This window comes from Myodes glareolus, chromosome 17, assembly GCF_982192425.1.
Source record: "Myodes glareolus chromosome 17, mMyoGla1.1, whole genome shotgun sequence".
Classification (NCBI taxonomy): Eukaryota; Metazoa; Chordata; class Mammalia; order Rodentia; family Cricetidae; genus Myodes; species Myodes glareolus.
The window spans coordinates 67,156,905-67,299,199 of NC_142042.1; the positions used below are offsets into that span (position 1 = coordinate 67,156,905).

General features: G+C 44.9%; 5 protein-coding genes and 1 non-coding gene across 16 annotated transcripts; 2 read left to right on the plus strand and 4 right to left on the minus strand.

The window, feature by feature from the left end:
• The first annotated feature begins 240 nt into the window (after positions 1-240).
• Positions 241-4,293, plus strand: Msto1 (misato mitochondrial distribution and morphology regulator 1). The gene is made up of 14 exons (XM_048454962.3): positions 241-390; positions 483-618; positions 1,066-1,135; positions 1,240-1,315; positions 1,705-1,759; positions 1,889-1,976; positions 2,070-2,187; positions 2,269-2,403; positions 2,503-2,655; positions 2,948-3,079; positions 3,151-3,335; positions 3,513-3,617; positions 3,700-3,797; positions 4,021-4,293. Exons 1-14 carry the CDS (start codon positions 307-309, stop codon positions 4,233-4,235), a joined length of 1,650 nt encoding a protein of 549 aa, XP_048310919.1. The 5' UTR covers positions 241-306; the 3' UTR covers positions 4,236-4,293.
• Positions 3,341-64,434, minus strand: Gon4l (gon-4 like). 9 transcript variants are annotated; one of them, XM_048454898.3, is made up of 31 exons: positions 64,386-64,434; positions 59,381-59,902; positions 39,265-39,458; positions 38,354-38,428; positions 38,136-38,186; positions 37,524-37,574; positions 36,776-36,874; positions 35,389-35,508; positions 34,696-34,866; positions 33,161-33,353; positions 31,228-31,329; positions 30,703-30,743; positions 28,544-28,647; positions 26,463-26,661; positions 25,932-26,018; positions 24,247-24,415; positions 23,503-23,647; positions 21,535-21,685; positions 19,071-19,187; positions 17,149-18,825; positions 15,331-15,586; positions 14,535-14,719; positions 13,413-13,610; positions 11,298-11,441; positions 9,764-9,907; positions 9,563-9,682; positions 7,728-7,838; positions 6,393-6,603; positions 5,373-5,994; positions 5,187-5,289; positions 3,823-4,662 (listed from the first exon to the last, which is right to left on the minus strand). In XM_048454898.3, exons 2-31 carry the CDS (start codon positions 59,874-59,876, stop codon positions 4,513-4,515), a joined length of 6,486 nt encoding a protein of 2,161 aa, XP_048310855.3. In that variant the 5' UTR covers positions 59,877-59,902; positions 64,386-64,434; the 3' UTR covers positions 3,823-4,512. The 9 variants fall into 9 exon arrangements, with proteins under 9 accessions (XP_048310896.3, XP_048310855.3, XP_048310835.3 ...); XM_048454878.3 differs by lacking the exon at positions 64,386-64,434 and adding an exon at positions 62,534-62,661; XM_087897358.1 differs by lacking the exon at positions 64,386-64,434 and adding an exon at positions 61,655-61,734 and having other exon boundaries at positions 39,265-39,455.
• Positions 63,298-85,220, plus strand: Syt11 (synaptotagmin 11). Of its 2 annotated transcripts, none has more exons than XM_048454981.3 (4): positions 63,298-63,596; positions 68,749-69,575; positions 81,577-81,697; positions 82,333-85,220. In XM_048454981.3, exons 1-4 carry the CDS (start codon positions 63,563-63,565, stop codon positions 82,641-82,643), a joined length of 1,293 nt encoding a protein of 430 aa, XP_048310938.2. In that variant the 5' UTR covers positions 63,298-63,562; the 3' UTR covers positions 82,644-85,220. The 2 variants fall into 2 exon arrangements, with proteins under 2 accessions (XP_048310938.2, XP_048310930.2); XM_048454973.3 differs by having other exon boundaries at positions 63,302-63,596; positions 81,577-81,700.
• A 12,253-nt stretch (positions 85,221-97,473) lies between these two features.
• Rit1 (Ras like without CAAX 1) lies at positions 97,474-111,378 on the minus strand. Of its 2 annotated transcripts, none has more exons than XM_048454863.3 (6): positions 111,234-111,378; positions 110,785-110,929; positions 110,602-110,658; positions 103,284-103,357; positions 102,908-103,099; positions 97,474-100,716 (listed from the first exon to the last, which is right to left on the minus strand). In XM_048454863.3, exons 2-6 carry the CDS (start codon positions 110,888-110,890, stop codon positions 100,486-100,488), a joined length of 660 nt encoding a protein of 219 aa, XP_048310820.1. In that variant the 5' UTR covers positions 110,891-110,929; positions 111,234-111,378; the 3' UTR covers positions 97,474-100,485. The 2 variants fall into 2 exon arrangements, with proteins under 2 accessions (XP_048310820.1, XP_048310826.1); XM_048454869.3 differs by lacking the exon at positions 111,234-111,378 and adding an exon at positions 111,069-111,212.
• Positions 111,379-115,401: 4,023 nt separating this feature from the next.
• Khdc4 (KH domain containing 4, pre-mRNA splicing factor) lies at positions 115,402-139,696 on the minus strand. Its single transcript, XM_048454849.3, has 14 exons — positions 139,603-139,696; positions 138,949-139,168; positions 137,512-137,640; positions 137,083-137,162; positions 132,487-132,539; positions 132,031-132,194; positions 130,147-130,358; positions 128,368-128,428; positions 127,279-127,336; positions 126,798-127,051; positions 119,722-119,883; positions 118,331-118,443; positions 117,467-117,558; positions 115,402-116,685 (listed from the first exon to the last, which is right to left on the minus strand). Exons 1-14 carry the CDS (start codon positions 139,638-139,640, stop codon positions 116,486-116,488), a joined length of 1,836 nt encoding a protein of 611 aa, XP_048310806.2. The 5' UTR covers positions 139,641-139,696; the 3' UTR covers positions 115,402-116,485.
• On the minus strand, positions 131,599-131,726 carry LOC125415175 (small Cajal body-specific RNA 4). The gene has a single exon (XR_007236547.1).
• Positions 139,697-142,295: the final 2,599 nt, after the last annotated feature.

Here is a 142,295-nt window from a genome sequence, read left to right on the forward strand (position 1 = left end):
TTTGTTTTGTTTTTCTTTTTCTCTCGAGTTAGGAGAGGGAGGCATCTGCGAGAAGACTGACAAAAACAAGTGGGAGAACCTTCCATGACCTTAGCCAGAACAGGAGCCCTGACAGCGGAGAGGGAATAGCGTGGGACCAGCGACGCGCCAGCTTCCGGTTATTCAGGAGAGGAAGAGGCGGGTCGCGAGCGGTACGCCGGAGCCAACGTGTAGCAACGGGAAAGCACGTGCTCAAGAGCCAATAGGGCGCGGGGCGCGGGGCCCGCCCCCCGGGGCGGCAGAGGAGCGGTGCGCTGCGGCGGCGGTATGGCGGGCGGGGCCCGCGAGGTACTCACGCTGCAGTTGGGACACTTCGCGGGTTTCGTCGGGGCACACTGGTGGAACCAGCAGGTCAGACTACGAGTGACGGCCCGGCGCTCCCTACGGAAGGTACATGGCGATGCCCCTCCTTCTCACTCCACTCAGCCCTCTGCACTCTGCAGGATGCTGCGCTGGGACATAGGACCGAAGACGACTCGTCACCTGGGGAGCTGTGCCCCGACGTCCTGTACCGAGCGGGCAGGACGCTGCATGGCCAGGAAACCTATACGCCACGACTCATCCTCATGGATCTGAAAGGTGAGGCAATGGCGGAGCTCAGCCAAGTTTTCCCGTTTTGCTTGTGAGGCCCTAGCATTGGTTCACTTTAGAACCCGCACAGGGGACAAGCCCCCAGAGGACACCGGAAGAGCAGACTGTTCAACTCTGGAATGGGCAGAGCCACGGCTACCAGCAGGATGGAGTCCAGATTCCCCATCCATCTAGCGTCTATCAAGTATGCTTTAAAAAGCCAAGTGCAGTACTTGGCGCGGTTGGGCACGTCTTTAATCCCGGCAGAGGCAGGTAGATCTCTGCGTACAAGGCCAACCTGGTTTACATAGTTGATAAGGGTACGTAGGAAGACTTCATCTCAAAAGCCAAACAAGAAGTTTTGCCAAGTGCTACCACACATCACCTGACAGGTGATCAGGTTGTCTGAGGGAGATGATGCTCTAGGCTTTGACCTTGTCTTTCATCTCTGTGCAGGCAGTCTGAATTCACTAAAGGAAGAAGGTGGCCTCTACAAGGACCGGCAGCTAGAGGCTGCAGTAGCATGGTGTGTGTCTGATGTAGGAAGCGGGGAGGGCCAGAGCACGAGCATAAAGGCTGGAGAGAGCATCAAACGGACATTTTTTTCACTTCATCTCCACTCTTTTTCAGGCAAGGGAAGCTCACCACACACAGAGAAGAAAAATACCCAAAGAACCCTAACCTCCAGGACCTTCTGAGTGCAGAGGTGATGGGGTCACTGCCCTAAACCTTGAAACCTACCACAGGCAAAGTAGTAAGGCAGAAAAGGAGGCATCTAGCCACTATAAATAGCTTAGAAACATTCGATTTTGGAAAAAGCACCTTTGGCTCTAAACGGGCAGGAACCTATAATCTGGCTTAGAGGCTAAGTAAGAATCCTCGCCTCTCTTTCAAAGGACCCTGAGCTGAGTTCCCAATGCCCCTTTCAGGCATCTCAAAACAACCTGTGACCAGTTCCTGGGGACCTCACCATTTTCTGGCTTTTGGCAAGTGGTGCACATCAAATCCACAGGGGCACACACATAACACATAAGAAAAAAACACAGTAGAGGAGAACTTCCTAGAACTAAATGTCATTTTTCTCACCCCTCCCAGGGAGTGCTGAACACTGATGGTGTCTGGAGGACCAAACCTATCCAAAATGGCAAAGGTGAGATGTCCCTTGATGCTGGAGACTAAACAGAGCAGGGACTCTGGGGAAGGCACAGCTCATCTGCTCTTTCTTCAGGCTGCCCACTAGTACATCCCTGGTACAAATCCAAAACCATTTCTCATACAGAGAACAGCATCAGAGTCTGGTCAGACTTCCTCAGAGTGCATCTCCATCCGCGGAGCATCTGTGTGATTCAGAAGTACAACCATGATGGGTATGGGGACTCCATCTCACCTGCTCTCCTCCAAAACAGCAGACTGGGGAGTTAAGGACAGGACTGGGGTTTTATCACGGTGATTTTTGGTAGTGAAACAGGTCGCCTGGAGGCTTTTGGACAAGGGGAGAGTATCCTGAAGGAGCCCAGGTACCTGGAGGAGCTGGAGGACAGACTACATTTCTACGTGGAAGAATGTGACTACTTGCAGGTAGCTATGTGACAATGCAGATGCTAGGGTAGACGCTCGTCTCATGTTCCAGTCTGCATTCTGTTGACCTTCTCTCTGCAGGGCTTCCAGATACTGTGTGACCTGCACGATGGCTTCTCTGGAGTAGGCGCTAAAACTGCAGAGCTACTGCAAGACGAGTATTCAGGACGAGGAGTAATAACGTGGGGTCTACTCCCTGCTCCCTACAGTCTTGGGGTGAGTGGAAGCTGGAAGAAAAGCAGCAGGGTTGGTGGGAAGGAGATGACCCCACTGAGGAAGTTATGTGGAGCAACCCATTCTCATTTCTTTTACCAGGAGCCCCAGAAAAATATCTATCGTCTCCTAAACACAGCATTTGGTCTGGTGCACCTGACTGGGTACAGCTCTTTTGTCTGTCCCTTATCCCTGGGAGGACACCTGGGCCTGCGACCCAAGCCACCTGTCAACTTCCCTTACCTACACTATGACGTAAGGCTCAAAGCTCAATTTATGTCAGGCTCTATTTACTACGCCTCTGCTTCTCTCACCCCTACCTCCCGGCCATGTATATGTGTTGCTAGGGATCGAACCTAGCACCCAACACATACTCAGGAATCATTTTTAACACCAAGTTGGGTTCCCACCTTAAACCTGACCTCTTAGCACCTTCTGTTTATCCGGCCACAGAACGAACAGCCTTACTTCATTCCTTAGATCTCTGCCCTTGATGTGTTTTTCCACACCCGAAAGACCCAGTGTCCCCTTCTGTCCCACTTGACAGGCCACTCTGCCCTTCCACTGTAGCGCCATTCTTGCTACAGCCCTGGACACAGTCACAGCTCCCTTCCGCCTGCGTTCCTCCATGGTTCCCATGGCTCATTTGGCTGATCTGCTAAGTTTCTCCGGGAAAAAGGTAAGAAGCTTTCTGAGGGCCTGGCCAGAGCCCAGGGAAGGCTCTGTGACCTGACGCCTCCTGGTCTGCAGGTGGTAACGGCAGAAGCAGTCATCCCCTTCCCACTGGATCCAGACCAATCCCTTCCTGACATCCTGGGACAGCTTGGAGGAGCCATCCCATGGACCCCACTCTCTGCTTGCGGGGATTCTGCTGGAAGGCGGTGCTTTGCCCAGTCAGTGGTGCTCAGGGGTATAGACAGAACAAGTCACACCAGGTAAAGACCGGGTTGTTAGAGGTCTTTGTTCCTGACAGTACACTTTCTTTCGACTGCCATCACTGCCTCACATTAATACAAGCTCTGGACTGACCCAGCTTCCAGTCCAAGGGTGTAAGAATTCTTAGCTCCCATTCATACAGCCAAGTATATGTGGGTTTGCCTTTGTTCTGGCAGTAAGCTCAACCCAGGGACACCTCTGCCTTCGGCTCTCCATGCGTGTGCCTCTGGAGAAGAAGTCTTGGCCCAGTATTTACAGCAGCAGCACCCTAGAGTCTTAAGGTCGGTTTGGCACTTGCCCTTTCCCCAGGCTGCCAGCGGCCTCTGTGGCTCCGCTCTCTGAGTTACCACTGTCTGCCTGCAGCTCATCGCATCTGCTGCTGACCCCCTGCAGAGTGGCTCCTCCTTACCCACACCTCTTCTCCAGCTTCAGTCACAAGGGGCTGGCCCTGGATGGCGCAGGTAGGACACTTGAGCCACACAAGAGCAGTTTTACTCTTTGTCTTTGAATGAAAAGTGCTATCCGGAGAGTTCACAGTTGAGCGTTCCTCCACCCGACCACAGCCCCTCTAGGGTGCTGGCGTACTAGGGCGACGACACACATACTTAACTGTTTTCTTTACAGTCTACCAAGTCCCCGAGTAGACTCCGGCTCACTTAGCAACCCTCTTCTCTCCCTCTACAGCAGTGCAGAGCATCCCTGTGTTTGGAGCCTTGCGCTCATCTTCATCCTTGTACCACACCCTGGGAGACTTGGCTGAAGAGCTTGCCAGACTTGACCTGCGGCGCTGGGCGAGCTTCATGGACGCTGGGGTAGAGCAGGACGACATGGAGGAGCTGCTGCAGGACTTGCACAGCCTGGCCCAGTGTTACCAGGAGGGTAACAGCCTTTCAAACTGATGTTCCAGGGAAAGGGATTGGGGAGATAATTTGTAATAAAAGCTGCCGGGTGCAAGAACCCAGTGTGTTAGGATTGCTGCAAGACAGCGAGTTCACAAAAGAGCCAAGCCCCATTATCCACTATTTACAGAATGTGTTTTTAAGGTCTTCACTGAAGTCCCTGAGAGAGACACAGGCCGCAGAGCCATCTCCCAACTGGCTCTGTCAAGGTTCAAGGTCTCTATGAGTCAAGTACAACCACCCTTGTACAGAGGGCTGTTGGGTTGGGCCCAGGGTTTCATTCATCCAGCTCTTCTTCAGACAGCAGGTCCCCACGGTCAGAGAGCTGGTCTGCATTGCTGGTGCTGGTGGCATCATCCTCATCCTCAGAGCTGGCCTCACAGGCTGTGTGGAAGAGCTGCACGAGTTCTCGGAAACGGTGGGAAACCTAGCAAAGGAAGAGGGTTGGGCTCGCGGGTCCAGTCTGCTTACAGTGAACTTGGCACCCACTTACTATACAGAGCAAGACCAAGGGTTATTATGTCTTCTGTAGAAACAGGCAAATGCTACAAACTAACAGTCCTCTCTGGTAACAAAGCTAGAACCTTTTTTGCCAGAAGGTGATACACACCTTCAATTTCGAGCAATCAGGAGGATTCCTGAGTTCAAGGCCAGCCTGATCTACATTATTCAAGGGCAGCCAGGGACTTAGTGAAAATCATCTCCAAAGAAAACAACAACAGGCCAAGCCTTTCTTCAGGCCAAACTTTAAAAGAACCAATTATTGCCTTAAAAGTTCCTTATGACTGTAAACCCCATTGGCCCCATCCTCCCACCTTTGTTCCCCATCACCCTACGACCTGCCCGGCCTCACCTCAACAGGGGCCGTGTTCCCTATCACCCTATGACCTGCCCGGCCTCACCTCAACAGGGGCCGTGTTCCCCATCACCCTATGACCCGCCTGGCCTCACCTCAACAGGGGTCTTGTTCCCTAGTTGCCGAGAGATGCTGCTGAAGGTGTGGGGCTGTGCGCCCTGTTCCTGGCACATGGTGAGAATCACTCGGTCGGCCTCCCTGTAAGCCAGGCAGCATAGTTAGGTCTGAGGATCGCTGTGGACCTGTTATACTCTTTGCAAACACAGCTTGTCTTTACCTACCTTGTCCACAATACCACCTTCTCCCCAGTGGAGCTGACTTTGCTGTTGTTGGCACAGACAGTAGCTTCTGAGGCTTTTGGCAGACCCCCCTCTGGACCTTTGCCTTGTGTTCCGCTGTCTTCAGCTATGACCCCTCTGGCAGCTTTGGGAGTGATCTCTGAGGCACCAACTCCTGATGAAGTTGCACAGATAGGAGCCACCATATGGGCTGTCTTTGCCTCCACTGGGCTCTCAAGTAGCCAGCTCTGAGTACAGACTTTCCCATATATATGTCTTCTCCCTGTGTCTCTAGTCCTTGAGGAAACAGGACTTGGGAGGGAAGCGGGGATCTCCACAGTGCTTGGCAGTTTCTCAGTTTCTGTTGCATCTGGGAGCGGCAAAATAGTCTCTGAATTAGCAGAAGCCTTCATGTCCTCACCCTCTTCAGGAAGTGTGGTGGATGTACCAAGGCAGCAGACAACTTCAGGCCCAGCCTGGTCTCTCCTGACAGAGGAGAGTTCAACTCCAGTCTGAGGAGGAAGCCCGGGAGTCTCTGGTGAGCAGAGGGTTGAGCCCTCCAAGGGTCGCTCCACGAGAGTCACTTCTGCAGAGCACAGCACGGCACTCCCTACTGTCGACCCTGCTTAGGAGGAACATGGGGATCAGGGGATACACTGAAAACCACAGCCACTGGGGAGCTACTGGAGCAAAGACTGGGGGAAGTGGAGATGGAGTCACTAAGCAAAGGAGGGAGCTAATGGGGAGGAGAAGACTTCAGGAATTTTGAGACAATTTAGCCCTGGCTGTCCTGGAATTCATTCTGTAGACCAAGCTGGCCTAAAACAAAGACGTGCCTGCCCCTGCATCTCACGTGCAGGGAATAAAAGTGTGCGCCACCACTGCCTGGCATTTTAACAAAATCTTTTAACTACATGAGAAGGAAGGGAAAAGGGATCTCCATGGTCTTCATGAACCTGGAAAGGTGTTTCAGCTCGGCATCAGTTTCCTGTAGTGAGCACAGCTTGGAGTCAGGCGGCTTACCTGGAGTGGGGGTCTCCCCCTTTCTGGTGGTCCTGCCAGGCCTAATTTGGGTCACATCAGTACTCTCCTGCTCCTCCAGGGCTTCCTCTTCCAACATGTCCTTGCCTTGTCCTCCTTCCTTAGTTCCAGGCATAGTACTTGCCTCTTGGAGGGGGCTACTACCCACCAACTCCAGAGGCTCCTTGCTCTTGTAAGATTTGCTGTCACAAACCTGCAAGGGTGACTCTCTGAGTTAACAATGTCTGATCTTCACTTACGAGGACTGACAATAAGTCACTCTAGTCTGTTTTGCTCACAGGTTCTTAACTGCTGAGCAGTCTCTCCAGCCACTCGTTTTTTTGAGGCAGGGTCTCTGTGTAGCTCTGGCTGCCTGGAACATGCTATACAGGGTCTTATTTCCCAGTTTCTTGTCTATGTCTATAAAGTGCTATGATTACAAGCATGGACCACCATGTTCAAATCAAAGACTCTCTTTAAAAACTTGCAAAATGTAACTGTAGTGCTATGGGACAATGGTCTTGTACTTTGTAAAGATTTGTCACTTGTATTTTAATAAAACGCTGATTGGCCAGTAGCCAGACAGGAAGTATAGGCGGGGCGACAAGAACAGGAGAGTTCTCGGAAGAGGAGTCAGTCTGCAGCTGTCACCCAGACACAGAGGAAGCAAGATGAGAATGCCTGGTTGATAAAGGTATCAAGCCATGTGGCTAACACAAACAAAAATTATGGTTTAAGATATAAGAGTTAATAAGACTGGTTGTTCATTTCCTGGCAGCCCAGACCCGAATAATCACACAGAAACTATATTAATTCTAACACTGCTTGACCGATGGCTTATGCATAAATTCCTAGCTAGCACTTACATCTTAAATTAACCCATCTCTATTATTTTATGTATTGCCACAAGGCTGTGGCTTACCAGGTAAAATTCCGGTGTCTGTCTCCTTCAGCAGTTACATGGCATCTCTTTTTTTGACTCTGCCTACTTTTTCTCTCAATCTCTGTTCTGATTTCCCACCTGGCTATACTCTGCTAAGCCATTAGCCCAAATAACTTGATGATGTGGGATGTCCTTCTGTCTATGTGTTACTCTTATTGGTTAATGAATAAAGTTGCTTTGACCTACAGCAGGGCAGAATATAGCCAGGCTATATGTCTTTGAGTTTGAAGCCAGCCTCATCTACATAGTGAGTACGAAGACAGCCTGGGCCATGTGGAGAGACCTTATCTCAAAAACAAAAACAAAACAAACAAAACCAAATACACAAGTAACAAGAAAGGAGCATCTGCATAGTATGGCCTAGGCAGTTCCAGCACACCAAGCACCTGCCTCACCTTGCTGCTGCAATGACAATTTCTCCTCTTGCTTTTCTTCAGCTTAGAATCAGGACCTCCCTCATGGCAGGAACAGGAGCAGTCCTTGGCCACTTCAGGCCAGTCAGTCTCCTACAAGATACCCCAGCCTGATTAGCTGCCAGGTATTTTCAGAACCAAGAAACAGCTGCGTCGAGAGGCCGTAGTTATGAATGTCCCTCCCACTCTTTTTCTGATGTACACCCAATCACCCTGGAGGTCACTGAGACAATCTCGACTCCAGCCTGTTGTGAATCCTGAAAGAACCCACAATGATCCAAAGAAAGCAGCAGACATAGCTCAGACTTTGAGAAATGCACTGGAGATCTCCAAAGTGAGATCCAGATTACTGACTTTGTCTCCCTGTGTGTTCTCTAAATGGCTTTGTATAGTGACTCTTCACTTAATAAAGCCAAGACACACTTTTGATCTCAGCACTTGGGAGGCAGAGGCTCGTTCGAGGCCAGCATGGTCGATAGAGTGAGTTTGAGAACAGCTAGAGCTACAAAGAGAAACCCTGTCTCAGAAAAACAAAAACACAAAACAACAAAAAGGCCGTCTCTTTGGGCAAGTGAGATGACTCAGGTACAAAGGACCGCGTTGCCAGGCATGAGGACCTGAATTTAATCCCTGGTATCCAAATGTCCTCTGACCTTCACAAATGTTCAGTGGCAGATGTGTATGTAGCCCCCACTCTCTCCCACAAAGTATGTAAATGTAAATTTTTAAGCTTAAAAAAATGGCCTATGCCTTAATCCTAGCATGTGAATCTCTGACACTGAGGTCAACCTTGGTTTACATAATTCCAAGGCCAGGGTTACATAGAGTCTATTCCAAATAATCATCATCATCTTTAAAAATAGACTAATTTGGAGGCTGAAGAAGTAGTTCAATAGTAAGGGCAATTATGTATTGCTCTTGCATAGTACTTGACTTCAGGAGACCCCATATCAGGAGGTGCATAAACAACCTTTACCCCAGGTCCAGATCATACACCTTCTTCAGATCTCTGGGCACCTGAACTCCACAGATATATTTCTAAACACACATTTTTCTCTAAAACTAATACATCTAATTTTTTTTACTATATTATATGTACACACATGCTCATCATACCACATGTATGGAGATCAGAGAACAGCCTGACCATATGAGTCTGGTGAACAACTCTCCAGTCATCAGGCTTGGGGTCACGGCTCGCTCTGGTACTGACTGTGAGCAGACTCTAGAGCTTAAACTAAGCCACCTACGTCAGTGTCCCAGCACAAACACCCGACAAAGTCACTCTGGCATTAGCTTCTCTTGGCTCTTTAGTCACATAAATAAAACTTTCCTCAGGATTACTATGAAAATTACACGAACTAATTAATAATCCACATGCTGCCACATAGTAACACAACTGCTACGTTTATCGTTAGAGGGTTCTATTTCCTTCCATGGGCAAAACTGAAAAATTAAAACCCAAAGGTAAGAAAAAGGGTAGCACTGAGCTAGGGAGAAAAGAATGAACTACAATCCATTTCGTTTTGTTTCCTTTTCTGAGATAGGGTTTCACCATATAGCTAGCCCAGGCGAGCTTTGAACTTGCACAATACCCCTGCCTCGGACTCTAAGTGTTGAAATTATAAGTACGTGGCATCATGCATCATCTAATGAAGTCTCGTAGGTTCTCCACAGCAGCCTCACCTTTGGGTTGCTCCCCATGAGCATCTCCAACCTTAATACTGTGAGCTATCCTATATATAACATGGATATATGCAGAATTTAATCCAAAGTTTGATTCATGAAAAGCAGGTATTTCCCAAAACCATTTATACCTTATCATGATTCTGGACCCCAATCTCCTTTCTCCTCTTGCTCTTTGAGGCTGTGGACACCTTAGCAGGTTCCTCTTCCTCTTCTACATCAGGGAGGATCACTTCTTCAAAGCCATCAAACTAAACAAAAATTGGTGGTACTAGGCAGACTGGCCACACCCTCCCGCAGACAGCCTCCCCTTGGCAGCCTCAGGCCTGTACCTCATACTCTTTCTCTTCGGTCCAGTTGATCTCTTCAAAGTCACCCATCCGGCTAGCTGCTGGGCGCAGATGGTCAAAAAAGATGGAGAACTCATCCTGTAGGTGGTCATGGCCTTTGAGGAGCTGCCACATCTGTGTCTTAAGCTGAGGAAAGTTGGGAAGGCCAAGAAGACATCTGGAGAGTCTTCCTAGACTGCAGTCAAACCAATCCCAAATGTACCCATAGTCTGCCTTCTACAGGCAGCAAAGTTTTTTTAAAAAGTATCTTATTTTTAGATTACAAGGATTTATTTGTTATTTGTTTGGTGTGTGTGTCTGTGTGTGGATGTATGCATGCTACAGGACACCTGTGGGAGTCAAAGGACTGGACTCCCAAGGATCAAACTCAGATCTTATGGCTTAGCAGTCAGTTCTCACAGGAGCCCCAGGGATTGAATTTATCGTCAGGTGTTTTGTGATATTTTGATTGCATCCTGATACTCCCGAGACTGACAATAAAGTCTGTTTTGAATCAGAGGGCAGAACTAGCTACTAACTGACCAAAATTAATCTTTGATGTTTTGGAGGACTGAGGACAGATGATGGGAAGTAAAGGGCAAGGCTTAGAGAGGGTCGAGGCCTTTCTGAATGGAGGAACGAGAAAGATATAGGAGGTAACTGGTTGCTTCTCTGTTGCTTCGCTGGACATTCAGGTTATTAGCCCAATATCAAACTCCCAATTTTTATCCACAAAGAATAAAGGCATCAGACGGGCTCGGCAGCACACAACCTCACCACCTAAGCCAGCTCATTGGTACATACTAATTTTTTTAGAGACAGGCTTTCTTTGTGTACTCCTGGTTGTCCTGGAACTTTCTCTGTAGACCAGGCTGGGCTGGGACTCACAGAGATCCACCTGCCTCTGCCTCCTGCTCGCTGAGATTAAAGGTGTGCGCCACTGCTTTGATAGCGAAAAATTCTAAAGCATTTCCCTGCTTGCTTGCTACAGGGGTGGGAGTTGGGTGGAGAGGAAGTATAATGATCATAAATACAATTCCCAATGACAGGACTTTCCATTCCTGCCTTATTGGTCTCTTGAAGAAACAAATGAGGAGTCCAAAACCTTCCTCAACCACCCACTTTCTTCCTAACCCCTTCTAGTGTACTGATGGCTACAGAGGACCAGTCAGGCTCTGGAGTTCAGGAGCCATTCTTCCATGACCCTGGGCTTGTAGCGAAGTAGGAAACACTTTTTCTGCCTTAGTTTATACTCCAGAGGGAAAAGACACATTAGGCAGACAGAGAAAGTGCAATAAAAAGGAAGGAGGCCAAGGGGGCTAGAGAGGGCCTAGCAGTTAAGAGGACCTACTGCTTTTGCAAAGGACCCAGGCTAGGTTCCCAGGACAAGATAGTAGCTCACAACCATCTGTAACTCAACTTCCAATAAGTCCAATGTCCTCTTCTAGCCTCTACAGGCACCAGGCTGGCATGCGGTACACATGTATACATGCACATAAAACACCCATACACATAAATAAATAGGCAGACGGAGTACCTCAGTGGTGTCCTGAGGAAGGCAATCTGCACAGCCTTGCAGGACCTTGATAATCTTCTGGTGCTGGGAGGGGTTCTCTGCAAAGCAGATCTCCAGCTGCCGAAGAAATCTACGACTCTTCTCAAAAGCCTGCTGCTCCTCAAACTACCAAACGGAAGGAAGATGAGAAAGAATCAGTATGCAGCTGGATCAGAACTTGAAGGCCCTGAGAAGAACTAAACAATGGGCCAGAGGCTCAGGTTATGACTGAATTCTATTTAAAATCCTGGCTGGGCAGTGGTGGTGCACGACTTTAATCCAGCACTCAGGAGGCAGAGGCAGGAGGATGTCTGTGAGTCTGAGGCCAGCCTGGTCTATAAGAGCTAGTTCCAGGACAGGCTCCAAAGCTACAGAGAAACCCGGTCTCGAAAAAAAAAAAAAAATTTAAAAGTATTTAAAATCTTAACAGTCAATTGTAGGATCCTAAAAATTACCAACCTGTGAAATTAAGAAACAACTCAACAGATAAGCATCTCTTGCATAATAGTAGGAGACTATTCTAAGAGGGGGCTGGAGAGATGGCTCAGAGGTTAAGGGCACTGACTGATCTTTCAGAGGTCCTTAGTTCAATTCCCAGCAACCACATGGTGGTTCACAACCTCTACAATGAGATCTGGTGCCCTCTTCTGGCATGCAATCATACATGGAGGCAGCACACTGTATTGTATACATAATAAATAAAATCTTAAAAAAAAAAAAGAGGATTCTAAGATCAAGGTCAGCGTGGGGTACACAATGAGAATTGTCTCAACAAATAAGTAAAGGAGATAACTATATCTTAAGTTGTTTTGTATTTATGTTACAAATAATAAAATCAAATACTCAAACTCAGTGGAACTTCAGAGTTTAAAAATTTTTTTTTTTTTAGTAAATCTCTATTTATTCATAAAGTATACAGTATTCAGCCTGCGTGCATGCTCAGACGCCGGAAGAGGGCACCAAATCTCATTCTAGAGCCACCATGTGGTTACTGGGAATTGAACTCAGGACCTCTGGAAGAACAGCCAGTGCTCTCAACCTCAGAGACATCTGTCTAGCCCTGAAAATTACTTTTGCACATACATTCATTGAATCATCACAATGATGCCAGAACGAAGGTGGACATTTTATTCACAATTAACCATCAAATGATCACAAACCTATCAGAATGCTGTGATAATTCCCACCTACTGGAACAAGAAGTCTAGACTGACTTCTCCTGTGCCTTCCTTCTCCCTCCCTCCCTGTCTCTGTCCACCCCCCTTCTGTCTCCTTTCAAGAACAAGGACAAGTAGGAGTGGCCATGCCCAATCTGCCATTCCTCCCATTTCAACTCTTAGGCTTCAAATTTTTGCTTTAATTAATTATTTTTTTTTAAGGCAGGAATTCATTGTGTCCCCCAGGATATTGAAAAAATATGAATCCTAGGCTGGCCATGAAGCAGCAGCAGTCCTTCCGCCTCAGTTTCCTGTGTGCTGTCTTTTCTACTCCAGTGTTCTATGAAGTATCACCATAAAGGGTTATGTATTATATATGTGACTATTTTTATAATCTATATATTTTACAGACATTATTCATGAAAATGAAATCTCTTAGAAGGCAGAAATCTTATTTTTTTTAACTACTACAGTCATAGTATCAATGTGTTTGCCTGACACTCAACAAATATTTAGTAAAAGCAAGAGCTGGGACATAGTGGGACACACCTTTTAATGCCAGCACTTGAGAGGCGGAGGCAGGAGGACCTCTGCGAGGTCAAGGCTAACCTGGTCTACACTGTGCGTTCTGGGCCAGCCAAGGATACACAGAGACTCTGTCTCAAAAAAAAAGGGGGGAAAAAATCCAAAAATATACTTTTCTCCCGTGAGGAGAGAGGGAAGATATGACTGACGGAGGTCTCTACTGGAGCCACAGAAAACACACTGTAAACAGATGGAAGGGCAGAACTGGGAAGAGAAAGACCTGAGAAGACTTTGTGAAATGGGGTGAGGGTGAGCTGAAAGAATCAGAAGACTGGAACTATCTGACTCGGCTGTATTCAAGCCCTGTCTGCCTCTGACCTAGAGTTTGCTGTGCAGTCTTTGTGTATCTACTTACTAGTCCACAGGACAGGGCTTGTTCAGGAAGCAGGAAAGCAGCAAAGTCCTTCAAGAGCTGAGGCCAGTCTTGGAGTAGGGTTTGCAAGCTTTTGTATAGATCCACAGCAGTCTGCCTCTGGGTACTTGACTCAAATTCATAGATGACCTGCAGGAAATCTTCATACTTGCCAGGGACATGCTGGAGAGCTTCTCGCACCTACATACAAGACTTCCAATAGTCAACATCCTTTCCTTGGGCCTCCAGAACATGCAAGAGCACAGGAGAAAGAGTTACGGTCACAGTTCTAAGAGTTATCCTTCAGAGGCTCTCCCTGACCTGAGGCTGACAAAGGACACAGAACAAGCAGCAATGCAGACTTGCTTTTTTCTGAGGGGCAACTGAACAACCTGTATTTTCTTGAGATCAGAGTCACAAAACTAAGGATTGCTAAGACTGCCTTCATGACATGAGCCCCAAATATAACCTAATAAGAGGAATTTTTAGATTCTAATACAGGTCATACCAGGTACATTAATAACCCGAACTTAGAATGTTAAAAATAACAGACAGCACAGCAACAACAGCAGCGGCAGCAGCTGACCGCTCTGCCGGGGATTAACTGAGAAGCAGCTACTCGGGGTAGCAGGAGACAACAAAAGACCAGGGTGGACAATCCCGAGATTAGCACACCAGGCTACATACTACCTGCCACTCTTTTCACTAAATGCTCACTAACGGTAACATGTCAACCCAATCTGTGAACTCACAACGTGGCACTGTGGCTAGCAGTATCACCATTCCCCTAATCCCTGGTTGAAAGAGATTGGGTAGAGGATGGGGCACTGACAACGATCCCAAACACGGCTGAATTCTAGATGCCCTTGCGGGTCTCTAAGAGAACTAACTCTGTGGCATATGCAAGCAAATAAGGCAGACACAAAACCTATTGTGCATGGGGGAAAAACCTTAGTTCTGACTGTGCTGGATCAGGCCAGTCCATGCTAGACTAAACGACCTGCTGCTTCCTGCTGAACGACCCCCTTAGTCACATTTCCAGTTCAAAACATCTTCCTCCAAAGCAGCAACAGCCACATACACACAGACAGGCATTAAAAACTAAAAAATTAGCTGTTTGCCTACCCTGGTGAGGTAAGCCTGTGCAAAGGCCAGGTCCTTCTGTTCCCTGAGGGGGTCCCGATCAAGAATGTCCTCATCATACAGCAACAACAGCTTGGAGGTGTCCTTGCTGGCCCGAGCCCGACTCCCCCGTTTGTTTCGAGCTCGATGACGGCTTCGGTTTCTTCTAGCAGTTTTGATGTTGTCTCCTTGGAGTACATATGAAAAAGACTCTTTCTCAATCCCTATAACTATGCAACCCACCACAGTACACTGATCCCATACAGTTATGCACAACTTGAAAAAAGAATAGCCAGAAAATAGAAGACAAAACAATCCTGCCTCCTTGCAAACCCAGCTTGCAACAAAAACTGCAAAGTGATGGGGAGGCCAGAATACACTGAGGACTGCAGCAGGAAAACCCAGTCCCATGCCAGTTTACAGTTACATTACAATGGAGAGAGGCAGTGTAACAACAGAACATTGCCTGAGCTATGAGTAAGACCCTGCCTCAGAGGAGAGAAAAGAAGTTTAAGGAGTAAACATGAAAGCCAAACAGTTCATAACTTCAAGAACAGAGGAGGCAAGAACCACAGATAAAACAGAGGGACTTTTTGTAAATGAAGTGTGAAAGAGATTCTAACTTTGTGTCTTTTGTGTTTCAAAGGCACCAGCCTATTCGGTTTGGGGAAGGAAAGCTGCTGGAGAGAGAAAGACTCCTCCCGGCTACTGGGTGACTCTGTAAGCGGCACACTACACACACTGCCCTCTGGGCACTGCAGCCAGGGAAACTTTTCCTGAGAGGGTCAGCTACACTCACCTGGTGGGGTTATGCTGGTCTCTACTTCTGGAGTAGTCTTGGGTGAGGCCAAGGTGGAAGGGGCCTTCTCAGCAGCATCTCCAACTGCTCCATCATTCACTTCATCCTCTTTCTGCAAGGCTTCCATCCCTTCTGCCTCCTCTTCCTCTTCTTCTTCTGGCTCAGAGTTCTCCTCCTGGGAGTTCTCTTCCTCAGACTCACCCTCCTGACTCATGCTCCTTTCAGAAGCCAGCCAAGTCAGCTTCTCCATTGTTTCCTAAATGCACCCAAAGACTGTTTCCAAGGGCTCCGAGCAGCTCACAGAGACTGAAGTACAGGAGCAGGGTCAGGAGGATCTAAGGTAAAGCAGGGCCACCACTCTGGATTGGAGAAGTCTGAGGGCACTGGGGACAGGGCCGGGCAGCACAACAGCCTTTGAGCTTGCTGGACTTCCTGAAGATGCTTTCCTCTAACATGACCCATACCTAGGAGGAGGTTTTTAACTTTCTCTCTCTCTCTCTCTCTCTCTCTCTCTCTCTTTCTCTCTCTCTCTCTCTTTCTATTGTTGTTCGTTGCTTCCTTTCTGCAGGTTTGGGGATAGAATCAGGACCTTGCACATGACAACTGCATGCTCTATATTACATACCTATTCCTCTAGTTCTTAAGAGTTATTTAAATTTTGCTTTGTATTGTGAGATGGGGTTTCTTTGTGTAGCCTTGGCTGTCCAAGAACTAGTTCTGCACACCAGGCCGGCCTGAAATTCAGAGACCCACCTTTCTGCCTCCCAAGTGATGGTACTATCAGAAGGGCCCAGCAAAACTTTTTTTTCATCATTACATTATTATAAGTAAAAGAGTTTTGCCTGCATGTATATCTGAGTACTACATGCCAACAAAGGCTTGAAGAGGGCACACAATCCTCTGAGACTGAAGATGCTGTAGATTGTGAGAAGCCAGGTGGGTGATAGGACTCACATCAGGATCTTATGGAAAAGCAACAAGTGTTCTTTTGTTCTGGTTGGTTGTTTTAGACAGGAATTCTCTGTGTAGAACAGGCAGTACTGGGATTCACGCTGTCCATCAGGTGACCGTGAACTCATCTACCTGCCTCTAACCCTGAGGGCTGTGATTAGAGACCTGCAATACGATTGTCAGCCACAGAAACTGTTTGGGAAGCCATCTTTTCCCCACCACGGGTTTCTTTGTTTGTTTGTCTGTTTTTGGTTTTTTTTTTAAATCTCATTTATTTATGTCTGTATACATACGCTAGGGGTCCATGCATGCTGTAGAACCCATGGGGGGGCACAGAGAATCAGTTATAGAAATCTTTTCTCCTTACACCATGTGACCCCAGGGAAAGCACTCCAGCCATCAAGGTTGGCAACAGGTGTCGTTTTACCTACAGTCTCCGTGCTATGGGCTTTGCTGTTAGTTTGTCTGGCATTTAAAGTATGCTCAAGGAGTCAATGAGATGAGTCAACAGATACAGACAACAGCTCTCAAGCCTGATATCCTGAGCTCAATTCCTGGGCCCCACATGATGGAAGGAGAAACCGCCTCCTCCTGGGCCTCTGACCTCTATGCATATGCCATGTTATGCGCATACCCAAATAAATAAAAGAATAAATGCAAAAGTAGAAAAATAAAATATGCTCAAGTGATTCAAACTGACAATGAAATGAGCACAACCCAAAGAGACTGTCCCGTTTGTTTCCACTTCACAAGTCTCTCAATTATGTCCCATAATGCATGCACAAGTCAAAGGACACTTTATGACTATAACATACAAAAGAACATTCTACTGAGTCCACATATACTTGCAACTACTCTGGCTCTTACCTGGAGCTCTGGGACAGACAGCACAGACTCCTCAGAAGCTGATGACAGTTCATCTTCTTCATCTTGAGTGAGGTCATCAAAGTCATCCTCCTCTTCTTCCTCGGGCCCATCTTTCTCTCCTCCAGTGTCTGGTCCTGCTGGGGTCCCCACAGACTGACCCTCTGCACTGGCTGCATCCTCAGGCTTCCCTGGAGGACTGCTAAGCATCATGTCCTGCTCCATGGAGGACGGTAATCCTTTGCTCCCAACTCCACTTGTACGCCCATCATCGGGCAGGTCTTGGGACATGGAAAGGGATTTGGCGGGTTGAGTCTCCTCCTTCTTTTGCAGGACAGTGTCTTTTCTCATCTCTAGAGCACTATTCAGCTTCTCTTCAGGGCAGCCACTGTCTGCTTCGAGAGAGCATTCTTCTTTCACTTTCTCCCCAAAGTCCTGCTCAGGGAAGTTAACAGAGATTTCCTCCACACAATCCTCAGCTTCTATCTTTACCATTTCTTCTAGATCCTTCGATGCACAGTTCAGAGATTCCTGAAGACTCAGAGACAAGGGCTCTAATGCCTGTGCAACCTCTTCTGTTTTCACACCCGTCCAGGCACTCGATTCAGACGATGAGCCCTGGCTTTCTGCACCTGATGAAAGACACCATGGCCGAGGCTCCTCTTTGGAGAAGACAGCAGCACAGAGGGGAGTTAGTTCCTGGGGTTTCAATGTGGAGTCAGGGTTTTGAGGAGCATTTTTTCCATCAGCAATACCCAAGTTCACTTTAGCCTTATCTTCAGGAATAGATGGGACAGGAAGAGTCAGAGGATTGCCAGAAACAATTAAGGGTGAGATGGAGGAGGCCACGAGCGGTTGGTTTAACGGGCAGGGAAAGGAAGAGTTAACCAGGAGAGTGGTGATAGGAATGGTCTGCGGACTTGGGGCCACGGCTGCACTAACGGGCTGGATAACGTTACAGCCACTGGCTAGGCCTACAACCTTCACTGTGGCGGCAGGAACCGTGAAGATGACAGGCGTGGAGTGGATGATGGGGGCAGGTTTCACACAAGGAGAAACCTTGGCCGCTTTTCTTCTTGTGGGCTTCCGCCTCACATACGGCTTTCGAAATTTCGAGGGGGCAAGCGAGGGTAGCATTATCTTGGGCACAGAACAAGAAGGCAGTGGTGGCTGAGACTCAGACAGGGGGAAGCTGGTCCTGGCTTCAGGACCTGAAGGTACAGCAGGCTGTGCTGCAGAAGACTCAAAAGTATCTTCTCCGCTGACTCCCACTGGAGGGAAACCAGGAAGTGTCTGTAAGACAGTGGTTGTCTGCATCAGATGAGGAATCTGGACCACTCTATTGCTTGGAGGGACTTTTGATTGAGTTGGCCAGGTTGATATTTTCCCAGGATTGAACACGGGTTGAACACAAGGGCTGGGTTGGATGAGAAGGGGCTTCTGGACCAATGGCCGCTTCTGTCGCCAAGCCTTTCTGGAAAAACGCTTGGAACCTGGCTTCAATTTGAGTACCACACCCTTGGGCATCAGCAATGGGTACTGAGTTGTACTCCCCAATTCAAGGCCGGCCTTCTCCAAGTGCTGCTCTGCGCTGCCCTCTGTGGCTGTGGTCACATTTGCTCCTTCTGCAGCGCCTTCAGCTATGTTCCGAAGTTCATCCTGAATGGACTGCAGACTGGCCTAAGGGAACGGAAACACTGTGCTCTAGCACATGTCAGAATCTAGGGGAAAGAAAAATTACCTTTCTGGACTCTAAGGATTAGTAGAAGACAGTCCCGAGAAGCGTTTCTCCGTGCATCTGTTCTAGGAAAACCACATCCCAAGTGTATGACCTTCCCTGAATTTTATGTCAGAAATTATCATCTAACTCCTACAGGAACTTTTAGGGACTTCTGCCTCATGCAGACCTTGAAGGATGGCCAGACCTTTAACCAGAATGGGAGCCGGTGTTCCTCCTTCTCAATGGGTGGTTTCCACTGATGTGGCTGGATCTCTTCACAGCACCTCATGAGAACTGGCAGCTGTTTGGTCTTCTTATAAAACTAAGCAAGAAATCACAAATTTTAAGTGATATTTGTTCAGACTGGGAAATGGTGGGGGGGGCTGGTTATTTGACACACACAGGGATGAATCAGTAATAAATGTTGAATATTTGTGTATTTCAAACAATATACCTCTAATTAATGAAAGTTTCACAAATATTAAATATATAAATGTAAATGTCCATCCTGATTATCACCAAGACTCAAAACTATCTCAGCGCTTAGAGGAGAGCTAAGGGGATCACGGGGACTTCCAGTCTAGCCTGGTCTACAAAGTGAGTTGCAGGACAACTAGAGCTGTTACTCAAAAATCCCTGTCTGGAAACAAACAAAAAGACTCAAATTATCTTCCCCAAGGATACCCCTTGGAGGGAGACGTCGAAATGTAGGGGACATAGAAAAGGAAGTCAATAATCTTATTAAACATTTGCTCGAGCACACAGCCCTTCCCCTCCTCTAAAACAGAAGTGACTTTCACCAAGGAAGAGTGGTGAGCGGAAAAGACACTGCGAACCAGGCACGATAGGGCAATCTGTAACCCCAGAGGGAAAGGAAGAGGAGGAGACACTGTGACTGTTTCAATTGCAAAGTCAATGGCTGGAGGTGCTGGCGCGCACCTTTAATCCCAGCACTTGGGAGGCAAAGGCAGGCAGATCTCAGTAAGTTCTAGACCAACCTGGTCTGCACAGCCAGCTCCAGGACAGTCAGAACTACACAGATAGATTCCTGTCTCAAACAAATAAACAAATAAGTGATAAAAAGAATAAATGGGACAGGCAGCTGGCCTGAGCACGAGAAAATGAGTTCATAAGTGCATAGCTACAAGGAAGAACAGACTTCTCAACTTGTCCTCTGACCTCGTGTGTGCATGTGTGCACTGTCGCATGTGCATGCCCTTACCAAAATAAGTAAGTGTGATTAAAAAAAAAAATCAATCAATCAAGGGGCTGACAGATAGTTCAGCAGTCAAACGTGCTTACTGCTCCTTCCACGGACCTGGATTCAGTTCCAAAAACCCACACTGGGTGGCTAACACCCATCTGTAACTATAGTTCATAGATCCAATGTCCTCTTCTGACCCCCACGGACACCTGAACACATATGGTGCACATACACGCAGGCACACACAAATATACATATAAAACGACAAATCTTAAACACACACACATACACAAATTTTAAGTATATCAGTAAGTAAGGTGAGTTGGGGAAGTGGTTTATTGATTCCTCCACTCCTAGCACTGAAGGAAGAAAAAGAAGGAAGGAAAGAGGGAGGCCAAAAAGAGAAAGGAAGGAAGGAGGGCAGGAATCCAAGACTGAGATTAATAAGTCAGTTATAAACCTGCTGTGTAATGAAGGGGTAATCACATCACCTTCCAACAACGTGGGCAACGAGAAAAAGGGATTAAACACTTCCACAACTAAAGCCTCGAAAAAGTTTCTTGGCTCTTTAAACTACTTAAATCTTTTTTCTGTTTGCTTTCTTATTTTTCTCTTTTTAACAGGATAATGTATGGAGCCGTGGACAGACCCAGACTCTCCGTGCTTAGGTATACAGCAGCACACCTGGCTTACTGACTCCTGAAGTATACTCGGCATAACCCTGACATCAATGTCTAAATGAAAAGGAGCACCGGAAGCTGCAGAGTTGGCTCAGTGGTTAAGAGCAGGTTCTGTTCTCATAGAGAACCCCAAACTGAGTTCCCAGCACACCGCTGTCAGCCAGGCGGAAAGGAATCCCTCTGTATAGCCCTGGCTGTCCTAGAGCATGCAATAGAGTTCAAGCTGGTCTAGATAGAACTTACTGAGATCTGCCCGCCTTTGCCTCCCAAGTGCTGGGATTAAATGTGTGCGCCAGCACCTCCAGCCAGCCATTGACTTTGGAAATGAAACCATCACAGTCTCCTTCTTCCTCTTCCCCTGGGACTACAGCTGTGTCAGGTGGCTCACAACTGCACACGACTGCAGCTTAAGGGGATCTGAACCATTGCACACGACTGCATGCACCCACACACAGAAACATGCTTAATTAAAAAACAAAAGCAGCACTGCGGAGAAGGTTTACAAATGCAATACTGTCTACCTGTAGAAGGTCAGAGTAAGGGAGATACAAGAGGGCTAGAAGGATCCAGGACATGTGGAATCCTTTGGCCTGCATAATTTCTTACTCAGGGAAATATCCAAAAGAGAAGCTAAGATGAAGGTACTCCAGAGCAAATTAATGGATGAATGTCTTACAAGTCCCCTTTAGGAGGGACTTCACTGCCTTCACCGACAGCTGAGAGGAGGAGAAGGGGCTGGGTGCTCCTCTGCAGGAGGCACGGGGGAGCTTGCAGGAAACACTCACTTTAATCACGTTGTTAGGAGCTCTGTTCTGGTTGAGGTTCTTGATTCTCACCGTCAGCTGGTGAGCGGTCTTACAAGTTACAAGGTACTTGCTGATTAGAGGTTTAGGAAACTCAGTGCCTTCGAAGTGCTTCAGTCCTAAAGCTAGCAGACTGAGAGAGAAGCAAAGATACAACCTAACTTCACAGACCTTTCTTCAAAAGAGCTCTCCAAACCGCTCATGCTTCACGAGCGCCTTTTACACCTTCAGATATTTACAGAGTACTGAGTACTTTAAAAGCAAACACGATGGGAACAGTGGCATAGGGAAGACCCTAGATTACTCCCACAGCACTGTTAAAATAAAATTGCTTTAAAGTTCTTTGCACATACATCCTTGGTGAGCTCTTGGGATAACACAGAAGAACGGAAAGCCAGTGAAAGCCAGTGGCACACTCTCAACGTCCCGAGGCTGAGGCAGGAGATGCCATGCTCTGACCAGCCTGGGTCCAGGGCACAACCCTGTATCAAGTAAACAAGGGCTCTCATGGAACTCGCCGGACCGAACTCTAGTGCCCCCAGTTTGGTTTCAAAGATAACATAATCAGGGCCAGTGACACAGCACTAGCCAAGCACAAAGGATCACATTTCAAAATAATAACAAAAAGAGCATAACATCTCACACAGCAAGCTGCTACAGGCATGGTGGCACACTCCTGCAACCTCAACCCTTCTGAGAGGCTGAGGCAGGACCACTGCTTTAAGCTGGAGGCTAGTCCAGGCAACACAATAACACTGTTGTTTTCTTCCCCAAACAAACAAGAACAAAACAAACCTAAAAAAAAAGCAAAGGAGGAAAACCTCACTACAAATTAAAAAAAAAAAAAAAAAAAAAACCAAAAACCTGCCCTTAAGATTTTAGAGCCAAGAGGGTTCAAAGTTCAAGGTCAGCCTCACTGACAGAGCTTTTTTCAAATAAGACACTGGGTGCTTGAGGGCCTCCCTCAGACAATAATAATAAATGACTCAGAGGATTAAATGATAATTTGAAATCTTTGTGCTTTCTCTTTGTCGTTTTGGTTTGTTGGTTTTCTTTTTCTTTTTCTTTTCTTTCAAGACATGGTTTCTCTGTGTAGCCCTGGATGTCCTGGAACTTGCTCTTTGCAGACCAGGCCGGCCTCGAACTCACAGAGATAGGGCTGCCTCTGCCTCCCAAGTGCTAGTATTAAGGGCATAAGCTACCACCCCCAGGCAAGTCCTTGTGTTTTTGAAAAAGCAAATTACAAAATTACTTAAATTACTTAAGCTCTATCAGAATTCCAGGAGGGAGCTAAGGCAGTAACTCAGAGTACCCAGCACACACGAAGACCTGAGGGGAATTTAACACCCAGCACCACATATACTAGGCTAAAAGGCTCACAGCTGTATTTTGACTTATTAGGAGGAGGAGGAGGAGGGTCAGAACTCAAACTCCAATGGGGTAAAATGAACAAGGACCACTGTCTTTGGGAGGGAGGAAAACAGTTTAAAAACTTTTACTTTGAGCATTTCCTTTTAGTACTACTATAAGATTGGCTTTCCAATAAACAAAAGTTTAAACAACGTTTTTAAGTACTTCAAAAATGTGTGGCAGGGCTGGAGAGAGGGGTCATCCGGGGCTCAGATCACAGCACCACATGGTGACTCACAACAGGGCAGAGAACTCCAGTTCCAGGGGATCCAGCAAAACTCTTTGTTGGTCTCTGTGGCTGTTATGCACGTGGTGCACAGATATGGTATACAAGCACGCAAAACACCCATTACATAAAAGGAAATAATAATAATAATAATAATAACAAAAAATTGGGCCACATCTCCGGCCAAAGACATGGCTGAAACTCTGTCCACCTACACGGCTTTCCTTGGTCACATCTACTTTCGCCTATGCTTTTCACAGCAACCATCTTTCTCTTTCCCTAATGTATTCTTTTGATCCTCACAGTAAACTTACTTGTCCTCAGCCTTGGTAAAGATGATCTTATCCCGAGGATTATTTGCCTTCAGTGAACATATTGGAAGGAGCTCTGGATACATGAAAACCTTGTTTGTGGCCAGGATCCAAGCCACTTGCTTCGGCAAACAGGGAAACTCACTGGCTGTAGGAAAAGATGATGTGTGGTAAGCACCGTCCAAGGACGAGAGCTCCACAAAGGGTAGAAATCCATTTCAGCATTCAAGCAGAGATCGTCTTCTCTGCCTTGAACCCCCCACCCCCCTAAGTTTTCAGCCATTTCAACCTAACATATGCCTAACAGGAGCTAAACCATGTTGATTCCCTTGTCCTTTCTCGTGTGGAACACGTTATCCCCTGAGACAGGAAGATAAGGCCCCTAGCAGTGCCCACGTATATTGTTATCCTCAGACATCATTTTACGCTTTCTCTCTTAAAAAAACACAAACTATAAATATTCTGTATACTGCATCCCTAACAATTACACATAAAATATTACTAAAGATTCTCATCTCTCACTGCAAACCAAAACCTGAAGCTAAAAGCCAGGCAGTGCTGGCACACGCCTTTAATCCCAGCAATTGGGAGGCAGAGGCAGGAGGATCTCTCTGATTTCCAGGCCAGCCTGGTCTACAAAGTGAGTTCCAGGACAACCAGGGCTGATACACAGAGAAACCATCTATCAAAAAAAAAATCACAAAACCAAACCAACCCAAAACAAAATAACAAGCATGCATCTCGTACCAGTCTTCTTGACCGTTTTAAGAGGACTGCAGTCGAGGCTGACATGTGTGAAGTCTTCGATGAGCTGCATAGCTCCCATCCAGTTACAGGGTTGGAACAAGGTCTGAAACTTGGGGTTAAACTGCTGGTGAAGGGCGATGGAGTTCTCTGCAAAGGTTCCCAGCTCTTTCTGAGGATAAAGGTCAGAAAGGAGATCTGAGAGGACTCCAGAGGCAGGGAAAAATCTCTCTTAAGTGATAGCATTCCATTACGACTTCTCTGTCTTCACCCTCAGCTATTCAGGGACTGGACCTACAGTCATCTGTCATACTTTAGTTTTAAGTCTCACTCTGAGCATTCTGCAGTCTTGCGACGCATGTTCTCCTTCCAAGTAAGAATCTAATTCAGCAGCAAGGCTATTGAGAAGTATGCTCAAAGCCCTGGAATTTAAATTCAGCGCTGGGAAATGGGGTGTATTAGATTCACACACACATAAACACACACGCACACACACACACACACATTTTGTGTTTGAGAATCTCACTCTGTAGTCCCTGAGCCTTGAAATCATGGTCCTCGTTTCTCCTTCACCAAAGTGCTAGAAATACAGGGGACTACCACACCCGCCTCCTGGTTTTAGAAAGTTGTTCAGCAGTTAAAAGCATTTGTTGTTCTTGTAGAGAACCCAGGCTTAGTTCTCAGCATGGACAGGGTGGCTTACAACCATACATAACTCTAGTTCCAGGGGGATGGAACACCCCTGGGGGGATGCCACGAAAAAAACCAAGCATGTTACCTACAGACATACATACATGAAGGCAAGCACTCACACACATAAAATAAATCTAATTATTTTAAATTTTCTTACTAGTGCATCTAAAGAAAACTTTCTCACGGTCCTCTGACTACATTAAGAAGTGAAGACACTCGTTCAGCAAAAGGAACTTCGGTTATTGAGAAATAAACCATGGAACCACATAAAGGTTTTCTCCAGGATGCTTTGACCCAAGAGCCCCTTCAAATGGAGAGTTCTTTCTTATCTCCTTTCACAGATCTACTATTAATTCTCTAAGAATGAAAAACTGGTGGGGGCAGGGGGGAGTGAAAGGAAGAATGGGAAGCAGCAAGGATCCATCAAAGTTTTTAAATCTTAAAAACACTTAAACATGTCATAAACAAAAGCACTTCTATACTAAACACTAAAGCTTCACCTAATAAGCAGGTCACGACCTCAACATCCTTAACATCAGAAGTATCAAAGGGTCAAAGGCTGAGGAGCTCGGTAGAGCAATATGCAGCAAGCACTGGTTATATCCACAGCACCCCACAAACTGGGCACTGCAGTGCACATCCGTAACTCCGGCACTTGTGCAGTAGAGTTAGGACAATCAGAAGTATAAGGTGAACGACACAGTGAGTCTGAGGCTAGCTGGGACTACATGAGAAACTGTCTCAAAGAAAACAACAACAACAAAACAAAACAAAAAACCTAAATGAGGAGGATGCAATTAAAATGACATTCAGAACACTTCCTGAGACTCACTGTTCTGTCATGCAAACAGAGGAAGCCACAGGACAAGAAGGTACATCCAGTAGAGACGAAGAAATATACATTACACCCAGTGAATAACATTACCAGAGAAAAAGGACTTGTCAAACTAATGTCAGACTTAAGTCTTCTGTGGTACGGATGTACAGAACCTTACCAGAAACACTCTGGTGGTGCTGGCCTCGGAGCTGAGGTTGGGGTTGGAGGTGGTGAGAAGGTAGATTTGTGTCAAGAGCTGAACATGCTGGGAAGGAGAAAGCATTGACATATGGTAACATTGACTCTCCAGAAACACAGATGTGACCGAGAAGCCTGCAAACGTGCCGTGCCATGCATATCTTGCTTCTCAGAGGGACTAGAGTAAAAGCAGGATCTTGGCAGGAATTTCTAAGATATTTTCCTCTGAACAAAACCACAGACTCAGAGGGACTGAGACTGAAAGAGGAAATCCTAATATCGCCAGCTACTGGGGTTTGAACGCATTATCAACAACTCTGAATTCCCTGATCCTGGGCATTATCAGGGTCTTGACTTGCTTTCCTGTCAGCACAAGGTCACGGACATGCTGCTCTCTCAGGTTTCCATGGGAAGCAAGACAGCCATCCCTGACTTTACAACACTGCTCACTTTTGGCGTCAGTGGTAAGCTACGAGATGACGCAGTTACCAGACACTGACAACAGTCTTGCCTGCTGCATCTGCTGCTGAAGCCTGCTCCTCTGGGCTGGGTCTAAAACCAGAGTCTGATGCACTGTCTCCGGCTGAGGCTTCAGCTTCTCCACGTCAGGCTGTGGTTTGGACGCAGATTTTCTCATTTTCAGCTGTTCAAGCAGCTCTTTCACCGTCCGATGTCGCTCATTCAGCAAGTTGGCCAATGGCTCCTCAAACCTATCCCCGACAACAAAGACAACCGTGTATTGTTCTAGGTGCACAGCACAAGGGCAGCAACCTGAGGAGGTCAGAGGAGGGCGGCAGACGCCAGGAGCTCAGTTACAGACAGTTGTGAGAACCAAGTGTGGGGCCTGGCTACTGAAGGCACATCTTCTGGAAGAACAGCCAGTGTTCCCAACCCCCGAGCCATCTCTCCAGCCCCAGGAAAGACTTAGCAGAAGAGTTTCTCAGATTGCCTCTTGAAACTGTGAGCTGTGAGGGCAGATAAACGGATCTGGCTTGAGTACTGGGTGAACAGAGAAACTGAGTAATTTAACTCATCACTTATTCTGGAAACAAGCAACAGGAGGAAGATTAGTCCCTAAAAGGTTGACACATACAAGCCTTCAGGCATGACTAGAGACTTACAGGTAAGGTTCCCAAAAATATTAGGGACTGGAAGACAATAGAGGAAGGAAAGGCATTACTGGGGGAGCTAGGCATGAAAGTGGTGGGTTTTGAGGTCAAATTTAAAACGATGCAAAATAAGACAGGACTGTGTCCACAGCAACGTTAGGAAACAGGTTGCGTGTGCGGGGCGGGCTGACAGGGGCTGTCGTGGCTGTGCTGAGCTCCTGCTGAGCACGACCTGGCCGCTGTGGAGGCTCTAGCAGATCTACAGCTGACTTACGGCGCCATTGGGGAGAATGAAAGTAAAGGAAAGCAAAAGACGAACTCTTTCCAGGACACGAAGGGATAGCTCAAAACTGAAAGATCCGTGCTGAGGAGCAATTCCTAGGGTAAAAATGACCCGAAAGATAAAATATTCCAAGCATGCCTCAGCTAGTGGTAACATCGGGATGGCAGATGATGAGAGCAGAAAGAGAAGTGAAGTGGGACTGTGTGCTGGGCCCAGCAAACTTCAGAAGCCAGGCTGTCAACAAGACGGTACTCACCCAGAGCCTGCCTTTGCCTCCCGCGGGCTTGCGAGACTACCGCAGCCTATTTTTAAGAGTAGGAACTTTCTCCGCTGGTCTTTGGACTTCCCTTCCCTAACAACTAAGATTGTGGGCCTGGAAGTTTCAAATGTACACCCTGGGTAAATATATTTCCTTTAAACTCCTTAGCTTTACCATCTCTCCCTCCCTAGCCTATCTGTCCCAGCAGATTTCAAATCATCTACACACTGTGCCGCAGAATCTGCATCTCCATGGCTCCTAAGGATCTTGCTCCAGGAAGTCCAGGCTCTGCAAATGCTACAACTAGACCTGTGCTTCCCCAACCCCAGAAAGTCCTGCGCAGCCTGGACAGCAACTGAAACTGCCCGCCTGCACTTCCTGGCCTTGGCTAGCATGCCAGCATTCTGCGTCCCCAACAATGCCCCAGTGTGAGCAGGAAGTAGTCACAGATCACCCCTTACCACTTTTCAGTAACTTTACACAAAGGACATGTTTCTGGCTCCGGCTCCATCAGAGCAGGTATTTAAGGATTTGCTCAATCAACCCCCAGGCCACTAGTCAGATAAAAGGACAAACAAGCCCACGAGGGACAGGTAGACATGCCAGTGGTGGGTGTTTCTGTGGCTGGCCTTATGAAGCTCGTACACCTTTCCAGCACCGCTCGCTTGGAAAAGCTGCTCTCAGCGCCAGCTGTGATTTTTCTCCCTTCCCAAACAGGTACAGCTTTGTCTATAGCTGCCCTGCCCCATAACAAGGAGACTGTTTCTGTGGCTTGGTTTCTTAACTAACCTCCAGGGCTCCTCGCCCTAAACAAGAGGCTGAGGGAAGAATAACTATAATTTCTAAAAACAAAACAAAACAAAAAGGCAAAGACAAAACCCACAAACTGTCAAGCCTCTTCAGAAACACATCACCCTTCACTCTGCATCTCACCAGCATACCGTAGGGTTTGAGGGGTGTTGAAGTTAGGCCGAGACTCTGATACACGCTCCTCTTCCTCTGGGCCATCTTCTTCCATATTGGAGAATCCCATTTCATCCTGGAACTGTGGGCAAAAGAAAAGGAGGCTTTTCTCGAGGGAACAGTCCCTATGCACGTCTCTCTAGCAATACCAAGAATTAATAAAACTAGAGAACTCAGGAGCTTTAATAATGTTGGGATTCAAAAGAGACCCTACGTGGGGAGTCGGATCACGGGTTAAAAGACCACTTGTTCTTGCATAGGACCCAGATTCAACCCAGCACCAACCATCTGCCAATGAAGTCCAGGCAATCCAACGCCCTCTTCTGACCTTCACAGGCACCAACCAGACATGTGGTGCACAGACAGACATGTAGGGAAAACACTCACTCACATAACAAAAAATATGTCCCACTGCTCTCAAGACGCAGAGTTGTGTATGCTGTATAAACTGGACATGCAGGACCCACAAAAATAGGACTGCTAAAGTTGTCTAAAAAAGGCGAGACGGTCCTTCAGGGTTCCTGCTTCATGGAAGAGTCTGACAGACATTCTACAGGACGCAGAAAAAAGCAACTGATGGACTCTGCCATTACAGGGAAAAACAGATCTTCAAATTTCCTGCTTAGTGGAAAACTCTGCTGGATATTATGGGCCAGGAGGCTAAAGACAAATGCCCACAGCGTTACAGAAAAACTCTGGGTGACTGTCCAGGCTGCGAGACGTCTCTGTCAGTTCTAGAGTTTTGGAAGTTGCTTACAATGCACTTCCTGTTTGCTTAGGTAATATTATATCCTTCTGGGGTCTTTGATAAAGTTAAAAAATAGACAGTTATAATTATAGTTTTCCTTAGTTATAATAAAAGATAAAGTAGATATAAATATTGTAGATGTAATTCTTCCTTGATACCTGTTTTGTCATATGTAATCTTGCTACGTTAAAGTTAAAACCATCCTTTTTATTTAGACAGAAAAGGAGAGGTGATGTGGGAAATGATCTATACTGTGAATATGGTTTATTGCCACTGGTTAATAAAGAAGCAGCTTTCAGCCAACAGAGTAAAGCCAGGTTAAAAGAGATATATAGAGAGAGTAGGCGGGGTCAGACAGAGGCCATGTAGCCACCGCCCAGAGGAGACAGCTGGCCAGAAACGTTACCCTACTGCCATGTGGCGACACACAGATTAATAAAAATGGGTTAACTCAAGATGTAAGAGCTACCTAGGGATAAGCTAAAACTATTGGCCAAACAGTATTGTAAATAATATAGTGTCTGCGTGATTATTTTGGGGCAGCCTCTGGCAATAGCCCTCTACCCACCACACAAGCAATACACTCCTCAATTGCTTTTCAAATTGGGTCTGTCATGAGCTCTAGGGACCAGCTTCTCTGTGCACACCAGAGCTGGGATTACAGACACACACTAGCACACAGGTTTTTATGTGAGTTCCAGGATTCTCATACCCAGTTCTTCATGTAAACATATAAACAACACAGCCATCTCCCTAATTCCCAGAATTGTCTCCTTTTTCATAGATTTATTTTTGTGTGTGTGTGTGTGTGTGTGTGTGTGTGAGAGAGAGAGAGAGAGAGAAATAGAGACAAAGAGAGAGAAATATGGGGGTGCAGGTGAGGGTGTTGGATCTTCTGAAGCTACATTCACAGTGACTGTCCTGGGAACTGAACTTGGATCCTCTGGAAAAGCAGCAGGTATTCATAAATGCTGAGTCATTTTTCCAGCGTCTCCACACATCCAACATATCTTTAAAAGACAGATGTATCTGCCCTTTGGAATCACCCACTCCAGTCTCTCTATGGAGTATATACTGTGCTGGGCTAAACAAACCCCAGCTTCAAATGAAAAATAACCCAAAACCAAGAGACAGGTCATAGAAGAAGTCTCTACAGTCAGTGTTCAAATGACAACTTGCAACAACAGCTCAGGAACAGCGCGGGAAAACCAAGCATTTAGCGCCATGTGGGTAATCAAGAGAGCACACCACTCAAACTTTCCTGGCACTGTGCTGCTTGCTGGCTCTGAAACAGGCAGACCCCTCTGCTGAAGAGAAAATCCGTAAGAGCAAAGAACAGCGCTTACTAAAGAATTTCACCAAGCTACTCACTCAAAACTCGTTACTCACAGTTTCAAACAGCTCTTCCATCAGCCCGTTGACTTCTTTTTCTGTGAAAGGACAAAGAAGTATGTTAGCAGAACTTAGTCTTATTCTGTAGTAAGGAAAACCTCCGGGGTGATACCGTATGCCGTTTCTCCCAAGGCGCCAGACCGAATGCTCACATTCATCCTTTAAGCAGCATCTCAAAGGCAGCTATGAAACTCCAACCTGCTTCACTTCCTCTTCAAGATGCTTGAGATACACCTATCTCTTTCTATCCCCTTAGTAAGCTCGTGGCTGCAAAGCGGCGACCACACCCACATTCTTTTTGGCATTCAAAGTATAATACAACCCTTGCCAAATAGCAAATGCCAAACACAGGACTACAGCATCTACAATAGCAACTTTCTGTATATGCATTACATTTAAACACTTACAGAAATAAACAAATGAAAATCCACTGTCTACATCTGAATGAGCCATAGACTTCCAATACACCTACAGAGTAAACAAAGACATGTGAAAAAGACAATAACGAACAAACCGACTTACTAGTGATTCTCACTGCCCGGTCAGTGCGGAAATCCTCTGTGTCTGGTTCATCAAGGTCTTCCAGGAAGTTATATTCTGGATCATCGTCATCATCTGCCTCATCTGGAGGGTGGGGGGAATACATTAGACACTTTCTCTTTTCTTGTCTTTCCTTTAAGTTTCTCAAGACAGGGTTGTCGCTGTGTAACTGCTGTGGCTGTCCTAGGACTCGCTCTGTAGCCCAGGCTGGCCTCAAGCTCATGGAGCTCAACCTGCCTCTGCCTCCGGAGAACTGGGATCAAAGGAATGCCCCAGCACAAACTCTGCCTACTTTTTTTCTCAGGCAAGGTCTCTATGTCTGTCTCTCTCTCTGTGAATGTGTGTGTTTGCGTGTCTATATTTCTTGTTCTCTCTACCTTTGGTTTTTCGAGACAGGGCTTCTCTGTGGCTTTGGAGTCTGTCCTGGAACTAGTTCTTGTAGACCAGGTTGGCCTCGAACTCACAGAGATCCGCCTGCCTCTGCCTCCCAAGGGCTGAGATTAAGGGCCCGGGCCACCACCACCCAGCTTCCTTTTGTTTTCTTTGAGACTATGTATCCCTAGTTGACCTACGACTCACTAAGTAGACCAGGTTAACCTTGAACCCACAGATCTGCCTGCTTCTGCTTCCTAAATTAGGGGATTATGGGCAAGGACCACTATACCACCATGCCCAGAACTCAACCTTGACCCTAAAGATCTAGAAAGAGAAGAATTGCAGAGTCTTTCCATGCAGTACATACATTATTTATTTTATTAATTTATTTGTGTATATGTAGGTGTGGAAGCCTTGGCATTTATGAAACTTGAAAGAGAATGGCCAACCTGCCTCACAGATCTGAATGTTCGGTTCCCACTTGGTGCAACTCTTTCTGAGAAAGTTTAGGGGCTGTGGCCTCACTGTAGCCAGTGTGTCACTTAAAGGGTGGGCTTTAAGGTTTCGAAAGCTACCCCAGGCCCAATCTTCTGCCTTCAATTTTCACGTTAGATATTAGCTCTCAGATATTAATCCTGTGCAGTACCTGCCATGATGGCCACAGACTCACCATCTACAACTGTCAAACCAAAGCCCGATTAAAGGCTTTCTTTTCTAAGTTGCCTTGGTCATGGTCTTCTCAGAGCAATAGAACAGTGACTCTGACAGCATGCACGTGGGGCTCAGAGAACAACTGGTAGAAGATGGTTCTCTCCTACCACCACAGGAGTCCTAGATAGAACCGGGGTGTTTGGGCTTGGCAGTGATCATCTTTACACAGGGCCATCTCAATGACCTTTGCTTTTTTCCCTTCTTTTCTTTGAGACATGATCATATTAAGTTACCCAAGCCAACCTAGAAGTTACTACGTAGCCCTGGCTAGATCCATGATTAGGATCCTCTTTAGATTACAGGCCTGTGTCACAAACGCCCCACCGCCCCTGACGTTTAGGCGTCATTCCCCAATACTTAGCAAGTGTCACTTTCCACAGCTGACTTGTTCTCGCGCCTGCTCCCTCCTCTGAGCTAGGCTCCCGCTCCTCCAAACAACATTCAATGTCCACATGCGTCCAACAGGTAAGTCTCCCGTATGACCCACTTCAGTCTCAAAGAAATGACACTTCCCTTCTGTTTCTCAACTATTTTTTATTATGTGAATGTATGTGTATGTGTGGGGTGCCAAGTGCGAACTACGTACATATTCTCCCACTGAGCTGTTGAATCTCAGCCTCCACAATCTCTTTCTTTTGTTTGAGACAAGTGTCGCTATGTCCCCAGGCTAGCCTCATGTCTTACAGCACCTTCCTGTCTCAACTTCCCCAACAGCTGAAGCAGAAGTCTGAGCCAGCACGCCTAGCAACAAACCCTATTAGTGCTCCCAGTCTGTAACGCGGTTTCTACCCCAACTGAGCAGCTGATAACTGCAAACAAAACCACTCACCCTCGTTCTCCACATCATCATTTAAGAGGCCTCCCAGCCACACCTTCCAGTCCTCATCATCAGCTGTATTTGGGTCATACATATCCGGGGTGATATCTGGAGCCTCAAGTTCAGCTTCGAGTTGGCCCAGAGGAACATCTTTCAGGGGCATCTTAGACCGAGTCCGGAATGCGATGAGACTATCCTCCATCGGCTGGCCAAAGCAGAAAGAAAAAGCATCCAGTAAGTCAAAGTCATGCTTCCAAATTCTCCACACTCCACAGCAAACACTACTTTAAAATCTACTTGTCTCAAGACACTGTAGGTCACTGTCATAGCTGTGTACAGTGACCCACACTCTTAATTACAGCACTTGGGAGGCAGAGACAGGCAGATCTCTGTGTGTTCAAAGCCAAGCTAATCAACATAATGAGATCCAGGACAGCCGACTCTGTATAGTGAGACCCTGCCTCAATAAACAAAAAGAAGCAAACAAAATCCATAACAAATCTGGATTTTCTTTCTTCAAAATCTAGTTTAATTTCTTGTAGATTTTATTTTTTCAAATAATTTTTTTATTTTTTTTATTAAGCATTTAAGTTTCCCTACAGAGGAGAGTGTTAACAGTGTCCCACTAGTACAAATTATGCAGTCAGCTTTCCCGACTTAAGGGAATCTCAGGGTCAGCACTTCAGGTACACAATAATGAGCTGTGCCCCGAAGAAACAACCTGTGTGATTGTGGTTTCTTCCCTGCCCGGTAAGTATGTTTTTTTTTGGTTTTGTTTTCTTTTGTTTTTTTCTTAGGGACTGGAAATAAGGAACAGGGGCTAAGAGCACTGGCTGCTCATAACCATCTACAGTGAGATCTGATGCCCTCTTCTGGCCTGCAGGTGCACTTGCAGATAGAACACTCATATATATGTAACACAAATTTTTTAAAAAATTTATTTTTCATTTTATGAATGTGTGTGTGCTTATATGTTACCTGTTATATGTGCACCACATGTGTGCAATGCCCACAGAAAACGGAGCTGTATATTCTACAACTGAAGTTACAGATGGTTTAAGACACAACTTGGGTCTCGGGAACCAAACAGGTTCTGTATGCATCACCACCATAACTGCTGAGCCTTATACCCAATCCAGTTATCGGTTTTAAAATGAATATTTCAAGAACAGTTATAAAAGTTTTAAAATATATGTATATATTTTATAATACATTCACATTTTTAATGGGTATAATTAATTAGGTATTAATATATTCACAAAATTATGTGATATAACCAATTCCACAATAACTTCATTATCCACATAAGAGATCCAATAATCTATATTCCGTGGATATGGATTTCCTACTTAGTGGACATTTTAGACAAGGGCACTGTACAGTGTCCATTCAGGACTGTTTCAGGTGCTCACTTTACACAATGTGTGCAGAGTTTTCCTTGCAGTTCCCCAGCACCTGTCAGCACTTCTTTTTACTGACCAGTAGCAATCAGCCTTATGGACATACCATAATTTCTTTTCTCAGCAATTCAGAGTCATGATGCTTACCTGAAAAGAATCCATGCAGACAGGACTAGATGCCAGCTCCTCATCCACTGCATTTAACTTCTCTATGAAAGCACTATCCCTGGTCTGCTTTGGTTTTGGAGGAGGTGGGGGCCCCATGGGCACTACTTCAGCACTGATGTGCCTAAGAGCAGGTGTGGTGACTTTCTCAACCTGATCAAAAAGGATGCTGTGTTAGGATGGATATAAGGAAGGAAGGAAGGAAGGAAGGAAGGAAGGAAGGAAGGAAGGAAGGAAGGAAGGAAGGAAGGAAAGAAGGAAGGCAGGCAGGCAGGCAGGCAGGCAGGAAGGAAGGAAGGAAGGAAGGAAGGAAGGAAGGAAGACAGGAAGGCTTCACATGCAGTTAATGTCGCCTCATTCCTCTTTTGTAGATGAACACAGGTGAACGGCCAATTCAACACATGCTCTGACTAGTTAGGTCTCATCCTATCTCAGTGAGAGAGACGGAGAACTACTTGGCTTTAAAGACAGTACTCTAAGCAAGGGTTGCAAACACTTGACCCTTAATGAGAACTCAGAAAACCTCTGTGACCAAGACTAGGTCTCAGTCATCTCTTAGCTGTTCATTCTCCCGAGAACTCTGAAAAGGTGGCACCCACAGTTATATCACCACTGGTAGATCAGCCACTTCTCACATGTAACGTCTAAGGTCTCTCTTGTCTGCCGCCGGATTACCTCTGACAACATGCCACTCTCCTCATCTGTCTCAGCCACTTCAGATGACGCCTGCAGTCTGGATCTCTTCACTCCACGTGGAGACGAAGCAGTGCTTTCAACATCACTTTCCAATAAGCTCTAAAACAAACCCAGTGCACGCTCACGTGTGTGCCCCAACCTCAGTGCGCAGCACGAAATGCCACAACAGAATGAATCACAAAATACCAGTCACTGGGATCTGGGCTGCCAGGATGGCTCAGCAGATAACTAGGTGTACACGACCAAGCCTGATGACCTGACTCCGACGCCCAAGATCCATATGGAGGGAGGCAAGAATCAACTCTTACCAGGATGTCCTGGGATCTCCACAAGCAAACTGTGGTATGCACACACAAACACCCACCCCAACAGATATATACAAGAGCAAATATATGACATGTAAATAATTGTCAAAGAAAGAATACATGCAGTATATGCAATAATTACATACATCATAGAAAGAAAATGAATTTTCAATGACTTAACATCCTAAAGAGGGAAAGATGGAAGGACCATATCTGCAGCCTCATCTTCATCATAAACTGTCAAAGGTTAAAGGATGAATAAAACACAGAAGGAAAAAAGAAGACCTCTTTTGAAAAGCGTTACTAACCAAGCAATGGTGCCAAACACCTTTATCCCCAACACTCGGGTGGCAGAAGCAGGAGGATCTCTAAGGAGTTTGAAGTTAGCCTAATCTACCTAGGGAATTCCAGGAAAGCCAGGGCTACATACTGAGACCTTTTCTCAAAAACTCAAATAAAATAGAAAAGATAAAGTTCATAAACAAGAAAAATTAAACAAGACTATATAGAGGTGTATATTTAGATGACAAAACTACAAAGAAAAACAGCAAAAAACTATCAAGAAATCAGGGTTACAGGATACACTTGTCTGTTGATATCTTTGTTTTTTTTTCCAGTTTTTCGAGACATGGTTTTGCTGTGTTAACAGCCCTGGCTGTCATGGAACTTCTCTGGAAACCAGGCTAAAAATTGAAGTCACAGAGATTCACCTGCCTCTGCCTTCTGAGTGCTGAAATTAAAGGCATGAGACTTGGCATCTGTTGGTTTCTAATAAAGAGTCTAGAACAAGCTGTGTAGCTGAGGATAAACCTGAACTCCTATTCCTCCTACCTGCGTTTCCTAAGTGCTGAGATTACAGCATATCCTTATGTTGTGTTACTTTTATAATGTAAGCTTAAATGTATAGGGAGTTTGAAGAGCAGAATACCTACCAGCTAAGAAATCATTAGAAAAGAGAACATTTCTCAATCATGTCTAAAGAATATGGCAATACTAAGTCACCAAAGCCCATCTTTATCAAGCCCAAATTTTTTCTGCAGTAACAATGAACACTCACGAACCTCTTCTGCCGTCTCATCTTCCTCTTCCTCATCTGGCTGGTACTCTTCATCTGAGGAGTCATCTTCTTCAAGGTGAATATCCACAAACTGTGGAGGCTGCTTCAATAGGAACACAGGAAAACAGGGGAGCTGGGTGACTCAGCAGCTAGAGGCACAAGCCCAATGACCAAATTCAATCCTCAGGACCAGTATGGTAAAGGGAGAGGACCAAATCTCACATGCTATGATAGTTGCTCCCACCACTCATCATGCAAAGCAAATAAGTAAACATAAAATAAAACAGAGAAAGAAATGGAACAGGGCTGGAGACTAGAAATCTCAGAGGAGAACGCATGCTCACTATGCACAGGGTTCTGGGCTCCAACAGCAGCAGAGGACAGATGGAATGAAGGGAAAGAAGAGAGGGAGGGAGGGAAGAGGGACGGAAGGAAGGAGGGAGGGAGCAAGGGAAAGCACAAGTCACACATTTGGAAAAGAAAGTGAAGATAACGGGGGAGGAAAAAAGAATTCTGTGAGTCTAATGTGAAGTCACATCAAACAACACAGGCAGGTTTGTATGGTTCCATGAGGTGCAAGCTGAGGTATAATGGAATGGAAAAACCCAAACCTGTAATAAAAAAAAAAGAAGCCCCCCCAAACAAAAACAAAACCCCCAGCATGTCTAAAAGTAGTGAATACGAAGGAAGTAGTAGCTTTCAAAACTGATGACGTATTTTGGGAAAAGAGTAACAATGACTTCTACGTTTACCTTAATTTCACTGGCTTTCTTAATTGGTGAAATATTCCAAGTTGGAATTACCTATCAAAAAGAATGTCAGTAATAACATGTAACTGCTTTTCCTTTTACTGATAGCCAGAAAGACCCACACTTAACTGAGCAGCTACAGTGGGTCTACAGGCGTCACTGAGCATTATAGTCTCATGTATTTGTGGGGCTTATGATCCCAGCACCTGGCAGAACTGAGAGAGGGAGAGTGCCAAAAGCTCAGAGGAGCCTGGGTTACACAGTAAAGTCCAGGTCAGTTTGGGTCATAGTGTGTGACCCTGCCTCAACCAAGCCACCACCACCACCAGTAACAATTACGTTATACAGAAAATTAAAAACAAAGCAGTAACCTAGGATGTAACTTGCTTGCCCTTGATTCATGCCAGGGCACAGCATGAAAATCTGGGCAGTGTGGCTCCCACTAGTAAGCCCACGTATATTAGGTAAGCATTCTCACACTGAGCTAGGAGTCCCAGCCCACACATAATGATTTCAAAAGGCACCCCAGACCAAAATTGTTCACATTTTTTTCTCTATGAATAACCAAGAACAGGCTTCTATTTCCCAGGATAAAGAGAAACTCAGAACACATACCACTCCTTTCTCCACCACTTCCTTCAGTTTAGAGCGTGTCATCTTAGGCTCCTAAGAAGGGAGAGAGAGAGACAGAGAGACAGAGAGGAAGAAAGTAGCCAATAAAAGTTACAATGTGATTTTCCCGGTCTGAGGTGTGTCATGTTTACAAACTGCTATATGACTTCCCACACTGGAAAGTTTCCATGGCATGGAAAGAGCGACAAGAGGTTACTCACAAACAGTGGCATGTCTTCTGTCTCACTGATGGCAGCTTTCATCATGGCTACAACATGTTCATTTGTGATTACTTCCTGGAGGAGAGAAAGAAGCCTCACTTTATGCTAAGAGATTTGTCACCTGAACAATATTCGTCTCTATGTAAGTGCCATTAGACCTTTGTGGAGAAGAAACAGAAGTTAGATCCTCAAATAGCTACAAACTGAACTCAAGAAAACATCTACAAATCGCAAATCGGGCGGTGGTGGCACACACCTTTAATCCCAGCACTTGGGAGGCAGAGGTGGGCAGATCTCTGTGAGTTCATGACCAGCCTGGTCTACAAGAAGTAGTTCCAGAACAGGCTCCAAAGCTACAGTGAAATCCTGTCTTGAAAAACAGAAAAAAGAAAGAAAGAGAAAAAAAAAAAAAAAAGAAAACATCTAAAGATAAAGAAGGCAGAAGTAAGCCTTTAAACAATGTTGCAGCAAGTGGTTCCATCCATTACCTCCTCCTGGGACAAAAATATGCAGACACAGGTAAGGCATAGAGAATTACATATCAAAGGCATTATTGTTTTTTAATCTTGCCTGTTCTGCATGCTAAAAAAATACTCTGCTAGCTCTCAAAAGTATTCTTTACCCGTATATAAAGCACTACCAACTACTATGGATGTTTTTCTGACTAGCAATCTTATTGATCAAATCAGTGAAAGGAGGTACAGGTAGTTCATTTTCTCAACACCTGTTCAGACTCCTCACTAGTGCTGAGTGCAAAGAGAAAAACTATTATTAGATGTAAAACATTTTGTCACACTTAACCAACAAAATTGCCAATCTGTATAGGAGGTCTCAGGGGACTTACAGGTCTACTTTTTTCTTCTCAATGGGAAGTTTCTAGGCTGACCGCACAGCTGCCCATGGCTACTCACATGCAGGATGTTCCGTACATTGACTGCAGTCAGATTGTGCTGCTTAGCACCATCCTCTAAGGTCCGATCAAGCATGTCATCCAGTTTCAGGTCATGAACCATCGTCCCTTGTTCTTGACTCTTTCCATCTCGTTTCCTCTTGGTGCCCTTTTTGGTTTTTTTCCTTTGGTCACTTTCTTCACTCTCTTGTTCTTCTGAAAATGAACCAAGAATGTCACCAGATTCTCCAGAACAACTTCTCTAGGAACTCTGTCCCAAACCAACAGTGGAAGGAAACCAACCTGTCTGCTGTCTGACTTTGAGAGCCACACACATTGATGTGACAATGATGGTTTATTAGGTCCTTGGTAAAGTTTTCCGGTACTAGTCATAATAGCTAACACTTGTCTGGGCATGGTAGGGACCACCTTCAATGCCATCACTTGCAGGGGTGGGGGTGGGGGGTACAGGTGGACCTCTGAGATCAAAGCCAGCCTTTTCTGCAGAGTGAGTTCTTGAACATGTAGAAATAAATAGCAAGACCTTGTCTTGAAAAAACAGTACAAAAAATTGCCAGAGAACACTAAAAGTTTACAACAGGTGACAACTAGTATTTAACAAGTCGACCTCCCAGATGAGTCAAACTTTCTAAGGGGAAATCCACTTGGGAAGTCTGTGGGGTCACCGACTATAAATGACTATCTGATTCTATCTGTAATTTTTCTCATGTGCCACTAAAACCAGCTATGTGTATTCTAGCCACTGCTTGCATGTTTTTCTCATGAAAATATTCCATATATTGGGCATACATAAAGCTGTGGAGGTCAGGGAGATGATTTCTGCTTAGGTCAGGGAGATGATTTCTGCTTAACTATATAATTCTGATGAACAGAAATAATACTAGGATATCTGGTTGTCCCTAGAGAGGAATTTATGAATTCAATTTCCCAGGTGTTTATTGCATATTTGGGAATCAGGCTAGAAGCAGCTTTAGTAAAGATACCTTTCTCAGCAGTGGGTTTTCTATACACACTCTGCATGATCAAGGTTCAGCAAACTAACTGTCCTGAATTTCAATGTCACTTTGTCTGGAAACCCTGACCACTTAGAGTCGCATGCTTACTTTACTTACTAGCTGGTTCCTAGCCTGAGAGAAACTGTGTGATCAGTTCAGGTCTGCTTCTTGTTTATTCAAGAAGAGCTGCGTAACCCCTGAAGATGTGATTTATATTTGTCCAGAGGTTCTGGTGTGAGAAAAAGCGAGTCGAGTGTTCATGTGTGTGTTGGTAGAGAGACACAGCTGATGTGCAGAGAGAGAAGTGAGGGACAAGCAGGAGAGGTGTGTGTGTGTGTGTGTGTGTGTGTGTGTGTGTGTGTGTGTGTGTGTGTAGAGAGTGTTAGAGATGTATCTGGGCAGACAGAGAGCTAGAGAGGACGCAGCAGCACAGGAGAAAGAAGTGTGTGAGAGGGATGAGCTATGAAGAAGCAGTGTGAAGGTATACAGCTGTTTGCAGAACGCATGGAGAATCTAACTGTGTGGAAACAGATTTACTGCACAAAATGTGTGGCTGTGTAGAAGGTAGTGTAGCTGGAAAGAGAGATACAACTATGGAAAAGGAGATGTAATTGGATGTAAAGAGAGATTGCCAAGAAAGAAAGAGATTATTTAAGATGAAGTAAAAGAAAAGGTTGTCATCAGGAAGACATGTACTTGTTCCTTTTTTCTTAAGTTACCATCAGAAACTGTGTTTCCTTATTTATCCCTCAGAAAAGCCCTCACCACATTCATGGACTTTTTTTTTTTTTTTGTATACCCTGTAGGTAGCCTTCGAGCAGGTTTTCCAAAAGGCCTCTGGTAAAAAAAATAGTTAACACAACCCAGGCAGTGGTGGTCACACCTTAATCCCAGCACTCCTGAATCAAAGGAAGGTGGATCTCTGAGTTCGAAGCCAGCCTGGTTTACAGAGGGATTTTCAGTACTGCCAGGGCTACACAGAGAAGCCCTATCTCAGAAAACCAAAGAACAGAAAAGAAAATTTTTTTAAATATTTATTTATTATGTATACAACATTCTGTCTGCGTGTATTCCTGCAGGCCAGAAGAGGGCACCAGACCTCATTACAGATGGTTGTGATCCACCAAGTGGTTGTTGGGAATTGAACTCAGGACGTTTGGAAGAGCAGGCAATGCTCTTATAACTGCTGAGCCATCTCTCCAGCCCCAGAAAAGAAAAGAAAAAAGAAAAAAGAAAAAAACACTAACACTCATGAAACATACTGACAACATATTTGGTACAGTAACAACCCTATCTAATAGAGAGTATTCATTTTCCCCTTGTATAGATGAGAAAATTGAAACAGAGATGAAGAAATTCCACTGCCAGGTCTTGTGACAAATATATAATACCATAGAACGAGCAGGCAGAAGGGTTACATACACGTGTATTCCAGGTCAGTAGAATCCATAGAGAATGGCATAAGCTGCATGAAGAACCTCTGCTTTGAAGGGCATGTTGATCACATACCTTTAACCCCAGAAAGAGGCAGGCAGATCTGTTCCTTAAAGGCCAACCTGCATGGCAGCTTTCAGTCTATAGCCAGGGCTACCTATACAGTGAGACCCTATCTCAAAAAAAAAAAAAAAAAAAAAAAAGGAAAAAACCCAAACAAACAAGAAACCAAAGAAAACCCAAACCAAAGCAAAACAAAAAAGGGGTAGGGGCTCTAGAGAGATGGCTCAGTGGTTAAAAGCACAGACTGAGAGGGTCCGACGCCGTCCTCTGGCCTCTGGGCATGAGGTGCACAGATCCAGGTGCAGGCAGAAAGCTCAGCAGGTAGAACTTTTTAAAAGTTCATAGATGAATAAATTAATAAGTTAGACTTAGGAAAATATTTACAAAATATAAAAAAATAAGAGTAACCAACAAGATAGCCCAGGAAACAAAACCTCTTGACACTAAGCCTGACTGCCAAGCCCTACACCCCACATGGTGAAAGGGAAGAATCCATTTCTCCACGCTGTGCTCTGACCTCCACAGGTGCTCCAAAGCAATGCGTACATAAACACACACACACACAAGTCCTATTTCATTCACTTTGTATAAAGCCCCTAGTGGAAAGATATACATCATTTACAGAAGAAAACATTGGAGACTCTGTAGTCACGGTAACATAGTTAATTTGTGAAATTGGTCCCCTAACCAAGCAATTCTGACACATTTGATATGTACAGAGAAACTACAGAGTCTAGAATTGAAAGTATGTGTCAAATATGTGGATCATTTCACTAAACTAGCATTTCCATCATATATAAATCTTAATTTAAAAAGGAATACAATGAATACGATGGTACATACCAATAATCCCAACACTTGACAAATACAGGCAGGAGGATCAGAAGTTCAAAGCCAGCCTGAGCTACATGAGACTTGGTCTAAAAATCAAACAAGAGACCCACTACTGGCAGATTATACTGATAATCTCACTTCACCTTAAAGGCAGAGACGAGAGAACTTCAAGTTCAAGGCTGGCCAGGACTATATATTGAGATATATACCAGAATAAAAAAAATACAAACAAATGCAAAACTAAAAGACTGGAGAGATGGCTCAAAGGTTAAGAGAATGCACTGCTCTTTCAAAGGACTAATATATAATTCTAAGCAACCATGCCCAGTGGCTCACAGCTGTCTGTAGTTAAAGTGACACCTTTGGTCTCCACGGACACCTGTCCTCACATGCTTAAATCCATACACATAAACATGTACAGACATACTAAAAATAATTAAAAAAAATCTTTTCTAAAAAACATTTTTTAAAAAATGTTGGTGATAGACGCCTTTAATCCCAGCACTAAGGACGCAGAGACAGGCAGATCTCTGTGAGTTCAAGGCCAGCCTAGTCTACAAGAGCTAGTTCCAGGACTGGCTCCAAAACTACAGAGAAACCCTGTCTCAAAAAAAAAAGGGGGGGGGGGGGAACCACCACATGCAAGTCAGTAATGGCGAACGCCTGTGATCCCAGCACTTGGGATGTAGATGCTGGCAGATCTCTGTGAGTTTTAAACACAGTGAGCTACTGGACAGCCAGGGCTACATAAAGAAGCCCTGTCTCAAAAGAAAACAAACAAACAAACAAACAAACAAACAAACCAAAAACAACACCAAACCAAAAACCACATATACAGACAGGGCTCTAGAGAAGCAATAACATTTTTGTTTTGTTTCTGACACAGAGCCCTTGATATTTAGCCCAGAACGGCTTCCAAATTCTGATCTTTTGGCTTAAATTTCCAAATGGCGGGCTGGAGAGATGACTCAGCAGCTAAGAGCACTGGCTGCTCTTCCAAAGGTCCTGAGTTCAATTCCCGGGAACCTGATGGTGGCTCACAACCATCTGTAAGAGATCTGGTGCCCTCTTCTGGCTTGCAGGCAAACATGCAGACAGAACACTGTATACATAATAAATAAATAAATCTTTAAAAAAAAATTCCAAATGGCTAGATTATAGGTAAATAGCGCTATACCAGCTATCAATCATATACTCAAGCCAAACAAACTAGACTCTCTAGTGAAATTGTTACTCTATATAGACCAGATAATATGTCAGCAATTCTAAGTCTGTATCTCAATTTCACAAGTCAATACAGTTACCATGGTAATAGAGTCTCCAATGTTTTCTTGTGTAAAATATGGCTACCCATGCACTGGGAATTTATGCGAATCAAATGAAGCATAACTGATCCAAGTGTTTCATAGCCAATGAAATACTAGACAAACATAATAAATCAGCCAGACAATGACGGCTCACACCTTTGATCCCAGCACTCCTAGGCAGAGGCAGGCATGTGTCTCAACTGGAGGTCAGCAGGATCTACACAGTAAGTTCCAGGTAAGGCAGGACTACATTGAAAAACCCTGTCTTAGAAAAAAGAGACAAACAAACAAAAACCCATAATGTAACATTTTCTCTACCAAAACGCCAAAAAGAACAAGTCAACTTAAACATTGACTCTGAATTTAGACAAAAAAAGAAGGGAAGGAGAAGTATACCTACTCCATAGAAAACCAGCATGTATAATCAGACCAAAGGGAAAACTTGACTGTAAAATTCTACGAAGTCTCTAGAAGAGATTATCACAAATACATAAAAAAGGCAAACCCTCCTCTAGAATCTCTAGTTTGTTACTAGCTGAAAACAAAGAGTTGTCAAAGAATAAGATTATGACATCTTCTAAATTTAAAAAAAAAATCACTTTTGGGTATATATGTGAAGGATGCTCAATTGTGCCACAAGGACACGTGCTCAACTATGTTCATAGCAGCTTTGTTTGTCATAGCCAGAACCTGGAAACAAACTAAATGCCCCTCGACCGAAGAATGGTAAGGAAAATGTGGTACATTTACACAATGGAGTACTACACAGCAGAAAAAAATAACAACAGCTTGAATTTTGCAGGAAAATGGATGCAGCTAGAAAATATTATTTTGAGTGAGGTAACCCAGACACAGAAAGACAATTATCACATGTACTCACTCACAGGTGGTTTTTAAACATAAAGCAAAGAAAGCCAGCCTACAAACCACAATCCCAGAGAACTTAGACAACAATGATGACACTAAGAGACTTACATAGATCTAATCTACATGGGAAGTAGAAAGTAGAAAAAGACAAGATCTCCTGAGTAAATTGGGTATATGGGGACCTTGGAGGAGGGCTGAAGAGTGAGGGGAGCAGAGAAAAATGTAGAGCTCAATAAATATCAATAAAAAAAAAAAACGGGGGAAAAAAAGAACAACAACTACAACAAAACCTGCACTTGTGGGCCGGAGACAGCTCAGTGCTCAGAGCACCAGAAGTCAGGTTCATCTCCAGCACCCATATGATAGCTCACAAAGGTTAGGCACATTCTTCTGGCCTTCTGAGGGCACCAGACACACACATATACATAAAATAAAAAATAAAGAAATCTTAAATGAAACAAAATACGAAAGCTGGGGAGATAGTCCACAAGTTGGGTACTTACAAGTATGGGGACCTAAGCTCAACTGCCAGCACCCACACAAAAATTAGGCACAATGGCACATGCCCAGGGTCAATCCCCAACATGACATAAACCTGTAATCCCCATTGATTGGGTGAAAATCAGACATCAAATCTCCCACAGGTGGCTCTCTGATCTCCGATTTATGAATTATAGTGCATGCATGCATAAATAAAAACGCAAAAATCATCAATTTGCTTCAATACATAGCAAGTTTTGTGATGGTCAAAAAAAAAGAGAAGAAGAGGGCTGGAGAGATGGCTCAGTGGTTAAAAGCACTGGCTGCTCTTCCAGAGGACCTGAGTTCAATTCCCAGCACCCATATGGCGGGCGGCTCACAACCATCTATAGTGGGATCTGATGCCCTCTTCTGATATGCATGAAGACAGAGCACTCATATACACAAAATTAAAAAATAAATCTTAAAAAAAAAGAACCACAAACTAGACAGTTTCAGACAAGACCCATTGTAAAACGATGGGCTAAAGACTGAGAGGCACGTGTACAGACCATGTCAAACTGTGTCATGAAGGTGTGCCACCGTGAAAACCCTTACCATACACTGCCATCATGTTCACTCTCAAGGGGCACGTCTGTGGTGTTCTGCTGAAATCTCCCACTCACCGCTGCAAAAGCCCCATTTCTGCCTCTGCAAACTCCGCTCTCTTATTTTCTCTCAGAAAATTTCCAAAAAAGAAAAGTCACCAAAAGTCCAGATCTGCATTCTTGGCAGCTACGGTAGCTCCTATCAAAAGTCTCCACCTCAAGTGTACCGTACCTGGGAGAAACCCCTCGACTAAAGCACACATAAGCGCCCTGCTTTAGTTTGGCCATGTGATTTTTCTCCTGCCCCTTATTTTGCCTCAATCTCTGGGGACAGGAGGACCCACCTGGGAGTGGCTTTGTCAAAAATAAACCTGATCTTTTACTCTTTCAGTTCGGCTTGATCTGCCTTACTGCTTTGGAAGAGAAACCTACTACTGGGTTACAGAAAACCCATTATCTTGGTGCTGGGGAAACTGGAAGGAGTTGAGCCTTCCCTGCAACAAGCTCCCACCACTGGAGAGGCCACACTCCTTTCCACCAAATGGGTTAGACCTAACCTGGGGTGAGTCACTCATTTCCAAGACACTGCCTAAAAAGAGGTCCGGGTACCTGTTCTGGGTCAAAGACCCTCAGGGTTTCCTGCCAAGCCAAGGCCACGCCAAGGCAACCCTGACCAGTTTCCAAAGCAAAGACTGGCTTTGTTCCTTTAGACATTTGCGGAGGAGACGTCCTACCAAAAGACTACCCCACTGAAGTAGGAAGAGCTCAACCACCCCAAGCCAAGGGATATCTGGTGATTTCCAGGCTAGCCAGGGACACAGAATAAGACTCTAATAAAAATAAACAAACAAACAAAATAAGGCCAGTGGTATGGACCACACTGCATGACAAGGTTCCAGCATTTTGACACTATGACATTGCAGACTACACCTCTACAGCACCTTTTTACATTTTAAAGATTCTCGATATTAATGCCTTTTCCTTTGGGAAATAATGTGGAGGCTTTGATAAAGAATGAAAATGTGGGGCTGGAGAGATGGCTCAGCGGTTTAGAGCACTGGCTGCTCTTCCAGAGGTCCTGAGTTCAATTCCCAGCAACCACATGGTGGCTCACAACCATTTGTAATGAGACCTGGCGCCCCCTTCTGGCCTGCAGGCATACATGAACACTCTACACATAATAAATAAATAAATCTTTAAAAAAAAAAAAAAAAGAATGAAAATGTGTGCAGAAGCCAGGCAGTGGTGGTGCACGCCTTTAATCCCAGCACTCAGGAGGCAGAGGCAGGTGGATCTCTGTGAGTTTGAGGCCAGCCTAGTTTACAATAGCTAGTTCCAGGACAGGCTCCAAAGCTACAAAGAAACCCTGTCTTGGAAAAAAAAAGAAAAAAAAAAAGAAAAAGAAAGAAAGAAAGAAAGAAAGAAAGAAAGAAAGAAAGAAAGAAAGAAAAGGAAAGGTGTGCAGAGTCAGCCTATCCAAACAATTCTTTTTCCAATTCTTTAGGAAAAGAAAAAAAACCTCACCACTATGGAACCAAGAATCCACTGTGCCATCCTAATTACACCAAGAACAGGAAAATTAAAAATTTATTAGACACAGCTGGCTCCCAGGATGAACTGCTACACTTCAGATCCAGAGCCTGAAGCCACTAAGAACAACAGTTTTTAGGTACAGAGCAGTCAAAATAGTAAGGGCTAATGGGAAAAGAGCAAGACATCAGTGGTGTAGGAGGTCCTTCTGTCTGTGTGTAGCTTTCAATAAAATAAAGAAACTGCTTTGGGCCTGTTGATAGGGCAGAACTTAGGTGGGCGGGAAAGACAGAACTGAATGCTGGGAGAAAGAAGGGCAGAGTCAGAGAGACACCATGGATGCTCCACTAGAGTAAGACATGCTGCCAAAACTTAGCTGGTAAGACACTGCCATGTGGTGATATACAGATTAATAGGAATGGGTTAAACTAAGATGTAAGAGTTAGTCAATAAGAAGTTAGAGCTACTGAGCCAAGCAATGTTTTAATTAATACAGTTTCTGTGTAATTATTTCAGTTCTGGGCAGCCGGAACGAACAAGCGGGCCCTCCTTGCAACACATCAGGACCTTTCCTTTTGGGAGTGTATGAGGGAATAGACCAAGACACAAAGGGACACAATTAGGGAACAGTTCAGTGCTGATCCCCTTGAAGAATGAAAACTGATTTTAAACTGTAATAATGCCTGGTCCCCAAAGAATATCTTTTCCCAAGGTCAGGCATTTGGATAAGGGTCTCCATTGCCTCAGGGGCTTGAGGAAAGTTCCTGCTTGCTAAAGCAGTCATTACCCTTAGCTCTGATAAGAACTTGTGACCCTTCCAGTAACCTGATTAGTGCCTATTAACTTGTCAAGGTCAATGCTAGCTTCCTCAATCTACATGCTACAAACCAGCTCACATATCCCTTTTCTCTCATTTAATCCTATGTGCAACTATAGAGTATAAAAGGTATATTCCTTTATCAATAAATGCTACTGGCAGTCATCCTGATTCACCCTCAGACCACATCTGTCATTGTCACACTCCGCACCCCACCCCCACACATACTTTTTGGGGGTGAACCTGAACCCCCACCGAAGCAGGTCTCACCAAGTCTGACAACTGACGCATACACCGCTGTCATGAAGCACAAAGACATGCACACTTGAGCACACACACAATAAACAGATTAAACATAAAGACTAAAAGGTGTTAAGTTGGGCTCAGTTAGTAAGGCACTTGAGTTTCATTCCCAGCATTCATATGGTGGAAACAGAATACTAATTCACCCAGGTTCTCTGATCACCATATTCATGCTGTGGACCACATGCACACACATAAACACTAAATAAATGTAAGATTAAAAAAAATTGAAAAAAAAATTTAGTTGGGTGGTGGTAGCACATACTAGGGAGGCAGAGGCAGGTGGATCAAGGCCAGCCTAGTCTACAAAGGGAGTTCCAGGATAGCTAGTGCAATACAAAGAAACGTTGAGAAAGGAAGGAGGGAGGGAGGGAGGGTAACTAAAGATAGATAGATAAGGATGGCAACATCCAAGCAGGGTGGCACATGCTTGTTTATAATTCTAGCTTTCACAAGGCAAAGAACTGCCACAAGGCTAAGTCCAGTTTGGACTACACAGTGACCCTCTCCCTCCAAATATTATATATAATATATAGGGCCAACAAGATGAGTGAGCAGATACTCAGATCACATAGTGGAGAGACCTGAGGGTTGTGTGGAGACATTCATGTGTGAACTTCAGTGTACATTCCCTGCAGGAGTGCACAAGCGCACACACACACACACACACACACACACACACACACTAATAATTGTATGGCTACAACAAATCACTCAGGCCATATGAATAAAAAAAAGTCCAGGTACATTAAAAACAATTATTTGTCTTTAATAACTGGTACTAGGGTAGAAACCCAAATCCATCCATCTTGCCCCCGAAAACAATTTGCTTATTTATTTATTTTGGTTATGTGCAACAAGGTCTTACTAAATAAACCAGGTTGGCCTTGAATTCATAGAGATTTGCCTATAAATATTGGGATTAAAAGCTTGTTCCACCACACCCTTTTGAAAACAAGAATCTTAATTCTTACTATAAAACTCCAACTTTTAAAATTTCTAGAAGAGAAAACATTTTGTGATCTTAGAGTAGGTAAAGATTCCTTGAGAGAGGACATAAAAAGGATAATAAATAAAAGAAAAAAATGTAGGGCTGGAGAGATGGCTCAGTGGTTAAGAGCATTGCCTGCTCTTCCAAAGGTCCTGAGTTCAGTTCAATTCCCGGCAACCACATGGTGGCTCACACCATCTGTAATGAGGTCTGGTTCCGCCTTCTGGCCTGCAGACATACACGCAGACAGAATATTGTATACATAATAAATAAATAAATATAAAAAAGTTGTATTTGTTAAAAAAAAAAGAAAAAGAAAAATGTATAAATTCACCTTTATTTAAAAAAAAAAAAAAAGTCCCACTGGCCACAAAGGTGACTCAGCAGGTAATGGCTGCCAAGCCTGACAATCTGAGTCCAACTCCCAAGACCTGCACCTTCCTATAGAGGAAGATAACTGCTGAAACACTGTCTTCTGACTTCACATGTATGACAGGGCCATGGTGTACACACACACACGTGTGCATGCATGTTAATTATATTGACAATGAATAATTAATTGAAATTTTGAAAAACAAAAAATTTGTGTTCCTTAATTTAAAAAATAAAAGAAAAAATTAAGGGCTAGAGAGATGGCGCAAATGTTCTTCATCCAAGACCCAAGTTCAGTCCAACCACAGACATCTAGCAGTTCATAACCACTCCAGCTCCATGGTAATCAATGCCTGGTGTGAGAAGGCCTTCTGTTATGCATTGCTTTTATTGGTTAATGAATAAGAAGCTGCTTTCAGACAATGGCTTAACAGATTAAAGACAGGTGGGAAATCCAAACAGAGGTAGAGAGAGAGGAGGCAGAGTCAGGAGAAGCCATGTAGCCCCACCTAAGACAGACAAGCCCACCAGAACCTTGCTGGTAAGCCACAACCACATGGCGATACTCAGATTAAAAGAAATGGGTTAATTTAAGATATAAGAGTTAGCCAGAAATATGCTTAAGCTATTGGTCAAACAGTATTGCAAATAGTTTCTGTGTGATGATTTTGAGTCTGGGCAGCTGGGAACTAATGAGTGGCTTCCAACTACAAACGCCCTCTTCTAGCCTTCAGAGGTACCCACACATACACAGTGTACACACACACACACACACACACACACACACACACACACACACACACAAAAACGGCAAGTAGACTCCTATGAGTTTAAGGTCAGCCTGATCTACATTATGAGTTACAAATCAGCTAGGATTACAGTGTCACTCTTGCTCAGATAGACAGACAGACAGACAGATACTTAGATAGACAAATGCTCTCTACTTTAAAAAATTAAATCCCAGCTATGTGTTTAATCCCAGCACTTGGGAGGCAGGTGGATTTCTGTGAGCTTAAGGCTAGCCTGGTCTACATAGTGAGTTCCAGGACAGCCAGAGCTACATACAAAAGAGAGACCCTAGCTGAAACAAACAAACAAACAAACAAGTCATAGTACAAAGGAAACTATGGCAAAAGTATCTTAAAATTGAGGACACTTTGGCTACATAAAAAAAATAAGTATTGGGATTCCAAGCATGAAACATCATGCCTGGTCACTTTGATCATTTCCTATAAAACTCAGCACCAAATTACCATGACTTTCAAGCATTCCTAATAACCTAACAAGAAAAAATTAAATGGTAATATGGCTGCTAATATGGTTCAGCAGTAAAATGCTTTAAGGTTAGAATACAAAGGCTCTAGGTTTAATTTCCAAAACAAAAAGAAAAATAAAAACAAAATATTCAAACAACAGAACATCAAACAACAGTAAAATGAACAATCTACAACATCAGGCCATATGAATGAATTTCATACATAAAACATGGAGTGGAAAACAACCACCAAAAGCAAAAACATCTAATTGCATTCATTCTATAAAGATAGGCTGAATGAACACATGGTAGAAGTCAGGATTTTTACTATCAAGGTGTTAAACTAGTAATTGAAAGGGAAGACAAGGTTGATCTCAGGTAGAGAGCTCCAGATGCTGCCATTATCCTGACAGGAAACTCCAGCTGGCTGATGTGTGAACCACTATATACATATTATATGCTTCAACAGTATGTTGCTTTCATGCTGCTACAATTGTTTCGTTTTGCTCTGTTTTAATTAAAAAGAAAAAGAAAGCCTACCCATTGGAATAAAGAGTCCACCATCCTCCATCTCTTCCTCATTTTGGTGAACCAGATTTATGAATGGTCTTTCTTGAGGAAAAGCAGAACTGTCTGGCTGGAATGGTTTCCTAAGCTGGGTTCCTGGTATTGTGGATTGGCTACCAGAAGACAGCAAAGGTAACTCCCCTCCAGAATGCATCTGAAGTTTTCCTAGAAGAATTGCAAACACTGCTCCACACTCTGCTCATTTTTAATCATAAGCTACCACAGAATTAGCATCTTTGGTAAAATGACACTTTCATGAAGCATACTATACACAGGGCTTCCCTTCTCTTCAAGATAGGCTCCCAAAACAAATAATGAAATGTAAAACTCAGATCCAATTTATTCATCTATAATTCACAGAATGAACTAAATAACTACTATGACATTTTGAATTCAAATATGCTATGAATTCTGTGTTTTCCTAAGAAAAATGAAACTATCGGATGGGGATACAATTCAGTGGTAGAGCTTTAGCCTAATACAAATGACTGCTCTGAGTTCAATTCACGACACCAAATCAGATCATTACAGGGAGGAGGTTTCACATGACAAAGGGACAATTACATAGAGTTGAACATTTCATCAACTGTAAAAATTATGAAAGTAGGAGCTGGAGAGATAGATCAGAGGTTAAGAGCTTCTGGCTATTCTTGCAGAGGACCTGAGTTCAATGCCCAGCATCCATATTGCAGCTCACATCCACCTGGTGATCTAATGCCCTCCGCTGACCTCTACAGGCATAAGGCATGCACCTGGTGTACAGAGATGCTTATAGGCAAAACACCCATGAATCAATAGTGGGCTGAAGGAGAACAACCCTCATAGTCTCATCATGTGCATGCTTAGTCCTCTGCTGGTAAACTGTCTGACAAGAGTCCGAAGGACTAAGAGGTGCAGCCTTATTGTAGGAAGAATGTCACTGGAGGTGGGCTTTGAGGTTTCACAAAGGAACATGCCAGGCCCAGTAGCTCTCTGCCTGTGGATCAGAAATGTAAGATTCTCAGCTCCTACTACAACACCATCCTTGCCTGCATGCTGTCATACTCCCCACCACGAGGATAAATATAAGCAAGGCTTACTTTCTTTTATAAGAGCTGCCTTGGTCACAGTGTCTCAGCAATAGGAACACTAACTAGGACAAACATAAAACTTAAAAATCAGTAAAAAGAAAAGAATGTCTGAGGCATACTGGCACACAGCTATGATCCTAGCACTGGGGAGGTTGATGCAGAAGGATATTGAGTTTAATGCTTGGGCTACATAGCAAGGCTATGTCTGAAAAAATGAAAGCAAAACAAGCATTCCTGACTCTATAATCTATTTTACAAAACAAAGGAATTAATATGCCACGAATCATTAAATACATACTATCAAAAAGAAACATGAAAATCAACTTGTCAACACAGGCATTCTGTGGCATGACTGTGATCCCAACACTTGGGAAGCCAAATAGAGAGGATTACTGAAAATTGGAGGCCAGTCTGATCTACATATTGAGTTTCAGGAGAAAGAAAAAGAAAATCAAGCTTCATAGAAAGAAAATTAGTATGCGAGGTGGCACATGCCTTTAGTCCCAGCACTGAGAAGGCAGATGGTGGAGACCAGTTTGGATTACAAAGTGAGACTGTCTCATGAAAGAGAAAGACATAGATAGAGAAAGAAGAGAAAGAAACGACCTCTGGGAGCTGTTCTTTGATTTCCAAACTCTTATGTACATTAACACACACAAACACACAAACAAAGAGTTTGGCACACCTTTAACTCAACGCTAAGAAAGAGGAGGCAATCAGATCTCTGAACTTCAGGCAAGCCTGGTTCATAGAATGAGTTCCAAGCAGCAAAACTTGGAGACTCTATCTTTAAAAATAATTTTGTTTTTTTTCCTTAGGCTAGTCAAGTGCAGCAGTGAGAAGAGGGAAGGTACACAACAGGAGTCAGTCTGCAACAGACTGTAAGCATCAACTGAGACAACTCACGACCTTATGACCAGTCCACAAAAAAACTTGAAAGTGGAAAATAAACATTAGAAGAAACCAATGTTTTAAAAGAAAAACATGAATATATCAACACTTGTATATACACAAAAGATTTCTGAAATCTACCCAAGGAGCCATACAGGGGATCAGAGGGAAAGACTTGAGAACAGGAGGCAGAGCAGGGGCTGGAGATGTGCTCATCACTTAACAAGAACAAGGGGAGGTGACTGATGCTCACTCAATTCTGTGTTTGTTTATTTGGGGTATCTTTGGGGGGATGGTTTTTTTTTTTTTTTGATGTTTGGGTTATGAGCCTAGCCTTTAATGGATGATCTGCTGCTCTAGTCCAAGTTTTTATTTTGAAATAACATCTCCCTGCATAGCTGAAGCTGGCCAGGAGATGCAATGTCCTGTCACAGCTTCCCAAGACCAACATTACAGACATATGCAACCACAACTGGCTACTTTCTAAATTTCTGATTTTTTTTTTTGTGTGTGTATGCTTGCATAGTCTCCAATTAAACGTTTTGATTTTAAAAGAGGACCAAGTGTCAGTGGCTATGTAGCTTCGTAGGTGGAGCTCTAGAGTAGCGTACACGAGGCCCTGGAGAGGATGAACTCAGAATGTCACTTGGGCCTGTAAGCCCAGCACAAGGGAGATAAAAGGTAGGAACATCAAAAGTTCAAACCCATCCTAGGCTACCCATAGAGTTCAAGGCCAGGCAGGCAAGACTCACAAGACACTCAGGCAGAGGAAGATGGATCTCTGCAAGTCTAAGGCTAACCTGATCTACAAAGTGAGTTCCAGGACAGCCAAAGCTGTTACACAGGAAAACCACATCTCAGGGGGAATGTAGTCACAGTGGTCACAGTGAAGGAAAACAAATTATTTGTTACTTTCCTCAACTGATATCCACACCCTACGGCAGTCTAGATGGCTCTGGAGGTTGGGAAACTAAAAAGCAGCTATGGATATTACTCCCAATGCTTGTGTGGTTATCCTGTGAAAATGTTCCATCTACTAGGGACATGTATAGCTGGGGATGGTCAGGAAGATGATTTCCACTTACACTGTATAATTTGAATAAATAGAAATAATAGGATTTTTTCATTACTCAGATTGACATAGGAAAGTAACAGTATTCTCAGTGACAGAGACAGCTAATTTTAGACTTCAGAACAAATTCAAAGCAAACAAATTCAAAGCTGCCCCTGTACATGAATATCTGGTTCTCCCTGAAGACAAACACATGAGGTCAAATTCCCAGCTGTTTATTGCTGATTCAAGGTCAGGCTTGAAGCTACTTTAGCAGACATAACTTTCTCAGCAATGGACTTTCTACACATACTCCGCAACCTAAAGGTTCAGCCAACTGTTCACTGTTCAAGTTCTGAATTTCAATGTCACTTTCTGTCTGGGAATCCTGACCACTTAAAGCTACATGCACAGCCAAGCAATACTCACTGGTCAGTCACTGTGAACTATCTAGGTGGAGAAGAATTGATCAGTTTTGGTTCTGCTTTTTTGTTTTTGTTTTTTGTTTTTTGAGACAGTATTTCTCTGTGTAGCTTTGGAATCAGTCCTGGTACTTGTTCTGAAGCCCCCAATGGCATTTTTCTGCCAATCAAGTGCTGGGATTAAAGGTGTACACTACCACCACCTGACTTTGTTTCTTACTGTTCACTCAAGTATTACTGTGACCCTCAGAATGTGATTTACATTTGTCCAGAGGTTTTGGCTGTGAGAAGCAGCAGGAAATATGTATAGACATTATGAGAGAAATGTGAGAGGGGTGTATGTGTGTATGTGTGTGTGTGTGTGTGTGTGTGTGTGTGTTGGTAGGAAGATTCAGCTGAATGTACAAAGAGAAATACAAGGGAGGAGAGATGAGAGAGATGTGACTATGTAAAGAAAGAAATGTAAAGAAAGAAATGTGAGCCAGGTGGTGGTGGTGAATGCCTTTAATCCCAGCACTCAGGAGGCAGAGGCAGGTGGATCTCTGTGAGTTAGAGATCAGCCTGGTCTATAAGAGCTAGTTCCAGGACAGACTTCAAAGCTACAGAGAAACTCTGTCTCGAAAAAACAAAAAACAAACAAAAAAAAGTTGTTATTATGAGTGATCTCAGTTATACAACACACACCCCACTGAGGATCAAATCCAGGGTCATGAAAATATGAAGATCCCCTACTATTCACCTATATCTCACATATTCCCCCAGGGCTTCTTAAAGTGCCTCACTCTGTAATCTGGTTTCAAATTCACATATGGCAATCAAAACCAAAATATTTCAGAAATTATTGAAAACTAAAAGTAAATAAAACTCACCCCATCAAGCATGCTAGCATGTTGGGAGATTGTAGTTGGCTGGTAAAGGTGACACGCTCCCACTGGCCTAGCAGATTATCTCAATAGAACAGCAAAAGGGAGCTCCCGACCTCCTGCAGAACTTCCTGCCTGTACCTGCCCTTCTCTGGATAATGTCACTGGGAATGGAGGACTGGCCTTATCTAAAAGCTGTCTCTAAGTCAGATGGCTGATTCATCTTTAGCTTGACCTTTGACACAGATCCCTGCTTAGAAGCCTTGTTTTAGGAGCTGATACAAGAACTGACTGCCATATACAAAGGCTTGTGATAGGAGTGTGCCGTTAATGCAAATAAAGATTTGCTGAGGCAAGGCAATCCCATATACTCTTTATAATCTGGAAGGAAACTGAGCTGATTAAGGGCTGGGAAGATGGCACAGAGGTTTAAAGCACTGGCTGCTCTTCGTAAGGTGATGAGTTCAATTCCCAGAAACCACATGCTATCTCATAACCCTCTATAATGAGATGTGGTGCCCTGTTCTGGCATGTAGCTATTCATGCTGAAAGAAGACTGCATGTTGAATAAATAAAACTTTAAACACAAACATTTATCTGATTCACATCTGCCTCTTTCCGCTCTGGGACTGAAGGCCAACAAGCCGAGAGGAGAAGAGGGCTCCCAGACCAGCACAGCATGGAGTTACCATAGCCTCAGCACTCAAAAGGTAGAGGCAGAAGCTATTAGTTGAAGGATAGACAAGACTAAAAACCTAAAAACAGTGAATTCCAGACTGCCCTGAACTAGAGCAGAAAAACTTAGCTCTATAGTATGATTAATAAAAACGGAGAGGGGCCGTGCAGTGGTGGCATACGCCTTTAATCCCAGCCCTCAGGAGACAGGAGCAGAGGCAGACGAATCTCAGTGAGTTTCAGGCCAGCCTGGTCTACAAGACCTAATTCTAGGACAGGCTTGAAAGCTACAGAGAAACCCTGTCTTGAAAAACCAAAACCAAACCAAAACAAAACAAAAAAAACACCTGAGAGAAAAATATTGGGTTTCAACCTGCAAGTTAGAAGTGCAAAACAGAAAGCCACTGGCTTTTACCTCTGTCTCAGCCTGAAATGACAATCCTGCCTACAAAAATAATCAAAATGACACAGTATCTGAGACATATCTCCGCCCATTTTATATTCCTCTCTAGCAATGGGATTAAGGGCGTGCACCACCCCTTAATATCTCTGGCAAAGTACTATGGCTACTAGGATTAAAAGTATGTGTCGGGCTGGAGAGATGGCTCAGTGGTTAAGAGCACTGCCTGCTCTTCCAAAGGTCCTGAGTTCAATTCCCAGCAACCACATGGTGGCTCTCAACCATCTGTAATGAGATTTGGTGCCCTCTTCTAGCCTGCAGGCAGAGTACTGAGAATACTGGATGTATAATAAATAAATAAATCTTAAAAGGTTTGTGTCATCACTACCTGGTCTGTAAGGCTGACTCAAGGACTGTTTTACTCTCTAATCTTGGGACAAAGATTTATTAATTAAATATGAATTAAAAGCCAGATGGTGGTGGCACACGCCTTTAATCCCAGCACTCAGGAGGCAGAGGCAGGCGCATTTCTGTGAGTACGAGACCAGCCTGGTCTACAAGAGCTCGTTCCAAAACAGACTCCAAAACTACAGAAAAACCCGCCTCAAAAAAAAAAAAAAAAAGAACTATATATATATATATATATATATATATCAAAACAAAAACAAATACACACACACACACGCAAACACACAAACTAAGTACCACAAGATCGCTCTAAAACGCAAAAGAAATTTAATCAAAACAGAAATTAACAGGAGGCCAGAAATGTGACTCAGTCAGAGTACCTGCCTAGGATGTAACCCCTTAGACTAATCTCCGACACTGCAAACAAAGTAAGAGACGGTGTTGACTTTGCTTACCTATTTATTACAAGGGCTACGTACTGGAAATATTACAAAGCCCAAGTATGAAAATTAATGCACTTTACAACTGAAACCTCGCCTGCCACTTGGAGTCACCTTCTCCTAACTCTTCCGAGATGATGTGTCGCCATCTGTCTCTGTCTGTGCATCTACACATGAACTTTACCTAGCCCTGGTGTCCACGCCGGCACTCTGCCAAACCACAACCTTCAGGTCCTTCAGTTCAAAGGGCTCTTCATCTCTGGAAAGCCTTTCTCAAGGTCCAAAACATGAACTTCCTTTACGCCGCTGCCCTCCTCCACATGGCTGGCCTCATGAATACACAAGTAACAGAGTAGTCATAGCTCATGTCACCAGATATGCAGAATAAAGCTTCAGAGAGGAAAGGGGAGTGAGGGCTGATAGATGGCTCAGAGGTTAAGAGCACTGACTGTTCTTCCAGAGGTCCTGACTTCAACTCCCACCAACATGTTATGGCTCACATTTTATAATGAGAAATGGTGCCCTCTTCTGTCCCTCAAGGATACATGCAGGCAGATGCTCTATACACAATTAATAAATAAATCATTTTAAATAAAAGGGGGGAGGAGGGAGTAAAGACAGATGGCTCAGAAATAAATACCACTTGTAACTCTTGCAGAGAACCCAGGTTTGATGCTGAGCACAAACTTGGCGGCTCACAACCATACCTAGTATCAGTTCCAAAGGCTCTGGTAACCTCCTCTGGCCTCCACGGTCACTAGGCAATCACATGATACAATATACCCATTCAAGAGAAACAAACATAAACATGAAATTTTTAAATGGGGAGGGGGTAGCTAGAAGAGAACACAGAAAGTTGGAGAGGAAAAGACCATCTCAACCCAGTCCAAAGGGCCACTGCTCGTGCTAAATGATCCAAACAGCCCTAGTGGCAAGACCACACAACGGCAATCCCCTCCAGGAACATGTCTCTGTAAAGGCGCCACAGAGAGCAGAGACAAGCCAGGGGTGGCAGTGCACACCTTTAACCACAACTGGGAGGCAGAGGCAGGCGGGTCTCTGTGAGATAGGGTCCAGCCTGGTCTCCATAGTGGGTTCCAGGACAGGGCTGTGTAGAGAATCCCTGTCTCAAAAAAGGAAAAGAAGACAAAGAAGTGGCACAAGTTACATATCTGTCCCTTATCTGAGAAGCCTGGGTCCAACACGGAGACGGACATTCATGAGATGTCCTAGAGATGGGACCCAAGCTTAAACATGCAAATCATTTATTTCTCATACATCGTCTTTCTGTCATCTGAAGACAGTCTTACACAGTACTTGAAGAAGGCCAGCATTCTGACACAGCCCCTCATGTGAGGTCAGGTGTGAGATTTTCCACTTAAAGCATCATGGTTGTACTCCAAGAGTAAAGGGTGGAGCATTTTGAAATTTAGAACTTCAGAGTGACTCAATCTAAACAGGCAAGGAAAAAGCAACCAAGACCTTTCACCCTTACCTCCTTCTGCCTTGACTTCTTCGCCAGGCTCTCCTTCTAATACAGGAGGCTCCTCGATGAGAGGATGACCTCCACGGTTTTCTCTGGGAACCTGCCCAGGCTGGAAGCCAATTTTCTTCGCGTTCCTTGAGGCCGTGGCCTGGAGTCTCCCTTTATCGAGGTGTCCAGTAAGGGAATGGGAAGACTCCACGGAAGGAAGGGCGATTTCCTGAGAGATGGCTACATCAACAGCTTCCAAAACCGGTAAGTTTCCATGCTGGGTGAGCATCTTAGAGCTGAGAGACGGATCCTCCATGCTGAGCTGACTTTCTACATCATGCGTGGAGTGCACCTCGGGGCACACTGAACTCTCCTGGCGCTGACCCCAGGACGGTGTCTCTGACCCCAAGTCTTTAAGCCGGGCGGGTTCAGGCTTCGCAGCTGACTCCAGGTCTAAGCCCTCCGGCTGCTGCTCAGACTCTGTCACTGTAGCTCTTCTCCTTTTACAAGGCACCATTTTAGAAGTCCCACTTCTGGTCCATCCTGAAAAGATACAAGGCAAGTCTTTGTCACGTCAGTAGCACTAACAGTAATGACATCTGCTCAGTTATCATTTCATGATCCCCAGGTTCAATCATGAATATTCATCAAATGCCTAGAATTTTTAGGGAGGATGAGAAACTGATTACAGAAGCACAGCTCAAGCTCCCTCCTGAATGGTATGCAGTACTATTAGAGGAACAATATTATGGAACAGTGTTACCTTAATCTCTTAAGCTTCTATACCTCAGGCCTGAATGATGATGAAGGCCTCTATCCCCAGCCTAGGAAAAGAGCAAGGTGGATCTCCAGGAGTTCAAAGCCAGTCTGGTCTACGAATAAGTTCTGGGCCAGCCTGGTCTACGAGTAAGTTCTGGGCCAGCCTGAAACTGGTCTCCTGCACTCGCATTAAATACCCAGACGGACATGTAATCCAAAAATAAAAAGTAGGCCGGACGGTGATGGCTCACGCCTTTAATCCCAGCACTCAGGAGGCAGAGGCAGACAGAAATCTGTGACTTTAGGCCAGTCTGTTCTACAAGAGCTAGTTCTAGGACAGGCTCCAAAGCTACAGATAAACCCTGTCTCGAAAAACGAAAACAAAACAACAACAAAAAAAATAAAAACACAAAAATAAAAAGTAAATCTTACAGTATCACATATCACTTCTGCAATATCTTTGTGTTCCTGAGCAAGAACTATGAACTCAGTGAGGAAAGGAAAGCCTATACTGGAGTCTCCAGTATCCAGCAATACACAGGTACTGTAGTCACTCAGCGACCATTCCCTGAAGAGATGAATGAATGAGAGCCGGCTTCAACAATGCTGTGCTGAATTTGGACCAAGCTTTGGGTGTTTACATAGGTACTGGAGGGTAGCTTCCATCCATAACAAGAAGACCTTGACCTTGTGACCCTGCTGACAACACTCACAGCTCCTTCGACTGCATCCAGAGCTTTCTGCAGGCCAAGCGAGCACTCTACCACCTGAGTACACACCCAGGCTCTGGTTGCACCCTTCTACGCAGAGAACACTCACTTTCATAAGTAGGTCCAAAAACAGAACAAGCGTCACTGGCAACCTTCAAGCCTAAAAGACCACTAAACAGTACTAGAGGAGACCGGCAGGCTTAAAATCAATGTTCGCGCTGACTTCGAGTTTGATCTGTAAAGATAACCTTCAGCCTCTGCAGTTCACCTTCTTTAGGGCATTAAAGGAGGCCCGCACCATAAAAGCCCAGGTTCTTATCTCGGGAAAGCTCAAGTAAGAGAAGATTCATTGATCCGTCCCGGAGAAGGTAAACGAGTAAGGAAAGGAATGGGAATCACCTAGGCGATTCCTTTATTTCACAGATGACAGCGTGAGCTTCAGGGGAGGGAGAGCAGAAAGGAAGCGGAGAGAAGACAACAGCCGGGCGCTGTTCGGTCAGAACTGTGCGGGGATCCAGCCAAGCGCTTCAAACAACAGCAGCTCCAAGAGCCCGCTCCTTGGAGGCCAGGAGGAAAATCAACAGGTTGAAGGAACGCCAAACCGGGAGCCGCCCCCCAGGGGGGTGGGAACCGTCCAGGAGAAGCACTACGGAGGGAGTCCTAGCTGTGGTCTCCTCAGCGCTCAGCACTAGCTCGAGTCCGCACCACCACTCACACCCCTGAAACCCAATTTCCTGCAGCGCCGCGCACCTCAACACGGACAGCCGCCACCCCCGAGCCCCACGTCAACCTGCCTCTTCCCGCCCCACCACACACTACCCAGTACCCTCAAACGCCGGCCCGATCCCGCGGAAACTCCGCTTCTGCACCAGCGGAAGTAACACAACGGCACTGCCTTACGTGCGCGCCCCCGGGACGCGGAAACTGGGCGTCAAGGAGCATGCGCACAACTATAGGCGCCATCTTGTTTTAGGGCCTCCTGAAGCCGCAGGGCTAAGCCGTCAGTTGAGGGAAAAAGTAACGGAACACATGATAGAAGAATGTGAAATAGACAATGAATGGTTAAGTAGGCAGGCAGGCAGGCAGGTAGGTAGGTAGGTAGGAAATAAAAGATGTAGTTTGATAGAGTGCTTGCTTTGCCTGCTGGAAACTATTGAGTTTGAATACCAACGCTAAATAAACCCAGTCTGGCAGTGCACACCTGTAATGGCAGCACTCAGAACGTGGAGGCAGGAAGATCAAGAGTTCAAAACTACTCTCAGCACAAACTTGTCTGTCTTGTCTAAATAAAAGCATGAAAGGCTCTTCCCTGCGGACTTAATGGTGCATCCCTTAATCCCAGCACGCAGGAGGTAGAGGCAGGCAGATCTCTCAGTTCGATGCCAGCCTTGTTTACACGGTGAGTTCCAGGACAACCAGGGCTATACAGAGAAATTTCTATCTCAAAAAAAAAAAAAAAAAGAAAAGAAAAGAAATAAGAAAAGAAGAAAGGGATGAAAGAAGAGCAAATCCCAGTTTTCTCTCTTTAGTTAATTATGCAACACAAAAATGAGGGTGGAGAATCCATGGTTTCAGCTGACAACTAATGACCCTTCCCACAAAATACCTGATACATAGGATGAAAAGGAGAATTCTTACAATTCAGAAAGATACCATAAACCAAAGGCAGACTTGAACTCAAGATATGGCAGATAGTCAAACCTACATTATATTCTTCCTTTTTTTTCTGTTTTTAGTTTCTCGAGAACGGGTTTGTTGGTACAACCTCCGTGGCTGTCCTGGAACTCGCGTTGTAGACCAGGCTGGCTTCGTACTCGTGGAGATCCACCTGCTTCTGTCATAACATTCTTCACTATGGAAAATGTTCTCACGTTATCTTAGGTGATTTGATCGCCCAGTCCATTTTAGGTCTTTTGCTATTGTTTTGCTTTCACGACACTCCCACACTCACCCCACACTCACCCCCAATTATCCTGAGACTCATGATCGTCCTGCCCCTAGCCAGGTGTGATCTTTAATCGGTTTCTCGAGTTTAAGTTTCCGTAATTGCCTTCACTGTCCCAGAAAGCACTAAAACAATGGCAGTCAATGCTGAAACAGCATGGAATTTTGCTTTTTACAACTTCTGGAACCCAGAAGGTTCAGCTTCCTTCTGTATAAACCCAGGCAACTAGAAGCACAGCTTCAGAAGACGCTAAAGCGACTATCTTCCTCTCTTCAGAGCGTGGAGACCTAGCCGAGCCTGTTCTTGACTCTCCTGCCTCGCCCACTCGAGTGCCACAGTCACAGGAATCTGCCAGTGAACTAGCACAACACCTACACTTCCTACTGGGCTTTGAAATTCTTCGCCAGCTCCCACAGCCTGTGTGAATGGGCGGAGCCTCATTCTCGGGAAAACTCGGCAGTGGGAGGGGTCTCCTCTCGAAGAGTCTCCTCCGGAACCTTTCGGGCAGAGGCGGAGTCTTCTGCCGAGGGCCCTTCGGAGAGAGGCGGAGCCTATCTCGCATCAGGACCAGTCTGGCTGCACCTGCATCCTTAGCTCAGAGCATCCCTGGAGCATCTAAGAGGAAAGCGCACCCAGCAACCTGGGATCGGACTGTCGCAGGGGCAGTCACCAGACACCATCCCCTCCCCTGATCTGGAGGTCTACAGCCGCGGCCTCGGTACCGACCGAGATTCCCAAAGTTGTCTGACCTCTGCAAAAGTGTTGCTATCAACAGCCTCTGATCACAACATGGCTGAGATCACAAATATACGCCCCAGCTTTGGTAAGTAGGATCTGACAAACTAAATTTCGAAGCCATCAGGCCGGCGCAAAGCCAGATAGCTGAGGAATGGGCAGGGAGTGAAGTGCAGATGGGATTCTTTCATTGCCGGCCCCGCTAGAATTGGGCCTCAGGTGATGAGTGAGTAGAAGGCTGTGAACAGCGCCTGGATTTCATCTGCGGGCTGCAGGGGCTGGCAAGGCCAGAGTGCTTCCGAGGGTAGGCGAGTCCAGGATGCTAAAACCTTGACCGTAAGCCCTCCGTGGTGCACTGTCAGCACCGCCTGTGGTGATAAATGGCTGGCATGCGGAGGATGTGAACCCCTCCTTCTGGAGGAAGAGAGGTGGGGTAGGCCGAGCCCTCCCCCTTGGGGGCACGCAGGGCGGTGCCCCTTCCTCCCCCTTCTACTTCTGATGGCTGCAGGAGAGGGAAGTGGCAAGGGGGATGGGGCGTCAAGATGGCAGCACAGAGACTATGGGCTGTGTGACTGGCAGCCAAGGGAGGCGGAGGCCTCCGGGGAAAGAAGGGTGCGGGGGTGGGGATCAGAAAGGAAGCCACTCCTTAAGCCGGTCAGAGGGTTGCTAGGGCTGGGGTAAAATGCTAGCCCTGCAAGCTTCGTTCTGCAATGTAATGGTGAGGTCCTTCCCGGTGTTACCAAATGGCGCTTGGCGCCGCCGGGTGGAGAGATGACGTGATGTCTATTTCTGAGCCTCCTGGCAGTGCCTAGGCGCTTCTTCCGGGGCCTTTGTTCCCTGTTTCCCTGGTCTGGCTTTTCAAAAAAGGGGGACTCACCCGTGCTGGTGCTGGCGGGGGCGGCACTCCTGTCTTGGGGGAGGGGCGAGAGAGGCCCAGCCTGGGGGAGGCCGCTTTGTGTACCACAGAAAGCATTACGTCATCTCTCAGAGCGCTAGTTGGCGACCTAGCCCTCTGGGCTCCAAGAACAGTTTTGCACTCCCTAGGGCAGAAAGTGCAATGGAAAAGAGGAGGGAAAGAAGCAAGAGAGCCTTGGCCAAGTCGTTTTCTTTTGGGCAACTCCTCCATAATGACTGAGGAGAGCGAACTTCTCATGCCATGCTTCCTGACCACATGAATTAGTAAAATAAAACTGCCCTGTGATTGGGGTTGTCAAGTGAGAGTAGCCCCAAGTCTAGAATCTTCACACATTCCTTAAGAGAGTATATTCCTCCCACCCCACCCCCCAATTCAAGAGAGAGTATATCCCTCAGACAATCCGGTGTGAGCATTAGGTTCCAGAATTTAGGGTGGAGACACAAACCAGCTTTAATAAAAAGAAAAAAATGGCTTTTCTCGCAAGTAAGAGTTTTAAGGACTAGAACAGAACCCAATGTTCTGTATTCTCTCAACATAGTGAGACATGAGATCAGAGAAAGCATCCACACAACGGATCTTCATGCCCTCAGTGCCTGCTCCCATTTGACCCCAAGGCTGGACTGTAGTTCTGCTTGCCCTCTGTCTGCATCCTGAGTCCTGAGTTTCCCAAACTGAAACCTGTTTTGTGATCCCATGAGAAACCCAGGATTTTCTTTCCAGCAGATTCCTTTCTCAGTGCAGCTCCAGACTCCTGGGAAAGTAGGCGAAACAGAGCCCAACCTGTGCTTTCTTTACGGGCGATTTAGTGGAAATGGGGTGGGGGTAGTCAAACTTTTCTATACTGTGTTTTCCTTAGTCTTAGCGTATCTTCCAGCATAGGTAGTATTATATGCACTCACCAGACCAGGAGAATGAAGCTTAGATTAAGGTCCAAATCAACGAACGAGTCAGGGTTTGAAGCAATGTCTGGCTGCTGCCGTAGTTCATTCTGATTCTGCTGTATGACACCGGTCTTAGTGACAGTGAAAGGCTATGCTTTGGAAGAGAAGTGTGAGTAACCAGGTCTGAGACTGAAGGAGTAGCCCACAGGAAGAATGGGTGCTCAGAATTGAATCGGGTCCTCTGGAATAGGACAGTCCATGCTGTTAGCTGCTGAGCCATCTGCAGCCCCCACCTATATTATTTAAAATGAAAACTCTTCATTTCTTATTGGTTCCCAACTTTCACTAAGCCATGAAATGTTCAGTTAGAAAAAATTTCAGAGACCAGGCATAATGACAGACTGGGGAGGCAGAGGCAGGCAGATCCTTCTGAATCCAAGGCTAACCTGGTCTACACAGCAACTTCTAGGACAGTCAGAGAACAGGGTGAGACCCTTTTTTCAAAAAAAGAAAAGAAAAGAAAGAAAGGGAGCTGGAGAAATGACTCAGCAGTTAGGAGCAGTGGCTGTTCATTCAGAGGACCCTCATTCAACTCCCAGCACCCACAAGGCAGCTCACAACTCCAGTTCCAAGCCATTTGGCTTTACTGTGGTTACCTAGGTGTTTTTAAATATCTCTGCCATTTTTCCTATTCATGTGAGCGTGGGCTTAAGTCGGTTTTTATTTCATCTATTTATTTGTGTGTTTCTTTATTTATTTTGAGACAAGGTTTCTCTTTAGCTTTGGGGCCTGTTCTGGAACTAGCTCTTGTAGACCAGGCTGGCCTTGAGATCTGCCTGCCTTTGCCTCCCAAGTGCTGGGATTAAAGGCAGGTGCCACCAATAACCTGCTTAAATCGGCTTTTAAAAAGTAGTTGGAAGTCTCCTTTGTGAGAGGGGGTTGCAGGATTGTGATTAGTCTTTCTGTGAAGCTCTGGCTGTCCTAACTCACTCTGTAGACCCGGCTAGCTTGAAACTCACGCACATCCTTTTGCCTCTGCCTCCCAATGTCTGGGATTAAAGTCTTGCACCGTCGTGTCCTCTTTGTATGCTCTTTCACACACGCACAGGGTGTGAGAGACCAGATAGTGGTACGGTCCTGAAGACAGACTGGGTTATTAAGAGTTAGTATAGAGGATGGGAAAGGTTGTGGTTTTTTAATTATTTAAGTTTTTTCATGTTTGTTTTGTTTTTTAGTTTTTCTTTTCTCTCTCTCTCTCTCTCTCTCTCTCTCTCTCTCTCTCTCTCGATGTAGCTCTAGATGTTCTGGGATTCTCTTTAGAGAAGGCTAGCCTAAAACTCACTAAGATTCCCCTTCTCTGCCTCCCAGTTAATCTACTGTGATTAAAGGCTAGGAACTCGCCCTGTAGACCAGGCTGGCCTTGAGCTCACATAGATCTACCTGCCTCTGCTCCCAGAGTACTGGGATTAAGGTGACCACCACCACAGTCTGACCCAAGGTTATCAGTGCTAGGAAAACACTTTGCTGTAGACTGGCTCATGTGCTGGGTGCTCTGGATTGGCTACATGGCAAGAAAGGGTTTAAGAGAAAATTACATTTGAACTGTATGTGGTATCAAATTCCTTTAATTCCAACTCTCAGTGGTGGCAGCCAGATTTCAGAGTTCAGGGGCAGCCTGGAGTACAAAGCAAATTCTGGGACAGTCAGGACTATACAGTGAGAGCCTATTGAAGAAGGAGGAGAAGGAGGAGGAGGAGGAGAAGGAGGAGGAGGAGGAGGGGAGGAGGAGGAGGAGAAGGAGGAGGAGGAAGAGGAGGGGAGGAGGAGGAGGAGGAGGAGAGGAGGAGGAGGAAGAGGAGGAGGGAGGGGAGGGGAAGAAGGGAAGGAAAGAAGCAAGGAAGGAAGGAAGAAAGGAGTAGGAAAGGGAAAGGAAAGAAAATGCATTTGACATTTTCTTCCTATTTAAAATGCTAAGAAAATAAATGAGACTCCAGCATATAACAGAAACTTGATATCAAGTTAAGAAGTATACCGTTTGCAGACCTAGAGCTCTTTTCTTTCCCTCTTTCTTTCTTCTATTTTTGACATTTATTTATTCATTCTGTTGGGTGGGACACACACATGCTAAGTATATACAGGTCAGAGGGCTTGCCGGAGGGGTCAGTTGTCTTCCACCATGTGATTTCTGCGGATGAATTCAGGCCACTGGACCTCTGATGGCAAGCACCTTTACTTACTGAGCTATCCCACCAGCATTCTTTTTTAAGGTAGAGTTTTTCTGTTTGCTTGTTTGTTTTTTGTTTTGTGTTTTTTTCTTTTGTTTTTGTTTTTGTTTTTGTTTTCGAGACAGGGTTTCTCTGTAGCTTTGGAGCCTGTCCTGGAAGTAGCTCTTGTAGACCAGGCTGGGCTCAGACTCACAGAGATCTGCCTGCCTCTGCTTCCCAAGTGCTGGGATTAAAGGTGTGCGCCACCACCGCCCAGCTAAGGTAGAGTTTTGGGGTAATCTAGACTGACTTGAAGCTTGCTAGATGAGACATTAGAGTCAGGCTAGTTCTCAACTTGCAATAGCCTCCTAGCCTCAGACTCCCGAGTGTTTGCTGGCATGACTCAATACTCTTTTTTTATTAATTTATTAATTCACATATTTTATGTATATTAGTTCTTTTCTGCATGTATATCTGTACCTCAGAAGAAGGTATCAGACAGTTGTAAGCTGCCATGTGGTGCTGGGAATTGAACTCAGGACCTTTGGAAGAGCAGTGAGTGTTCTCAATCACTGAACCATCTCTCCAGCCTGGCTCAATACTCTTTTAGCTTTGCACCCACTCTGACAACTCCTGCTCACCTTCCCAAGACCAACTAAACTCAATACCGTACCCTTTTCCACACAACTCTCATTCAGTTAGCAAGACAGCCCCGTTGTTGACTGTCTGTATTGGGTGTACTGGATCAGTCTCCTAAAACCAAACACACAGCTCATGCCCTGTGTAACAAATTCCTACACAAAAAGCAACCTTCAAACACCCAGGGCACAGCTTTCTGGGAAGCACAAATAAAACTGACCAATCAAATCTGCAAGTGCTATAAGAATAATCACCCGGGCAGTGGTGGCGCGCGCACGCCCTTAATCCCAATCCCAGCACTCGGGAAGCAGAGGCAGGCAGAGCTCTGTGAGATCGAGGCCAGCCTGGTCTACATGGAAAGTTGCAGGACAGCCAGGCTTATACAGAGAAACCCTGTCTCAAACAAGAGCAACAACAGCAGCTAAGCAAATCTGTTCCCTGACTTTAGCAGGAAGGCAAGAGTACGGGTCACCTCCTGGGCAGTGAGCCGAGAAGGCTCCCACTGCAGAGGCTGGATTGAGGGTAGTTCAGCTCCCAAGGGGCACTCTCTTGTCAGGAGCAGGAGACTTGGTTTGACACACCTCTACTCTCTGCCTTCAGATGTGTCACCAGTGGCGGCAGGCCTCATCGGGGCCTCTGTACTGGTGGTATGTGTTTCCGTGACTGTCTTTGTGTGGACATGCTGCCACCAGCAGGTGGAGAAGAAGCACAAGACCCCGCCATACAAATTTATTCACATGCTGAAAGGCATTAGCATCTACCCAGAGACCCTCAGCAACAAGAAGAAAATCATCAAAGTTCGGAGAGACAAAGATGGTCCCGGGAGGGAGAGTGGACGAGGGAACCTGTTAGTAAATGCGGCAGAGTCTGGCCTGCTGGGCCAAGAAAAGGACCCCAGAGGGCCTAGCTCTGCATCTTGTATAGACCAGTTACCCATCAAAATAGACTGCGGGGAAGAACTGAGGAGCCCCATGACAAGCCTGACCCCTGGTGAGAGCAAAGCTACCTCCCCATCATCACCAGAGGAAGATGTGATGCTAGGATCCCTTACCTTCTCGGTGGACTATAACTTTCCCAAAAAAGCTCTGGTGGTAACAATCCAAGAGGCCCATGGGCTGCCAGTGATGGATGACCAGACCCAGGGCTCTGATCCCTACATCAAGATGACCATCCTTCCTGACAAGCGGCATCGAGTGAAGACCCGTGTGCTTCGCAAGACTCTGGACCCTGTATTTGATGAGACCTTCACCTTCTACGGCATCCCATATAGCCAGCTACAGGATCTGGTGCTACACTTCCTTGTGCTCAGCTTTGATCGCTTCTCTCGGGATGATGTCATCGGGGAGGTCATGGTGCCACTGGCTGGTGTGGACCCCAGCACAGGCAAGGTTCAGCTGATCAGAGACATCATCAAGAGGAACATCCAGGTGAGGAGGAAGAGTGTGCTGGGGAGGAATGGTAGGTGGGAGGGTCAAGGGAGCGCTGGTAGCAAAGACGGTGACAGAGAAGGTACTGAGCTCTTAGCTCTCAGAGGTAAGCAGCAGCAAAGTGAAACAGAAGACCTGGGAGATGTGTTCCTCTCACAGTCAAATTCTAGAAGTCAAAAAGGCAAGTTGTTTCTAAAATTTCACTTAATGGTTGGTATCTTGGTGTTGCATTCAGCTTGCTCAGGCTGGTGCCACAGCCCCAGCCCCTGCACCACGTATCCAGTGAAGGGGCTGCCCGAGTGCTCTAAACCTGTCATCTCCCTTGAGGGAGCATGCACTCCTACTCCTGGAAATCTGAAACCTCAGCTTTCTCTCCTCAGTGGGTATAAATATCATAAATATGTCTTTTTTTTCCTTGAGAAGGGGTCTCTATATATCCCTGGCTGTCTCAAATGTCTCAAAACCCACCAATAAACTGGCCTCAACCTCACAGAGATCTGCCTGCCTCTGCCTCCCATATACTGGGATTAAAGGCGTGAACCACCAACTTTTGTCTTATTTTATTTAATTTATTTGTGGGGTTTTGTTTTGAGACAGGGTCTCATGTAGACCATCCTGACCTTGAACTTGATGTGTGACCAAGAATGCTCTTCAGCTCCTGGTCTTCCTGCCGCTGAGATTATAGGTGTGCACTACCATGTCCAACAATGTGCTGTGTGTGTGTTTTATTTTTGTTCTGTATTTGTCTTTTTATTGAATTTATGTATTATTTATTTGTATATGTCTGGGGGAACACACATGTACATGTGTGTCACAGCACGTGTGTGGAGGTCAGAGAACAACCTTCCGGAATCAATTCTTCCCTTCCACTCCACAGGCTTGGTGGCAAGCACACTGACCTGCTTAATAATCATCTCAGTGCTCCCTGAGTGTTTCTTTCAGAGATATTTTTATTATTGTTGTCGGTGTGTGTGTGTGTGTGTGTGTGTGTGTGTGTGCCTGAGGAGATCAGAGGTTGTTGAGTTCCTTGGAGCTGGAGTTTTAGGTAGTTGTGAACTGCCTAATGTGGTTGCTGGTTCTCTGCAAGAACAATAGGCGCTCTTAACCACTGAGTCATCTCTTCAGCCCCTGTTTATGTCTTTTTAAATTTATTTTATTTTATTTATTTTTGTGTGTATGGTCTTTCAAGATAGGGTTTCTCTGTTGTAGCTTTGGAGCCTGTCCCAGAACTTGCTCTGTACACCAAGTTGGCCTTGAACTCAGAGGTCCACCTACATCTCCCTCCTGAGTGCTACAATTAAAGGCGTGCATCACCACCGCCCAGCGAATGTCTTTTTATAAGCATGCTGTAAATGCAGTTTAATATACTACACAGTTTCCAGGCCCTGACGTTTATCACAGAGACTTTTCCTTTCTTACTCCTTTCCCTTGTTTGTGTTAGGAGGAGAATAAGGCCTTCCACACTGCCTTTTCTCCCTCTGTCCCCACTCAGGAACATTGCTCTGGAATTAATTTCAGAAGTACAGAGCACATACAGCCACCCGTCCTGGTGGCTCACTCACTTCTTCCGCAGGTAGGAAGCAGAGCAGTACTGAGTGTGTGCACTGAGGTTCTGGAACTGGCTGCCTGGCTCCGCATCTTTCCAGGGGTATGATGGGTACCTGACTCCTCTCAGTCTGCACTCCTCAGCTGACAACATTGCCTTCCTTGCTAGGTTATGATGATGACACAGGTAACGTGCCCAGCGTATTGTCACCCTTAGGAGTCCTCACCCTATTGGACGAAAAGACATCTTTAGCTCTGCTTGTTTGCACCCTTGAGGCTGAACAGAAACACAGGGCATGTTGCTCAGTGAAAGTGGACTTGTCTAGTATGGGAGAGGCCCTAGCTTCACTCCCCAGGCAAAGGAGAAAAAAAAGGAGGGGGCTTTAATTTTTAATTTTTACGCAGAATCTGATGAAGCTGAATAGGACCTTGAACTTGTTATTCCTCTTTCTCCGTTTCTCAAGTGCTGGGGTTACAGGTGTGCACTATCGCTCCCCTCTCTGTGGTTCTGGGTTTGTGCATGCGAGGTAAGCACTCTACCAACCGAGCTGTGTCTCCAGCACTGGTTTCATTGTTTTGTTTCATGACCGGGGTCTTACTATTTACCCCCTATGTCCTGGATCTCACTATGTAGACTGGGCTGCCTTTGAATTTACAATAATCCTCCCATTTTTGCTGACCAAGTGCTAGGATCCTGTACCAGCCAATCTGACTGGGCAACATGGCAGAGGCCTGTAAACCCAGCTTTGGTAGGTGAGAGCAGGAGGATTAGGAGTCAGCACAGGCCGCACAGAACTTTCCCTGGTGTGTGTGTGTGAGTGGGGGAAGCACACACAAGGGGCTGTGGATGTGACTGAGTTGGTAGAGCGCTTGTCCATCGGGCACAGAACCTTTGATTGAAACATGGAGGATTCTACCTATAGTTCCAGCATTTAGGAGGTAGGAGCAGGAGGACCAGAGGCTCAAAATCAGCACAGCCTGAAATACATAATATCCTGTCTCAAAAAGAAAGGAGGAAGTAACAGGAAGGGAAGGGAGGGAACAAATCCTTTGTTCCCCTCTGTCTTCTCACCACCTGCTTTCTTCAGGTGGTCTGACTCCCATTTCTAGAGGCTCCAGAGTCCATCTCCACTCTCTGCCTTGTTCCCAGCGCTGCCCACCACTCTTCCAGTCCACTCATGGGCTCACGGTCCAGCCCTGTGAGAGGGGCTGGCTCTGTGCCGACTTACAGCTGGGAAGAGACTGGCAAGAAAAGGAACTGATTCAGGCTGGAAACAAAACAGCCGCAAATCCAGGGCACTGGGCAGAGCGCACAGACAATGGCATTTGCTAAACTGCCCGGAGCTCTTGGGGAGAGCCAAGTTTCTTCCCACTTTATTAACTCCTTTCATGAGGATGAAGCCAGGGCTAGGATCCTGAGCAATACATCTCAGTAGGAGAGGTCCAGACAGGACCCCTGAGTTTGCCAGACTCCCACACTTCCTGAGCCCATATCTCTGATCAGCACCTGGGATTCTGTCTGATTTCATCCATGCCATACGCAACACTCCTCAGTCATTCCCAGGATCCCCAGCAGAACAGCCCCCAAATGCCTGCTCCTGATCTTCCTACGACAAAGCGCCTGCCCTTCGTGTGTGTCCCTCATAGGCTTCAGCAAGAATCACTAGACATTTCATTTCCCAGTTCATCTCTAAAAGGTACCATTTATTGTTTAGGGGCTTAGGGGAATGTGTTGGGGATCTAACGCAGGGTCTGACACACACTGAACTACATCCCCAGCCCAGGGCATCCTCTTACAGCTCCTAACCAAATTATCTTCCTTCAGAGATTGCTTGGTAGGAGGGCCGAGACTGGCCTAGTCGGAGTACTCGCTGCACAAGTACTCCACACAGAGGTTGGTGGTGTCTGTGGTGATGCGGTTCTGGGTGGAATCTAGGTATGCACTCTTCTGAGCTCACACTCCAAGCCCCAGACTTGGTGGTGATGCGGTTCTGGGTGGAATCTAGGTATGCACTCTTCTGAGCTCACACTCCAGCCCCAGACTTGGTGGTGATGCGGTTCTGGGTAGAATCTAGGTATGCACTCTTCTGAGCTCATATTCCAAGCCCCAGACTTGGTGGTGATTGTTTTTTGTTTGTTTGTTTGTTGTTGCTTTGTTTTGTTTTGTTTGTTTCCTTACAGGGTCTCACTGTATAGCTCTGGCTGACCTGAGCTATGTAGACCAGGTTGGTTTTGAATTCATAGAGATCCACCTGCCTCTGTCTGCCAAGTGGTGGGATTAAAGGTATGTGCCACTATGCCTGGCCTATGGAATTAATTTTGTAAATTTTTTTAATTTATTTATTTTATGTGCATTGGTATTTTGCCTGCATAGATGTCTGTGTAAGGGTGTAAGGTCTTGATTTTACAGACAGTTGTGAGCTGTCATGTGGATGGTGAACTCAGGACCTCTAGAAGAGCAGTCAGTGCCCTTAACCGCTGAGCCATCTCTCCAGCCCCAAGTTTATTTTCAATTTATGTGTATGGGTGTTTTGCCTACATGTATATTTGTACACAACTTGTGTGCCTCATACCCACGGAGGCCAGAAAAGGGCACTGAATTCCCTGGAACTGGATCTGTACAGATCGTCTGAGCTGCCATGCAGGTTCTGGGAATCAAATCCAGGTTGTCTAGAAGAGTAGCCAAGTGTTCTTAAATGCTGAGCTGTCTCTCCAGCCCTTGAAAATAAATTTTTTAAGGATCTGCTTTGTTTTCTTATATTTTACTTAATAAACATAAGTGAACTCCCTTTCTCATGAGCCTGGAACAGGAGAGGAGGGAGCAAAAGCTGCAGGCTAGGGGAGGTGGGAGAGAGGTGGCCGCAGAGTCCGTGAGAGTCTGAGATGGCCTCTAATGTTCCTTGGATCATGTTGCTTACCTGGGGCCGTGGCATGGGAATGAGAGGGTCCTTAAAATCCCAGATTTACATGGGACCTCCAAGGTCATCCAGTCTAGCTATTGGACTAAAGGGAGAAAGAAAAAGTGTGTCAATACTCCAGAAACACAAAGAGAGCTGCTTCCTGTGGAGAGGCGGAGGCAGTGGAATGTTCAGGTTTTGTTTCTTGCATTTTCTCATGGTTGTGATTTAGAGTGGTATTGGCCCTGCAGATGTCTGGTCCCGCGAAAGGGTTATTGAGGGCACAGAGGCCCCCCCCCCCCCCGCAGCACAGATGCAGGCCAAAAATTACTCTGAAGGCGGCGTTCAAGTAGTTACAGGGAAGTGGTGCTGTCCTCACCCAGGTTTGCTTTCTGAACATGTCCTGTAGGATCTTGGTCCTGGTCCCCTGTGCCACAGTTGGAGGCTCTCTCTCAGACACAGCTGAACCTTCCCTCCACAGCTCCCCATTTGCTTGCTCCACAACAGGGTCTTTACCTCCTTAGGTCTGGGACTGGGACACAGCCTAGATCCCAGCCCTCAAAAGAGCCATTGATAGGGCCACTTGAATTGAGAATTGGATAGAAAGGAAAGAGGAGGGGCCGAGGGAGCAGTATGAAGCGGCTATCCCTGCAGAGTGGAATGGCATTTAGGTAGTGTTGTGGCTGCAGGCCTGGGGAGCACAAAGGCTGCTGAATGGAGGTGGGCGTCCTGCCAGAGGTGACAGAGGAGGTCAGGAGGAAAGGGATTGTCTGGGAATGATTTAGGGGAGAAAACTAGAAGTTTTCTGTTTTCCCGAAGAACTAGGGATGGGGCACAGAGATTTTGATTTCGGGTGACTCCGCAAGAACAGATTATCTGGGGAACAGCTTTAAGGAAGAAACTTATGGATTGCTTTCAGGGCTTTTGGGTTTGGTTTAAGAAAGGGTCTCCCCCAGGCTACCAGATCTAGGTTCAAATTTGCCATCTTCCCTCTTAAGGCTTTGTAGTAGCATGGTTACAGGCAGGTGCTTGGTCTAAGCCATAATCCTCTTTATTTGTTTGATTTTTTGGTGTGTATGTGTGTGTTTTAAATAGGAAAGTATCCTTTTACATTTTTTAAAATGTGTATGAGTGTTTTGCCTCCATGTGTATCTGGTGCCCTGGGAGGTGAAAGACAGTCGTGGATTCCCTAGAACTGGAGTTACAGAGGTTGTGAGCCAACATGGGGGCTGCTGGGGACCAAACCCAGGTCTTCTATAAGAACAGTAAGTGTTTTATTCCACTGAGCTGTCTCTCCAGCCTAGTATTTGGAGTTTAGAGCCAGGCTCTTAGCTAACACAGGAAGACCTTGAACTCCCTGACTCTAGCACCTGTTAGACAGTGGGATTATTGTGTGAACCTTATTCAGCTCACATTTAGGTAGTTTTGTTGGTGAGACTTCAGAGATCAGGAAGTCTGCTGTGAGATTCTGTCTCCTAGAACTGTCCTCTGACCCTGACAATCTTTCTGCCCGTTCTTCCAGAAGGATCCCTGAGCCTTAGGTGCAGGAGTTGTGTTGAACCTTTATCAGTTGGGATTGGACTGTGGACTCTGCATTTTGATTAGTTATAATTGTCTGTGGTGGTCTCTGCCTGTTGCAAAGAAAAGTATCCTTGATGTGTCATGAGAACTATGCTTATCGCTAGACCCTGGAGAAGGATTGACTTTGACCTTGAGTTTTGTGCCTTCCTGTCTCTTCCCTTCAAGTGCTGGGATTATAGGTGTGCTCTACCATGTCCAGTTTTATATAATGCCAAGCATCAAACACAGGACTCTGTGAATGCTAAGCAAACCCTCTACCAAATGAGTTACATGCCCAACCTTGGTATGTGATTCTTTTAGCCCACCTTTATGCTTTCTCCACATTCAAGCCCTAAAAGTTCTTCAGTTCCATCATAAGGCAAGGGCGGTTACAAGATGGCGACTTCAAGCTGGGCCACCGGTGGTGGCGCACGCCTTTAATCCCAGCACTCAGGAGGCAGAGGCAGGCAGATCTCTGTGAGTTCAAGGCCAGTCTGGTCTACAAGAGCTAGTTCCAGGACAGGCACTGAAACTACAGAGAAATCCTGTCTCAAACCACCCCCCAAAATGGCGACTTCAGCAGAAACAGCTCCTAAGCCAGGTGACTGTCATTAGCCCACTGAGGACAAGACCCCGAAGCATGGTTTCTCTGCATAGCTTTGGGACCTGTCCTGGAACATTTTATTTTTCATTGGGTGTGTGTGTGTCAGTGTGGTATTGGAACATATGTGGTTGCATCCACCTGATTTGGGTTCAGGATAACAAACTCAGATCCTCTACAAAAGCATTATTTACTCTTTTTTTAGTATTTACTTTGTGTGTATGAGTGTATGTGCCTGTATGTATGTATGTATGTATGTATGTATGTGAACTGTGTGAGTATGGAAGTAAAAGAGGACACCGATCCCTGGAACTGGAGTTAAAGGCAGTGGTGAGCAGCCATGTGATGCTGAGAATGGAAACCAGGTCCTCTGCAAGAACAGCAAGTGCTCTTGAGTAACGAGCCGTCTCTCCATCTCTAAGAAAAGGTTTATTGTCTTTGATTTTTTTTTTTTAAAACAGGGTTGTCTCTACATAGTCCTGGCTGTTTTGGAACTCACAGAGATCCTCCTGCCTCTGCCTCCCGAGTGCTGGGATTAAAGGTGTGTGCTACTACCACTTGGCAATGTTGTTTTATTTATGTGTGTATACCTCTGTGTGTGTGCCAAGGAGACCAGAAGAGGGTATCAGTTCCCCTGGAATCAGAGTTCCAGGTGATCATGAGCCACCTGACATGAGTCCTGGGCACCAAACTCAGGTCTTCTGAAAGAACAGTGCACATGCTTAGCCACTGCCCCATCTCTCCAGCCCATCTGAGGGTATGAGCACACAACAGATTGTCCTACTTTATCCTAGATTCAAGATGGCAGGGAGGCACCATCACACCCACCTTGATTGGTTGGTTTTGAGACAGGATCTTGCTGTGTAGCCCAGGCTGACTTCAAATTCCAGTCTTCCTGCTTCAGCTTCCCAAGTGCTAAAATGACAGTTACTGACAGTTCCTCACAGCCCAAAGCCTTCTGGATCTGTCCATACAGGAGTGAAGTAACTATCTAGTGAACCATGAACTATATAGTATGACCAGGAACTCATTCTACTTTCATTTAAGAGTTATTTATCTTTCTTTTGTGTGTGAACGTTCGCCTACACTCTTGCACTGTATCTCAGGGGACCCTGAGAAAACTGAGATTAATGGTCAAATTCTTGGAAAAGAAAACTAGTTGTAACATTTGTTGTCCAGTCTCAGAATTGTTCCCAAGCAGAGAGATCAGCATATATGTGATCTGTGTTTTGGTTTTTCTTGGCTTCTTTTGTCTGTAGGCAGGATTTCCAGGAGGTCTCTTCCAATCAAGCCTGATCTCTATTAACCTTAAAAGAATCCACAGCTTTTCATTTCGTGTGGAAAAAAGCATAGCCCCCCACCCCAACACAATACATTCTCTGAATTCCATTTTGAAATGAAGGCATCCCTGGAGTATCTGGGCCGGTAATTCAGCAATCCCTGTTACAACCCCATGTCTCCCAGCGGCTGTCATAAAAAAAACTCAACACAGCTGCATACAGAGTCCCTGTGTGTTTCCCATCTTTACATGTGCTTTTTTCTTTTCTTTTCTTTTTTTTTAAATATATATTTATTTATTTATTAAGTATACAATGTTCTTTCTATGTGTATGCCCGCACGCCAGAAGAGGGCACCAGATCCCCTTACAGATGGTTGTGAGCCACCATGTGGTTGCTGGGAATTGAACTCAAGACCTTGGGAAGAGCAGGCAATGCTCTTAACCTCTGAGCCATCTCTCCAGCCCGCTTTTTTCTTTTATACTATCTTACTCTCTCTTTAAAGAATTTATTATTTTTAAACTATTTATTTTTTCCTTTGACTATCTATCCCCTGCACACTTTTATGCACACTGTAACCTGTGCAGAGGCTTTTTCTGATCTGGACCTGTCTTTACTCCTTGTCTCTAGCCTTTCCTGGCCTCATGAGCCATACCTTAAACTGTTAAGTGACTTTGCACTGGCGGATGGCTCTGCCCTGCTTGGGTCTGTTAGAACTGAGCCTTAAGCCTGTTTAAATGTTTAACTGAGAGTTGCATTCAACTGCCCAACTCTTGGGAGCTGGTGCCTGCGCTATGGCAGGCATTCTTACTTAGCTTGTTGTTTCTACTTAATGTGCTGTCTAGTCAGCACCTCTTTTTTGGGGGGAGGGGGAGCGGACACTTTTTGAGACAGGGTTTCTCTGTGTAACAGCCTTAGTTGTCCTGAAACTAGTCTGTAGATCAGGCTGAAACTTCAACTCACAGAGATCTGCCTGCTTCTGCTTCCCGAGTACTAGCAATTAAAGGTGTGCACCATCACTGCCCTGCCAACGGCAGAGCCTCTTAAAGGAGCCGTATCTTTTTTTCCCCCAGCTTTCTCAGGCCATATATAGAAATTCAGACCCAACATTGGAACACCAAATGTAGACCAGGCTTTCTTTTGGGCCACTTCCAAATCATGACAAGGAGACTTAATATTAGTTATGAACGCTCAGCTTTATCTTACGCTTTTCCCGCTGGCTCTTATAACTTAATCTAACCAGTTTCTCATTATCTACACTTTGCTTCAGGGCTTTTACCTTTATTTCATTCTGTATGTCCTATTCCATGTCTGGCTGACAGGTGCCTGCCTGGCTTCTGGCCCTGGGCATGTCCCTCTCTTTCTCCTTCATTCTTTCTCTCTCTCAAGCCTAGAATCCTCCTTTTATTTATTCTCTCTGCCAGCCAGCCCCTACCTATCCCTCTCCTCCCTAGCTGTTAGGCATTCAGTTTAGGGTTTCTCCGTAACTTTGGACCCTGTCCTGGAACTTGGACCAGGCTGACCTTGAACTACAGAGATTGGCCTACCTCTACCTCCTTGTGTGCTGGGATTAAAGGTGTGCACCACCACTACTCAGCTTTTTATTAGACCTGTCAGGTGCCTTAGGCAGGCAAGGTGAAACAGCAACCCATCTTTACAAAATTAAACAAATGCAGCTTAAACAAATGTAACACACCTTCACATAGTTAAAGTGATATCCACAACAAGCCTCCTTTTGGGTACTGAAAATTGAACCCAGGTCCTCTGCTAAAGCAACCAGTGCTCTTAACCTCCAAGCTAACTCTCCAGTTCCTGGTCTAATGATTTCTAATAAAAAAACACACATACACACACATTTGTGTTTGAATGTTCTGCCTGTGTGTGCACCGTATGTATGCCTCGTGCCCGTGGAAGTCAGAAGTGAAAGATGATGTCAGGTTCCCTGGGGTTATGGATGGCGGGAGCCACCACGTGCATGCTGGGAGTCAAACTGTCATCTGCAGGAGCAGCAGTCCTCATGACCACTGAGCCCTCTCTCCAGCCCCTCATTTCATTCTAATGAACTGAAGCTAATGAAGACACCTACAGCTGACTGTGTCAGAAGGTATTTCCCAGAGGGGTTACTTTCTTTTTCTTTTCCAAAAGCTGAATGGAAGCTGTAGCTTGCCAAGAATGCCAAGGCCCCAAATTAAATCCCCAGAACTACTTCTCCATTTAGAACAGTGGTTCTCAATCTGTGGTTCGTGACCCCTTTGGGGTTTAAATATCAGATATCCTCACATTTTGGATATTTACATTATGATTCATAACAGCAAAATTATGAAGTAGCAATGAAATAATTTTATGGTTGGGGTCACCACAATATGCAGAACTGTATTAAAAGATTATAGTGTTAGGAAGGGCAAGAACCACTGCTTTAGAACGAGGACCAGCAAGCTGGGCAGTGGTGGCCACGCCTTTAATTCCAGTACTAAAGAGGTGGATCTCTGTGAAAAAGGCCAGCCTGGTCTACAGAGAGAGTTCCAGAACAGCCAAGGCTACACAAAGAAACCCTGTCTTCCTGGAACTAGCTCTGTAGTGCTGGGAATAAAGGCCTGTGCCACCACCACCTGGCGAGAAACCCTGTCTTGAAAAGAAGCAAACGAAACAAAGACTAAAAAGAAAGGAAAAAAAGGCATGATGATGTTTCGGTGGTGAAGGAGCTTGCCTCCAAACCAGGTGGTCTACACTAATGCTGCAAAACTAGGAAAAAAGAAGACTACAAACCTGTCCTCTGACTTCTACATGTGCATCACGACATGCAAATGCGCACGCACACACACACAGACACACAAACACACACACACATGAGTAGACAAATGGAATTAAAAACAAAGAAAAAATAGTAAACTAGTTGGGCGGTAGTAGTCACACCTTTATTCCCAGCACTCAGGAGACAGAGACAGGCAGATCTCTGTGAGTTGGAACCCAGCCTGGTCTACAGAGTGAATTTCAGGCCAGCCAGGGCTACACAGAGAAACCCTGTCTCAAAAAAACGGGGTGGGGGGGAGGCCTGAAGCAATGACTCAAAGTTTAAGAGCACTGACTGCTCTTCCAAAGGACCTGAGTTCAATTTCCAGCAGCCACATGGTGGCTCACAACCATCTGTAATGAGGTCTGGTGCCCTCTTCTGGCCTTCAGGCATACGTGGAAGGAATGCTGTATACATAATACATAAATAAATCTTAAAAAGGAAAAAAGAGCCAGGTGTGGCAGTATACATCTATTGTGGGCAGTAAACCCAAGCCTACGAATAATGAGTTTGAAGCAGTCTGGGTATAAGAGATGCTGTGGTGGCAGAGAGAATAAACGAGAGTGAGTGAGTTGTGTGTGTCCTGGGTGAAGCTCAGTGGAGCACCTGCCTGCCTGCCTGCCTGCCTTTCTTTCTGTCAATACCGGGTTTCTCTGTGTAGCCCTGGATGCTCTGAGACTTGCTCTGTAGACCAGGATGACCTTGAACTCTGAGATTCACCTAACTCTGTGTCACTATCACCTGGTCAACACTTTTTTTTTCTTTTCTTTTTTTTCTTTCTCTTATTTTCTTTCTTTCTGAGACAGGATTTCACTATGCAGCCCTGGCTGAAAAGGGCAGCCTCAAACTCCTGCATCAACTTCGGCAGTGCTGAGACTAAAGGCCCAGCTAGGGGTAGAATATCAGCGTAGTATGCAGGAGGCCCTAAATTCAGTTCCCAGGACCACCAACAGAAAGAAAGAAGGCACAGGAGTCAACATTTGCATCAGCCAGCGTAGCTTTCAGAAGTCAGGCTGACTTCCCATGCTTCTGTACCTGGTCTGAATACACACCCTTCCGTGCCCCTCAGCACATCCACCTACTGGCTCTTCCTTCTCCCCTGCAGATCTGTGTAGTCCCTGCTCCCCACGAGGCTTCTCACCTGAGGTCTCTCCCCTGTAGATCTGTGTAGTCCCTGCTCCCCACCAGGCTTCTCACCTGAGGTCTCTCCCCTGCAGATCTGTGTAGCCCCTGCTCCCCACCAGGCTTCTCACCTGAGGTCTCTCCCCTGTAGATCTGTGTAGTCCCTGCTCCCCCACCAGGCTTCTCACCTGAGGTCTCTCCCTTGCAGAAGTGCATTAGCAGAGGGGAACTCCAGGTGTCTCTGTCATACCAGCCCGTGGCACAGAGGATGACAGTGGTGGTCCTCAAAGCCAGACACCTGCCGAAGATGGATATCACCGGTCTCTCAGGTAGCAGCTATTTACTTCAACCCATTTCTCTGTCTGAACCAACCCTACTCCCATCCAACTGTGGCCCTGACATATCCCAACATGTCCAGACCCCTGCCCTCTTTCAGGGCCCACCCAGTCTTCTGTCTACTTTTCCTCCCCATGACTAGGCCAGTAGACTTCCCCAGCCACCGTGGTGCTTGGGGTGAGCCAACAAGGGTACTCTAAATCCCATGCATGCGGTGAGATTGTTGAAAAAGACTGCCGGTATCTGTCCCCATCCCCCCGGACGATCTTCCTGATTCCTTCAGACCTGTGCGTGGTCTACTCCACACCTGCTTGGTTTCCCCAGCCCCGACTGAAGCAGCTAGACTCACGTATATGCGTGTCAGGTGCAGCCACTGATGCCCTGATGGTCAGCAAAGATACGGACAGAATCTCCTCCCTCTAAACCAGTGGGTCCTCATGTTACGGTGATCCCAGCCATGCAAGTATTCCATGGCTACTTCATAACTGTGACCTTGCTGCTGTTATGAATCATTACGTAAATATCAGACGGGACACCGAAAGGGTCAAGACTGCGACTTAGATTCTAGACATACAGCAGAGGACTGTGTCATAGGCCTGTCTCTTTTTCTTCTCTTTGGGGGCCCCAGATCCTTATGTCAAGGTGAACGTCTACTACGGCAGAAAACGCATTGCCAAGAAGAAAACCCACGTCAAGAAGTGCACTTTGAACCCAGTCTTCAATGAGTCCTTCATCTATGACATCCCCACCGACCTCCTGCCTGATGTCAGCATTGAGTTCCTTGTCATTGACTTCGATCGCACTACTAAGAACGAGGTGGTGGGGAGGCTGATCCTGGGGGCACACAGTGTCACAGCCAGTGGTGCAGAGCACTGGAGAGAGGTCTGTGAGAGTCCCCGCAAGCCCATAGCCAAGTGGCACAGTCTGAGCGAGTACTAGCTCCTTCTTGCCTCCGACCCTGGGGCCAGGCTGGGGAGGCACACGGCGGGGAGAGATAACAGAGAAGCTGACTCAAAACCTCATTTTAGTCGTAGAAGAAAATTTCTTACAAAACAAACCACACAAAGAGCATCTTACTGCACACCACTGCAGGTCGGTTCTTAGCGTGAGAAGTGTTCTCTTCTTTGCAAGGCACTAGACGATCTTTTGTTTTTAAAATGGGGGGAGAGAAGGAAAGACCCCACAGTCTATATATAACAATGTAACCTTATACTTGCATGTCTAATACAAACAAGAAATTAGCCTAACCGATATCAAGTTGCAGATTTTAATCCATGAAAATTGTGTTTTGTGCCGAACTGTATTTGCTGATCTCCTGAAATTGGCCTCCTCCTATCAGGCTTCTCTGGGTTATTCCCGTTTCCCATCATAGCAGAAGAAAAGTCTACTCTTGTAAAACCCCGTGTTCCCATCATTCCATCCTTTTTTCTATCACCTCTCAGGTCTCTACTCTTTGGCCGAGTTTCAAGTCCAGAGTCTGGAGTAAGCAGAGGAACAAGTGGGGTTTGCAGGAGAAAGAGTAATTGAGAATGGGGTGTCTGTGTTAGCCACTTACCATAAAGGAGCAGCAGGCCGCCAGTGACTAGCAACAGCATGGCGGGATTGGGAGGCGGAACCGGACTTAGGACTTGCTGATTTCTCTGGAAGCTTTGGAGACTTCAGCTTCAGCCCAAGGGAAGTACCATTGAACACCAGCTGATCCCGAATGCTACGTGCAGGTCAGGGGACAGGGAAGGAGATAAAATCCCTGCAGAAGCTCTGGCATCCCCTTATGCTGTCGATGCTGATGGAAGTTGCTTTTCCATCAGCATCCTCAGGATTTGCTCCCTGAGGTTTACAGTAATGGTTCTTAAGAAAGCTGAGTGGGGCTGAATAGTGAGATAATGTGGATGCCTTCAGGGCCCACGCTCTCCTCAGCAGAGAGTCACACCCCACGGTGAAGTCCTCCGTCTTTCTGCCCCTGGGCAGGACAGTGCAGAGCCTGGGCGGGCTCCTGGAGCTCAAGTCTCGCATGGGACTCAGGAGTGAAAGGTGAGCCTGAGCCAAGTAAGACACAGCTTGATCCAGGGCCTGAAAGCTTGTCTGTGACTGAAGTGCCCCCTTCCCTATAGGACCATCACTCTCCAGCTTGCTTCTGAGAACAGGTGGAATGACCAGCTTGGTTTCCATGGCGAGGGTGGTGACACTGCCTTTGGTGTCCCTTAGTGCTTGTAGATTTGAATCCACTCTTCCCCCACACACACATACTCATCCTTTCATTTTTTTGTTTTGTTTGTTTGTCTGTTTTGCTTTTCCCCTGCGGGATTCTTGGCAACGCGGACGGCCCTGTATAGGCAGGGAAACCCATTCTGCCCTTGTCCCTCTCCACCATTGTATCCCGTGATCTGACTCAGTGTCCAGCCATCAGCTGGGGTCACACCACTACAGTCTCCGCCCTTTAACCCATGGAATGTAAATATTGTATCATACGTAGGAGACAATACTTTTTGTTTTCTAAAAAGGCATTTTGACATAGTTTAACGAAAACCTGGCGGGAGCATTCTAAGCCCCATTAGGGAAAAAAGTCGAAATGGTTCCTCTTCGTCGCCTTAATGTGTAAAGATCAGAAGTCGCTCAGCAGCTTTATCTCCTTCCTTGAAGCAACGCTAAGTGACAGGTGGAGTCCAGTCTCCGACCTGCTGTGTGTGCCTCTGTAGCTCCTCCTGAGAAGTCGGGAACAGCCTCACCCCTCCTCCCTTCCCCATCTCCCCGCAGCTCAACCCCTGGCAACCTCTGGGTCTACTGAGCAGTGGGGTGGGGGTGGAGGGAGCTGAAACTTCCCCAGGCTCGGGGCTGCCTCCGCGCAGGATCCCTCCTCCTACCTCAGGCCTGATCCAGCGTGTCCGAAAGCTTCTTAGTTGACTTTGGCTTTCACATCTGTTCTTCACAGAGCTCACTGATGTGGGCGGAGGCAGACTGCCTCTTCCTGTCAGTTGAGAGACAGACAAGAGAGTCACATCTTAGCTTTTTTGCACAAGGCACTTGTGGTTAGGAATAGGTTAGGGAAAGGTCACTCCCGATTTCCCAGCAGCCAGTCCTATGTAGATTTCTTGACTCTTTGGGACTATGAGAATTATTCCCATTATCAACAGCTCCCTTGTGAGTTCTTCCTTCTTTGCGTTCTCAGCAGTGCACAGCCGCAATCTGCTGTGCTAGAGAGAATTGCTGTATGGGACCAGGGTGACCTACCCAGGGGAGGGATATGGAAGACTTTCAGTACTGGTCATGACAGTGACATTACCCTCACCACAATCCCTCTCCAAACAGGTTGTCTTTCTTTACCTTGTGTCTTCTCTTGTAAAAATAAAACTCAAAATAAAAGTGTCAAATTAAAAAGAAAAAAAAAACAGAACAAGCTAACACGAACTGTGTGAAGTTGCATAATGCCGTGACGCTAACCTGCAGTATGTAACGCTGTCTGCTGTGTTGACTTGTTGATGCGCCACACGTGCAGAATAAAGACTGATTCACAGTGAATAGGCACAGTGGTGGAGCCTGGTTTTCTTCAAGCTGGGGGACTGTGACTGATGACGGCACTCGGGCACCCAAAGGATGCTCTAGGCCAGTGGTTCTTGCGTGACTGAGAAACTGTTCTGCCACTTTGGCTACACAGGCCTGTAAAACAGGTGTGATTTGTAAAGCCACAACCACCAGGAGAGAGGGCAGAATTTTTTTTTTGTTTTAGATTTATTTATTTTATATGTAGGAGTGTTTGCCCACATGCATGTATGTGCATTGTCTGTGCAGTACCCACATACTAGGTACTAGTTCTAGGAGGTCAGTTCCTCCTAGAACTGGAGTTACAGGTGGTTGTTAAACTACCAAATGGGTGCTGGGAACCAAACCTGGTCCTCTGCAAGAGAAACAAGACCCTTAATTTCTGAGCCATCTCTCCAGCCCCTGAGATGGTAGGTTTTAGTACTGATAACTAATCTGCCCCTTTAATTGAAGATATGTATTCCAAAATGAACCACTTAGTGGCTTACTGAGCCTTGCGATAGCTCAGCGGATCCTGGCCTCTCTTCTGAATTAATCTCAGGAAACTGTACCTTTTCAGTTTTCTTCTGTCTTTTCCAGAGCCGGTGCCTGCCCTCCCTGGTGCTCAAGACGTTCTCATTCCCTGAATTCCACTTCTCTTTGCCTCATGTGGCTGCTCACAAAAGGCATGGCCACCCCTCCTCCCAGCTGAATGGGTTGCAGTTTTCTTACCCTGTTGATTTTCTCTTAAAACTCTGTTGATAACTGGGGTGGGGAGGGCAATCTCCAATCAGCACCGGGGTAGCAAAAAACTCCATGAAGGCAGCAAGGGCTAGACTTTTCTCTCTGAGGAGAAAATACAGAAGCACACTTTCTGATGGAAACTTTCTCTTTGACTTAACAAACAAACAAAAATCTTAAACAATCCTGTCTGAGATTTTCTGTCTCCATGCAGCTACATTCTTTACATACAGCTACATGTCTCTCTTTACATACATCTCTCTCCTGCATGCCATACATCTCACACACAGTTACATCCATTTCCACATGGTGGCTACACATTTTTCTTTGACACACATTTCTCTTCTGCATCTCTTTTCTCTGCAGCTAGAGCTCCCTCCTCCTCCACACAGCCACAAATCTCCACACAGCCACAACTGTGTACCTCATTTCCACAGCTCTCTCACCATACGGCCCTCTACGTGGCTCCTAGGCACAGCTCCTCCACGCAGCAGCAGCTCTTCCACACAGCTTGCTCTCTCTCTCACACTCTCCACACACACACACACACACACACACTCACATACATACTTAGACACACTCACACACACGCACACACACTCACCTCTCTGCCCAGCTCTTTCCATAGCAGCCCTCTGCATAGCTCTGCACCCCACTCCTCTCACAGCCAACCTCTGGACAATTATGTTGCGTTTTCAGGCCCAACCCATTCTCGCAACACAAGATAAGACATACAGCTTTTCCCAGGCTGAGGCGGTCACATTGACCGTCCAGTGAGTAACGTAACGTGGGTCTAAGGTGGCAAGGGTTCCAGACAGAGGATGACACTGGAATTCAAGACTTAACAATGGCAGCTTGTTAGCTGGGCCCAGAGTGGTAGGAGGTAAGTGCAGAAAGGTCATTGCTGCTGGGGTGATGTCTGCCGCATTGCCTAAAGCCTGACCTGGGGAAATGACCTCCTGTATCCAGGGGCAACCAGATTGCTTTGAATTTGTTCTGAAGTCTAAAGTTAGCTGTTTTTGTGACTGAGAATACTGTTACTTTCTTATGTCAGTCTGAATCATGAAAAATATCCTAGTATTTCTGTTCATCAGAATTATACATTTAAGCAGAAATCACCTTCCTGACCATCCGTGGTTATACATGTGCCCAATAGTCACGAGATAAACACACAGAAACCACCTTCCTGACCATCCGCGGTTATACATGAGCCCAATAGTCACGAGATAAACACACAGCAGTGGGAATACCCATGGTTACATGTGCCCAATAGTCACGAGATAAACACACAGAAATCACCTTCCTGGCCATCCACGGTTATACATGTGCCCAATAGTCACGAGATAAACACACAGCAATCACCTTCCTGACCATCCGCGGTTATACATGAGCCCAATAGTCATGAGATAAACACACAGCAGTGGGAATACCCATGGTTACATGTGCCCAATAGTTACGAGATAAACACACAGAAATCACCTTCCTGACCATCCGCGGTTATACATGAGCCCAATAGTCACGAGATAAACACACAGCAGTGGGAATACCCATGGTTGTTATTAGGAAATGGATGAAGTGGCACAAGAGAGTCATTTACAACAGCGACCTTACTGCTGTACCAGGTGGGGCTCCCGTAGGTCAACCTGCTGAACACTAGTTGTCACCTGCTGGATACCCCCATGGCCCTCTGCAGAACTCTTTTGTTTGTTTGTTTGTTTTTTGTAGACAGAATTCCTCTGTTAGCTTTGGTTGTCCTGGAACTCTGTAGACCAGGCTGAACTCTCCTGAGTGCTGAGATTAAAGTCATGTGCTACCACCTCCTACCTTCTCTTAAACTCTTTTTTTTAAACATTTATTTATTATGTATACAATATTCTGTCTGTGTGCATGCTTGAAGGCCAGAAGGCAGTACCAGACCTCATTACAGATGGTTGTGAGCCACCATGTGGTTGCTGGGAATTGAACTCAGGACCTTTGGAAGAGCAGGCAATGCTCTTAACCGCTGAGCCATCTCTCCAGCCCTTCTCTTAAACTCTTAATGAAATTGTCCTCCAGCTCCAAACTAAAACAACTAAAAATGAAAGAAACAAAAAAAAAAGAGAAGGAAATATTAAAAGCACTATTGATGGTCAGTTCTGTTCACTCGTTCATTTTTTGTTTTTTCGGCAGTGTTGGGAACCCTTGACTTCTTCTATCTCTGGCCCCAACACATGTTACCCACATGTCATTGGGGACAGGAGCCATTAATAGCCAGAATCCTATTTGGAGATGGTAGGCAGAATATAAGAATTAACCAAACATTACACTAATAAGTGCCCACGGCCAAAGTCCCAGGTGCTTTGTAGAAGCAGGAGAGAATCGTGCGGTGCTCTGGATGGGGATGCTGCGGAGAGCGGCTGTGGGCTTTTCTGCCTCCCCAAGTCAGTGCCATGGATCCACCCTTTTCCCTTGGTTTGTTTGACTCTTAGACTAGGTGGCATCACCCTCAGTGCTCACCTCCCGACTGTGGGGTTTTCATCGGGATTATCTGTGGTCCCTAGGGCTGTGTGAAGCCGTGCCCAGGAGGAAAGAGAAAGGAGAGCAGCAGAAGCTGTTGGTTTCTGTAGTTTTAAGACGGTCTTGCTCTGTATTCCAAGTTGGTCTCTAACCCACTGCAATCCTTCCACCTCAGCTTCTTGAATCTTGAAATTACAGTTGGGCAAAGTCCACCTTTTTTTTTTCCTGGGATGCACTGTTTAACTCTGGCTGTCCTGAAACTCACTGTGTAGAATAGACTGGCCTCAAATTCACAGAAATCCTCCTGCCTCTGCTGGAATTAAAGGTATGTGTCATGATGCCCAGCCCAGCTAATTTTTTTTTTTTGGTAAGGACTTGGTGTTGGTGTAGAAAGATGACTTAGCACTTAAGAGCACTTGTTGTTCCAGGTGGGTGGTGCATACCTTTAATTCCAGCACTTAGGAGGAAGAGGAAGGTGAATTTCTGTAAGTTCAAGGACAGCAAGATCTACACAGTGAGTTCCAGGACAGCCAGAGCTACAGAGAGAAACGCTGTATTGAAAATAAATAAATAAAGCACTTGTTGCTCTTGCAGAAGATATGGATTCAGTTCTCAGCACCCACGTGGTGGTTCACAACCATTGATAACCCAGTTTCAGGGGATCCAACATCCTCTTCTGAGCTCTATGGGTATCAGGCATACTCATGATACACAGATATACACACTTGGGATGCTGTGAGCTCTCAGCTAGCCTGGGCTACAGAACGAGAAATGAGGCCCATCTCAATGAAGCCTTTCCAAGACTACATCATGATTTCTCCCAGGAAAAAAGGTAACATTCTCTAAATAATTTCTTCCAGGTTTCTATCAATTTTACTCTTTAGTCTTTTAAGATTTGTTATTATGTATACAGGGTTCTGCTGGTATGTATGCCTGTACGCATGCATACCAGATCTCATTACAGATGGCTGTGAGCCACCATGTGTGCTACAAGCCTCCATATCTTGAGCTGGTTCAACATCTGTCACGTGGATTTCTGAATTATTGACAGAAATTATGGTTCATTGTGGCTGAAAGACTGCCCTGGAGTTGAATGTCCATGTATGTATGGATTCCTGAGAAAGAAGTCAGGTCCTTGAAGAAGGACTTAGAAGCATTGGAGTGTGCATGTGGATGATCATATGTGATCATGGAGGCAGCCGTTTCCTCCGGAGCCTCTTTATTTCCTTTTCTAAGGTATTTTTCTGGTCAGTTCCTCACAAAGCCTCAGGAAAAAAAATCTTCAGCCTGCGAAAGTCCTCACAATTGGCCTCACTGGCTTTCTGGAGCTTGTGGTCTACAGAGCAAACAGCTACTGCCTGGAGGCCTCTTTAAATGCTTCAAGAGCAGTGGCATCACCCATGTGCCCCCCTTTTCCTTCTTTTGGACATATGGTCTCATGAAGCAAAGCTGGCCTCAGCTCTGAATTGCCCTCCTCACTGAGTGCTGGAGTTACTGACTTCTGTCCCATGGTTGGTATCTTTTTAACAATGATGGAAAATAATTGGCTAACATGGCTTGACTATTAATAGGTACTATTTTGAGTACAAGTACATATAAAATCAATTTAATCCTTATTTGCAGCCCTGTCACAGGCAAAATGTTGTCATCTCATGAGAAAACCAATGTCCAGGAGGTTAATCGCACAGAGCAGCAAGCTCACACCCGCAGCAGCCTCACCCAGGTTCAGCGTGTTCATGTGTGTGCAGACACACACACGTGCTGACATACACAGGTTGTCTGCGGACGACTGCTGAAAGTTGGTTCTATTATGCCATGGGTATTTTGTCTGCATTGAGTACCGTGTATGTGCAGTGCCCAAGGAAGCCAGAAGAGGGCACTGGGATCCCATGGAACTGAAGTTACAGACTGTGAAGCACAGTGTGAGTGCTGGGAATTGGGTTCTCTGGAAGCGTGGCCATCACTTAGGCCCTAGGGAGCAGGTTCCTGCTACCATGTGGTAGAAACCTAATTCACCCTGTCAGGTGAGGCAACAAGTGCTGTTTACCACTGAGCTGTCTTGGGAGAGGTTAAAGGTAAGATACAAACTCTAATGAGGACCAGTAAGACAACTCAGTGGGTAAAGTTGCTTGTTGCCAAGCAATCAATCACCGGAACCTACATGGTAGAAGGAGAGAACTGACCCCACATACTGTCTCTGGGCCTCCACATCTTTGTCATGACATACACACACCTGAAATAAGTGAATAAATAAGTGTAATTAAAAATATATATAATGCGGGGGCTGGAGAGATGGCTCAGAGGTTAAGAGCATTGCCTGCTCTTCCAAAGGTCCTGAGTTCAATTCCCAGCAACCACGTGGTGGCTCACAACCATCTGTAATGGGGTCTGGTGCCCTCTTCTGGCATACAGGCATACACATAGACAGAATATTGTATACATAATAAATAAATATTTTATATATATATATATATATATATATATATATATATATATATATATATATATATATATATATATAATGGGAACTAATGCAAATCAAATTAGACTCAGAATTTCCATGTCGTCGGTATCCTCAAGAATCTTGCCAGGGAACTGCAGCACAGACACTGAGTGCTTCTGATTTAGATTCACTTCCACCCAGAGCGCCCTCAGACATTTTTACAAGCTGGTATTTAGGTAGCACTTACTGAACGGCTGAGAGTTGCCAGTCTCTCCTCTCTCTGTCAGAGTTGACAGAATTAGTGCTGTCTGCAGCACACAAGTAAAGCTCTGAGAACCGTGTGCTCGATTTTAATCGTTGTTCGGTTCCTAGGATCAATATAACACTTTCATGCAGGAGGGGTGTCGGGGTCCGGTGCCAGACCGGACCATAAATTATTTCTCCGGACCAGAGGGGAGGTGAGGGATTAAAGACACAACTCACATGGCTGTATTGGGAGGGAGTTTTCAGGGATCTCTCATGAAATCCTGAGTTCACATCCTAAAAATTCACCCGCGTTTATTCTCCAACTGCTTTTATAACAAAATGTAAACTGAGGGGAAATTCATTAGCAGTCTGTTTCTGGGATAGCAGGACTATGGCTGCTCTATCACGTAGCCTGGACTAACACCTCTTCCCAGGCGATCTCCATAATTACAAAGAAGGAACAGAACAATATTAGCATATCCTGATCCTTTTAGGATGGCACATCCTGTCTAGAAGGCTATGTGACCACCTCCTGTGTGGTCAAGTATGAGCTGGCCTGAAAGTCTGGCCGCCATACAATGTAGGGCCTGTATAACATTGCCCAACACAGGGGCTCAACCAAGGCAGGACGGCGGTGGACGCAAGAGCCTCCTGGAAGCCGCTGGTTCAAAGCAAACACAAAAAGGCTTCCCTTTTTTTTTTCCTCCAGATTCTAAGTTCAAGTTTCAAAAGAAATTTGACCTAGGACTAGGTGTGACGCTCAGTAGTAGAGTGTGTGCCCAGCATTTGTGAGGCCCTGGTTTGTCCCCCAACACTGAAACAAACAAAAGGAGTGAGCATTATGAGCTGGGAGTGTGATTTGGCAGTCCAGAATTTTGTATGAAATATTTGGATCCAAATCTTAGCACAATACAAACTTGGGTCTCAAGTTGTTAGGCTTTTGTGGTGATGCTGACGGGCAGACAGGGTGTTGGCTGCAGGGATGCACATATTCTTCTCTAGGAAAGAGAAGTACGAATGGCCAGAAAGTCTAGATGAAACTCCCAAAGTGTTTCTTCCTGCGTGTGCACAATTATGTGTCTAAGGAATCTAGAGGTCAGCCTTGGGTATCATCCAACTTGTCTACCCATCCACCTTGTGTTTCCAGGCAGGGTGTCTCAACTTGGTTCACCAAGTTGGCTAGGCCCGTGGCCACCATCAGCACCAGCACTGAGTGTGACTCACCACTCCCAGGCTTTGCTAATGTGGGGTTTAGAAATCAAACCCAGGTCCTCATGCTCATGTAGCAAACATGCCGCCCATGGAGCCGCTTCCAGCCCTTGACACATGTCGGTGTGGCAGGCGTGTTGTCTTCCAGTCAGCAAAGTCAGAGTACAGGGAACTCATTTATCAAAGGATGTGTCCTTGCCTGTTACCACATCTACACATCCCTCTACCAGGGCAGTCAGGGAGCTAACTACGTGTGCGCGTTCTGGCCCACAGCATGCTGTACTAATCTCCAGCAATAAGGGCAGGAAATGGACAGTGTCCCCACCCCAGGGGCTTTTGTTTGGAGAACTGGGTGACTTCAGAATCTAATCCTGTGCTCTGAGAAATGCACACACTGAACTGTTTAAAAAGTGATCACTAGACAATGGTGAACTATCCCAGTGATTCTGTGTCAATGCCAACTCCCTTTAAAACTTGAGCGGCAGTTTCAGAACATCCCAAACATTTAAGGTCTTTCTGTCCTACTCTCTGGTGGTTTCCTTCATGATAAGAGTTTTTTTATTTTTTATTTTTTTCTGGTTGATGGTGATACACGCCTTTAATCCCAGCGTTCAGGAGAGAGAGAGAGAGAGAGAGAGAGAGAGAGAGAGATCCAGGACAGCCAAGGATACAGAAAAGGAAAACAAAAAACAAAACAAAACAAAAACAAAAACAAAAACCGCCAACAACCCTGTTGTCTTGGGAAAAAAAAAAAGGAAAGAAAAAAGACCTTTCTGGCTTGTCCCCAGACTCCACTTCCCTACTTGAGCTGACGTGGCGTTGTTCTTAAATTGTTCCTCAGTTCTTCATTCCACAGTGCTGGGGCTTGAACCCTGCCCTGTGTCTGTATGCTAGGCAAGTCTTCTATATTTAGCTAATTAAGTTGGCCAGGCTAGGCTTTCACTTGTGATGCGAGGTATTTGGATTACAGATGTGCAGGCTGCCTCAAACTCCCGCTATAGCCAAGTATGACCTTGAATTGCTGACTCTCCTGACTCTAATCATACTCAGGAGGTCACAGGCATTCACCACTAGCCTGGCTTTATGCCACGGTCGGCATGTTACTCAGGGCCTCTATCAGCTGAGCACATGCCTTCTGCCACCCCAACTCAGCAGCCTTCAGTGAAGGTGAGGGAAACAGAGACTGATTTAAGTAATGTACAGTTTGCTGAGAGCTACAAAGGCTTGGACAATTCCTCCTCAGGTTGAGGGCCAGGCCTTAACGATGCCATGTTCCTACTAGAACAGGAAACAAGTCATCTCAAGTCAACTGTCCCGAGGGGGAAGAGAATGTCCCTTCTGCTGAGAAGAGTTCTGGCTGGACTGTTTTCCTTCACATAGATGGTATAGTCTGACAGCTCACCAAGAGGCACAGGCGTCAAGCACATTCCACAGTAGAAAAGGCCTTTGAAGCATGGAGTCTCTATAAGCATGTTTGATAATTTTGGATCTTGATTAAAATGACACCTGTTTCATAATTCTCTTTTATTTTTAAGATTTATTTATTTTATATATACACATGTGTACCTGCAGACCAGAAGAGGGCACCAGATCTCATTACAGATGGTTGTGAGCCACCATGTGGGTGCTGGGAATTGAACTCAGGTCCTCTGGAAGAGCAGCCAGTGCTCTTAACCTCTGAACCATCTCTCCAACCCCTTGTTTCATAATTCTTAGTAGGGAGAAAATAAAATTAATTTGTATAGTGAGAGCATTCTCAGAGATCTGGAGGGCAGGGTGAATAATCTTTAACAAAGACCAAACATTTTGAGTGACTCTTCTTCTGACTAAGCCGTCTGAGTTGTAGCGTCAGCTAAAGCTAATGAAATTCGAGGAACAATTTTTAATCCTAACTTGAGCCTACCTAACATTAACACAAATCCAACATTTTCAGTCTTGAGCCTTGTACATCACAGTGATTGTCACAGGTGACAAGGACTCCTGAAAGGTAATGGTGCCCACCCGGGGACTGCTCTGAATCAGAAGCCAACCTGGGCTACATAACAAGTATCTGCTGCCCAGCAAGATCCTGTCCCAAGAAACAAAATATAAATACATAAAATGCCTATGTATCATTTTAAAAGATTTTATTATTTTTAATTACGTGTGTGGAGTATATGTGTCTGCACGTGGGCGCATGCTCGCGAGTGCAGGACCAGGGTCACTGGAGCTGCCGTGACAGGTTGATTCAGCTGTGAACTGTGGGATGTGGGTGCTGGGATGAACTCAGGTCCTCTGAAAGAGCCACTTCTCCAGCCATCTCTCAGGCCAAGACTGGAAGGGCTAGAGAGATTCAGTGGTAAAGAGTGCTTACCGCCTTGTTCTCCCAGAGGACCCAGGCTCAGGTCCCAACACCTATGTCAGGGTGACTCATAGTCGCACATACTCCCAGTTCCAGGGAACCCGATGCCCTTTGGCCTCTTAGACACCAGGCATAAGTGTGGTGCACATAAACTAACAGACACACAAATATATACATAAATCTGGGTGGTGGTGACACACACCTTTAATCCTAGCACTCGGGAGGCAGAGGCAGGCAGATCGCCGTGAGTTTGAGGCCAGCCTGATCTACAAGAGCTAGTTCCAGGACAGGCTCCATAGCTACAGAGAAACTTTGTCTCAAAAAGTCAGAAAAAAAAAAAAGCTACAAATATACACATAAAATAAAAATAAGTAAATCTAAAAAAAAAAAAAAACCAGACTGTGAAAGATTTCCTGTTTGTTTTGGTTTTGGAGACAAGGTTTCTCTGTGTAGCCCTGGCTGTCCTGGAACTAGCTCTGCAGACCAGGCTGGCGTCAAACTCACAGAAATAATCCTGTCTTTGTCTCCCAAATGCTGGGATTAAAGGTGTGTGCCACCATTGCCCAGCTGAGACTGGAAAAGTTTTAACACTATAAATTGTGAGTTGGATATTCAACAAACTTCCATGAACTCATTACATGAGGGTACCTTGGAACTTCTAGCCCTCCTGCTTCTGCCTCCCAAATGCTGGGATGATGCCTGTGCATCAGGCTCTTCGTCATTAAGTTAAAAAAAATATTTCTGGTTTGATATCAGATCTCACTACATAGTTCAGGCTGGCTTCCAACTCCCAGAGACCACTTCCTCTGGCTCCAAAATCCTGGCATTGAAGGCATGCACCACCACAGCTGAATCTTCCCTTTTTTGAAGATAGGGTGTCACTATGATCCTCAGGCCAGTCCTGAATTTATAATCTTCCCATCTCTGCCTCTGGAATGCTAAGATGATAAATTCTGTGTACCCCTAGCTGTTTTTCCTTTCTTCTTAGAGATAAAATCTATTTGAATAAAGGGGTCTTCCTTCTGTGGAAACTTGCTAGCACTTTGAGAGTGCTCTGTACGTTGGAGGGGTACTCATTTTCCGGAGCATGACATTTGATGGTATTTCACTTTGGGAGGAGGGAAAGGTGCTTGCTGAGCTTTGTGCATGCTGTGCAATTCTGTCTACCAACCACTGCGCTACAACTGAGTCCTAATTAAATCTCCCCCTAAGATACTTTAAAATTTTTTTGTCTTGTGTTTGGAATAGGGTTTTTCTGTGTAACTGTCGTGGCTGTCCTGGAACTCGCTATATAGACCAGGTTGATCTCAAACTGAGATCCACCTGCCTCTGCCTCCCAAGTGCTGGGATTAAAGGTGTGTGCTATCCCCACCTAGCGATACTTGAAATTTGTATTTACTCATCTGCGTGTGTGTGTGCACATCATGACCGCAGTGCACACGTGGAGCAGAAGACAGCCTGCTGCAGCTTCTCCCTTCGGCGTGCTCCGCAGGCCTGTTGACAAAGGCCTGCACCCACTGAGTCTTCCCAGACCAAGATGTTTGGGTTTGCTTCATTCTGACATTATTTTGTGTGTGTTGACTCCGTTCCATCTTGACTTAAGGTCAGAAAGTTCAAACCTATTTTTGATCCTCAAGGCCAGATAACTGGATATTTGATCTACAGCGTGACTACTGGATGTTTTGAGAATTAAGGAATTACACTCATTAGCTCATTGTATCATGGTAAGGAAGCCTTTTGCCCTCCCGTTGCTTGGGGTATATAAGGCTATGAGAAACAGATTTGGGTGGATACAGTATTCACTGAAAGCCCCCCCAACTCTATCTTCTTTTTTTTTTAAAAAAAAAATTCATTTATAAATGAATATTTACACATTTAGAAATGTATAAATATTCTGTCCCCGTGTACGCCTTCAAACCAGAAGAGGGCACCAGACCTCATTACAGGTGGTTGTGAGCCACCATGTGGTTGCTGGGATTTGAACTCAGGACCTTTGGAAGAGCAGGCAGTGCTCTTAACCGCTGAGCCATCTCTCCAGCCCCCCAACTCTATCTTCTGTCACTTGTCTATTTCTTTTCTCCATCCTCACTCCCCTTCCCGGCACTTTCGAGAGCAGGACAACTTTCTGGTGGAGCCATGCAATCACACTCAGGTCAGAGGGCTCGGCTTTGCCTTCACCCATTTTCACCCACTGAGCCATCTCACCGGCCTGTGGCACTGTGAGGGTACCTCAGGGGTTAGGGTCTGAATTCTCTGACCTGGAAGCTTTTCAGGAACTAGCTGTTCAGCTCAGGATCGTGAGGGCAAAGAGCAGCTTCTCTTCCTCCACGGACATGAGCTCTTCAGTCAGCCCCCATGAGGGTGCTCTGTCTTGAGGTGTCCAGCTGAGCCAGTGGGGGAACTGCTGCACTGCCTCCGCTGCCTGGAAGGTCCTCTACAAGCACTAGGTGACTTGCTGCTCAGAAGGAGGATGCCAACAGACCTCTAGCACCCCCTCCACAGTATCTGCCTCTTGCCTAGACACCACCCCTCAGGTCTCAGTAGAGGACACTGTCACACACTACAGGGTCTGGTTCCTTGGAGTTGAGCACTCAGACAGCAACCCACCAAGGTGACATTTTGAGATGCAAAAAGGGGTTGTCAAGAGTGTGCACACACATTACTTGGAATGCACTTATCATGTTAGTAAGAAGTAAAAAAGTACTTTTTCTTTTAAAGAGTTCAAATATTTCTACCCACTTACGTAAAAAAGAGAAAAGGAACAAAAAAACAATACATTATTTAAAATATCTTGTATTGTGCTGCATACTGCCTTCATATACAAGTGCCCCAGTGAAGAGCTTCTTCCCAGGCAACACACAAAACTTGGTTAATATATCAAAGTTAAAACATGTCTCCCTACCAATTATGAACAGCTAATTCTAGATACTAGTTTCCGAAGCTTGTAACTACTAACCTTGTTTCAACACACACACTGCACTCCAGAGGAGGGGCTCCAGCGCACACACTGCGCTCCTGAGGAGGGGCTCCAGCGCACACACTGCACTCCAGAGGAGGGGCTCCAGCGCACACACTGCGCTCCTGAGGAGGGGCTCCAGCGCACACACTGCACTCCTGAGGAGGGGCTCCAGCGCACACACTGCACTCCTGAGGAGGGGCTCCAGCGCACACACTGCGCTCCTGAGGAGGGGCTCCAGCGCACACACTGCACTCCTGAATAGGGGCTCCAGCGCACACACTGCGCTCCTGAGGAGGGGCTCCAGCGCACACACTGCACTCCTGAGGAGGGGCTCCAGCGCACACACTGCACTCCTGAGTAGGGGCTCCAGCGCACACACTGCGCTCCTGAGTAGGGGCTCCAGCGCACACACTGCACTCCAGAGGAGGGGCTCCAGCGCACACACTGTGTTCCTGAGGAGGGGCTCCAGCGCACACACTGCGCTCCTGAGGAGGGGCTCCAGCGCACACACTGCGCTCCTGAGGAGGGGCTCCAGCGCACACACTGCGCTCCTGAGGAGGGGCTCCAGCGCACACACTGCGCTCCTGAGGAGGGGCTCCAGCGCACACACTGCGCTCCTGAGGAGGGGCTCCAGCGCACACACTGCGCTCCAGAGGAGGGGCTCCAGCGCACACACTGTGTTCCTGAGGAGGGGCTCCAGCGCACACACTGCGCTCCTGAGGAGGGGCTCCAGCGCACACACTGCACTCCAGAGGAGGGGCTCCAGCGCACACACTGTGTTCCTGAGGAGGGGCTCCAGCGCACACACTGTGCTCCTGAGGAGGGGCTCCAGCGCACACACTGCACTCCAGAGGAGGGGCTCCAGCGCACACACTGCATTCCAGAGGGGCTCCAGCGCACACCACTGAACTCCTGCAGTTCCTAGCACCACGAATACAATGCTCAATGGGAAGTAAGGGGCCAGTTTAGGATTAGATGTCCGACTGGGATAGCCTTAAAAAGACTGCTGCTTTCCTTGTATGGAATATAATTTCCTGTCTTACAGGCCTTTCTTTCTAGTGATATTTTCTACTGCCTTGACAATCTTGAATCATTGTAGCTGTCATTTCCTTGCTTAACACCGGTGACAACTGCATAGACCATCAGGAATAAGCAGCAAAGGTCTACAGTCTGCAAGTCCTTATCCAGGTGAGACATTGTTCAGAGAGAATGGTGCTGTATTTTGTCTCTTCTCTGAAATGCTGCGGTTTATATAGACTGGAATTTGGGTCTTTCATTTTTTGATGGCTTGAATATTAAAAACAATTTTGTATAGTTAACAGAACTTTCAAAAGACGCTACCCAAAATGTTAAAAGTCCTAGCAATGGCTCCTCATAGAATTCGGATCAGCTGCCATTTCTCTGACAGTGGGAAGCAGGAAGCTTTGTGGCAGCTTTGAAGAGGTGTCACCTGAGCCTGGAACGAACACTCCATACTGGGATCATGACTCTCCTGAATGCGCCCCACACAGTATGTTAAGGCATCAAGACAGAGAGCTCACCACTGATAGTTAAAGCTGTTTCTTCCAAGATTAGTCTCACACACGGGAAGCAGAGTGGTATCTCTGACGCTGAGCTTTGACAACCCTGGGAAAATCCTCAGATTACGAAAACCAATTTGTACATGTGGATACTAAAGCTTCAAGACTGGTCAGTCGGCCACACAGAAACCCCAGACCTTTAAGCCTAAGTCTAATGACTGCTGAGGTCAAGAGACCACCTAACAATTTTACTCAGACTCCAGATAGCTCTTCTGTTCAGACAACACCATCAGCCTAAAGAAAGGGCCTAAAACCATCTGCACAGGCCCAGCTCTTCAAAGAGGAATCCTGGATAAGGCATGTGGTGGAGCTGTCCTAAGAAAGAATTTATTTATTTGTTTATTTTTGGTTTTGTTTTTCTAAGACAGGCTTTCATTCTGTAGCCCAGCAAGCCTCAAACTTGTGGAAGTCCTCCTGCCTTAGCCTTATAAACACTAGGATTACAGCAATGAGCTGCCATGGCTAGCCCAACAAAGGATTTAAACAAGAACCGAGCGAGCTTGTGACCGACTGGTCCAGATCCAGAAGCAGTTCTCAAAGTGCCAGTCTTCAAAGATAAAGGAAGGCAAGATACTGAAAAAAGAGCAAGTATGTTCAAGAGAAGCCTTCACTCTGTGTCCGTTTCCGTCCCGCCTCTGGGTCAAATGTGCAGTCCTCAGGCTCAACACGGGGACACTTTCTGACCCCGTGTTTCCAGTCATGTCTTCTTATGTAAACACATACAACACCATCTCCCTAATCACTTCATAATCTACAACAGGAGCCCACTCCAGACACCTACTCACCTTTAGCACCAATCTCTTTATCGTTAGTTTCCCTATTCAATATTTTGCTCTGTCTCCAAGATACACAGTGTGGAAAAACAAGGCAGAGAGGTCCTTCTGTGAGACAGTACCAGGAAGCTCAAGTTGAAGGACGGTGGGGGGTATACAGCAAAGTTCCTTTTGTAAACTTAGTCAAGTGCACACGGTATACATATTCTCCTGGGCATAAACAATTTACACAAATTAATTTACATCAGTAACATAACCAAAACAATGGCACATCAAATTCCCCTGTGACAATCAAGGAGTGGGCAGTGCCCTGAGGGCTAAGAAGTCAGAGTCACTGAAAACGCCCAATGGCCACGGCCCCCTCGCCAGTGGCATTTAGGGTAGTGGGAAAGAGAGCAGCGGACAGCATGCCCGTTATTGCAGGTACTGGGCTGCTCGGGCAGCACCGCAGTTCACAGCAGGGACTTCATACTTCCCTCAAGTTACCGAGTCTTTCTTCTTCCTGAACGGCGACTTCAGCCTCCTCCACACACTGCTTTTGGGTTTAGACTTTTTCTCCATGGCCAATACTAACTCCTTTTCTTTCTTACGAATCTCCCGTACAAGAGCATGGAAAACGTCATCAATGTAGTAACGATATGCAGCAGAGGTTTCAAAAAAGGGACAACTGAATTCTCGAGCCAGAGATAATCCCTCTTCTTTGGAGACCTTCAAAGGCACAAACATGAGAAAATGTATAGTGTACAGCAGGAGGCAGTTACAGCTGTCACAAAGAGTCAGTGGCTTCCTTAGCTGGACAGAGCTCCCCGCTGGAGAGGCGCCAGCAGAGAACACAGCCCCAGGGGACTGAGGGCCCAAGGAGTGTACTACAGGACTCCAAATTACAAGATTCTATTTCCAGTGTGTTTACCAGATTTTTTTTTTTTTAAAAAAAAAGAAAGAGTCTCTTGTATTCCCGGCTAGCCAAGCATGACTCTGAACTTGTAAGTCTTCTATCTCTCTCTCAGGAGTGCCTGAATTATATGTATATGCCACCATGTCTGCTTTTATGCAGTGTTAGGAATAGAGCCCACATAATTTTTTAAATTGTTTTGTCAAGACAGGGTTTCTCTGTGTAGCCCTAGCTGCCTCCGTGTCATACCCAGCTTCCTGCACGGTAGGCAGACACACCACCAACTGAACTTTACAACTCAGCCTCTCTTTTTTCTTTTCTGAAACAAGGTTTCCCTCTAGTCTGGAGCTTGTCAAGCAGGCTGATCAGCAAACCCCAGGATCTGCCCATCTCTACCTCCCCACTGTTGGGGTTATAAACCATCATGCCTGGCTTTCAAAACAAAGAAAAAACTAAATTTATGCAGGGCGGTGGTGGCACACACATTTAATCCCAACACTTGGGAGGCAGAGGCAGGCGGATCTCTGTGAGTTCGAGGCCAGCCTGGGCTATAGAGTGAGTTCCAGGACAGCCAGGGCTACACAGGGAAACCCTGTCTCACTAAACCCAGGCCTCAGACCCTCTTACAAGGCCCTTTACTGACTGAACTGAGTCCCCAGTCCTTTCAGTGGAACTTTTGGAAACAGATATTAAGTAAATACACATATTGATAATGATAACTTTCTTTTTTTTAAGATTTATTTATTTATTTATTTATTTATTTATTTATTATGTGTACAACATTCTGCTTCCATGTATGCCCACACACTAAAAGAGGGCGCCAGATCTCATTACAGATGGTTGTGAATCATCATGTGGTTGCTGGGAATTGAACTCAGGACCTCTGGAAAAGCAGTCAGTGCTCTTAACATCTGAGCCATTTCTCCAGCCCCATGATAGCTTTCTTTATGCTTTGATTTTTCAGGACAGGGTTTCTCTGGGTAGCTTTGTAGCCTGTCTTGGAATTCCTTCTGCAGATCAGACTGGCCTCGAACTCACAGAGATCCATCCGCCTGCCTCTGCCTACTGAGTGTTGGGATTAAAGGTGTGTACCACCACTGTCCAGATTTATTTATATTTTGGATTATAATTATTTTACATGTATGGGTTACTTGCCTACATGTATGTCTGTGTACATGTGTGTGCACGGTGCCCCTGGAGACCAGAGGCATCAGATGCCCTGGAACTGGGGCTACAGATGGTTCTGAATCATACCATTTGAACTCTGGATGGAGCTGAGTCCTCCGCAAGAGTAGCCAGTATTCCTAACCACCCAGTTAGCTCTGCGACCCTGAAGTTTCCATTAGTTTTATTGTTTTTAAGTGTTTATTTATTGTGTGTGTGTGTGCAGGGCTGGACTGTCACAGCACATGTGTAAAGTCAACAGAGGATCAGCCGGCCACTCTGCGGAACTGGTTCTCTTGTTTCACCTCTGTGTGGATTTTAGGGATTGAGTTCAGGCCACCACATTTCCAAGGCAAACAAGTGCCTTTGCTGAGACTTCTTGTTGCCCTTGGCTTTTTTGACATCTAAATTTTTATTTTGTGGTGCTGGAGATTGAACCCGGGTCCCTGTGTATGCTACCACTAAACTACAGCCAAACGTCATTTCTGATGATTAGGAAATTAACAGCTCATGATTCTTTACTTAATGAGTATTCTAATGCCATCTATTTGTTTGCTAATTGACTGACTGTCTGGGCCTAGGTCTACAAACCCTCAAATGTATGGTGATGCTCCTGCCTAGCCTGTTAAATGCTTGGGTTATGGTACAGGACACAGATAGGCTATTATGTCTAAAACCCTGTGCGCTCATGTCTAAAGGTCCAGATTTTATATAACACAAAATTGATAGCTAAAGGGACATTTCCAAAGCTAGGGATACGCTAATTTTCATTTTCTATTTTAAGGCAAAGCAATCTTCAAGAAACAAATGACCACCCACAACATTGCAGGCCTTGCTTCTCACCTGCCGCAGCTGCTTCAGATCCGATTTGTTTCCCACGAGAACCACTGGTGTGTCGTCAGTGCGTCTGACACGGTAAATCAGTTGTTTAAACTCCCGAACTTCATGAAAACTTCGACGATCCGTGATCGAGTAACAGATGATAAATCCTTCTCCTGCCCTCATATACTGATCCCGCATGGCTGTAAACTCTGCCTGGAGGGAAACAAAGGTCCATAATGCATTGCTGCAACTTAGACCTGCATGCACACTGGCTACTTCAGAGTCTATCCTGAGGCAGAGCATGGAAATCAAGAGAGACAGGCTAGTGATGCTGCCCACAGAAGCCTGCCCCTTCCTAGAGGACACACTCTTTACCCACAGTGCTGGGGTTCAGTACCTGTCCAGCTGTATCCAGAATGTCCAGATTGGCAGGCTCATCATCAATGCGGATCCGGATCTTATATGCATCTTCTACAGGAGGAGGAACACACATGCGGGAAGAAGCAAGGATTTGAAAACTTGCCCTACAGAAGAGGCAGTCCCATCCAATTTTATTTACTTATTTTGGTAGAGCCAGACCTTGAATCCAGGGGTTCAAATGGTGGGCGAATGCTCTACCATTGAGCTATATTCCCAGGCTTCATCTTTTTACATTTGTTCTCAGGTGTTGGTATGTACACATGTAAATGCATGAATGCTCATGTGTGTATGGGTGCACATGTGCATGGAGATCCAGGGTTCATACTGGATCTCACTAGGCAGCTTGCTCAATGAAGCCTGTCTTTGACTGTGGAGGCTGGAATTTCATGTAAGTCGGTTACCGGGGTTCTGGGGATCTGAACTGAACTCTGCTTCTAGATTATAAAGCAAGCGCTCTAACCTCGAAGCCATCTCCCTAGCCCACCAAGTTCTTTAAGAAATTTTATTAGTGATGTGTATGTACACGCATGATGTATGTGTGTATGTATGTGTATGCATATGGAGGTCAAGGGTCAAATTATGAAGTCAGCTTTTTCCTTATACCTTTATATGCATTCTAAGTCACAACACTAGTAGGACAGGTGCCCTTACCTGCTGAGCCATTTCAGTGGCCCCCAGGGTTGTTTTTATGTGCTTAATTTTCTCAGGATGCTATAAATTCATCAAAATATGTAGATTAGTTTTTCTTTGTTCATGAGTGGTCATGTATTTTTTTGTTTTGTTTTAAAAAGGCTTGCTTATTTATTTATTTATTAATATGTGTACAGAGTTCTGCCTGCAGGCCAGAAGAGGGCACCAGATTTCATTATAGATGGTTATGAGCCACCATGTGGTTGCTGGGAATTGAACTCAGGATTTATGGAAGAGCAGCCAGTGCCCTTAACTGCTAAGCCATCTCTCCAGCCCTTGTTTTATTTTCTGAGACAGAGTTTCTTTGTATAGCCTTGGTTGTCCAAGAATTAGCTCTGTAAACCAGGCTGGCCTCAAACTCAGAGAGATCCATTTGCCTCTGCCTCTCAAGTGCTGGGATTAAAAGCATGAGCTACCACCACCCGGCATGGTTATATATCTTATTCACAGCTGTAAATCTAAATCTAAAAGTTAATTCTGAGCATCTGAGAAGCAGAGGCAGGAGGATCTCTTTGAATTCGAGGTCAATTTTGTTTACATAATGAGTTCTACGTGTACTAAGGCTACAAAGGGAGATGCTGTCTTAAAAAAAGGAAGGAAGGAAGGAAGGAAAGAAGAAAGGAAGGAAGGAAGGAAGGAAGGAAGGAAGGAAGGAAGAAAGGAAGGAAGGAAGGAAGGAAGGAAGGGCTGGAGAGATGGCTCAGTGGTTAAGAGCACTGGTTGTTCCTCCAGAGGAGGTTCAGTTTCCAGCACCCATATGGTGGCTCACAACCATCTATAACTTCAGTTCCAGAGGAACCAATGCTCTCCCCAGATACATACACAGTACACAGACATACATACAGGTAAAACACTAATACAGAGAAAATATATATTAAAAAAAATGAGCCAGACATTGGTGACACATGCCTTTAATTCTAGCACTTGGGAGGCAGAGGCAGGTGGATCTCTGTGAGTTTGAGCCCAGCCTGGTCCACAAAGCAAGTTCCAGAACAGCTAGCACTACACAGAGATACCCTGTCTCAAAAATAAAAAAATAAAAAAAAAATAAAAGAAAGAAAAGAAGGAAGGAAGGGAGGGTGGGAGGGAGGAAGGGAGAAGAGAGAAAGAAAGAAAAAGATGGCCTTAGTCACTGTGCTCCTGTTGTGAAGAGACACCACAACCAGGGCTCTCAAGAAGCAAAGCATTTAACTGGGGCTTGCTTACAGTCTCAGAGGGTTAGTCTGTAGCTATGGCGGGGAGCAGGCACGGTGTTACAGCAGCAGCTCAGTGCTATGTCCTGTTGCACAGGCTGAGAGAAAGCGAGCAGAGACTGGGTCTGCCATGGGGTTCTGAAACCTCAAAGCTCACCCAGTGACACTTCTAACAAGGCCGTAATCCTGACCTTCTAATCCTTTCTAACAGTTCCACTCTCGGCGTCACTAAAATTTCAAATACAGGGACCTGTGGTGGTCGTTCTTATTCAAACCACCACAAGGTCTCTTTTCTATTGTTGTTTTGTTTTTCGAGACAGGGTTTTTCTATAGCTTTGGAGCCTGTCCTGGAACTAGCTCCTAGTTCAGGCTGGCCTCGAACTCACAGAGATCCACCTGCCTCTGCCTCCCAAGTGCTGGGATTAAAGGCCTGTGCCAGCAACACCACAAGGATTCTGAAAGAATTTCTTTTAAAACAGTAAGTCAGGGCCCAGGGGAAGTGGCTCAACTGGTACTGTTCTGCGATGCGGGCCTGGCAACCTGAGCTAGAACCCCAGAATCCACACAAAAGTAGGACAGGACAGAAGCTGAAAAGTTTTCCTCTGCCTTTCACACACTTGCTGTGGCATATATGCCTACACACATCATGCACATTAAAAAAAATGTTTTAACCACTGGCATAGTGGTGCATGCTTTTAGTCCCAACTGCCATTTATGAAAGCACATACAAAACATTAGGTTAAGCAAACTGTAAAGTATTATTATTTGCATTTTACAGCAAAAGAAGGTAAATGAGGTATGGTGGCACACACCCTTACCCCCACCACTGGCGGTGCACAGGCAGGCAGATCTCTGAGTTTGAGGCCAAATGGAGTTGCAGGTGAGATTGTCTTAGAAAAAAGACTTAAAAAAAAAATGAAAAGGCTAACCCTAAAATACTGAATGTCTTCTTAATTGCAGTTAGGTGGTGATGGAGACAGCACACACTGCGGTGCCAGAAACCCCGTCTGCGACCCTGCAGCACAGCCAGTGTACTGTACCCAATGAAGCGTCCCTCACAGCTTTACCATTGTCTAGAAAATGTCATAATCCCTTCATTTCGAAACCAAGCTCTTTTCTGCATGTTACTGTGAGGGGCAACACAGCCCTGGGTTAAACTCAGGTCATAAGCGTGACAGAAGCACGAGCCGGCTTTAGCCCTTTAAAAATTTTAATTTTATCACATTTTTTGCTGTTTATTTTTTGTTTTGTAGATAGGGTCTCACTATGTAACCCTGACTGGCCAACTTGATATGTAGACCAGGCTGTCCTGGACCTCACAGAGATCCGCCTGCCTCTGCCTCCCAAGTGCTGGGATTATAGGTGTGCGCCACCACCGCCCGGTGCACGTCTACCACCTTCTTTAATGTAGATTTCTATACTAATCATGGAAAATACAGAAAAGTAAAAGAGGGAAAAAAAGTCCATTCAATATTTTCATCACTTAAAATCAACTGCCACACAGGGTGGTGCAGGGCTTGAATCCCAGAACTCAGGAGAAAGAGGCAGGCAGATCTCTGAGTTCAAGGCCAACCGGGTGTACGGAGTGAGGTCCTGGGCTGCCAGAACTATGCCGAGAAATCCTGTCTCAAAAAAAATACTAGCCACATACACCCCAAGATAAATCCTCTTAACATTTTCAAATCAATTATGGGGGCTGGAGAGATGGCTCAGTGGTTAAGAGCACTGACTGTTCTTCCAGAGGACCCGGGTTCAATTCCCAGTACCCACATGGCAGCTCACAACTGTCTGAAGATCCAGTTTCAGGGGACCTGACACCAATGCACATAAAATAAAGTTAAATAAACCATAAAAAATTTTAAAAAATCAATTATGTTCTTTGATGCGGGAGAATTGTCTGTATTCTGTCAATCATATTTTAATAAAACGCTGATTGGCCAGGCAATACTGTATAGGCGGGAAAACCAGACAGGAAGTAGAGGTGATGCAATGAGAACAGGAGACTTCTGGGAAGCAGAAGTTCCTCAGCCACTCCTGCGCAGACCACCAAAGAGGCAACATGTAAGCTGCCCCCCTGGAAAAGGTACTGAGCCATTATGGCTAACATAGATAATGATAATGGATTAATATAAGTTACAAGGACTAATAAGAAGCCTGACCTAATGGGCCAATCAGTTTATAATCTTATGGAGTCCTGTGTGTGATTTCTCTTTGGGATTTGCTGGCTGTGGGGTACCAGGCGGGACGGAAACCCCAACAAGCCGGCCCTCCATGCTACAGTTCTTGAATAGGTTCTGCATACATGTGGGCACACACACACGCCACATAGTGCATGTGGAGTTCAGAGGACAACTTTCCACCATGTGAGACTCAGTGATGGAACTCAAGTTACCAGGCTTGGCAGGCTTGGCAGACTCGCCATCCCATGACACAGCATGGCTACGAAGGTGAGAGGACCCTCTACCATGGGGGTTACCGGGATCTCACGCCAGACTTGGTGACAGGTGCCTTTACTGTCTGAGCCATCTCACAGGTCCCCAAACTAGATTTTAATTTCAGTCACATAGATATGTGCTTATATGTGAGTATATACATACACTCACTTACAGTACTCAAGACACACAAGCATTTGCTGCTGAATCATCAGTACTGTCAGAGAGCAGCAGAGTAGGGTAAAAAATGTACTGATGGCCTGGGTTTGGCTCACAACACCCCTATGAGAGCGTACAACATTCTATTAACTCAGTCCATGGGATTGAATGCCCTTCTTCTGCCTCTGCAAGCACTAGGCACACTGCGGTGCACAGACACAGACAGGGAAACACCTATAGCCATAAAATAAAAAAAAAAAAAATCGATCTTTTCAGCCCTGAATTCAATCCACAACACTGCAGACAAACCAGTGAAACCTTTTTGGGGTGAAAAAATATGAATTTTACCTTAAAAATAAGACAGCTGGGGACTTAGTGTGATAGTGTGTGTCTAGTGTGTCCAAGGTCCGGGTTCAACAAATAAAAAGATTGTTTAATGTCGCTTATAAAAAATTAAATACAAAAAGAAGTAAGAGATTGGTTCTGGAGTTCTTTGGGATTTTAGTTGATCTAAAGATATTTATATTATTATGTATGTGCATGACTCTAGGGTATCTGTGTGCAGCAGGGTGAGTAGAGACCACCTTTGTGGAATTAGGTCTCTCCTCCCTCTCCTCCCACCTTTACATGGGTTCTTCTGGAATGCAGGTCGCCAGGCTTTTGGGGCGAGCACCTTTCCACTGATGTTAAGGTGGAGGTTATAGATGTAGATTTTCGTTTTCAGTGAAGGAGACCTGGGGAAGTCGGGTTTCCTTCTCCATGAGCTACCATGGTAAAATAAAAGACAACCAGTGGTCCCTGTGAGCACTGCTGAGCTCTGAGCTCTGGTTATAACCCAGTACAAGAGAACAGACAGAACATGCATGACCAAAGAAAGTTCTGCCTATTTTGATAGTCTAAACCTCTACAGGAGAAGAGAGTAAAGGAGGTGTAGGAACATATCTACCCTCCTATCAAGGAGTGAAGTTGGGCCTAGTAGACCCTGAAGCCTGAGCTCAGGGTCTGGGTTCCCAGCCCAACTAAGGTGACCAAGTGGCATTTTCCAGCCAACCTCTAGGTGTGGCTAGTTATCACCATAAACAAGGGCAGAATAACTCAGTGGGTGTGGCAGGCTGACAGCCAGTCTTCCTACACTCAGGAACCAGCAGTGCAGGAGGGCATGCGTAGCAAACATGCAGTCTGCAGGGCAGAGGGTAGATACTGACCCTGCCTGGCCACCTAGCAAGCACAGGCAATGTCCCTCTAGTGTAGTTTCACTAGAGCTGAGACAACTTTGAATTTGGGCTCTGCACTGGGATCACGAGTGGGTGGCCTAGAGTTAATGCTTGGCACTAAGTAAACGATCCTAACCCTGAAGTCACTTTCTTCAGAGTTCCCACACCACTGCTGAATTTCTGAAACAATGTTCTAAAGTTGATACAGCAGAGCTAGGATGCAGCTCGGTAGCACAGCATGTACTTAGCCTGTTTGAGGCCCTAGGCTTGATCCCTACCACAAAAAAAATAAATAACTTCCATAGAGCTCAATAAAAAGACAAGTGTTCCCACTTTCCCCAAACCCACAGAAGCATATGCTAAATAAAATGACCACAGCCACAGAATGGCAGGCTTTTGTTTTTGTTTTGACAGAGGACCTCATTAATACTTTTGGCCAGCCTATAACTCTTTATGTAACCCAGACTGGTGAATTCACATTCCTTTGCTTCCCAAGTGCTGGGATTACAGATGTGTGCCATCACTCCCAGCTAATGGCAGAGCTTCTGTCTCCTCCTCAGCCCTACTTTTCTTTTATATAATCATTCAGAATCAAAACTGCACTGCAGCAGAGATAGGCGGATTTCTGAGTTCGAGGTCAGCCTGGTCTACAGAATTCAAATTCCAGGACAGTCAAGGCTACACAGAGAAACCCTGTCTCAAAAAAAACAAAACAAAACAAAACAAACAAACAAACAAAAAACCCACAACTGTTTCCTAATGATTTAGGAGTGAGGAATGTTCTCAGTCAACAGAAGATAGCAACCAAAAACAACAATAATACAGCCCACACACCATAGAACTGGGCATGGTAGCTCATGCCTATAATCCCAGACTAAGCCAAAAGGTGTGTTGTGTGTTCAAGGCTAGCTTGGGCTCAATCTTTTATCAAAAGAAAACAACACAACTTAAAACAAACAACACAAAACAAAGCTGGGGACACAGCTCAGTGGTAGAGCCCTTGCCTGGTATGCTTGGTCTGAAGTCTCAGGCTCAATCCCCAGTGTTAAAAAACAAAAACAAAAAAACCTGATTTACTCTATCGGCACTCTACCAACATCTAACAGTCAAAAATGACAAAGACACAGATGATGTTGCTATATACCAAGCTGCAAGGATAAGGAAATAAATTAAGAGCTTCCAGTGGAAGTTCGGTGCTAAGAATTCAATAGGCTGGCTCTACTTGTTTTTCTGCTTCCTTTTGTGGAAGTTCAAACCAGCTGACTCACACTACCAGGTTAGTCTCATGTCAGAGCCTCAGAAGTGATAGCTACAGATGGTTTCTTTGAGCAGCCTTTAAACTTTCCTTTAATCTAACGATACCGAATACATTCATTAAAAAAAGACAAACTTTGTCTATTAATGCTCAACCTAACCCAAAGACTAAAGGTGGCATATGTACATATGAAGTCTAGGGAAAAAAAATTCTCAACGGTTTATCCTTGTTTCTACATAAGTATGAATTACATACACAAAAGCTCAAGATATAAATACTACTTTTTAAACATTAACTCTATTAAGATACTTTCACAGGATGTACCTGGCATATAAATAAGGATCTGACTTACCAATGGTGGGGTCATGATCTTCTGGGAAACGGTGGCTGATGAACTGCATTGTCATGGCTTCAAAACAAGAAATGGAACTCATGACAGTGACCATGAAGTATTTCAACTATCAACTTTGCACAACCGTCAGTAACCCATCTGGTGCTTTTCAAACTTTTCTGTCAAATAGAAACGGTTACCTACCGCTCTTCCCAACGCCACCAGCACCCAGCATCACTAGTTTGTATTCCCGTGATAGCGCTGCAGGGCTGCTACAGCTGCTACCAACTGGGCGAGCTCCGGAGTCCATTGTCCTTACGACCAGTCCTGGGCCCCGAGGAAAGGCCTCCTAGGGAAGGCACAAAACATTTAGTCCAGGCTGGAGACAGTCGGCCTACCCTGCTCATTGCGGAACACTAAGAAACCCAGGTCTTCTCCCTTCCCCGTTAGTCTCAGTTCTAAAACACATCACAGATTTCTAAACTTACTTTTTACAGAAAAATAAAAAGAACTTGGGCTTCTCTTCAGATTGAGGCAGTGTGCCAGTAGGAAGGAGCCGGAAGCGTGCTGAGGGCTGCCTGGTACCGCCAGGTCTTCTTCAGGTTGCCGCCCCCACTTTCCCTCCTCCCGTCCCTGCCCACCTGTGCCCTTACCTCTGAAAGAAGCCCTGAGTCCGGGTTGCAGATCGGATTCCTTCCCGAGTGGCGCCGTACAACCCACTGCCCCGCCCGGGTCCAGGAAGATGGCGCCGGTGGGCGGGGCGTAACCCAAGCCCCGCCCCCAAGCCGACAGAGAGACTGCTCCACCCCACGCCAAGGTCTGACTCGCAAAGCCCTCTGGTCACATACTGTTCTCAAGGTTTGCACGTAGGAAATGGGTGATCCACTAACCGAAACAGAAACCTTTAAAGTGAGTAACTTAGGGTTATTTGCTACCGGGAGGCAAATCCCCGCAATCTTACCAAAATACACGATTTCATTTAGGGTAAGTATAGTCATTGCTACACAGCGGTGCTCCTTTTTCCAAAAAAGCTGTCTTATTTAACGTTCCTGTGACCAGACAGATGTTCTGAGCACCCAGTTATTCTAATTGAAGTTGTGTATGTTAAAAACATTAAGCCAGATATGATGGCACATGCCTACAAACCCCGCATGAAAGGTATTGTTGGCATCAAGCAGTTCAAAGGTCAGTGCTGGATACATACTAAGTTACATATTACATAGGCTGCATGAGACTCTGTCTTCAAAAAAGATCTCTTTTGAAGCACTTGTTGCTGTTTTTTTTTCTTTTTGGTTTTTCGAGACAAGGTTTCTTTGTAGCTTTGGAGCCTGTCCTGGAACTAGCTCTGTAGACCGAGCTGTCCTTGAACTCACAGAGAACAAATAATCCAATTTAAAAAAAAAAAAAAATGGAGTACAGACCTAAACAGAGAACTCTCAACAGAGGAATCTAAAATGGCTGAAAGACACTTAAGGAAATGCTCAACATCCTTAGCCATCAGAGAAACCCAAATGGCAAAGATCAAAAACACTGATGACAACTTATGCTGGAGAGGTTGTGGGGAGAAGGGAACACTTCTGAATTGCTGGTGGGAATGCAAGCTGGTACAACCCTTTTGGATGTCAGTGTGGTGATTTCTCAGAAAATTAGGAAACAACCTTCCTCAAGACTCAGCAATACCACTTTTGGATTTATATCCAAAGGATGCTCAATCGTGCCACAAGGACATGTGCTCAACTATGTTCATAGCAGCTTTGTTTGTCATAGCCAGAACCTGGAAACAACCTAAATACCCCTCGACTGAAGAATGGATAAGAAAAATGTGGTACATTTACACAATGGAGTACTACACAGCAGAAAAAAATGGTATCTTGAAATTTGCAGGCAAATGGTTGGAGCTAGAAAACATTTTTTGAGTGAGGTAACCCAGACCCAGACAGACACTTATCATATGTACTCACTCATAAGTGGCCTTTAGTCATAAAGCAATGAAAACCAGCCTACAAATCACAATCCCAGAGAACCTAGACAACAATGAGGGCACTAAGAGAGACATACATAGATCTAATCTACATGGGAAGTAGAAAAAGAAAATTTCTCCTGAGTAAATTGGGAGCATGGGAACCATGGGAGAGAGTTGAAGGGAAGGGAAGAGGCAGGGAGGGGAGCAGAGAAAAATGTAGAGCTCAATAAAATCAATAATAATAATAATAAACCCTCCCTTTTAAAGAAAAAAAGAAGCTGCTTTGGGCTTATGGCAGCGTGGGAATAGACCAAGGTGAGAATTCGAAGCAGAGATAGAGGAGAAAAGAAGATGGTGTGAGAGAGATGACATGTAGCCCATGTAGCCGCCCACTGGAAACTTACCAGTAACCCACAAGTCTTGTAAAATACAAAACAACAGGAATGGGTTAATTTAAGATGTAATAGTTAATAAGAAGTTTGGGCTAATAGGCTGAACAGTGTTTTAATTAATACAGTTCCTGTGTGATTACTCTGGGGATGGAAGACCTGGAGAAGAACAAGCAGTCTCTGCCTATCTTTTGTTTTTCCAGACATGCCTAGAAAACCAACATTTTGGAAACAGGCAGAAGGTGCTCTTCAAGTCTGTCTGGTCTACACATCAGAGCTTCAAGGCAGCCAGTGCTAAATAATGAGACTCCTGATCTCCAAAAAACTCAAAGTGGGGAGGGACTGGGATGTATCTCAGTGGCAGAATTTTACCTAGCATGGACAAAGTTCTGGGTTCAACTGCCAAAAGGACAGAACAGAAAATAAAATAGGGGCTGGAGATGGTTCAGTGATGAAGAGCACTGGCTACTCTTCTAAAGGACCTAGGCTCAATTCCCAGCACACATATGGCAGCTCAAATGCCCGTAATCCAGTTCCAAGTGATTTGACATCTTCACACAGAGCATATATGCAGGAAAAACTTCAATGCACATAAAATAAATCTTTAAAACAACAACAAAAAGCTAAGAAGTGGTGGCAAGTACTTTTAATCCCAGCACGAGGGAGGCAGAAGCAGGTGGATCTCTGAGTTTAAGGCCAGCCTAGTATATAAAGTGTGTTCCAGGACAAGCCAGAGCTACCCTGTATAACAGAGATAGAGAAAGACAGTGAGAGAGAGAGAGAGAGAGAGAGAGAGAGAGAGAGAGAGAGAGAGAGAGAGAGATTGATTGATTTTCAATACGTCTTTTGGCTGGGCAGTAGCTGTAACTACCCAGAGCTACACAGTGACATGTTAAAAACCAGGTAGAGCCAGGCGGTGGTTGTACATGTCTTTAATCCCAGAACACAGCAGCAGATGGATTTCTGTTAGTGCACGGCCAGCCTGGACTACAGACCAAGTTCCAGGACAGCCAGGGCTACACAGAGAAACCCTATCTCAAAAAACCAAAACCAAACAACCAAACAAACCAGGAAAAAGTATAAGTGTAATGGCCATCTTTAATCCCAGCATTCTGGAAAAGGAGTCTGTTTTACAGAGTTCCAAGACAGCCAGGGCTACATAGTGAGACCCCGTGCCTCAACCCCCCAACCCAAAAGACAAGGCCAGCAAGGTGCCTCAGACGGTTATAAGTGCTTACCAAGTGTGATCCACATACCACAGCATAAGAACTGAAAACTACCCTCTGGCAGCTATACACATCACCCCCGAAAAGTGTGTGCCATTCATTAATTTTTAAGATCAATTTATTTATTTATATTTTATTTTTTGGTTGAGACAGGGTTTCCTGTTTAACAGCCCTAGGTGTCCTGGAACTAGCTCTTGTAGATCAGGCTGGCCTCGAACTCACAGAGAGCTACCTGCCTCTGTCTCCCGAGTGCTGGGATTAAAGGCATGTGCCACTACCGCCTGGCTGATCTATTTTTTTTATAGATGTATTTGGAAGATATATATGTGTGTGTGTGTGTGGTGTTATCTTGTTTGTGCTCTAACAAAGAGAGCTTGCATGAAGATCAGAGCTAGCCACTAGTTAAACGTTGAGGTCTGGAAGTCTGTACAGACAGGAAGTGATATGGTTGGGCAGAGAGCGAAAGGTGGAGGGGACAGTAGTTAGGCCAGTTTTTGGCTGAGGATTTAGCAAAATAAAGGGTGCCTGTAGCTCGTTCCTTTCTCTGATCTTTCAACACTTGCTCCAGTATCTAACTCTGGCTTTTTAGTATTAAGACCAATTAGGACACACGTAATACAAATGTAGCTGTCCTTGGGGGCCAGAAGCACATAGTGAACCCACCTCAAAAATAAAAACAAATCATTGAAGGAAAAGTTAGAAAATAGGAAACATAAAACATTAAAAGTCTTTTAATCTTTCATTTTCACTTTATAAATTCAAGGAGCATATGCAAATATCAGAGCCTGCTAAGTTTTGGTTGGGTAGTGAAATAACTGCATTATGCTATGAATAGAGAATGTATTGAGAGGCTGGAGAGATGACTCAAAGGTTAAGAGTATTCACTACTCTTCCAGAAGACCTGGGTTCAATTCCTAGCACCCACATGACAGCTCACAATTATCTGTAACTAGCCCCAGGGAATCCAATGTCCTCACACAGACATACATGCAGGTAAAACAACAAACACACATAAGAAAAATAATAAAGATGTATAAATTACTTTAAAAATTTTATTGCAGGGCTGGAGAGATGGCTCAACGATTAAGAGCACTGGCTGCTTTTCCAGAGGATCCGGGTTCAATTCTCAGCACCCACATGGCAGCTCACAACTGCCTGTAGCTTTAGCTCCCTGAAAGCTGACACCTTTACACCAATGCACATAAAATAAAGTTAAAAAAAAAGTCTACAGGACAAAAAGAACTGACAAGCAGATTATTTATACATTTATTTATAATGAAATTATGGTCTAATTATTTACAACATAGAGGAAACCAGAGAATAAGTTTGTACAAAGCCAGTCTCCAAAGTATTCAAAAATGTGCAAAAATGACAGTATCTCAAACACTCTTGGCTCAGCCACCACCAATTCCTTCACTTCCACACATCAATATTTGATACAAAAAAGTTCGTTTGGCAAAACCTGCCATGCCAAGAAAAAAGGAGACGCTGCAATTCCAGCAGGAGCCCACCATCCTATCAGTGTTGTCCCATCTTTCTTTCTTCGGCAGCAACCAGTTCAGAGAGACAGACAACTGTGTTTCCTTCAGTGGTGAGTTCTGACCAGCTTTTTAGTCACATTTCCTTGGACTCAGCTGGAAACAAGGGATTCAGGACCTGGGCAGTAACAAGAGCAATGGCTGCCTCAAACAAGTGTGGCGGAAGGCGCCAACTCTGGATCATCTCAGGGAAGAAACAAAGCAGAAATAACTTCATTCTCCTAGTTAAGATCCAGCTATATGTGACCATTTTAAATGAGTACAACAGCATTTCCCAAACACAAAGAATCCAAATGGAAAGGGGGACAAGGAGCTCTGAGAATTAAATGTAAGTACTGGAAGGAAGGGTCTTAAAACCATTTCCCACTAATAAATAGTAAGGCTTTGTTTGTAACCAGTTATTATCAAAATTGACCCAATAGTAGTAAAATACAAATAAAACTTTCTTTACAACAGAGTTGAGGCTATTCATTTGGAAAAGGCTAGACCAGGGCAAACATATGTGGCAATGACTCAGTCCTGATGTTTCTCTGGACAAGCACATTTCATCAACTGTTAAAAAGCCTGACGCAAATTTGTGATTCTAAGTGAATTTTGTTGGATGTTATTCCACGGCAGAAATAGGGTTTTTAAAAAGAATGGCATCCCTTTATGACAGGGAACACTTCGTCCCTAACATCTTCAAGGTCCAAGACGGCCCTCAGAACAGGTCCCAGAGTCTTGTTTAATCAAGTGCATGCATTATTGCTAAGAAGAGTCGCCGAGAATCAAAGGCCTGCCCACTACGTCTTACGGGGCCATCCAGAAGGGCATCTGCTGCTTGGCTCTTGGCTGTGATGCAGGGTACTGATAGCCCAGACTCCAGCCCGGTGGAAAGCTACTTGCATTTTTATGGACTCCATGTTCCTCCTCTTCATCAGAGGAGTCCGCAGCGTAAGCTACTAAGCCAAGTCCCTTCTCGGTCGTTTTCATCTTCTTGGCTGGATAATCTAGAAGAGAGAACAACCCAACCCCATTCCCCACCAAGAAAAAAATACCATAAATTCGTTAATTAAAAAAAAAAAAAGATGTTAATTATAAGTGGTTAGATGGACACCATTTTGTAGTCACAGGGTCAATGGTCACCCCAAAACGTTGATGATCACACGAAAAACAGCCAGCATCAGCAAATGAGAATCCACCAGAACCATGTAAGAAAACAGAGAAAGAACAAAGGAAAAAAAAAAAAAAGAAAAAAAAAGAAAAAAAAAGAAAGAAAAAGGGAAGTTAGCAAGCAAGTCTTTGAGGACTAGCATCTCACCTCTTAAAGAGCTAAAAGAAAAGAAGATAAGAAGAAACTATTTTTTTATTCTGCTCATTTTTATCAACTGGAGGCAAGGGATACAAACGACCCCATGTACAAGACGAAGGGTTCTGGGATGCTGCTAGGTGATGGGCTCAGCTCCCGGTACAAAGGCAAATTAACTTTTCCTAAATCTAATCAGATGACCTCCAGTCAGACATCATGAACAACAATCACTGTATTTCATAGGATTTTAACGCCACTGACAATATATATAAATATATACAGCAAGCAACTCTTATTTCTGACAGAGTAGTTAAAAATGAAAAGCTATATACTGTCCTAATAACTTAAAAAATATATATTATTAGCCAGTAGATCATAAAGGTAGGATTAAATCTGAATGAATGGCCACCAGGTTAGAAAACTAAGAGCTATGACCGACCACCCTGCTTGGTCACTCCCCACCCCATCTACAGTTAACTTACCATGGCTTCCTGCCAAGGCTCCAGACCCATTCCTTTCATCAGATTCTGTTTTTATTCCAGTCACTGGAAAGGCTGGTGGAGGCATCAACTGCCTGTTAAAAGCATGACATATCTTTTTAGAGAAATTCAATCTTTTAAATTACCCAGTCAAAATACCAATATCAACTGATGATATGAATGACCAACGACTGCTAATAAACTGACTTTACCATAACCACATGCTTTTACCTTCACCCTCTTCAAACTATCATCGAGCCTGTCTACAAAGGGAGACCATGTCAAAACTAGCTCAAAGCAGTCAGGGCTCTTCCACTGATCTACGTGTCTCCTCAGTACTCCTTGTAAGGGAAGGAGAACTCGAGCATTCAATCCTCAGCCACACACTCATCCAACATCTCCATCCACGATATGGGGCTTTTTCTCTTGCTTTTAAATGGTACTTTATTTTTATGCATATGAGTATGTTGTCTATATGTGCCTACAGTTCCCACAGAACCCCGAAAAGGATGGTGTAGCCCCTGGGACTGAAGTTACCAATGGTTATAAGCTACCAGGCAGGTACTCTTGAAAACTGAACCCAGATCCGCTTATTGAGTAGCCTGTGTTCTTAACCCGAGCCCGGAGCCATCTCTACAGCTACTACCCTTTTTATTTTTTTTTCTTGTGGCAGAGTCTCATGTACCCCAGGATGCCTCAGACTTCTACTGCCTGCACCATTGTACCAGACTTGATCACTCTCAATTAGTAAAAATGGCTTGACTGTATTAACGCTTCTGTTACTACCTAGCCTATGGGAAACCCAAAAGCCTCTGAAACATCATATTACCTAATATTCAAGTAATTGACCCGTTCCAATGAACTTACCTGTCCCTCTCTCGCTCTTTGCCTGAGGAACTTGCCGGCTTCGATCCTGCGCCTTCTATCTCATTCTGACTGGAGAAGCCTGTACCTAAATTAGTCATATGAATGGGTCCATGCTATGAGCAGAAAAATACAGTAGCATTAGCAAATCTACAACTGTTGCATTGACTTTAGCTCCTTAATGTAACTGTCAAGTGCCTCATCTTTCTGATAACTGCCATCAATTAAATGGCATTACATGTTCTTTGGGATTTGTAAGAATAGTCAAGTAGGGGTTCCTGTTTCTGTAGAACTTAGTCATGGGGAAGATGTAATTCGTTATATAAGCAGCCGTTCTAAATACAATGGCTTCTGGATACCTGGTGACATTAACTACAAAAGGTTGCGATAAATAAATAATAAACGGATAAATGAATAAAGGTGTCTCTTCTACTGAAACAACAACAAAACTATTTGCACCTTCCCTGGCACTGGGGATTAACCCAGGTCCTGAGCACGCGCTGCCCGCGCTGCCTGAGCTACGCTTCCTCTAAGCCATCTTGCAAGTGACTGTGCTCATAGTGTTACCGACAGGTCCGCTTCCGACATGCTCTTCCTAGGGCGGAGCTAAGAGAAACTGTCTTTTTTTAAAATTTTTTTAAGATTTATTATGTTTGCCTGCACGCAAAAAGAGAGCACAAAATCTCATTACAGATGGTCGTGAGCCAATGTGGATACTGGGAATTGAACTCAGGACCTCGGAAGGGGAACAAGTGCTCTTAACCACTGAGCCAACTCTCCAGCCCTTTTAAAAAAAGAAAAAGGGTGGGGTGGGGGTGGGGCAAAGAGAACAGCAAATTGAAAGCCACGGGTTAAATAAAAAACCATGGAAGGAGAAAGCAGACTCCTTCAGGTAGTCCTCTGACCTCCACAGGAATGTGCAAATGTGCTGGGCAGCGCCTTAATCCCAGCACCCAGGAGGCAGAGGAAGGTGACTCTCTGTGAGTTCAAGGTCTGGTCTACAAAGCAACAGCCAAAGCTGTTACACAGAGAAACCCTGTGTCGAGGGAAAAAAAAATCATAAATTTGAAGATTGATAGCTTTTGATGAGTGGCTTTCAAGACTGTTGTCCTGAGTAAGAAAAAGCATGAAATTTTAACACAAGTCCTAAATGTCAGTCACAGGAGACTTTCCTCCACACCATGTTTTAACACTGACCTCAAAAACAAAACAATGGCAAAGAAGAATGACTCCTGCCTTAAATTAATTCCTCAAGAATAAAATCTTCACCTAATCTGTTTCCAGAAGCAAAACTCCTATCCCATAAGACAGTTGCTATGGATGCAAATTCTTTTACTTAAAGGGAAAACACAGCAAGGGAAGATAAAGAAAGGAGGGTTGGATATTTATTTAACCTGGTATCCAAGCAGTCCAGACTCGCGTTCATCAGGCAGCTCCTCTGTGAATCGCCTCTTCTGGGACTGGGGCTGAGCTGAGAGTGGGGGCTGGGGCTGAGGGCCAGCAGGCAAGGCAGTTTTGACAGGAGCAGCAGGAATAAAAGGAGCACTTATCGGACTCTAGGACCAAAGAAACCAAGGAACAAAGTATGAGATGTTGGATGAATAAATTATGTTGAGAATAGATCTGAATAAACAGCAACTTTCAGGAATCTGATATTCCCATCCCCAAAACTGACAACCAATGGGTGTGCTGATTTTCAGGCTGCACCTGTAATCTATTTGGTGCGCTGGGGTCTGGTCTATATAGCAAGTTCCAGGCCAGTCAAGGTTATCAAAGACCTTATCAAAAAATAGTCTTTTAAGGGGGGGTGGAAATGGAAACTTTTATAATTTAATAAAATTTACTAAAAAAAAAAAAAAAAAAAAAAAAAAAAAAAAAAAAATAGTCTTTTAAATTTTGTGTAGCATATATGCACAGGTGTACACCTGTGTACACAAATGGAGGCCAGCGGGGGCATCTAGCGTCTCTTACTCTCCAACTATACCTTTGAAGAAGGGTATCTCCTTGAGCCTGAAAACGACTTTCTGGCCTAGATGGAAGTCAAGAGAATCTTCCTGTCCCTGCCTCCTGGGATCTGGTATTACAGGCATATACAGATACGTCTGAATGCTAGACTCCAAAATGAAGTCCACATAACTGCCCAGTACAAACTTCTAACTGCTGGGTCATCCATCTAACCAACTACTCAAGTCCTTTGTTGTGATAAACCAAAATCTTATTCAGTGTTCATAGCCCACAGGTACCTACCTACCCGTGGTAATGGACTAAAGACTGTAGCTTATTTTGGAATGAGTCCCCTATGAGGAAGCCACATGTAAGATCCTCTAGCAACCCCATGTTCCAATTTAGTCTTTCCTTTACCACTGAGGACTATAGAGAACACATAGAGATGACCTAGACATCTAATCCTTTCCTAAAATTGTATTTTATTGATGGTGCAGATTAGAACTAAGGTCAAATACTCTATTATTGAACTACTCTAGCAGATAAAATTGAACTTAACAATTTCATAGGCCTGAGTTTCAGATTTTACCTCATATCATATCCCCAAACTGTCACTTTACTTTTCACAACCTCGTTCCGCCATCTCTGACATGGAAAACAGAACAGTAACAATATGATCTATGTCCTGGAGTAGAATTTAACGAGATGGGGCAAACTCATCAAGAAATAATGAAAGGTAACTGAGTGCAGGGGTCTCAGCAAGCATCATAGCCAGCAGGGAAACCATCCGAGTGAGGTTAAGGATGAAACTACAGAGCAGGTAGATTCTATCTGGCCACTGTTATTTATGCATAGTGTTGATGAGAGACCCCTATGTCATATACATTTCTTTTTAAGACTTTCGTGGCTGCGTACCAACACTAAGGGGGAGGGGATAAGAGGGGGGATAGAAGTTCAAGGCCGTCTTCAGCTACACATCCAGCTGCCTGAGACCTTGTCTCAAAAGCAACCATTACTTGGAAAGGCAGCCATTGATTTAAACACACACACACACACACACACACACACACGGCTGGAGATATGGCTCAGAGGTTAAGAGCACTGGCTGCTTTTCCAGAGGTCCTGAGTTCGATTCCCAGCAACCACATGGTGGCTCACAACCATCTGTAATGATATCTGGTGCCCTCTTCTGGCGTGTGGGCATACACGGAGGCAGAATGTCATATACATAATAAATCTTTAAAAAAAAAAGGAAGACTTTAGGAACAGATAAATCCTTCTCAGATACAAAAGATTTCTTGACTGCCAAGTGTCAAATGAAGCCAGAGTTTTGCTTTGTTTGGTTTTTTTCTTTTAGTTTTTATTGCTTTTGTTTTCTGAGATAGGGTTTTTCTGTATAACAGCACTGGCAGTCTGGAACTCACTTTGTAGACCAGGCTGGCCTCAAATTCAGAGATCTCTGCCTTGCAGGTGCTGGGATTAAAGGCGTGCACCACCACCACCACCACCACCACCACCCAGGCTTCATCTGCTTTTTTTTTCCAGATTGGATTTCTTTTCTTTTCTTTTCCCTTCCTCCCTTCCTTCTTTCCTTCCTTTCTTTATTCCTGCTTTTGGGGACAGGGTTTTTCTGAGTAGCTTTGGAGCCTGTACTAGAACTGACTTTGCAGACTAGGCTGACCTAGAACTCACAGAGATCTGCCTGCCTCTGCCTCCTGAGTACTGGAATTAAAGGCATGAGCCACCACCACCTGGCCCATTAACAGAACTTTTAAGGAGTACTTAATTATGCTAAAATCTGTATTATTGTGTTTGGACTGACCAGATAGTCCATACAAATATCTCCCATTTAAGTGATTAAATATTTGTATATATCATCTGTTATCCAAACAACTGGTCCTAAAGGACAAAGACCAATGCTAAGAATGGCAAAATACTGCACTATTTCCTATTAACCCACTCCTCCCCTTCCCTTCTTTAACACTCTAGGGGCAGTGGGAGCCAGGAGAATGGATCTGATAATGAAGTAGACTAAATCTCATGCAGTAGACAACTTTATTCAGAACCTCAGACACTTTATACTCTGAGGGTTAAGGAGTCACATGAGCAAAGTGTACAATCCAAAAGGCAAGCAGCCTGAGTCGGGCAAGCTGCACAGGACCAACAAGTCTCACGTGGTAAAATGTTTTCCCATGGAGGCATATAAACAAATAAAAGCCAGTGTTGATAAATAATCGAAAGTAACCTTACTCCTGCCCACTACACCTGGGAGGGGAATGAAAGCATAACAGTCCAAGAACATTTCCGTGTTTACAAAGAAACCGAGGTCACAAGACTCTTGGTTTCTTGGAGTTTTCTCAGAAGTATTCAGAAATCTTTTCACAACTCCATTTTGGATTCTGTTCCAACATCTCCCCTCTTTTTATTTTATTATTTTGGTTTTTGAGACAGGCTTTCTCTGTGTTGTCCTCTCAGTTCTGGAACTCAGTCTGAAGACCAGGATGGTCTCTGAACCTGGAGATCCACCTGCCTCTGTTTCCCAAGTGCTGGGATTAATGGCGTGTGCCACCACCGCCTGGCCTGTCTTATTTAATAGCAGGAAATCCAGAGTGGTTTTAAGATGCTGTAGATAAATTTATCATTTGATGTTGAATACACTATAAACAGGCATAATGAATATTATTAGAACAGTGGGGGTACTTTATGTGTGATACTTTGCCATCAACAACAGGGATATAACCTGTCTACCTATTGGTTACATTATTATATTGATCAGAAAAATCTAGTGAATAGCTTGAAAAAGAGACCCATATTAGTAGTTCTGGTATCATTTATAATATCAGTCCATCTTTGCCTTTAATAGGAATAGAAGTATTATGATGTCCTATGCAAATGGAAAATGATTCAAATCCCATGTAAAAATGAAAAGCAGTCACTTCTTCAGATGAATAACGAGTCTGTTACAGTCCTAAGGTCCAGTCATAAATAGAGTCATTAGTGTAAACGACAGGACCTGAATCTATTCAACCTACATGCTTAGAGGCACTCATAGCAGATGTACAGGTCAAAGTAGCTAGCCTCACTAGGAAAAGATTCCTAGGTGACATAGGGCTTTGTGTGCTTCACAGAACAAGTTCTCCCTTTACATATGAGGCCTCAGTTAACTTCTGATATGGTCAATCTGTCCTTCTGTTAACTTCCACTACTCTGTTGCCCTCTGCCTTGTTTTTGATGGCCAGGGACAGAGGAGCAGAAGAAAAATCTAATGTTTCAGTGGAGCCATCTGAAATGACAGAGGTATACCCCACCTCCATTTTCTTCTGGAGAAGAAAAAATAGGGCAGGTTAACTCATCAGCTTGCTTATTTCTTTCTGCAATAAAATCAGGGACCAGTCTGGCCTCAAGTTCACAGAGATTCACCTGCCTCTGCTTCCCTAATACTGGAATCAAAAGCATGCAGTACCAGCACCACATCCATCCATGACTAATATTTTATAAACTGTAACTTATTAGCTAGTGTACACTGTGGACTATTATCATTTTAGTTGTAATGAGTCCTAGAAAGAAAATGCATAATGCCATATATGACATAATGGTATTTTTCTGGAGCCCCCAGGGCCCCATGCCACACCCGCTACTGTGCTCCATAGCTGACTAGATAGGGAGAGGGATCATGCATGCCTTTAGATCATTTTAGTACAGATGTCTACATACCTGACAGCAGAGAAGGTTCCAGACACAGATAGCTGTAGGGTCAGATACCAAGCTGATGTCCACTCATTATTAATTATGCATTAGAAGCTTGGAATAAAATGCCTTTATACTGTATTTAAAAAAGGCTTTAACAGAGGATAGGCTTTTGTGGCCTCTTTTCTAATTAACATACGTGACAGAGTATGATCATTTATCAGATTAAGGGCAAGCATAAAACATAAAAACAAGGGCTGGAGAGGTGGCTCAACAGTTAACAGCACCGACTGCTCTTCCAGAGGACCTGGATTCAACTTCCAGCATCCACATGGCAGCTCACAACTGTCTGTAACTACAAGATCTAACATCCTCACACAGACACACATGCAGGCAAAACACCAGTGTACATGAAAATAAAATACTAAAAATACTTAAAAACAAAAATTAACAATGGTTAATTGCACAGCCAGAACAATTTTAATTTGAGCTCAAACAGATTTTACTAGGTGACAGGATATTTAGAAGTCCAGAGAAATAATCAGAAAATCCTAGGAGAAAACAATGACGTTCTACTACATAAGCATTAAAATACATATCCAGCTGATACTGTAAGCCTAACAGTTTCACCGAGGAAGAATTTGTTAGAAGGGTCTCAGTTTTTACTGAATTTAGTACATTCTGATGTAATAGATATTGAATGCATTTTTGGTTTAACCCCTTTTGGCCTCCAAGGGAATTGAAAAACATGTAATTAGGCTCGCATTTTAGTCCTATTTATATTTTTAATTTTTAAATTTTTTATATATTTTTATTAAGAATATTTATATTTTTATTACATTTATGTTGTACAAGAATATGAACTTTAAAAATGAAACTAGTACTGAAAGTAAAATTTCATATTTTGTTAATGCTTCTGTTAAACTAATAAAGCTACTTATTAGTTATTGTATTTATTGGTCATTAAACACCTTAAATGTCATATGAAGCATTTTTCTGAAGATTTTGAGAATCATCTATTAAGTATTCCTGATTTTAAACAAACAAACTAGCTGTTTTTAGTTACTTGTTTATAATAAAGCTTGCACTAATAAGTGAATTACATTTGTATTTAGCATGACCATTAAGGATAGTTTTGAGCGCACTGAAAATTTTGATCATTTTTAAGGTCACTGACCATTGACTTGCATGCCTTAATTATCTTAAACAGTTACAACAAGTAACACATTTAAACACAATGAAACTTTGGTAAAGTTTCCAGATGACAACAAAGCTTTGGGTTTTAGTGACCAGAAACTGCTCAGGATAAACGACTTGGGAGGAAGGATGTGCACTAAGCGTAAAATGGGTTATACTGACTGAGAGGATTGTCCAGGATTTGGGATGGATTCAAAAGCCTGGCTCTATAGAATAGCAAAAACTCAGCTTGGCAGTAATGGTGCACACCTTTAATCCCAGCACTCGGGAGGCAGAGGCAGGCTGATCTCTGTGAGTTCGAGGCCAGCCTGGTCTACAAGAACTAGTTCCAGGACAGGCTCCAAAGCTACAGAGAAACCCTGTCTCGAAAGACCAAACAACCAACAAACAAAAAGAAAAAGAAAAAAAAAAAATCACCAGGTATCATTCACAGCCTTCTGGAGGGAACACTGGCAATGTGCACCTCTCTTCTGTTGACCAGGAAAGCCTCCTTGTTTAACAATTCCAGAGTGCTTGCTGTAAGCTGTGCACTCTACAGATATGGTTGGTGATTTATGCCTTTAATCCAGAGGTAGAGCAGGCAAGTTCTCTGTGCATTTAAGGTCAGTCTGGTCTACAGAGTCAGTCAGAGCTACATAGCAAGAGGCACTCAAAAAGCCTCTAAAGGCACCTGATCTCACACAGAGATCCAGCCCTCAAGCCACATGCATACATGGTAGGAAGAGTGAAAATCCCCCTGGAACTGGAATCACAGGTAGTTGTGATCTGCCTAGTGTGGGTCCTCAGCAAAAACTGAGGCATCTCCCAAGCCTCCACCTCTTTTGGTTTTTGACAGTCTTCTGCTGACCAGAAACTTCCCCAAGTAAGCTAAGTTGGCCAGAGGGACCTAGGATTGACCTGCCTCTGCCTTCCCAACTCTGAAATCATAAATATATAAAACAAAACCTGGATTTGCCAACATCCCCCCCCCTTTTTTGGAGACAGGGTTTCACTGTGTAGACCTTGCTGGCCTGGAATTTAAAGAGATCCATCTTCCTATGCCTCCCAAGTGCTCTTTGCCCTTGAGATCATGAAGCTGAGGGCAGGGAACTAACTCTGACCTGCCCACTCATATCATAATTAAAGTTGTGACGGGCGGTGGTGGCGCATGTCTTTAATCCCAGCACTCGAGAGGCAGAGGCAGGTGGATATTTGTGAGCTCGAGGACAGCCTGGTCTACAGAACTAGTTCCAGGACTGGCTCCAAAGTTACAGAGAAACCTTTGTCTCGAAAAGCCAAAAAAAAAAAAGAAGTCACATTCAATAGGTGTGTTCTACAGCTTTTGCACACTAACAAGAGCACCTGTGACAGACTGTACAGCCACCACAATCTAAAACACCTGTCATTTGCTTTAGAAAAAAAAAAAAGTCTACCAACGATTCCCACTTGAAACATCTATTTGGGGGCAAGACCTGTGAAGCTAATTAAAAACTAGAAACTAAGGATGGCACACACACACATTATCCCAAGGTCCTCAGTAAGTTGTTATGGGGACACAAAAGACAACAGGACAAAATACAGAATAGGACTGACTTCTAGAAAGAACCGTTCCCCAGTTTCTTCTAAGTTCAACAACAGCATATTGCATATGCTAGCATCCTACCTGTCCAGTGCTAGCTGGAGGTTGCACTTGTGTTATCGGATATTGTGTTGGCACAGGTGGGACTCCAGTAGGTAATGCTGGCAAGACTCCAGGTGCCAATGAAACAGCTGGTGGCACTATACTTGGTACTCCATAGGGAGGCTGAACTGGCTGCTGAGGAGGGGGAACAACAGGGTAACCAGACTGATAGCCATTGGATGGATAATATGGTGGTTGAGGAGGGATACTACTTATAGCAGAGGGTTGTGTATAGCCTGAGGGGGAAGAAAAAAAGTCTTTAATCAGCTGCAGCAGAATGAAACATTTCACCTGACTACTAAACAGCTAGGAAGACAAACACCAAGGCATGAATGGCTTTCTAAATTACCCTAAGTTGAAGGAATCACCACCAATGCCCTGGTACAACTAGTATAACCTCAAGAATCACACCTAACCATAACTATCATTAACAAAATATTTTAACACTTTATATCATACATACCCGGTAAAGGGACAGCAGTATTAATTTGATTCACAAATCTAGAATATTCAGCATGAACCTGGAAAAGTGGGGGAAAATGAAGTTAATAAAGGCCAGTTCCAAATGATGCTATATTTATAGGGGTATGATTATATATTAAACTAAAGCCATCGTGAATTAAAGTATTTCCCCGAGCTCTGATTTAAATGTGAATTAAGCCAGGCGGTGGTGGCATAGGCCTTTTTTAATCCCAGAAATTGGGAGACAGAGGGAGGCAAATCTCTGTGAGTTCAAGGCCAGCCGGGTCTACAGAGCTGTTCCAGGACAGCTATGACTGTTACAAAAAACCAAACTGAATAAATAAATAAAAATGTGAATTAAGGGGACTAAAAAGCAAAGTTCTGTACATCAACAGGATACATAATCCTAAATACCGAAACTACCCAATTCTGGGGCACAAGATCATCCAGCATGCCACAGAATTAGAGAAATTACAAAAATTTCCAAGTTACTAGCATAAATGGTAAGAATTCATTTATTGCCAGGTGTAGTGGTGCATGCCTTTAAGAACTTAGGAGGCAGTGGTAGCAGAATCTCTGTTGAGTTCAAGGCTAGCCTAATGTAAGTCAGCCAGGAATAGTAAGACACTGTCTCAAAAAATAAAATAAATCATTCATCCTTTTTTTTTTCTTTTTTAAACCAGGAAACATTCCTTCATGTAACTTCCAGATTGATAAGAATTAAGGTGTAGAACATTTTGTTGTTGATTTTGGTTTTGTGAGACAGAGTTTCTCTGTAACAGCCCTACTTGCCCTGGAGCTCTCTTTATAGACCAGGCTGACCTCGATTTTACAGAAATCCACCTGCCTCTGCCACCAAAGTGCAGGGATTAGGGATTAAGGGCATGCAACACTACGGCCCAGCTTACAGTTAAGTTTTAATTTAGCGTAATTGGAAGTTAATGCTTAACTATAAGATATCCTAATTTAGTTTGTAAAGACCATGTCTAGGAGGGTCATTGTTCTAGTTTATAGTTATACGTCAGTACTAGAGTCCACAACTGTATACATGGTACTGTGATTTCAACCCCAGTCACACACACAAACTCACTGTTTGTAAAAGATTCTCACAGAGCTTCTTAGCAGCAGCCAGGCCTTCAGGTTTGGGATGACTACAAATAAAGAATAAGCCACAAAATCAAAAGAGAAAAGTAACTGTCTTATCTTCTTTATATGCTGTTGTACACATCTGCTTTAATATACTCACTATAGCTCAAATCTAGCCCTCTGAAGTCATTTTTTAAATTTTATGTATTTATATTTTGTCTGACTGCTCTGCACGTACACCTGCCTGCCAGAAGAGGCATCAGATCCTACTATATAGATGGTTGAGAGTCATAGTGTGGGTGCTGGGAATTGAACTCAGGACCTCTGGAAGAACAGCTTTCCAGCCCCTTCTGAAGTCACTCAACAGGAACATAAACAAAAGGTGGTTTTTGGTTTGTTTTAAGACAGCTCACTCTAGAGCACTGGCTGTCCTGGAACTGTGTAAATTAGTTTTTGCATTCCACATGCTATTATTAAACAGATACGACACCACACTGATTAGCAACTTAAAATCTTTTCAGTTATAACTAACAGCTAAGCACTGGTGGCACATACCTTTAATTCCAGGGCTTAGGAGGCAGAGGCAGGAGGATCTCTTTGGTTTCGTGGCCATCTGGTCTACAAAGTGAGTTCCAGGACAGCCAGAGCGGTACACAGAGAAACTGTCTCAAACAAACAAAAGTTCTAACTAATATACCATCACTACATATATTTTATAATGCCTCTTCTCAGATAATGGTGATTTTTGACATAAAGAGACGGGGGGAGGGGGGGCTGGAGAAATGGTTCAGCAGTTAAGAGCAGTTACTGCTCCTCCAGAGGACCTGGGTCTGATTTCCAGCACCCATATGGGAGTTCACAACCATCCTGAACTATAGTTCTAGGTGAAATCAGTAGCCTCTTCTGGACCACTCCTGCACCAGGTACAAAGTAAACACACACACGAGTAGGGAAAACATTTAAACACAAAAATTAAAGTGGGGTGAGGGGGCAGAAAGAAACTGATTCTGGTGCCACTCAAACTCAGCGCTTGGAAGGTAGAGACAAGAAGATCAGAAATTCAGTCACCCTGGACTACATGATGAATTCAAGATCAGTATAGTCGACATGAAACCTGTCCACATATTAAAATAAAATAGTTTAAGTCAGGTGTGATGGTGGCTCACGCCTTTAATCCCAGCAATCTGGAAGCAGAGGCAGGTGGATCTCTATGAATTTCAGGTCAATCTGGTCTACAAAGTTTCAGGATAGCCAGAGTTGTTGTTACTCAAAGAAACTCTGTCTCAAAAAAACAAAAAAAAAAGCAGAGAAAGAAAAATGTAGGTATGTTTGTGTATAGGTGCCTCCAGAGGCCAACAGCACATTCCAGGAAATGGACTTAGAGACAGATATGATCCATTCCCCGAGTGATAGGAACAAAACCCATGTCTTCTGGAAGAACAGCAAGTGCTCATTCATAACTGGGCAGCCATCAGCACAACTTTAATAAGTCAGTAATTTTTATTAACTAATTATAAAGTTATCATTCCAAGCTTACTTAATCCTTCATGTAGGTTTTGGGGGCTTTTTGTTTGTTTTTTTTGAAGGCCTCAAAGTCGTCATGTAGACAAAGATGACCTTGGAATCCTCATTCTCCTGTTTCTACATCTGAATGCAAGGATTACAGACTTTAACCATCATCACCCCAGGATTCACATTAGTTAGGTCTATTTTCTCTTGTTCGTTATGAAGCACTCCAGCCTATACTGAGAAGGATTTGTTCATCTGCAGATCTTATCCATACCTGATATAAATATACATGGGTTCAAAAGCTTCTCGGCCAGACGCTGGCTCAATGCAGCCTGAACCTTTGCCTCGTAGAAAGACCTTGGCACCTGTTTCAATTTGAATGTGTTGCAAATAGGAGCAGCCTGGACCTTCTACTTTCTCCTTAACATTAAAAGAGGGCACAGCATGTTCTAGTCCCACAAATAATTTATCTTGAACATAATGCATCTGTAAAAGAACAGAGTACTTTGATTAGTACAGAAACAGTAATGAAATAAGCTTGTAGAAAACTAGTCTACAAAGTAGTATAATCCTGTATATACTTAGGATCACTTCCACATGGATCCTCGAAATTTTCTATCATAATCTCCAAAATAGCTTTTTGGAGACATAGTGTTGCTATAGCTCAGTTGTCCTGAAATTCTCTATGCAGCATAGGCCTCATAACCTCAACCCTCTTGCCTCAGCCCCCTAAGGAGGTTTACCACTTGTTTATTTAAGCGAAGTCCTGGAACTAGCTCTTATAGAACAGGTTGGCCTCGAACTCACAAGCTAGGACTTTGGTTTTGGGTTTCTGTGTTTAATCCTGGCTGTCTTGGAAGTCAGTAGATCCACCCATCTTTCTACAGAGTGCTGGGATTAAAGGTGTATGCCATCACACCCAACTCTAAAGTCCTATCTTAACAAAGGAGCTGGGGATATATCAATTGGCAGGGTGGTAGCCCAGCATACATGAAGCCCTGAGCAGTGCATTAAAAAACAAACAAACGGGCTGGAGAGATGGCTCAGTGGCTAAGAGCATTGCCTGCACTTCCAAACATCCTGAGTTCAATTCCCAGCAACCACATGGGACCTCTGTAAGGAGGTCTAGTGCCCTCTTCTGGCCTGCAGGCATACATGCAGACAGAATATTGTATACATAATAAATATTTAAAAAAAAAAAAACTTAAAAAGAGTTAAGAGCTTTTAAACCCAGGTGTGGATATGTGCTGAGACTTCAGCTCTTGAGGCACAGACAGTAGCCCAAGTGTGAGACAAACACAGACACACAGTGAGACACTGCCTTAAAAAACAAAAGAAAAAGGACAGAGATAGCAAAGATCTGGTTTGGGGGATACAAAATAAAAAAAAACCCAAGCCTGGTGGCACCTATTTCATTCCAGTACTTAGGAGAGGCAGGAGCATCAGAAGTCAAGGTTACTGAGCTAGTATGGGGTACCTGAGAGGGATTTATATAGCTTTAAGTATAGCTTAGAGGAAGAGGTCTAGCCTATCCTAGAACTCTAGCCCTGCTAATCAAACCAGCACCAAGAACCTAAAACCCTTCAGGTTCATGCACTTATCTACCTACCTCACCTACAAACACACACACACACATACCCAGTACAGCACTGAGTAAGCATAACCCACTTCTCTTCAATAGATGTTGAATTAATTTCAAAAACAAAATTGTAATAACACTGCTGAAAAATGTTGGGTAGCACAGTCGGCCCTGTGGTTTTCTCCAGTAAGGGCTGCTCTCTCCACCCCTTTGTCTAGGAGGAGTGTATCAGCAAAGTCTTGCTTCATCAGACTCAGCCTTCTTGGTCCTCCAACTGTCAGTTTACAAACAAAAATTAAAACATAAAACAGTATCTTTACAGGACACAATCTCTATACTCTTTGAACTAAAAATCCCCCTTTTGTAAATTCTGTCAATCTGAAGATATTTAGATGCTTTTAATTCTATAACCCAGATAGTCAGAACTACAGAAAACCCTGCCTCAAAAAAATACATATAAATAAACAAAAATAAAAAAGCAGGCAATCCTCAGGTTGGAACTTTGATATTGTTTTTCTTACTATGTATTATTTTTCACAGACATTTTTATAGAACAAACAACCTCTTGCCAAAACCTACTCCTGACTGGAAGGAAGGTTTCTGGTTAATAGCAGGAGGCAGCTGAGCGATGGGAGCTGGCTGGTGGTAGACAGTGACTGTTGCTCCATTAAAGGTTGGACTTGTCCCTGTGGCGGCCTTTACCACTCCATTGGTGATTATTTCTTTGATTCGGTTTACAGCTCCTAGGGAAAAATTACAGACAGTAAGATACTACACAAAGGGGCTGGAAATACAGCTCAGTTAGTAAAAAACTAAACATATCAAAGAATGAACTGACAAGAGTATAAAGGCCAATGTAAATTATATAACCCTCAATTCAATCTTCAGATTACAGAAATATGCAACTGCCATATCTCTAAACCCTCATATACCACTGATAAAATTCATAAAGAGCAGTTATCAAGGACAGTACATTGTTACTGTCATGGTTTCAAATTTTTTACACAGAAGTCACATGAACCAAAAATTACTTACTGTCAACTAACTCCCGGGTCTGCCCCTGAACATGAAGATACAATGGACGATCCCTATAAAAAGAAATTTAAAAGACTGATCCCAGAGCTGATCAATTGATAAAAGACCTTATTTTGAGCCATTAAAACCCACTTTTAAAAAGCTACATATGCAATTCTATTACTGAGTTAGTAAAGAAAGGAGAAACCCTGAGGTCCAATGGACTGTCAGCCTGGTCTACTTGATGAGTCCCAAGCCAACAGAGAATCTGCTTTTTAAAATGGCTACTAGAAAGCCAGGTTGTCGTGGTACATGCTTTCAATCCCAGTACTTGGGAGGTAGAGGCAGGTGGATCTCGGTTCAAGGCCAGCCTGATCTATAAGAGCTAGTTCCAGGACAGGCACCAAAGCTACAGAGAAACCTTGTCTTGAAAAAAAACCAAAAACAGGCATGGTGGCCAATTTCTTTAATCCCATTTAATCCCAGCTCTCACGAGGCAGAGGCATGTGGATCTGTGATTTCAAGCCTAGTCTCCCGAGTGAGCTCTGAGACACGAGGAGCTACACAGAAACGTCTCAGGGAAACAGAGGAGCACTTGCAGCTCCTGAGCTTGGCTCTCAGCTCCTGTACATAACACACATCAAAGCATCAAAGGAGGCTGTCCTTGGGCCCCTACACATGAACACACAAAAAGGCTGATCCTGACCTGGTCAAAACCTAGAGTTAAGGGTTGGAGAGATGGCTCAGGAGTTAAGAGCCCTGGTTGTTCTTCCAGAGTGACAGGTTCAATTCCAAGCAACCATATGATACTACTGTCTGTAACTCCAGTTCCAGGGGGTCTGATACCTTCATACCAAGGCACATAAAAATAGTTAAATTATTTAAAAACAAAAAACAAAACTTTGACCTGCTGTTAGTTCATGTCTACAGACTCTGGATCCAGGACTGAAGCTCAGTTAACAGAGCAGTGGCCTAGCATGAGTGACACTCTCAACACTGCACACACTAGGCAGGATCACAGACCTGTGATAGGAAGCAGAGGCAGAAGGCCACACTCAACCAAACAAAACAAAATCCTGTTTTAGAAATTTATTCTTGGGCTGGAGAGATGGCTCAAAGGTTAAGAGCTTTGACTGCTGTTCCAGAGTTCAATTCCCAGCAAGCACATGGTGGCTCACAACCAACTGTAATGAGATCTGGTGCCCTCTTCTAGTGTGTAGGCAGAACACTGCATGTATGATAAATAAATAAATCTTAAAAGAAAATTCCACTTTGAGGAAATTTAACTTGTTAAAAAAAAAAAAGAAATTTACTCTTGAACTTTGTTGCTGTTTGTTTCTTGAGTCAGGGTCTCTGTATGTACCAAGATTGGCCTCAGACTCATGGGAATCTTCCAGACTACAGTTATTCTCAGCAAAGTTAATTGGTGCTGACTTTGGATATACACACCTTTAATCCCAGGAACTACTAGAAAATAGGAGGATTACAAGTTTGACATCAGCCTCAACAACTGAGCAAAATTTCTTAAAATAAAAAGCAAAAGACTAAGCCAGGCACAGTGGTGCACAATTTTAGTCCCAGCACTTAGAAGGCAGAGGCAGACAGAGCTCTGACTTCGAGGTCAGTCTGGTCTACAGAGCGAGCTCAGGACAATCAGGATTACAGAAAAACAAAAAGGTTATAAACTGGTAAAATGACCCAACAGTTAAGAGCAGCGGTTGTTTCAGAGGACCCACACTCAAATTAGTCCTATCAGACTGCTCACAACTGCCTATAACTCTGGTTCCAAGTGGGTAGTTTGTGGAGCCACTAGCAGTATAACCAGTATTTATCCCTAGTGCATGAACTTACAGTTTGGAGGCCATTTCTAATGGAGGGATACCTTGCTCAGCCTATATACGGGGGGGGGGGGGGGGGGGAAGGTCTTGGCCCTTGCCTCAAGTGACGACAGACTTTGCTGACTCTCCATGGGAGGCCTCACCCTCTCTGAGGAGTAGGTGGGGGATGGGGTGGGGAGAAAATGGGGAGAGCAGGAGAATGGGAGGGAGAGGGAACTGAGATCAGTATGTCAAAAAAGATTGTTTTAAGAATAAAAGAAAAAATACAAAATTAAAAAAAAATACAAGCCAGGTGTGGTTGTTAATAACTATAATACTAGCACTCAAGGGCTGGAGAGATGGTTCAGTGGTTAAGAGCATTGACTGTTCTTCCAGAGGACCTGAGTTCAATTCCCAGCTACCACATGGTGGCTCATAAGGATCTGTAATGAGATCTGGCGCCCTCTACTGGCCTGCAGGCATACATGGAGGCAGACTTTTGTATACATAGTTAAAAAAAAGATCACCATCAGGCTGGGTGGTGGTAGCATTATTTAATTCTAGCACTCGGTAGGCAGAAACAGGTGGATCTCTATGAATTTAAGATCAACATGGTCTACAGAGTGAGTTCCAGGACAGGCTCCAAAGCTACAGAGAAACCCTGTCTTGAAAGACAAAGGAAAAAAACAAAGATCACCATCTATTTGAGGCCAAATGGTTGACAATATGATCTAAAAAGAAAATTCTAAGGCTGGAAAAATGGCTGGCCCAGTGAATAACTGTGCTTGTAGGAAAAACAAGAAAGCCTAAATCCAAATTCCTGGCACCCACAAAAAAGCTAGGAATTAACAGCTGTGCCTCTGATTCCAGAGTTGGGAGACGGAGATAGGCAAACCTCACGAACTTCCTACCTAGCCAGTCAAAAATGTTAAGCCTCAGTTTCAGTGACAGACACTGACTCAAAACATGATAACCTGGCTCCCCGTGACTGTAGAAGGCTTTGTGCACCTACACACACACAGGAGGAATAGAGTAGGCAGCTAGCTTAACTAGGTGAGAACGAGATGACTCACAGTAAAAAAAAAAAGAAAAAGAAAAAGAAAAAGAAAAAAAAAGTTTGTCACACAAACATGAGGACCTAGATATAAATGCCATCGAAGGCAGGCACTGGAGGGATGTGGAGACAGGAAGATCGTTGGGACTCACTGGCCAGCCAGTCTAGTCAAAATGGTGCCTTGAAGGTTCCGTGAGAGCAGATGTCTCAAAAAGGGTGGGAAACAGAAAACACCCAATGTCAACTTGTGGCTTCCTTACATGCAAGGACATGAATACACACACACAACCATATACACACCAGCCATGGTGATAGACACTTACTTATAATCCTAGCACTTTGGAGGTGGATCCAAGAGGATCAGGTGTTCAAGATCATACTCAGCTATATATCAAGTTGGAGGACAGGAAGACCCTGTCTTACAAATGACAACATAAAGTACATACACCAGGTGGTGTTAGCGCACACCTTTAACCTCAGCACCCATGAGGCAGAGACAGCATGGTCTATAGAATGAGTTCCTGGTCAGCTGAGTCTACACAGAGAAACTGTCTGGAAGGAAAAAACATATATATATATATATATATATATATTCCATACTAACTAATAGAAGGGAAAATATAAAACTGAGATTAACTAGATACCTACAGCCTATAATTATTACAGGGCCAAAAACCAAAACACAAATAAAAGTGAAAGATCTGGGAATGTAGTTCATTGTTTGGGCCTGTGTTTAGTTAGTATGTAGGAAATACGTTCAGCCCTCAGTGGGAGACTGGAGTAGACTTCACAACATAATACAACCCCTTTTGTGGGTCTCACAAAGTAGCCCTGACTGGCCAAGAACTACAAAGACCAGACTTCTAACAGTTGAAGACAATTTCTATAGGAAAGAGGTATGTGAGAGATTGTGTTCCTGTGTACAGGGCACAATGAAAGCCAGAAGTCAATTCTTGAGTGTTGTTTTTTAGGGTAGCTTTTTAAAAAAAAAAAGTGTATGAGTCCTTTGCATCTATGCCTGTGAGTCATGTGCATACCTGGTACCCACGACTGCAGGAAAAGGACACTGGATCTCCTGAAACTGGAGCTATGATGGTTGTGAGTGATTCACCATGCAGTGCTGGGTGCTGACACTGGATCTTCTAGGAGAGTGGCAAGGGCTCTGAACCACTGAGCCACCTCTGCAGCCTGGAAGGACCACTTTTGGCTTTTTTAAACAAAGACTCTCAATAGGCCCTGGGGCTTACCAATTCAGCTCTTCTGGCTGGCCAGCAAATCCTGAGGATCCATCTTTTGCCTCATCCTCTCCAGAGTTGAGATCTCAGTACTGGGATGTTCATATTCCAGTCCTCATGCTTTCATTACAAGCACTTCTGGGACTGAGTCATCTCCCCAGGCCAAGAAATATGTCTAAGCATTAACCATTATAATATTCTTTCATGGTTTTTTTTTATCTTCTAAAAAATTGTGAAATGAGCCGGGAGGTGGTGGCGCACACCTTTAATCCCAGCATTTGGGAGGCAGAGGCAGGCGGATCTCTGTGAGTTCGAGGCCAGCCTGGTTTACAAGAGCTAGTTCCAGGACAGGCTCCAAAGCTACAGAGAAACCCTATCTCGAAAAACCAAAAAAAAAAAAAAAAAAATTATGAAATGAAATCCAACAGCACTCCTCCTCAGGCTACTACCCAAACACCTTTCCGACAGATTCCCAATGAAGAAAACATGAAGTGGACCATAGGATACACACCCAGGTCCCACTTTGGCCTTCTCCTCAGTCGTCATGAACCTTCCTCGAGTTGACACAGCAGCCCCACTAAGCCGACTGATCTAAAAATAGAAACATTCTATTAAAAATGATAACAAGACAAATACTAAAACACCACAAATACATATAGTTATGAAATTAAAAATAAAACTCTGATGTGGTATTAAGGTATTTCTATGGAAGACAGCAGGACTTCTCCCATTCACTTCACCAAACAAATTGTCCTGTATCTGAAACTCTGATTGCATCAAGCCCCCCCAGGGAAGTCACCCACATCTCTCTTATTACTATTCCCTGAAGTTAAACCCAATCCTGAGTTTACAACCCAAACCACCCATGAATGCTTGTGTTCAGAAGTATCTTTCTGAATTCACTTGCCACCCTCCCCAAAGAGTCCCAAGTCCCACACACCTCATCTTGAGTCTGTCCTCGAGTCAGCAAGTTCCTACACGTTAGAGGCACATCATTAATTTCTACTTCAGCCACCACCAGGTCATCTTTGCTTTTATTGCTAGTTAGGCCTTTGCCAGGGGCCTGAAGCTACAAAATAGAAAAAATTGAATTAAAAGGTTTTTTGTTTTGTTTTTTGAGACAGGGTTTCTCTGCTTAACAGCTCTGGCTGTCCTGGAACTTGCTCTTTAGATCAAGCCTCTATATCCCAAGTGTGCATGCCACCACCTGGTTGAATTACAAGTTTTTATGATTTAGTTCTGATTTACAGCTATCTCAAATCATACCTACTTTCCAGTTATTCCCTTTGGCTAACAACAAAAACAACTTTCTTTAAAAAAAAAAAAAAGGAAATAAAACCTCACTTAAATATCATCACAGGACTGACAAGACAGCTCAGCAGGTAAAGCACTTGCCATGAGATCTATCAGCCCAAGCTCAGAAGAAAAAAAAAATTCCTGAATAAAGTAAAGAACACACTCCACAAAGTAACCCTGTGACCCCTGAATACATGCTGTGGAACCTGTGTCCCTTCCAGCAAACATGTAAGTAGTGGCTAGAGACAGGGGTTGGCAGTTAAGAACACCACCATCTGGCTATACAGCTAACATTTTTAAAAATTATTTTAGCTCCTGAGTGATGGCCAGTCATGCGGCTACTCACGATAGCCAAGCATGAGGACTGAGTTTTAATTCCCAGAATACATGAACCAAATCAGATGTGGATCTGTCATCTCGGTGTCTAGGGGACAGAAACAGAAGAATCCTGGAGCACAGGTGCCAGCTCGCCTGATACAGACACAGCAGAGGACAAGGTGGGAGTGACCTCTGACCTCCGATGTGCACTGTAGCACACACCTGCATGTCCTCCTGACAAACACTTGTGTGTGTGATATACAACACACACATCAGAGGGTATAGGCGCTCACTGCCAATCCTGATGGCCTCAGTTCAATCCAGATATCCCTCACATAGAGACCCAAATTATGACACACCCAGACACACATACAAATTAAATACACTCACATAATTTGTCTCAACTTCATGAATCTGGAATGTATTGCTTTCAATGATGATAAAAATTGAGTCAAGTTCATAAAAGTAACAAGACCAACTAAAACTGTCTGACATCAGGGTATGAGCAAAGCTGACATCACCAGCACTTGAGGGACAGAAGCAGGAGGATTTCTCCGAGTAGGAGGCCAATCTTGTCTACATACACAGAAACCCTGTCTAAAACAAACAAACCCTCTCCTTTACAAGAACAATTTAACAAGGCGGCATCTGGATACTGCCATACATGATCGTCACCACTCATTTTCACCTTCATTAACCGGACTATTATAAAACTGAAAAGCGACAGAACTGCCAACAGCAGCGCGTCTTCCACTCAGAATACCTTCTCGGCGGCATTCTGCGACGGTTTCAGCTTCCCTTTGGCCATGAGCATAGCATTGATCTTGGCGGCCACTGCAGCAGCCGCATCCAAGGCTCCTGAGGGAGCAGCCGTGGTGGCGGCCCCAGGACTTCCCCCGCTGCTGGTGACTTCCCCACCTGGGGCCGCTGGCGGAAGGAAGAGGAGCGGGGCTGGAGCCGGTTGGTCCCATTTGCTGCGGCGCCTACAGGTAGGAGAAGGAAAATACGGGGCCTAAAGCCTTCCTTTGTACTGTTCTCTTAGGACACATCACTCCACTCTGCCTGTCATGTTTCAAATTCACCGCAGAATTTCCCATCAAAAACTCAGTTACATTCCCCGAATTCCCACTTCTTTCAACCCCTTTCCAGAACAATTCCTTCCCAGTCATTTCCACTCAAAGACTCTAGTCGTCCCGGTACCCTCCTGCGTTTGCCTTCCCCTTGGCTCGCCCTTCGAGGCGCTCCGAGTTCGCGTCTTCCTCGCACCTCGGCCGGCCTTTCCGCAGGCGCCCGCGGCCTGCTCAACATTCTCTGCAGAACCCGGCCTGAGCCCGGACGCGGCCACCCACACGCAGCCTGCCCGCCTCCCTCGCCCCGGCCCGTGCTCGCTTCCCCGCCCGGCCCGCGAAGCCCCTACCCGCCGGCGGCAGGATGTGTCGCGCTCCCTGCGGACATGGCGGCCGGCTCTTGTCAACCACCCGCCAACTACCCACCACCGCCCTCCCGCCACTTCCGCCCTGCGCGCTGACGCACAGCCTTTTCCGGCCGTGAGGTAGGACGGTTCCGATGAGAAAGCTGGATTCCGATTGGACACTCAGTAATTTAAAGCGTCTGGCGTTCCTGAGACAAGTGAGCGGGCGACTTTTCCAGCACGCTCCTTTGCCCTTAAGAAAAATGGCTGCTATGTCTGCTTGAAAAGCGAGGTCGGCGCTAGAAGAATCCATCTTTGTTGTGGGCAAGCTAGCCTCTGGGACGACGTTTAAGTTAGAAAATGAAACAGAATTTCTCCGAATTCAGTTTGCTCATGTGGAGTCCCAGCCAGTAGCTGACGAAGAATCTTCCCGCGACTACAGCCCACTTCATTTACCTGTTTTTGAATAAGGATTCTTTCCGAAGGTTGCACAAATGCCTTTTCTTTCTTTCTCTTTTCTTTTTGTTTTTCTTGGGGACATGAAGCTCCAGTCCGCTGCAGGGCCCTCTGTTCTGGTGGTGTTAGTGGCCATGAGTATAGCATTGATCTTGGCAAAAACGTAGGCACTTGGATACCTATGGCGTTATGAACAAGCAAAAGTTGGAAGAAAAACTGCTCAGCATTGTCGGGCATCTAAAAAGCCGAGGCTAGGAACTGAGAGATGGCTCTGCAGGTAAAGGCAGCAGCGTACAAACGACGACCTACGTTCGATCCCTGTAGCCCACAAGGTGAAAGGCGAGAACAAACTTCTGTGAGTTGTTCCCTGATCTCAACACACGCAAGCGCGCGCATAAGTTAGTGGAAAAAGAAGAGAGGTGCTCAACAAAGTCATGGCGGAGTTAATAATCACGGGTTATGAAATTCCCTTCCGTGAGGGTTGTGCATTTGTGCTTGGATGACTTTTCGACATAGTGAAAAGCTTTGAATGCTAAGCAGTTTGAGTTAAATCTGGAAAACAAATCCTCAACATTTATGCAAGTATTCTTAGAGAGAGAGGGACAAGGAAACCAGCATGCTACCATCCAGAGACATTTGCTTACATTCTGATATAATTAATGGAATAAAAATTCACTAATGTTGGGTCCAGGGGGGTCGCACAAAGATGAGAACACCACCAAGTCTAATAAACCAGAAGCAAACTTTATTCCAGAAACCAGATCCTAGGAAAACCAGAAGCAAACCTAAAAATAAAAAAATAAAAATAAAACACCGCGGGGCACAGAAGCTTATCAGCTAGCTGAGACCACAGCCAGAAATGGTGTTTGTTAGGCTGTGGCAAACGGCTGGTTTTTGAACCTACTTTTTATAGCAGGGGCACCAGGCATTATCCCTGAACAAAAGAATTTTACAACCTTGCCCTGACCCTTGGGTTGGTCAGCGGAGACCCTAAAGAGGGGAGTGAGTGCTAGTGTCCATGAGTAATTAGGCAGCCATCATGAAATATGTTTTAGGAGAGACTACAACGAAACTCACTAATTGCAAGAAAACAGATATCTTTAGCAATTCGTCAGAAAGGGGGCTGCTTGTAACACTAGAAGGTTAATAAATTAGGATTCTTGGACTGAGAACTTAGAAGAAAAGTCTTTCATATTATTTTTAGGTAAATTGACTGCCATACTTTACAATCTTCATTATCAGAGCTCATTAAAACCTTCTTTTATTTATCCACTGTCTCCTGGTATCCCCGAGTACAAACTGAGGTCATGCCTCTCCTCTGGTAGTGCTAGTCTCCCATAACAGATACAGTGTCTGACTCAGAGGTCACATATCTCTGTCTCCTAAGGGTTAAACTCAGTTCACACCTACTGTTTGTTAAGGACAGTCAAGACACTACCCTCAGTTTACAGGGAGATGCTCTGGCCTTGTAATAAAAAAGTCAGTTGTAAATAGCTAACTTGATGGAGATTTCCCAGGCATCCGAGAAAGTAATCCCTGTGAAGATTGATCTGTGCTCTGCTGAGAAAGTTGTTGATAGTTTACTTAGGTTTACAGCTTTATGTGTCCTTCTTCCTACATCCTAAACTTCTACCTTCTAATCTTTAGTGTCTATATTTCTATTTCTATATTTTTATTCTTGTCTTCAGACCTTTCAACTAATAATAGTGAAAGCTAAATAATAATTTTTTTTTATGGCATATAATAAGTAAAACATTCGTTTGTTGCAAGGATGAGAGCACAGCTCTGAGTAGCCTGAGATGCTCCCTTAATATTTTAGGCCCTGGACTCCGGACAGTCATTGGCAGTGAAATGGGAAAGAATTGCAGGATAAGCTCATGTGAAGCTGTTAGCCCCAAAGTTCACTTGCCAACATCACAAGACATAAATAAAGAGTCCTGAGGAAATTAGCATCAGGCTTGGGTAGTCGCATCACATGTTTGACTGAAATCAGCACGGTCGATTCTACAGTCACTTTTTCTCTTTTTTCTGGCTTGCTTTGTTTTTTTGAGACAAGGTTTCTCTGCATAGCCCTGACTGTCCTGGAACTTGCTCTGTAGACCAGGCTGGCCTTGAAATCACAGAGATGAATCCACCTGCCTCTGCCTCCTGAATGCTGGGATTAAAAGCGTGCACCACCATTGCCACCTCCATACTCTTTCTTTTCATCAGGTCCTGCTGCTGCCAGGGGAAAGGACATGAAT

Excerpts from the sequence above, each read along its gene's own strand:
- Gon4l (XM_048454898.3), bottom strand. The coding sequence starts at position 59,876 with ATGGTGCCTTGTAAAAGGAGAAGAGCTACAGTGACAGAGTCTGAGCAG. Across the intron at positions 38,429-39,264 it reads ATGTACGGAACATCCTGCAT|GAAGTAATCACAAATGAACA; the intron begins GTGAGTAGCCAT and ends TCTCTCCTCCAG. Across the intron at positions 11,442-13,412 it reads AAGCCCTGTCCTGTGGACTA|TTTGAGGAGCAGCAGGCTTT; the intron begins GTAAGTAGATAC and ends TCCGTTTGGTAG.
- Rit1 (XM_048454863.3), bottom strand. The coding sequence starts at position 110,890 with ATGGACTCCGGAGCTCGCCCAGTTGGTAGCAGCTGTAGCAGCCCTGCA. Across the intron at positions 103,358-110,601 it reads AGATCATGACCCCACCATTG|AAGATGCATATAAGATCCGG; the intron begins GTAAGTCAGATC and ends CTCCTCCTGTAG. Across the intron at positions 100,717-102,907 it reads ATCTGAAGCAGCTGCGGCAG|GTCTCCAAAGAAGAGGGATT; the intron begins GTGAGAAGCAAG and ends GTGCCTTTGAAG.
- Khdc4 (XM_048454849.3), bottom strand. The coding sequence starts at position 139,640 with ATGTCCGCAGGGAGCGCGACACATCCTGCCGCCGGCGG. Across the intron at positions 119,884-126,797 it reads CTCCAGCTAGCACTGGACAG|AGTCCGATAAGTGCTCCTTT; the intron begins GTAGGATGCTAG and ends CTTTGGTCCTAG. Across the intron at positions 117,559-118,330 it reads AAAGAGCGAGAGAGGGACAG|GCAGTTGATGCCTCCACCAG; the intron begins GTAAGTTCATTG and ends TGCTTTTAACAG.
- Msto1 (XM_048454962.3), top strand. The coding sequence starts at position 307 with ATGGCGGGCGGGGCCCGCGAGGTACTCACGCTGCAGTTGGGACACTTC. Across the intron at positions 1,760-1,888 it reads ACCTATCCAAAATGGCAAAG|AGAACAGCATCAGAGTCTGG; the intron begins GTGAGATGTCCC and ends TTTCTCATACAG. Across the intron at positions 1,977-2,069 it reads CAGAAGTACAACCATGATGG|TGAAACAGGTCGCCTGGAGG; the intron begins GTATGGGGACTC and ends GATTTTTGGTAG.
- Syt11 (XM_048454973.3), top strand. The coding sequence starts at position 63,563 with ATGGCTGAGATCACAAATATACGCCCCAGCTTTG. Across the intron at positions 63,597-68,748 it reads AAATATACGCCCCAGCTTTG|ATGTGTCACCAGTGGCGGCA; the intron begins GTAAGTAGGATC and ends CTCTGCCTTCAG. Across the intron at positions 69,576-81,576 it reads TCATCAAGAGGAACATCCAG|AAGTGCATTAGCAGAGGGGA; the intron begins GTGAGGAGGAAG and ends TCTCCCTTGCAG.